The 144,179-nt window shown below is 43.8% G+C and overlaps 1 protein-coding gene across 2 annotated transcripts; it reads right to left on the bottom strand.

The window, feature by feature from the left end:
* Window positions 1-5,828: 5,828 nt before the first annotated feature.
* On the bottom strand, window positions 5,829-78,923 carry ENTPD3 (ectonucleoside triphosphate diphosphohydrolase 3). 2 transcript variants are annotated; one of them, XM_089652064.1, is made up of 11 exons: window positions 78,741-78,922; window positions 78,533-78,579; window positions 39,326-39,459; window positions 32,021-32,138; window positions 22,741-22,891; window positions 22,379-22,538; window positions 14,221-14,451; window positions 12,531-12,803; window positions 7,753-7,863; window positions 7,087-7,224; window positions 5,829-6,458 (listed from the first exon to the last, which is right to left on the bottom strand). In XM_089652064.1, exons 3-11 carry the CDS (start codon window positions 39,449-39,451, stop codon window positions 6,270-6,272), a joined length of 1,497 nt encoding a protein of 498 aa, XP_089508190.1. In that variant the 5' UTR covers window positions 39,452-39,459; window positions 78,533-78,579; window positions 78,741-78,922; the 3' UTR covers window positions 5,829-6,269. The 2 variants fall into 2 exon arrangements, with proteins under 2 accessions (XP_089508190.1, XP_089508191.1); XM_089652065.1 differs by lacking the exon at window positions 78,533-78,579 and having other exon boundaries at window positions 78,741-78,923.
* Between the last annotated feature and the right edge of the window lie 65,256 nt (window positions 78,924-144,179).

Raw genomic sequence — 144,179 nt, forward strand, 5'->3', positions numbered from 1 at the left:
TGGCATAATATATTGCATAGGATTACCAAGAAAAATTATAGCCATAAGCTAAGTTGAATCATTTTAATACTTAGGATTCTCACTAGTTTTGTCTTCAGTTTGTGTCGGTTTTGCTTCTCTTGGCTTTTCTCTTGTATTCGAGGAAAGGGCTATCTCTTACAACTGCACGTGACTACACGCTTCAGGTTCTTCCTCACTTGACTCAACCACGAAGGATTCTGGTGCTTTAGGAATTGGTAGCCCCTCTCCATGAGGAACTGGACGTATTGCCGATGGAATATTTGGATAGTGCACAGATAACTTTTTCTTCTTATTTAGCCCTTTTACAATTGGAGGCACCATACAAAAGTAACAATTACTAACATGATCTGTTGGCTCTCTCCAAATCATTGGCACAGCGAAAGGCATAGATGCCTTTTTTCCATTCAACCATTGCTCCAGTGCCGTCCCACAAGAATTGCAGCATATATGTGGTGCCCAGCTCTTGTCCTGGTCTCCTATCTTGCAGCCAAAATACAAGTTGTAGGCTTTCTTAATCATTCCTGTTATCCTCCTTTTTTGTGAGATAAAAGTTATTTCACCGCAGATATAGCAGAAATTATCTGCTTTATTCACACAAGTTCGAGGCATTACTGAGTAGCCTATATAAGCATAAAACGAAATGTAAAGACGCTGTCGAACTACAATCAGCTACAGATACTGCAGCTTTTATGCAGTGAAGTGATGCAATTAAAGGCTAATATTGCATCATCTCAGTATACATGCAATTTTCTATTGGTCACCAGTATCAATTGCGCAATATGCAGCTGAAGTTGCATCATAATTTTGAATGGCTTACGTCATTAGATGGGTGAATATATCATGGAAACTAGAGCCAATCAACATTTTTTAGGGTCATTTTCGTTTTCAGCACCCCAAAATTATGTAAGATTAGCTAATTTTATGCCCAAAACTTTTTACCTGTTGAACAGTGTAATCAGCCAATAACATCATAGCAGCAGCTCAATGCATTTAGGCATCTAGAAAGTGGCATGGTTGTCAGTACCAGATGGACTGGTCTGAGTTTTTCAAAAACTGCTGATCTACTGGGATTTTTATGTACAACCTTCTCTAGGGTTTACAGAAATTGGTCCGAAAAAGGGAAAATATCTAGAGATCGGCAATTGGGTGGACGAAAATGCCTTGTTGATGTCAGAGGTCAGAGAAGAATGGGCAGATTGGTTTGAGATGATAGAAAGGCAACAGTAACTCAAATGACCACTCGTTACAACCAGGGTATGCAGAATACCATCTCTGAATGCACAACACGTCAAACCTTGAAGCAGATGGGCTACAGCAGCGGAAGACCAAACTGGGTACCACTCCTGTCAGCAAAGAACATGAAACTGAGGCTACAATTCGCACAGGCTCACAAAAATTGGTCAAAAGAAGATTGGGAAAATGTTGCTAGGTCTGAGGAGTCTCGATTTCAGCTGCAACATTCAGATGGTAGGGTCAGAATTTGGCGTAAACAACGTGAAAGCATGAATCCATCCTGCTTTGTATCAATGGTGCAGGCTGGTAGTGGTGGTGTAATGCTCTGGGGGATATTTTCTAGTCACACTTTTGGGCCCCTTAGTACCAATTGAGCATCGTTTAAGCGTCATGGCCTGCCTGAGTATTGTTGCTGACTATGTCCATCCCTTTAGAGTGTACCCATCTTCTGAAAGCTACTTTCAGCAAGATAATGCACCATGTCACAAAGCTCAAATCATCTCCAACTGGCTTCTTAAACATAACAATGAGTTCACTGTACTCCAATGGCCTCCACAGTCACCAGATCTCAATCCAATAGAGCACCTCCGGGATGTGGTGGATTGGGAGATTCGCATCATGGATGTGCAGCCAACAAATCTACAGCAACTGCGTGATGCTAACGTGTCAACATGGACCAAAATCTCTGAGGAATGTTTCCAACACCTTATTGAATTTATGGCATGAAGAATTAAGGCAGTTCTAAAGGTGAAAGAGGGTCCAACTCGGTACTAGCAAGGTGTACCTAATAAAGTGGCCGGTGAGTGTATATATGTGTGTAAAGCCTGTTGATTCTTCACTAGTTTTACCACTTATTATGTAGCATGGGGGCCAATACAAGCAATCCAATGTATATCCAATCTGGTAGTCCCTGGCACTACATATATGTTGGTGAGTCCAAAAGATATACTGAATATTCATGTGTACATGTCTGGACAGCAAGCTATCTAAAGCTGAACTCAGGCCTAGTGGATGGAAGGGAGGTGGAGTTGGAATCCTCCTATCCCCTCAAAGTACTTTTCAGGTCCTTCATTTACCTCCTTCTCTGTGCCTCTCCTCATTTGAAGCTCACTGTATTCATCTATTCTCTCCAGTTTCTTTGAGAATCGCTGTGATTTATCAGCCTCCTGGACTGGTATCAAGCTTCTTTGATGAAGTATTTGCCTGGATACCCTGCTTTTTCTCTTTTGAAACTCCCACAATCATTCTTGGAGACTTCAGCATCCCTGTTAACCTTAACACTCCTGCTACTTCTAAACTTCTCAGCCTAACCTCCTCTTTTGACCTAAAACAATGGAAACACACTTCTACTCACTCTAATGGCAACTGCCTTGACCTTGTATTCTCCTACCTATGCACTCATTGCAAGCTCACAAACATTCCTTTTCCTCTCTCTGATCACTTCCTTATTATCTTCACTCTCCTCGGCTTCCTCCTCCTTTCCTTCCACCTACCTAACAGATACCCTTCGAAACCTTCACCATCTTAACCCTTCTCTTTTTTTTTCTGCAACAAATTGTCTCTATGACAAAATCTCAGCCCTGTCCTGCCCCAACCTGGCCACTTCTGTCTACAACAGTTCACTGTTATCCCCCCCCCTCCCCTCACTACACACAGAATCAGGCCCCGACTGCTACAAACCTGGCAAACAGACAGTACCAGATGCTTCAAATGTAGGCACACTCTTGAGCATCTGTGGTATAAGTCCCAGCAAGACTTCGACCAATATAAATCTGCTCTTCAAAAATACAATTCCTGCATCCACACTGCCAAGCAGACCTATTTTATCACTCTCATTAACACCCTCCCACGCAGTGCCCATCAACTATTTTCTACCTTTAACTCTCTACTTCGTTCTTCATTACCTCTAGCCAACAACTCACTCACCGCCCAGGAGATCACTAATTACTTCAAAAATAAGATTGATACAATTCATGAGATCTCTTTTGTACAGATATCTCCCTCACCTTACACTCCTTGTCCATCTGCACAGCCAGTACTTTCCTTGTTTAACACAGCTACTATAGAGGAATCAATAATTTTTTTCTAAAGCCCACCTAACCACTTGTCCCCTCTTCCCTCGCAAATACTACGGTCACCCTCTGGCTCTATCCTACACTCTTTAACTCATATCTTCAATCTCTCCCTTTCTACTGTCATCTTCTCCAACTCTCTAAAACATGCACTATTCAACCCCATATTTAAAAAGGCCTCACTGGACCCCACCAATTTTAACAACCTAAGACCCATCTCCTTTCTCCCTTTTGCCTCCAAACTCCTTGAACTTCTATCACCTGCTGAGCTGCCGCCTCATTGAGAATGACCTTCTTGATCCCCTACAGTCTGGATTTTGCCCACAACACTCCACAAAAACAGCTCTCATAAAACTCAGAAATGATTTACTAACAGCTAAAACCAACGGTCACTATTTGGTACTCTTACGCTTGGACCTCTGGGCTGCCTTTGGCACAGTTGACCTTTCCCTTCTCCTCAAAAAACTCTTATTAGCTTCTTACCTATCTCACCGCACCTTCAGTGTCACTTACAACAATACTTCCTCCTCTGCAATTCCTCTTACAGTTGGGGCCCCCCAAGGTTCTGTCCTTGGACCTCTCCTATTCTCGATCTACACGTTTTCTGTGGGTCAGCTGATAGTTTCCCATGGTTTCCAATACCATTTCTATGCTGGTGACACACAAATCTATCTCTCTACCCCTCAGCTCACCCCATCAATTTCCTCATGTATCACTGATTTACTAACTGACATATCAGACTGGATGTCACATCACTTCCTCAAACTCAATCCATCCAAAACTGAGCTCATAATATTTCCTCCCCCATGTGCCCCATCCAGATTTCTTGGTCAAGAGCAATAACACAACTATCCACCCATCCCCACATGCCAGGGTGCTAGGTGTAACCCTGGATTCTGAACTGTCCTTTCAGGCCCACATCCAATCCCTGTCCAAATCATGTCGCCTCAACCTCCACAATATCTCCAGAATACGCCCCTTTTTAACTAATGACACCACAAAGGTTCTAATTCACTCCCTTGTATCTCTCGCCTCGATTGCTGCAACGTTCTCCTCATTTGGTTACCTTCACTTAGGCTATCCCCCCTTCAGTCCATCATGAATATTGCTGCCAGTGTCTTGTACCCCTCTCTGCCAATCACTCCACTGGCTTCCACTCACCCAACAAATACAATTTAAAGTACTAACAACAACTTACAAAGCCATCCACAATTTGGCCCCCAGCTATATCACTAACCTGGCGTCAAAATACCAACCAACCGCTCTCTTCGGTCCTCCCATGACCTCCTGCACTCTAGTTCCCATGTCACCTCCTCCCTTGCGTGCTCCAAGACTTCTCCAGGGTTTATCCCATCCTATGGAACTCCCTACTCTGATCTGTCTGTCTCCTAATCTATTCACCTTTAGACAGTCCCTGAAAACTCTTCTCTTTAAAGAAGCCTATCCTGGTTTTAACTAATGCATTGTGTTTTTACTGTCTTCAACAGCTCAGCCCCCACAGCTATTACCCTTTGTATTACTTGACCCTCCCTCTTAGATTGTAAGCTCTAACACGCAGGGCCCTCAGATCCTTCTTGTACCTAATTGTATTGTAACTGTAATATCTGCCTTCATTTTTTAAAGTGCTTTGCAAACTGTTGGTGCTATATAAATCCTGGATAAAATAATAATAATAATAATAGTCAAATATAAAAGACACAAAATTTTGTAGCTCTGCATTTGTATTAAATCCATTATTAGATGTATGTTTTTTAATGCAAGCAGTGTAAGTACATGCGTTTGACTTGGTATCATCAACCTTTTACAGTCTCTGTACAGCAGAGTTCAGATTGGGAGAGGGAGAAGCAACATAAGGAGACACTCAGAAAAAGTGTTGCAGGAAGAGAGAATGCAGCTTCTTCCTCCAACAAACTATCACAGGAATGAAGAGGGTGGACACTCCATCTGCAGCATCATCATAGTCAACATTGCTGCTACTCATTACTGATTGCCCCTCTTTATAGACAACAGTGGCTCCAAGTCACGGAGAACAGAAAATGGTGGTATCTAGTGATGTAGCAGCGCCAATACTCCTGACCCAAAATCCCTGTTGTGAAACCCAGAAAGGACAGAAGAAGCAACCATGTGACTTCAAAAAGAATTCCCAAGAAAAAGTGCTAAATGCGCAATTTAAATAATTCCTCTGTGTTGTTACACAGATGGTGCACTTTATAGATTATTTGTTTCTTTTTAGCCTTGAAATCTCCTTTAAAGAGATATCCGAAGAGCATAATCCTATTTTGAAGGGATATAAAATCATACGGAAATTGGGAGAATAACGTGTAACCAGTCTCAAAGCCATTAGACGTTTCTAAGAAAAAAACTAGTAAAAACTCATACCCGGCAAATAAGCCTAACCACCATACTGTTTTACATATTCATTGTTTTCACTTTCCATTTCTCTTAAAAAATGTTTAGACAGAAGATGGCAGTAACAAGTTAAATATGTCACAAAACATAATCTTTGTTTTCGGAAAGAGAAAAAAAAAGAATATGCTTTATTACATTTGATCTGTAATGTCAGTCACATAAAACGTCTCTCAGCCATATACAGTATAATTATGCACATTACAGTATATTAAAATTGATCATCTGACCTTATTCTCTTTTAGACAGACAACCACATAACTTAGTTTTCATAAATAAAATTGAGCCTTTTCATGGAGTTTTAGTCATCATACACAAAGGTTCCTAAGTCTCGGTTATTGTCCATAAAACAATCCCTGAGGTGCGTCCATACAATGAAACCTAACCATAACATGCTATCTTTTGGCACAGCACATTGATAACATGACTATGAATACTGAACATCTTTCCAGGACAAATGATTGTCAAAGTGTCCATGTGTAATAACTAAGCAAACTCCCATTTTTATTGTCCTTGGGGAATTCATTGTTAATATCCTCAGCATGCCCGAAATAACAGTACCACAAGAAATATCAGACAAAGTAAAGATATTGCTGCAAACAGGAAGAGAAGTCCAGCAAAGACTGAAGGCCTTAAAGGGAGAAGAATCAAGGGTCTCTCTGCAGGGATCATATTGGTGAGGCTCAGCATGTAACCCAAGGACCAGGCAATGCTGCTGTTCCCAACCTGTTAAAAAAAAGATGTATTATTTAAAAAAAAAAATTAAAATGATAGTTTATGGTTTAAAGTAGAACTAAAGACATTTTATTTTTCATTTTGATTAATGAAAGAAAGGATTATAACCCCTTGCAAGTCAACCCTGTCAAAAGTTCCAACAGCTGTCTCATAAAGACGTAGTGAGACATATAGCCTTGCCCACTTAAAAAAAAGCAAAAAAACAAAAAACAAAAAAAATCAGTGTGGTATGTGGTTGCTTTTTAATGCATGCTAAAATATCCACAAAACATCGGAAAAGAAGTAAGGCATCTGTGATTGGAGGAAGGGCAGATGAACATCATGATTTCCCCTCCTCAAATCACAGAAGCCTTACATTAACCGAGCAAGTGCTGAGCAAGCAGTCCACAGTGATCAGAGCACTAAGTGTGATGCAGCTGGGGCTTTACGTCTCATCGCTGGATGTTTGGCCTGGACAGATGCTGCCAAAGTAAAAGTAAGATATGTAGCAAATGTTGCAGCATCCAGAGATGAGGCACACATTAAAGCTAACACATTTTTAATATGCAAATAGAAAAAATCATGTTTTTCCATACTTCAGCTTTAAGCAATTTCAGTATAAAGTAATCTGTAACCTTACCTCTTTCTGAAACTGAATCTGTGGCCAAGACTCGCTGTCAAATTTATAACCGTGAACCAGTAGATAGTAAATATACTTAGCTGAAAAGCAGTAGGACCTTGCATATTTTTCATCAAACTTTAGAAGCAGTTGTGGAAGCTGCAAAAAATAAATTTTATTCATTATCGGCATCTTCTGAGCAACTCAAATTGCTATAATTCACATTTCTTTACAGAAGAATTCTAGATATGGATATTTTTACATAGTTACATTGGTCCAGCTTGGACTAATGTAAATATGAAATTACGATACCTGTTCGGTCCCCCTGGAAGCTGGAAGTCCCTGTAGTAGATACTGCTTCTACAGTGATCTTCACTAACTTCTGGGTCATGTGCCACGCAGCTGCCCTGCTGCATTGTGAACACAGGAAATCATTGCAGCACAGGCTCAATTCAGAGACTTCTTTGTATGTTCTCAAGAAATGCAAAGCATTCTCTGACTGGACAAGGCTAAGAGCGTGACTTCACCACCCCAACACTTCTTCCAATTAGAAAACACTAGGGAACACTAGTCCTTCAGTAAATCAACCCCTATGGCAATACACAAAGCTATAAAACCAAATTTCTGTCATTTACGACACAACACCATTAGTCAGATCATTCTATGATCCAAGAGAAAAATACAGACCTTGCTCCAATCTTGAGAACAGAAAGATGACATACTTGAGTTGAATTCCTCTAATGAGAAATGTCCGGTCAGATTTAAAGCATTTGCCGTATAATAAAATCCAGAAAAAGCCTGTAAAATAAATAGAGTTTTAAAAAAGCGTATAGTATAAATTCTCCCATTCACATTAATATGTTGGTTTTTATTGTATGTTTGATAGGGCCTTTTTTTAGGTTAAATTACTGGTGTTTTGTTTGTTTTGCTACAAGGTTCCCCCGAGGTGCTCAAAGAAGCATTCACTTGTTGCTCATCAGGCTATTCTTAGAGCTGTCTTTTGTTTGTAGCAGGCCACTGCATAATATGACAGAAAAATAAATAGGCACAAGAGTTATGTGTACCTAAACCACATCACAATAAATTACTCACATTTAGTACACTCCCCTATCCCCATTATTAAAATAAAAGTTAAACATATACCAGTTATTCTTTATTAACATTGTCCTGCTGCTGGCTAGTTTTACACTGTGGTATCCTCTGCACTTAATTCTTGTAGTTTCAATATACTTCAGTGGACCCTTTTTTATTGGCACTTTTCTATCTATCTCAATTTTTCTAGATGATGTGATTTTACAATCCAACAGCCCATCTATATTTGAATAGAATGAAATTACCATTTGAAAGAGACTAAACACGATATAAGTTGGATGTACATATCTTTTAGGACATTTAGGGGTTTATTTACTAAAGCTGCAGAGTCCAAAATCAGACTCTCTTCTGCATAGAAACCAATCAGCTTCTAACCTCAGCTTGTTCAATGAAGCTTTGGCAATGAAACCTGGAAGCTGATTGGTTTCTATGCAGAAGGGAGTCTGATTTTGGACTCTCCAGCTTTAGTAAATAAACCCCTTAGTGTCACCACTTAGCCTCCTGTATATTATAGCATGGTCATATTTGGTCTTAAACTGACTGGTATTTTCTTATACATTAAAACATTTGTTACTAACTTTGTGCAGTCATAGCCTTAATTATGGAAATGGTATTAAACTAATCCCAGTGTAACAGACATGTATTGTGGAATCACATACCAGACAGGCATTTTATGATCCCTGTATTAAAGACATCCTGCTAATGGGTTTTATGGCACCCAATTAGCTATTCACAGTTGGACTCATTGACAAGCTGTGTAAATTTTGGCTAAGCACGATTTATGATTCTATTGGTAGTTTTGTTTATTCAGCTTGATCTGCTTAAGCTGGTTCATTTAGTGGAGTTTATATGAAATCCGTCCTTCTCTGCCTGGCCACTACAAATAGATTTAAATCTGATTGTATTGTCACTGAGCTGCACAGTTTGGAGAAAGGACGGTGGTCCTGTATTCAATAAACCTCATGTCCCTTACTCCGTTTGCGGTTAATCAGACATCCCATCAAACCCCCCCCCCATTGATTTCTCCACCCTTATTTCTGGGTCACCAAAGATGGGGAAGAGGCCCTTGTCCCTCAGCACTGGGACAAGGGCACTTTGAAAGGGAGGGCATTTTACTACTCCCCCTTGCAACATTACTGCCCCCCCCCCCCCATTTTGAGAGTCATATGGCCTGGAACAGGAAGGAGGAGAGGGACACATTCTCAACTCCAATGTGCATTGGCAGCAAAATCAACCTCAAGGTCACTATGACTGTCTGTGAAAATTACACTTGACACATTACACAGCTTTAAGGTATCCCCCGAGCATGTTATTTAAATTATTTGTGTATTTTTTACATTGCCTCCAAAGCTGCATGAAAAGACCTCTTCTCCAATATTCTGTATTTTTAAATTATTTGTTTTTGCATTGGTACATGTCCTCGATGGCAATGCCCAACTTCCCATGTCGTTTTTATTTGCAGTGTTTTGCCTATTACCCCTAAACATGGCCAAAGCTTACTGATAACATTTGCCTCCCCTGGACATTAATATGATTTGCTTCTAGGTTCAGGATTTGAGAATTTCAATGAAACCCTCATGAACCAACCTGCAGATGCACTCATCCCTAATCCTCGGTGTAGGAACATAGTAAAGGACGCAATCAAATCCAGAAAATATTTTCTCCGTATATCCTTTTAATTTCTGTTTCCTTATTTTGTTTAAAAGATTATATTTTTCTCCATAAATAGCACTCATTTCCATTCACTTAATAGCTTCCATTAATCTTGAGCCATGGCATCATAATTCTCTTTATTACAGCTGACATCACTGCAGTGCTTGCCAGTATGCTTGTTAATGCCAATGTGGATATTGGAACACACAGAAAATGGTTCATATAAGAGACTTTTATTGTTAAAAAAATGTTTTGCTTCATGGCCTTTAAAACAGTCAATTGCTACCCTACTATCACTGTCTTGTTTCCATAGGTTTCATCCTTGTGTGCTTGATAGAGGAAAGGACAGGTTTAAGAAACGTGAATAGGTAAGCGCTAAACCAACCGTGCAACAAAATTAAAAATCCAAAAGCAAACCATCTCTACATCTTATAACGTATGCTGTTAACAAATCAGATGTGATATTACATCATTCCTATGGCATCTAGCCAATAACATACATCCTACATTTATATAAGTGATAACAAAACAATCATGATGTATATAGTGACAGTCCCATAGAAGTATGTTGCTGTGAACCAAAAAGGTGTACTATTTCACCATGTGCAGACGAAATGAGTGAATTTCGCACTCACAAAAGGTAATTGACCCCAATTAAGGTGGTCAAGCAGCACATTTGCTATATTGGAAATAGAAGACCAGCAGCAGGCTTTCCTGCGATATCCATCCCGGTTATTACCATATCTTATGTGTTGCCCCAGTAGAACATTCACAAGATTCCAAAACGTAGCAGTAATAACAGGGTTTTATGCACCTGGCTCTCCTTACAATGAAGGTAATGCTCCACACAGCTCAAATAAATTAAATTAATAAAGTATTCTGAGTGTAGTATTTATTAAGGTTTTTCATGAAAAAAGGAACAATCGACTATCAACTCACATGTATAGGTGCCCAAAAGACAGGCACCAGTTTGTATAGCCAAGTGTTTTCCACTTTTTAAGGGCAACTGTCAACCCACATAGCCTGGCATACTGCGGGTGTTAATTGTTTATTCTTTTATTGTTTGATTTTTGGATTGGGTATACAGACACAAAGGTGCGACAATATTCTTTTAATAATACTTAAGGACAGGTTTAAGGCCTGAGTTGACATACTTTGGGCTTGTGTCAATGCCATTGGTTTGACATCAGTCTGAGAGGCTTCTGAGATCATTTAGAATTTTTGACATGTGCATTTGACCTGTAGTTGACCTTCTTCTAACCAGCGTTGATGTGCTTCAAGCAGTTTTTGCATTTCCTAGACTTGCATCTGACATGAAAGAAAAGCTGGTTTACACATGCTCTTATGGCTAGTGTTGATGAGCTTTTGTCCATGCCAAAACCACTTCTCTCCCCATAAAAGACTAGGATATTGCAAAATCATCAGAAGCGGGTCAAATGTAGGTCATCTGCAGGTAAATTGCACCTGCAATGAAATCTGAACAATCTCAGAAGTATCTTAAACTGAATTCATAAGCACACTGCATTTTTCCATCAAAGTCTGTTGACATTGGCCCTTACAGAGATTTTCCCCACTAAAATACAATCAGTTCAAATGAGCCACACAGAGATACAAATAAGAGCACTAGTGTCTACTTTGTCTACAATCTGCTTCCAACTTTTACCATCTTTCTTTTAGTGCTACCTCTGTAGGAGCCATTAGTAATAATTGGTTCTTCCCCAAACAGTGCAGAGGCCGCCAATTACCCAAGCAACTGTCCATGAATTTAAGGCTTCAATCAATAGGGCTTGTCTTTTTGTAATTTATTGCTTGAAGAACTTTAAACAGGAGAGGGGTTAGGGTGGTATAGGATAGTTCAGGAACCCTGAATCGTAGCAGGAGGACACACTTCACTAGGCAAGGCTTCTTTGAACAGTCTTTAGGCCAGGGACCAGGGAGAATAGCCAGAATGGAGATCCTGTAACAGCGGTCATATTAAGAACTATCGCCCTAAAAGTCAAACAGCACACAGTCCCCAATATCTTGAGTTTAAGTCAGTACTCACGATGTCCCAGGACAGCTGAACACTTCCAAGTTTCCATCTCTAAGTTACAGGACAACTGCGCAGTTCCCAGCTTCCACCGGACACTCTTCAGTGAGGAAGAGGTTGGTGCTCACAATGCCACAGGATAGCTGCACCCTTTCCATCTTCCACTGGGCACCCTTCAGTGAGCTTGATCCTTAGGTGAAGTCCTTTTACTAGCTCCAAAGATACTTAGGAATATGCCCTCCAGCTCTGCCACAGCTGTGTCCTCGATGAACACTAACTAAGCTCCAGTGGAACTTCCTCAGAGAGGCAGCAGCCCCTGAGGCTGTGGAACTTCTCTAGCAAGACAAGAATATGGCTGCTCCAGACTCCAGAGTATTTATGTTCTCCTTAACCAACTACTGGGCCCACTTCCCCAAGGATTTGCTGAAGCGCAATAAATATTCATGCTGCCCATTTGACTCTCCCCGCCCACAAAGGAGTTGACACCCTAGCAGCCTATCTAGGAGGATGATATATCCTCATAGCTCTTCAAATTCCAAGTACACAACAAATAGTAAAAACTTCTTAACTGTAGCAGGATATTATGTTTGTATTAAAATGATGCACATTTTCATATCTTGCTAAAGAAACACTACCAGGAGTTTTAAAGTAATGTGATATGTGATATCACAGTAATAATTATGCTTCTTACCGAAAATTTTCCTTTTACATTGGGTTGGTAAATGCCATCAAAAGAACAGTCTTGTTCCCCATGACATGCAGCGAAGTTAAATAAAGTGGACACCCTGTGTAGGCACTGGCCTGGGTCTCCTGTCCCCTTAAAACGAACAAACTGATCCGGGTTGTAATTGGCTGGCCGGTATTTGGCTGAACACAGACTTCCGAATATGTGATTCATTGTTAAATTCACTTTGTAGTTGCGAGGATAGCATGGGTTATTAACATAGGCTTGCCCACGTATTCCCTGAACAAGAAACAAAACATTAGTAAAAACATATATAAAATATACTTATGGTTTCATTGTCAAGATATCTAAAATGAGATACTGGAAAACATATTTACAGTTCCTTACAAATTATGCAACTAGAAAAGAAAATGAAAATAACACACATTAAAGGGATTTCCAAGAAAAATGGAAAATCCACTGATTGGATCCTCTTTGCGTTGTACCATAGAATGGTTGCCACTTCTCAGATTTAGAAGGCTGTTTAAATAGCTGACTTATTTTTGGCACAGACAGATCGGTTCAGGAACTGATCTTACAAAACATTTGTGAACACTTCACTTTTAATACAAATAAGGAAGTTAGTAGCTTCAGAGTGGTTAACTACTGTCTTTCCTTTCTCAATGCACATATCACTGCAAATCAAATAATTTAATATCCAGTCCAGAGTATGTATGCCAAAAAGCCTATGATTTTTTTGGTGTGGGAATTAGATGATTTCCTTATCTTTCACTTTGGGGGATTCTACTATTATGGATCTATACTGTAACTTATTATACTGACCTGCTTTAAATTTCTAAAAATATTTCCATGAAGCCAGTTCCAGCCTGGGGTTTATACAATTTGGTCTTTATCTCCCTGTCTTTTACAATAAAGCTGTTTCCCTAAGCCCAAGTTTGATTGCATGATTCACCCCAGAATTGCACAGGAACGTGTTACCCATTCCTGTGCGATTCCTGTGCATTCCCCTGCAGTGCCATTTTCAGCCCATTCATATGAATGGACTGAAATTGCACTGAATCGCACAAAAAGTAGTGCATGCACTACTTTTGAAAAATGCACTACACCAAATTGCATGTTACTGTGGTGCCATGAGATCTGGTGCCCATAAACTAACTGCATTTGTGATCTGCATTTGGATTTTCCATTAATAACGTATTGACACCTGCAGCAATTTTCAAGGGCAGTGTGTTTTGAATACAGTGCAAGAAATGCACATGGAACGCACCTTTCTGGCACCACATTTTGTTGTGAACTAGCCCTATAAGTGGCCAATGAATCCATAGCTCCCAACTGTCCCTTATTTGACACAACTGTCCCTCTTTCTAATATCTGGCCTCTATAAAAAGATACAATTTGACGGTCAAGTGTTAAGCCGCACTAAACCTTCCATCCATTCTCCAAATTATTCCATTTATTTTGAAATATCACATAAAGGAAAAAAAAGTTGTGAAAAAACTTTGGTTGAGGGTCTAACCAATCTAACCAGTCACTTTTGATCCTTCATGGTCTGCATAACTGGGGACATAGCAGGAGTGTGTCCTTTGCCTGCATATTTTGAGCTAAAGGTGTCCTCCTCTTTCGCCTTAGAACATTAGGAGGACTTTGCACAGTTTTTTCTCTGGCAGAACATATGTCTATGTACATGTCCTAATACCTGAGCAAGTGATGCCAGCAGACGCTTTTCAGATTCATCTCTGCCATAGCACTGAAAGCTATGAGTGTATACATTGTATTTATATCCATACAGAGTCACTTCCACTGTGTTGTTTGGGTTCTGTTCAGTCTTCTCTGGAATAAAAGATATCTGCGTTGAAGCACCACCTAAATCCAATGCTCCTGTTGTCTCCGCACCATCAGGATGTACCCACGTACTCCAAATGTTTTTCTAAAGAGAGAGAATACAATGATTATATGCACATTCTACTTTTATTTTTTTATATGAGCAGGAAATCATTAAATCAGCTTAGGTATGTTGCTCAACATGGTAACCACTGCGGATCACTTTTCAGAGCATGGGCTAGTGTGATCTTAGCCTTAGGGACATGCAGTATGTGGACAGACTTAATTTGTATTTGTTTTCAGAGCTAAAATTGCCTTTATCTGTGATAAGATGAAGTATTTGATGTACAATGTAATTGGAGGAAATGTTTTTGAATGAAAGCTTTTGTGTTATGGATATGTATAGCTAGCTTACTTTAGAAGTTTGAGGCATTTAACACTAGTGATGGGCAGGACACCTCCATGTTTGGTTCACAGTCGAACATTCAAACCTAATGAATGTTTGACCATGAACTTGTAAATTCAAAAGTACCCATTTTGAAGGCTTACATGTAAATTATTGGCCATAAAAGGGGTATGGGGGGTACTGCTCTAAAGAAACATGAATCAGTGAAAAACAAAATTCAGTTAAAAAAAAGTACAGTTTTTAGAGGGGCAGTCATTTTTCACAAAAAAAAAATCCTTTAAATATCATGCCTGGGGGGTCAACTTAACCTACCTGCAAAGTTGCACAGCTGTACAATGTATAGAACCTGCTGCAGCAGGACTGACATTTTTTTAAAAATTTAATTTTTATAAAAAAAAAACAGTGCAGGGTCACCCCCCCCCCCCCCCATTAATACCAGACCCATTAGGTCTGGTGAGAAGGTTAGAAGGGACCCCACAGTATTTTTTTTTTAAGTGGGTGGGGAGTTACCCCTAAAAGCCATATAAGGCCCTTTAGGCCTAGTAGGACTTTAATAGGGAACCCAACCTCCCAAAAATGAGGGGAAAAAGTGTGTAGGGTTCCCCCTAAAAGCCATACCAGGCCTTATAGGTCTGGTAGGACCTTTGAGGGGAACCCTACCCCCATAAAATGGAGAGTAAAAAGCGTGGGGTTCCCCCTAAATTCCTACAAGATCCTTGATCACCGGAAAGGGGGGGACGAATGAGCGCCCCCCCCTTGGCTTACCAATCCCCGTGCCCTTGGCATGGAGATGGTGTCCCCATGTCGGGGACAAGGGCCTCTTCCCCACAACCCTGGCCCTGTGGTTGGGGGGTCTGCGGGCTTGGTGAGCTCATTAGCATCAGGGTAACCATTTAAATATAGGGGCACCCTGATGCTGCCCCCTCTTGTGAATGAGTAAGGGGTACTTGTACCTCTACAAATTCACTAAAGGGTTAAATTGAGTAAAGACGCCAGACTTCCGAAAAATTCCTTTATTAAACAAAAAACAAACCAGTTGTTGACAAGTCCTTTATTTTAAAAAAAAATGGTTCCATCACTGTAATCTATTGTCACAACAACACCGACTCCCTGAAATAAAAAAACCAACACCCGCAAACCTGGCCGCACCCACTGAGCACTCTCTGCAATCTGATATTTGCCAGTCAGGTGTATACAATTGTGCGGAGCTAGCGATGATCCCACTGCTAGCTCTGTCCAATTGTGATGTGGTTGGCCAAACCACTGTGGCCAGGTGCATTGCTTTGGCCAATCACAATGCACTGTGAGAGTGCAGTGCAATGTGGGGAGTGGCAGGTGAGTATCCCGATGAAACGTCCTTACCATTCGTTTGTTCGGCGAACACACGAATGGCTAATGTTCACGTCAAACTTACGCTTGACTCGAACATCGAACCCATCCCTAGTCAACACATACACATAGTGAGGGGCTCCATGGTTTCTGACTGATATGGAGAAAACAAACTTTTTGTTTTCTAAGACTTTTAAGGGTTCACGCACAAATGTGCAGGATTTTGCTGGCAGTATGATCCTAAATAAAATCTTGTCTGCACACAGTCTGCATATAACATTTATTGTGTACAACAAACAGTGCAGCTCTCAACCTATGAAAAACCAAACTGATACTGAAAATATGCAACTTTATCTAATAATTTTTCTCAATAGTGGCCTTTTTACACTATGTGGAATATTTCTCTATTGCATGTATTCTACTGCAATTTCCAACTTTATTGATTCGTATTGAAGGGTCTGGAGCCAATATTTAGGTGACGGTTTAAATGATTCTCTGTTTCTCTTTCGGACTGTTTTTGGAGGACCATTCTATATCCATGATGTTACCAATATCATATTAAAGAGCTTTGATTGACCACTCTTAGTAGGAGGTCACAATCCTTCCGGTAAGCCTTGCATGCGAGTGGGTGGTATCACACTGGCTATTTTGGAAGTTTCCTGATTTGTGGGACTGATCTGATCTTCATTACAGACTTTTAAACACTGTCTAATTATTTATTTTCACTCATTATATAACCCTCATGAGTGGGATTTTTCTGTTTAGTATCAGTTTGGTTTTCATAGGTTGAGCACTACTGCACTGTTTGTTTTACACAATATTTGGAATGCCTGGTATCAGGGTATAGTGTCCAGATGCTATTTGTTTAAGTATCAACATTCTTTTTCTTTCTGAGCGCAGATTTTTCGGGGTTATATTACATGTAACATTTATGAGAAAGTTTACATGTGTACAGTGCAAATGTGACCTACTGGTTGCTAGAAAATAGGCGACTCCTGCTGCTTCATCTCCTTATCCTAGGATGCAGGTGGCAACCCTCCAAGATTGCTAGGACACAGGTAGCTTTAGCCACCTAGAGTCCTTGGTTGCTAGGACACAGAAAGCCACAACTGCCTAGCGTCCTTGGTTGCTAGGATGCAAGCAGCCCCAGCAGCCTAGTGTCCTTGATTGCTAGGATGCAGGTGGCTCTACCTCCTAGCATTGCCAAGGTGAATTTTAGGAAGTTCATTCATCCTAATGCTGGCCACACATATTACAATCTGATGGTGCAATCGCTTTTAGATTTACAAACAACTATCTGAAGCAAGCACCTGATTGACTGGATACAAATTAAATAGATTGTTTAGGTAGACTCTAACACTACAAAGTTGATCAGAAAGTACAAAGCAGATTGTACAGAAATGATAAAGACAATGCATAGTTAGCTATAGTTTTTGGCTTTATACAAATGCATAATGCAAGTTTGCTGGCTATAGTGGTACAGCAGATGTGGCTGCAGAGAATGACATCTTTAAAAAATGATAGCGCCCCTAGCATTCAGCAAGGCTCCAGGAACAGCACAAAGGGTGCTCTGCATGCTGTTTCCCCTCCCCTTTCCTTGTCCCATTGGATGTTTTTTGGCTGGTGTGGTGCTCAGCACATAAATAGTGCCATTTTTCCACTCCAGCAGCCGCCTAAGGAAAGAGAGCATCAGTGTGGAACAACAGTCTGCAGCTCCCACCTTCCCTCCCTTTTCAATATTTTCCTTTTGTCACAGTGTTTTTCAGTAGGGGTTAGTCTTTCAGTCTAGTTCTGGATGGACCATGTGATATTGTCATCTGAAAAATGATTTATGGTTGGTCTTTGCCTTTAAGACTAGACCTATTATATTAGGTTATTTAAAGTTTATTTAACTTTGGGTTACCCTTGAAATAAACACTGTGCCATTATAGCCCATTAAACCTATTTCAGTGTCTGTCTCTTCATTCATGTTGTTTTTTTTATATTGCTTCTTTGTCCTGCCCCATGAAAGCTATTACAATTGGAATGATGATGTTACTGGTTCTTTTGTCATACTGCCCTGTTTGTAAAATCAAGAATGATGTAGGGAGCTTATGAAGTGGAGCAAGGAAGATGATAGCCTGTTAGATTTTTGTTATTGTTTTAACCACATGACAGTTATATCAGTGTGCATCTATAATGCTTTTCTAAAATACACTATATTGCCAAAAGTATTGGGACGCCTGCCTTTACACGCATATGAACTTTAATGGCATCCCAGTCTTAGTCCCTATGGTTCAATATTGAGTTGGCCCACCCTTTGCAGCTATAACAGCTTCAACTCTTCATGGAAGGCTGTCCACAAGGTTTAGGAGTGTGTCTATGGGAATGTTTGACCATTCTTCAAGAAGCACATTTGTCAGGTCAGGCACTGATGTCAGACTAGAAGGCCTGGCTCACAGTCTCTGCTCTAATTCACCCAAGGGTGTTCTTTCAGGTTGAGGTCAGGACTCTAGGCAGGCCAGTCAAGTTCCTCCACAACAAACTCATCCATGTCTTTATGGACCTTGCTTTGTGCACTGGTGCGCAGTCATGTTGCAACAGGAAGAGGCCATCCCCAAACTGTTCCCACAAAGTTGGGAGCATGAAATTGTCCAAAATGTTTTGTATGCTGACGCCTTAAGAGTTCCCTTCACTGGAATTAAGGGGCCAAGCCCAATCCCTGAAGAATAACTGCACACCACAATCCCCCCTTCACCAAACTTTAAACTTGGCACAATGCAGTCAGGCAAGTACTATTCTGGCCAATGCCAAACCCAGACATGTCCATCGGATTGCCAGACAGAGAAGCATGATTTGTCACTCCAGAGAACACATCTCCAGTGCTCTAGAGTCCAGTTGCAGCGTGCTTTACACCACTGCATGCAACGCTTTACATTTCACTTGGTGATGTAAGGCTTGGATGCAGCTGCTCGGCCATGGAAACCCATTCCATGAAGCTCTCTACAAACTGTTGTGCTACTCTGAAGGCCACACGACATTTGGAGGTCTTTAGCTATTGACTGTGCAGACACTTGGCGACTTCTGCTCACAGTGCGCTTCAGCATGTGCTGACCCCACTCAGTCATTTTACGTTACCTACCACTTTGCACAGGTGGCAACATATCATGGTACCATGCCTGAATTCATTGAGCTTGTGAGAGCGACCCATTCTTTCACAAATGTTTGTAGAAGCAGTCTGCATGCCTAGGTGCTTGATTATATACACTTATGGCCATGGAGTTGATTGGAACACCTGAATCCAATGATTTGGAGGGGTGTCCCGATACTTTTGGCAATATAATGTCTATGCATTATCTACTGTACCATTTAAAGTGTATATAACCCCTAACAATTAACTTTTCTTATTTTCTTCCTTTTGGTCTGCTAAATATTTAATTGAAAGCATTGTGTTATATCTGTTCTATAAGTATAAAAATACTTGTTGGTTCAGCCAGAAATTTTGTGATATAATAACTTTCAGTGCACAAAAATGTGTTGAGGAGATGAGGGAAGGGAGAAGGTGATGAGAGGTCTGTGCCCTTTGTAATTCATTAGAAATTAAATAGGCAGGGCTGACACCATGTGTTTTGTAGGATTTCAGATCTTAACAGACACTGGGGGGAGACTAAAACTGGTGCACTCAGAACCTAGTGCAGCTGTGCATGGTAGCCAATCAGCTTCTAACGTTAGCTTGTTCAATTAAGCTTTGACAATAAAACCTTGAAACTGATTGGTTTCTGTGTAAAGCTACACCAGATTTTGAACTCTCAGGTTTTAGTAAATAACCCCCACTGTGTTGTTGGCCAGAACAGAAAGATAGGAGCACACAATATTTCTGCCATATCAACAGTTATTTTCTGTACTTGCAGCATATAACTTGCCCTCCAGAGGATTTACTCCCCTTCCTGACCAGGCCATTGTTTTTGCGATACAACGCTGCGTTACTTTAACTGACAATTGCGTGGTCATGCATCGCTGCACCCAAATTAAATTCACATCTTTTTTTTCAACAAATATAGCTTTCTTTCGGTGGTTTTTGATCACCTGTGCAGTTTTTATTTTTTGCACTATTAAAAAAAAAGTGACTGACAATTTTGAAAAAAAATCCAATATTTTTTACTTTTTGCTATTAAACATGTCCAGTAAAAAAAATAAAAAAATCTAATTTCATCATAAATTTACGCCAAAATGTATTCTGCTACATGTCTTGCTAAAAAAAATCCCAATTTGTGTAAATTAATTGGTTTACGTGAAAGTTATAGCATTTACAAATGGTGGTATGTATACTGGAAATTTTTTTTTTTAAACTAGTAATGGCGGCAATCAGCGACTTATAGCGGGACTGTGGCTGGCATTCTGACACTGGGGGGAACTGACTTTTTGTCACTGACATCACCAGTAACTCCAATACAGTCATCAGTGATACTAAAAAGCACTGACACTGTACTAATGGCACTGGGCAGGAAGGGGTTAACATCTGGGGAAATCAAAGGGTTAATTGTGTACTGTTTCACATTATGTGCTGTGTGTGCTTCACTGTAAGCACACTGCTCTGTATGGCTCTGCTATGCAGAGCCATACAAAGCAGTGTGCAGGAGCTGACAGCGGAGAGAACGGTATTGTTTACATACAGTTTTCTCCCCCCTGTAAGTAATACTCGTTGATCACAAGGTTCCGGCGAGTAATTACCAGCCAGGACCCGGTGACTGACAGCTGAAACCGCGAATGGCGGCTCGGTTAGGGCGCGCGTGTAGATCATGCACGTTCCCTACCCAGAACTTCAAAATCACATACACACACATATATATATATACCCGAGCCGCCCTGTAGTAGTATTTCTGCTATACGGCAGATAGCAAGCAGTTAAAGGAATAAAGCATGGAGAAATGTGTATACATTGTGGAGATGTACTAAATATGTTTTTATATTCATTTTTGCATTTACATGTGCCTAAATGTAACATCTGTTTACAAATGAAATACCCTGCACACCATTAAAGCTTAAGTACAGTTGAAATAAAAAAAACACAAAAAAATCAGTCAGTAGCTTTTGCTCCTTGTGATGATGCCTTTTCTGTTAGGTGAAATCTTCCTCCATCAATGCCCCCCTCCCACACTGCTGTAATCTTCCTATACTGTGGGGGCTAATAGAACTGCAGGGGCAGGCACAGGTTCTCATCAAAAGTTTCCAACTATGCCCACCTTTTCCATCCAGCTCTTCCATTGATAGAAGTTGGTGATAAAGCTTCTAGGAATAAAAAGCAGTCTATAAATGGAGTGGGGAGGTCCTTTCAACCATCAACTTGTCCTATTTAGAGATCACTTTTCAAGCATAGAAGCTGTAGTACTGGTTTCTATGAATGACAGATCTGGGTGAAAAGTGTGGGTATAGTTGGGCACCCTTGATAAGAGTCTGTGAGAGCTCTTACAGTTCTATTAACCCCTGCCACGCTGTCAGATGGTGTGTCAAGACCTGGAATGCCTGCTTGTGGCACTGTGATTCCCAGAGTGGGAGGTTGTAGTTCTGATGTCCACCAGCAGGTGTCTCCCAGCAGCCAGCAGATCCCTATAATCAGTCTCCATCTGGTGATGGCTGCTGGGAGGGTATTTCGCTTTTCCTTTACTAGTGACTCTCACCCCAATGTTTTGAACTTTGCTTGCTGCTAGATACCACTATCCATTATCCTGTCCTTGCTCCTGCCCTGTACACTGTAAACTGTATCCTGCTGCTTTGTACCTGCTCTCAGTTGTTCCTGATCCCAGTTTCTGTTCCCTTTTCCATCTGCTCCCTGCACCTCCAGTTTTCCCTGACTTTTCTGTGTCCCTCATTTTGTATATATTGTATATAGTTAATTGTTAGGCTACTGTTTGTTAGTTATGTATCAGATATTCTGTCATTGTCACTTATAATTTCTAATTTGCTATTTGCCAAGTGTTTGGGTGGCTTTTGTTTCACTGTAAATAAATCTAATTTTAAGCATACACAGTCTGGTCCCAGTTTCCTGAGTGTAGTCGTGCAGATCTGGCCATCTCTGCTACTGATTTCTAACAAGGTGGTGGTGGCAATATTGATGGAGGAGGAGTTTAACTTACAGAAGAGAAATCAGCACAAGGGACAGATCCTACTGACTGTCTGATTTTTGTGTTTTTGATTTTGATTTCACTCAGGCTTTATTGCATTATTAAAATTTTTACATTTGTTACATTTGTATACTAAAATAAGCTAATGTGATGTTAAACATCAAGGTATAGAAAGCATGCACTTTCTTTTCGCACACCTCCAAGAAATTTCCCAATAAGTAGTTGACTGTGATCCATCCATACACGCCTTCCTCCTGACCCGTTATGATGTGAGCTCCTCTAAAATCAAAAGGTTGGGTTTGAAAGTAGTTCTCAATACTGGTAAGGACTCCTTGGGCAGCGCTTTCATTTTTTAACCTAAGTGGTTTACAAGAGACAAAAAGAAACTAGAAAGATTGATTTGCAATGGCAGCCATAAACAAAAAGTAAGAGCTAGTATTTTATGTTGATATACTATGAATGTAAAAACAAATGTATTGAAACTGTGAATTGGCATGTTTGATATTACTGCGGTGTCATTTATGGAATGTCATCTCTTTAAATCTAATGAATCACTCACCTGAGAAGCCTCATTCCAGCAGTGGCTCCCAAATATGCTGGAGTGCTGTTTTGCTGATTATGTGGTATTACATCTATTATTTTCTTCATACAATTATCTATATTCTCAGCAGCCTTTTCAGGTTCAGCAGCATAACTGGAGATGCCAAGGCCTGAAGACATAGCAGAATTCAAATTATAATCTTAGTATGGTATTTTTTTCCTTTATGATTCTAATGTACCTTTAAAGGGAACTGTCACATATAACCTGTCTTTAAGCCATGCATGGCTACTTAAAGACAACATGTGCCTAGATCAGGGGTGGGCAAACTTTTTGACTTGAGGGCCGCAATGGGTTCATATATTGGACCCGGGGGCCGGACCAAGAGTAGATGAATGATGTGTATGTGTCATCCATAGTAAGTATAGTAATATTCCCCCATAGTAAGCATAGTAATTAATCCTCCATATAGTAATTCTTCCCCCATAGTAATTCATCCCCCATATAGTAATTCATCCCCCATAGTAATACATCCCCCATAGTAATTCATCCCCCATATAGTAATTCATCCCCCCTATAGTAATTCATCCCCCATATAGTAATTCATCCCCCATAGTAATTCACCCCCCATATAGTAATTCATCCCCCATAGTAATTCATCCCCCATATAGTAATTCATCCCCCATATAGTAATTCATCCCCCATAGTAATTCATCCCCCATAGTAATTCATCCCCCATATAGTAATTCATCCCCCATAGTAATTCATCCCCCATATAGTAATTCATCCCCCATATAGTAATTCATCCCCCATATAGTAGTTCATCCCCCATAGTAATTCATCCCCCATATAGTAATTCATCCCCCATAGTAATTCATCCCCCATATAGTAATTCATCCCCCCTATAGTAATTCATCCCCCATAGTAATTCATCCCCCCTATAGTAATTCATCCCCCATATTAAGTCCCCAAGTCCCCCCTGTGTCAATTCACTTACCTTTGCTCCGCGCGTTCCTCTCGCCGTTCCGGTGTAGCATGAAAATCTGTCTCCTATGAGGATCTGTCCCCCTCGACGTATCTGCGCATGTGCCAGTTTCAGGCATTAGCAGCCGATCGGCGATCTCCGGCACATGCGCAGATACGTCGAGGGGGACAGATCCTCATAGGAGACAGATTTTCATGCTACACCGGCCTTCAGGGAGGACTGTGAGAGGAGCCTAGCTCCGCGGGCCGGATTAAAAGGTCCGCCGGGCCGTATACGGCCTGCGGGCAGTAGTTTGCCCATTGCTGGCCTAGATCATGTAGTGTTCAAGTGTTTATATATTTTATATATAAACGTAAAGGCACTTTAATGCAAGCCCTCATTCATCAATGCATCTATAGGCATTGTGAAGAAATTAATTTTTTTAAGTTCACACTGAAATCTTAAGTTTCTTTCTAGGAGTAGATCTTGTCTTGCCTGTAAACAGCAAATATGTTTCTAAGCTGTTAGAAACCAACTGAAATCCAACTTTACAGAATTTGTATAGATCTTTGAGTATCCTTGAGGTTTAATTACTTCATCTTGCAAGCTGCTAGAGAGGTTAGTGAGAGCTTGTTTTATACCGTGCTTACTGTTTGTTAAGAATATGTAAAAAGTTAAAGTGCTATTAAACCCCAAAACAAAAATTGATTATATTGCAGCTTACCAATTTTTGGGTGTGGCGGCTGCAATAGTTTTTTTTAAGGCCTTTTTTTCCTTTATTTTAACATGGTGATCAGGACCAGTAAGTCTTTTTTTTAACTTTCTTAAAAAGACCAAGCTGTCCAGCAAAGTGTCTATTAGAGGGTTGAGAAAAACTACCTAATACTGAAAGGGGTGCTTACTTTTACTCATTTATTTAAAACTTTTATCCCCAAATGGAAAAAAACAACTGCTGTAACTGCTTGAAAAGTGTTATCTGGAATTCAGCTTTAATTTTTTAGTCAAATCCATCTAAATCTGCTAGTGCATTTAACACTACCTTCTCCCTAGATTTACAATGGTGCTGTTCAAACATGTCTCCAGACAGGAATTGTATTACTGGTCGGATCTCCAGGTGAAAAGAAAGGTAAAAAGGTAGTGAAAAAAAAGAAAACAAATGCAGCCACCACATTTGAGATTTGATAAGCTGTAATATATACAATTTTTGTTTTCAGGGGGGAATACCACATTTACCACTTGCCGACTGGCCCATGCAGATACACTGTGGGCCAGAGGCTCTCCTGCACAAGATCACATACATGTCCATGATCTGGCAGTTCCGGGTAAGGGGTGCGTGCACCCACCGCCCCAGCTGTGCTGTTATTTACCACAACACAAGTTGATCAGCGGGTCCCAGTCAATGATTTATGGCCCGGACCCGCTGATGGGTGGAGCAAATGACAGAAAAGAGCTCTGTGTTGGTAAACAACAAAGGGATCTCTACAGACAGCAACGATGTGCCATTTATCCCCCTGCAAAACAGAGAGTAAAAACCTGAACATTGCTTAGTAAAAACTGCACACAGTACACAAAGTAAACATTGTAAGGCACATAGTTAACCCTTTGATTGCCACTAAATGTTAACCCCTTCCGAACTAGTGTCATTATAAAGTGACAGTGTATATTATTAGCTCTCCTCACTGTATTAGTGTCACTGGTGATGTCAGTGTCAGTTAGTAAGTTCCCACAAAGTGTCCGTTAGTGTCAGATTGTCCGCTGCACTATCACAGTCCCACTAAAGGTTGCTGATGAACGCCATTACTAGTATAAATAAATAAAAAAATCCATTGTATATACCATTGTTTGTAGACTACAGTGTTCAGCATAAATGAGTACACCCAAACAGATTTGCTAGCAAACCTTTACTTTCCTTTCAGAATCAACATTTTGTGTGGGGACACTATACTACAAAATATTCCCACAAATGCAAGCCATTGATTGCAAACAAGATTTGTTAATTTGCACACACAAAAAATATTTTTCCTAACAAACTAATTCAAGACTATGTTGCAAAAATGAATACACCCCCATGAAAGTCTTAAATAACAAGAATTCAACTACAGGTGGGTCTAATTATTTATTAAACAGATGTCCAGCAGACAGATGATTATAAAAGGGCTTTACTTAACAAAGAAAACACTTCCCATTTCATGCTGTCAGTAATGGCACCACATGGAAGAGAAATGTCACAAGGTCTGAGAAATAAAATCATTTCTTTAAACAAAAAAGGTGATGGCTACAAGAAGATCAGCAAAGCTTTACTTATCAGTCAGAATACTGTATTGCTCCTGTTTCTTCATGCTGCAGGCCTCCATCTTACTGAAGCCCAGAGCAGTCACTTCCTTATTATAAACTCCCCTGCTTCCCTTTGGTCTCAAAAATAATATGTCACTTTTTGTAATACAATGTGTGTGTTTCCAGCCTTGATTGTATGTCTTGGCTCACCTAGAGAGGAAGGCTGACAAAGCTTTATAGTGCTGAAGTTCACAGTACTGTCAGCCGAAAGCAAACAAAATCCTTGTAAGTTTAACTTTACTGTGTAACAGAATGTGTCCTGTCACCTCTTCTGCTTTTCTTTTCTCTCTCCCTAATCTGCTCTTTCTCAGCGCAGTCTGTGTCATTCCAGTTGCTTTCTCCCCTCTCAGCAGCAGTAAATATTTAGGCTGTCAGGTGATTGTGGGGAAAATGATTATAGTGTTTCTTATCTCTATGTACTGTATGATAAAATTTGCTATATGGGGGGTGGGTAAGACTATGAAACTGGCAGTTAAGCACAAGAGCCCAGACTCCACCTCTCCGACAGGCGGCTCCAGACTTGCTTTGTTTGGACAATCCAGAGAGGAGGTGTGGTATTCTGAGTGATCATGTTGAACAAAGGTTCAATATGCTCAAAGGGGGGATTGTGGGGAAAAATGAGCTAGGGCTAATGCTTCAGGTATACCATTTTGTATTCATTATGCTTGCATTGTGATAAGAGTTAGAGTGATGTTTTAAGTTGATGAAATTATTATGTCTTAGGTAAACGTTGTAAGACTTATCAGCATTATGTTTGAGCTATGGAAAGTTTTAATATGTGTCTGTATATCACACATACAACCGCAGAGTAACAGGAAAGAACGCCTAGACTGCAGGTGTCTGCAAAAACATTGTAGCACATAGATAAATGTTCAGATAAGAAGTCTGGGAACACAGCCAAAATGGCAGGATGTACTGACTGAGGTTAACAGTTTAACAGTGTAAGTTAAGGTGAACATTATCTGGTGTTTAGGTAGAAAAATAACAGGTACGCATTGCTATTGGATAAGTTAGGTCTTATTTTACTATTGGATACTTTTGGGGTTCTGTCTTACTATTGGATAATTTGGGTTTGTGGTTTTTGCCTTTATAAACTGTAATGTACGTAATAAACTTTGCAATCTTCCTGTATCCTACCTGTCTGCTTGGTTACTTTGATTGCCCGATCGATCGAGCCCGTGCCACACCCAGACGCCGTGCGGCATATAAGAAATAAGAATATAAGGATTCCAGGAAAGGGGGAATTCCTAACAGTGATCATGCTCTAGTGACACACTGATTACTGGCACAGTGTCGAGAATACAGGACAACTGAGGTTGTGTAGAGTAGGGTGAGACAGTCCCTTACTGGATTTTAAACAGTATAGTCACATCTTTTTAATGTTAAACATAGCTATAACTGCAAACTGAACCAACATGAAGAAATCTATCAAGACTTAATTTTCTGATTAAAATTCCTGTAACAGAAGGTAAAGTTACTGGCTGCAGAACTCTTTTCTTTCACAAAATGGCAGTAGCAAGTGTGCTTTATTTAGCTTCTGACTGACTTTAGCCTGTGACACTCTGGGAGATGTAGTGTGGAAGATTTGAGCCATGGCCATCACTGAAAAATTAACTACAATACCCAGGGAGACCATGAGGGGTCTGATTAAAGAAAAATCCCTGGAAGGGCAGGGGCAGTTGAGGAGAGCACCAACCAGAGAGAGGATGGGAGAAGGAGTGCTGCTCTGTGCCGAGCCATGCTGTGCTGGATTTCACTGGAGGATGCTGTATCCTGAACCAGGTGGTTGGACCAAGCTGAGTCTGCTGTGCCACCAGCTGCTCTGGTGTCTAATTTGCAATGCCAGTCTGTGATCCAGGCTACCACTGCAGGGGTGAACGATCAAGGTACTTGCCATCTTGTCTGCCATCAGTGACAACTGCAAGAAAAGGCCATCAATGACAACTACAAGCAAGCCCCCCCCATTCATCTAACCAACTGCCAGAGAGAATTACAGAGAGAGTGGTGAGCGGGTCACAGAGCCACTGTTAAGGTGAATAATTTTTAATGCTGGCAGTTCTAACTTGTAAAAAGCTGCGGATATAAACCCTGCACCCATTGTTGTGTTACCTGCTCATTCTATTGCTAGGCTAGGCCCAATGCAGCTAAATGTTCTGCTCCCCAGAGCTCTGCAACTGTGTACACCCTAACATCTTACTGCAACAACTGTGCACCTCCTGACATTTAACTGCTGCAACTGGGTTAACCTCTGTCTAATGTACTTATCTGCATCTAAGGATTCCCCTCCCTTGCCAACCCAACTTCTCAGGTGCAATATCTGAACACCCAGTCTATGGACATACCCTTATTTTCCTGCGTGCCAATGTCTCCAAAGGGACCCAATATAGCCAGCAGACGATTCACCTCAAAGTCTATATTCAGATCACTTTATCCTGAGGGCAGATTTGTGTTAATTTTTAAATCTATATCTCTCAGGCCTAAACCTAGCCCCTTTGAGAGCTCTCAAGTGGCATAGTTGATTTACAATGTTTACTGTTTATGCTCTTGGGGTCACAGTATATGCTAAAATCTGAAGCTCCTGTAAGGGACTCAGTGAAGCTAATAGTGCATTCATTATTGTGTTCATGTTGGTTGACTTTAACTTGCCAATATACTATGTGATACTTTTATGACCTTAACCTGCCAATACAGTCTGTTATTCTTTTATAGATTTGTGAGTTTAATTCTTGTGTTCTTGCTGAGGTTTATAGAAAGGTATACAGGCGTTGTCAGTGAGGCCTCACATTGGGCTGGACAAGAGCAGAGAACCCAAGTTTACCAGGGGCTCCTGTGGGGGTAGCGCTACATTCCATTTTAATGCAGACTTGGAACACAGACATGAGCAAATGCCCAGCCACCTCCCTATAATCAGTGAGCGGTCCCCTTAATGCCTTCTATGTATTTTTTTGGTTTTAAAGCATTGCTGACACCATCTTATCAGCACTGTATGCGCTAAAGCTGGCCATAGATGGTTTGAATTTTGGCTGGTTTAGCAGGGACCGGCCAAGATTCAAACCATTTATTGGCAGGCTGATTGTACCCAATTCAGTTGTTGTATGACTTGTCAGATTTTTCATGTGATAATTGCTGGCTGCTATAGCCACTAGCAATAATCACTGTAATATGCTAGCAGTAATGACACCCCCCCCCCAGATCCCCCCACTGGTAGAATACAATAGCTCCATGGGTGGGATTCCCATATCAACAATAAATGTGTTCATAAGGGAATCAAGACATTTTCTTGCCTGCAACCAAAATCATCTATTAAGGGGAGAGCTTCCTTTCAGAAAGTAGACAAAGCTTATCTCCCTGCGCCGCATTGCCCACTTCGCTATTTCCACCCCTTCCTGCTCTTCTGCAGTTCTGTCTCTCAGCTCCTAGCCCCAGTTCACACTAGTGTTGCTGCATGATGCATTTTTCAGTGCATTTTTTAGCGTGTTTTTGCATGTCTTTACATGCATTTTTTAATTGCATTTTTATGCTTTAGGCATTTTCTTGTAGGAGAAGGAGACTGGATTTGGTACACAAAACGCACTAAAAACATGTGCACATGCATTTTACATGCATTACACCAAACAAGAGATACCTGTGCTCAGCACAGGTATCTCTTGTTTGTTGTATTGTTGGGTCAGTAGCCAGACCTGAACCTTGTAGCTCTCCCCATTGTGTCTTTTCCCCTATGCTAGCATTGTGTCCACAGTAGCATTTGCGTAGGCAGAGCAGAGTAGGACTGGCCATAAAGGGATTACTTTGAGGCAGTTGGCCAGCTTAAGCATGGATTGCAATATGTGTGAACTAAATATCCCTATTTATTGCATAGTCTGCTTGAAAGGGTATATACCAGTGTGCAGAGGGTCCTTCAGAATTTCTATTGCATGCATTACACTTCATGTCAAATATCTTTGTATATATTTTACTAAACTACTCGTTCACTCCCTTATTATCTCACCTCTGGACTACTGCAACTCCCTTCTCACCGGCCTACCTCATCGCAGACTATCCCAGCTTCAGTCTATCCTGAACTCAGCGGCCAGACTTATCCACCTTACCAACCGCTCCGCTTCTGCCACCCCCCTCTGTCATTCCCTCGACTGCCTCCCCATTGCCCAACGCATTAAATTCAAACTACTAACACAGACATACAAAGCCATTCATAATGCTGCCCCAAACTACCTCACCGACCTGATACCCAAATACCACTGAACCCGTAATCTTCGCTCCTCACAAGACCTCCTACTTTCTAGCTCCCTGGTCTCCACCTCCCACGCCCGACTGCAGGACTTCTCCAGGACTTCCCCCATCCTCTGGAACTCACTACCCCAATCCATCAGACTGTCACCTACCCTCCTCAACTTTAGGCGCACCCTGAAAACCCATCTCTTCAGGGAAGCCTACCCCGCCCTCACCTAACAGTCGATCTCCTCCACTCCTCCCACCACTCCATTCCCCACAGCCACTTCCTCCGGTACCTCTATCCCCTCCCTCCTAGATTGTAAGCTCGAAAGAGCAGGGCCCTTGAATCCCTCGTGTTCTGTTTTGTTACTGTATTGTCTCATGTTCTGTCCCCCACTATAATGTACAGCGCTGAGCAAACCTTTTAGCGCTATCTAAATACTGTATAATAATAATAATAATATTTTTCTCTTTATTAGTTTGCACTGTTTTAGGGTGATTGTGCTGAGGGTTTTTTCTATTATTGTAAAAAATGCACTGTGCTGTAGTAAATTGATGTGAACAAGCACCATAGAGAATAATGTGATTTACACTGTTATGCATGCAATCGCAACGGGAAACAAAGGAGAAAATGCACTAGTGTGAAGCGGGGCTAAGCATATATAGTAAATGCATATCCCCATGCACAAACATAGCAAACAATCATGTTCCTTTTCAGGTCAGTTCACAATGTGGTGGTGTATGCTGAGAAAAGGTATGTCATACAGTACGATCTGTCTGCCTTGCGTTGTGCGACGCATGTTGCTGCTTCACACTACTCTGTGGCCAATAGAACTAAGAACACAATTATAATAGGTAAGCAGGGAGAAGAGCACAATGCTCATTCTTTGTGCACTGCGTTTTAACAACTATGATATCACTGTGTATGGGGAAGACAGGGGAGTTGTCTGCTCCCTTATCACCACTTAGACCAGTGGTTCTCAACCTGTGGGTCGCGACCCCTTTGGGGGTCGAATGACCCTTTCACAGGGGTCGCCTAAGACCATTGGGAAAACACATATTTCCGATGTGTAAAGAGCAGCTACTGTGTAGAAAGCAGCTACTGTGTTGAAAGCAGCTACTGTGTAGAAAGCAGCTACTGTGTTGAAAGCAGCTACTGTGTTGAAAGCAGCAGTATTGGAGGTAAAACGACACTTCATGAATTATAATTACTGGGTAAATAATTTTATGGTTGGGGGTCACCACAACATGAGGAACTGTATTAAAGGGTCGCGGCATTAGCAAGGTTGAGAACCACTGACTTAGACACACTCGCATACCCGAGGCCAGCCTATAGACACCGTCACAAAGAAAATGCAGGGAAGCCTCAGTGAATCCCTCCCACCCAACACTTCAAGATTTGATTATATCACTGTGGCTTAATAAAAATAATAAACCCAGTGACAAAGTAAGAACAAAAAGAAACACTGGAAGACTGTATACATTGGAAGAGGGAAGCTTTGGATTAATGACAGCTGCTTCCTGGAGCTTTAAAAAAAAAATACAGCGCACTAATGTTCATACTGTAAGATTAATTAGATTTTTTTAGCCTGCGGAGGCAAAGAGATTGAGTTTATGGCAATTATATTTCTCTTTGAATTATGTCTATGCTAATTTAATTTAGCTGGAATTTCATTCCATGTAATTTGCTACCATTAACAGTAGGATAAAGGTCAATATATTGCTCAGGGTATATTTTACACCATGGTGAATTATGAAAATGTAGCAATGACAACATCATTTCATCCTTACCATTAACATTGCACTTGTAAGTCTGGCTCACCACTCCAGTATTGTTCTCTTTCTCTGCAGGCCACTGGTAAACGTAGACTGTTGTTCTTGAGGATCCTGCATCCAGCACTATTCCATACTTAACAAACATAAAAGACATAATAAGCATGTTGGTTTACCACTGGTAATCAGAACTGTAAAATATTTGCATCAAAATACTTCAGGCCTCAGGTGTCAATGCCTTAAAGAAACCTTTGGTGCTGCCCTTAAAACCAAGGCAATTTCTCTTTTAAAAGTGGAAGCAGAAGCACAAATATTTTCTTTGACATATAACCTCAGTAGCCAAAATATAATTGAGTACTAAATGGCTTTGCAAATCTAATTATTACTTTGTAAAAGTAACCGTAACATCATCACTGTGCTGCACATAGCCTATGCAGAGCTGGAAGAGGGACCCAGCAGGTCTTTCCACTACAGGTTGACTGCAGATAATTACAGGGGATAGACACGAGACCTTTATTTCAGGAAGCTCCTGCACAGAGGCAATGTGCAGGAGCTGTTTCATGCTGGATTACTGCACAGATCTGGAGGAATTACACAAATTACCCAAATATTCAAGTAAGAATACACATCTCCCTTGTATTTAGAACATTGGTTGTCAATTTATGAGCTAAAGGAGGCCTCAAATGTGGACCTAACATCACCAAAAGGCAGCACATAATGTTCAATATATGTAATGCTTGAGAGGACTGCCAGAAACTGCAGACCTAATAGAGGAAATGAGGGTCAGAGAGTGTGGACATGCTATATTTTTGGCTGGAGATATGTATTAGAAGACATTACGAAACTGGAAACATGTTACATGAGGCTAGTGGAGGTCAATGCTATTACCCTAATCAATGTTCCCACTACAAATTGCTGAGCACCAAGGGCCTCACATCATATGCCCCTAACTACCTCACCGACCTGATTCCCAGGTACCACCCTACCCGTACCCTTCGCTCTTCACAGGACCTCCTTCTATCTTGCTCCCTGGTCTCCTCCTCCCACGCACGACTGCAAGACTTCTCCAGGTCCTCCCCCATCCTCTGGAACTCACTACCCCAATCCATCAGACTGTCACCTTCCCTCCTCACCTTCAGGCGCTCCCTGAAAACCCACCTCTGCAGGGAAGCCTACCCCACCCTCACCTAACACCCTTCCCTCCTCCTACCACTCCATCCCCCACAGCCGTTTCCTCCTGTGCCTCTACCCCCTCCCTCCTAGATTGTAAGCTCCAAAGAGTAGGGCCCTCTTACCCCTTGTGTACTGTTTGATGTTACTGTTCTGTTTCATGTATTGTCCCCCCTCTATTGTACAGCGCTGAGCAAACCCTTTGGCGCTATATAAACTCGATAAATAAATAAATAATAAATAAATATACCAATGGGCCTCAGGTTGGGCACCAGGGATTTAGACAATTATTGCTCAGATTTCAGCTTTAAAGCACAACTCCAGATTCTTGGCCTCTCCCAATGGTGAAATCCCTCCACCCAAGGAGGGGTTTCCATGCTACGCTTGTATAATATGCCGGTCCTGAGAGATTCACTGTCCTGGGAAAGATGTCTTCAGTGCCGCATGAATACAGTGGGAGAGATTTACTAAAATTGGAGCACTCAGAATCTGGTAAAACTGTGCACAGTAACTAATCAGCTTCTAACTTCAGTTTGATCAATTAAGCTTGGACACAGGGGCGGACTGACAACTCATGGGGCTCCCGGGCAACAGGGGATCATAGGGCCCCTGTGTCCTTGCCCAAACTCAAAAAAGCTTATGAAAAAGGTACCAGGGGCATCTCATGGGGCCCCCTACTGACCCCGGGCCCTCGGTCAGTGCCCGAGTTTCCAAATGGTCAGTCCGACCCTGCTTGGACAATAAAACCTGGAAGCTGATGGGTTTTTATGCAGAGCTGCAGCAGATTTTGCACTCTCTAGTTTTAGGAAATCAACCCCAGTATGTCTTTAGTTTTCCAGGTCATTCACCTAACATGCTTCAACCTAGGAGACTAAGGATATCTTGTGGGGGAAAAGCAGTACTGCGGGGGACAACTCTGGATTGATTGTAAGTATTGCAGGCTGGGATGCTGTTTAGGTTTGTTAACTGGCTGAGGACCTACAGTATAATATTAAAAAAAATGTCTGGAGTTGGCAATGTGCTTTGGGCAACATAGAAGGGCTTATTGGCAAACAGATGAACAACAAAATCCGAAACAAAGCTATGCTGTTACGCAATGCAATTGGATTTCCAATTATCTATGGATAACTGCCCCATTTGTACTCTAGCTTTCGTTGTTGCACAATACAGTTGCAAGAAAAAGTATGTGAACCCCTTGGGATTACGTGGCATTTTGCATGAATTGGGCATAAAATGTGCTCTGAACGTCATCTAAGTCACAACAATAGAAGAACACAGTCTGCTGAACATAATACTACACAAACATTAGATGTTGCCATGGTTTAATTGCACATAACATGTAAACATTCACAGTGCAGGGAGGAAAAAGTATGTGAGGCCCTAGCTTAATGACTTCTCCCAGAGCTAATTGGAGCCAGGAGTGAGCCAACCTTGACTCCAATCAGTGTGATGATATTGGATGTGTTGCTGACAGCTGTCCTGCCCTTAAAAAACACACACCTGTTTTGGGTTTACTGGTTTCAAGAAGCACTGTCTGATGTGAACCATGCCTCGCAGAAAAGAGCTCTCAGAAGACCTACCATCAAGAATTGTTGACTTGCATGAAGCTGGAAAGGGTTACAAAAGTATCTCCAAAAGCCTTGATGTTCATGTGTCCACGGTAAGACAGACTGTCTACAAATGGAGAAAGTTTAGCACTGTTGCTACTCTCCCTTAGCGTGGTCGTCCTGTAACAATGACTGCAAGAGCACAGCGCAGAATGCTGCATGAGGCAAAGAAGAATCCCAGAGTGTCAGCTAAAGACCTACAGAAATCTCTGGCACATGCTAACATTTTTGTTGACACATCTACAATAAAGAAAACATTAAACAAGAATGGAGTACATGGGAGGACACCACGGAGGAAGCCATTGCTGTCCAAAAAGAATATTGCAGCACGTTTGAAGTTTGCAAAAGAGCACCTGGATGTTCCACAGCACTACTGGCAAAATATACTGTGGACAGATGAAACCAAGATTGAGTTGTTTGGGAAGAACACACAACACTATGTGTGGAGAAAAAAAAGGCACAGCACACCAACATCAAAACCTCATCCCCACTGTAAAACATGGCGGAGGGAGCATCATGGTTTGGGGCTGCTTTGTTGCCTCAGGGCCTGGACGGATTGTTGTCATTGATGGGAAAATTAATTCCAGAGTTTATCAAGACATTTTGCAGGAAAACGTAAGACCATCTGTCCGCCAACTGAAGCTCCGCAGAGGATGGGTGATGCAACAGGACAATGACCCAAAGCATACAAGTAATTCAACAAAACAATGGCTGCAACAGCACAGAATACGCCTTCTGGAGTGGCCCAGTCAGAGTCCTGACCTCAACCTGATTGAAATGCTGTGGCATGACCTTAAGAGAGCGATTCACACCAGACATCCCAAGAATATTGCTACACTGAAACAGTTTTGTGAAGAGGAGTGGTCCAAAATTACTCCAGATCGTTGTGCAAGTCTGATCTGCAACTACAGGAAACGTTTGGTTGAGGTTATTGCTGCCAAAGGAGGGTCAACCAGTTATTAAGTCCAAAGGTTCACATACTTTTTCCTCCCTGCACTGTGAATGTTTACATGTTATGTGCAATTAAACCATGGCAACATCTAATGTTTGTGTAGCATTATGTTCAGCAGACTGTGTTATTCTATTGTTGTGACTTAGATGACGTTCAGAGCACATTTTATGCCCAATTCATGCAAAACTCCACGTAATCCCAAGGGGTTCACATACTTTTTCTTGCAACTGTAAATCTGCCCCTTGTGTCCTATATAAATTATAAATTTGAGGAATCACATGGCAAAAAAGTCAAAGATGCTGATTCCTTTGGCACTAGTGGAAACAAAAAGTTGACAGAAGTAACAATGGAGGATGTAATCTTTACAAGTCATGGGGGGGACTTTTTAAAGAGGTACATTTGTCACTTAAAGTGACTAAACCCAGGACCCTGCATTCACTATATCTGATCTCCCACAGTACACAGAACATGGAAGTGCAATTATTTTAGTAAATATAAACTGCTAAATACCTTTTCTCATCAGCAGTCTTGTGACTTCTATCAGTGTTCAGCAGAGCACTGTTTAAAGCTTGTAGGAGGAGTTTTCTTTCTGCTCTATGAGGCTGCAAAACCCCTGATCTCTGTCTGGACAGTGCCGATTGGCCCTGTGCTGATCATATGCACGCTCCCAAGAAAACAAAAACCTCTCTAGCAATACACACTAAACTGAGCATGTGCAGAATGGATATGGTTCAGTCTGTCTTATCAGGAGATACGATGTGGACATTTGAACAAGAGGAGGAGCAGAGAAGTCAGGATCAAAAGGCCTTTTTACACAATGCAGACGATTAACCCCTTAGGTTCCACAGTGAGTGTAACAAGCATGCTATATTGCATATACAGACTGATTTTACTGTTGTGGGTTTAGTAACACTTTAACCAAGTGGATAAAGATTAACGCTAAGAAGATGGTTCTGTGTGCTCCAGTAGTAAATCCTGCCTATGGTATCAGCCAGGGTCGGTGCTTCCACTAGGCAAACTAGGCAGCCACATAGGGTGCACTGCCACCCAGGGGCGCACTCTCTCTGTGTGGCCTATGGATCTCTTGTATGAATTTTTAATTTCTATGCAGAGTCCCCCTCTCCTCAGATACAGGGAATGATGAGGGAATGATAGTATCTTTACTCTGCACAATTGTCTCACAGCCTGTCCACACACATGACCATTTCGTACATATATAACAGTATTCCATGTAGCAGTGTAGTGTTGGCTCCCCCTATGATGGGAAGTGATGACATTAACCCAGAACCCGGTCAGTAGTCTGTGATCAGAGGATCGGTCCGTACATCTCTGGTAAACACACTGGCACACACGATCCTCCATCTGTAATAGGAAGCCGGCTAGTGGCTGAATGGGATGTGTCCAGCACTTGCTCCACCTTCTTCTACACAGCTGGAGCCAATCAATAAGTTGAGGTGAGCTCTGGTCGCAGGGTTAACCCTATGTGAGTAGGATGATTGGGGCCTGATGTATATGAGAGAGAAGCGGTGTAGTCCTGGGAGGCTGCCTGTCCTCATTGAGAGCCGCAGCCTAGACTCTGCACCCTGGCAGGAGCCATCACAGGTGAGCCGAGCCTAGGAAAATGGCGGGTTGTGGTGGGACCAGTTGCTGCAATTTTGGAAGAGGAATATTGACCCATTCTTGCTTAATATAGGATTCTAAATGATCAACAGTCCTGGGTTTTCTTTCTTGTATTTTTTCATTTGAAGATGCTCCAAATATTTTTTGATTGGTGAAAATGCAGGCAAGCCTGTTAAGTACCCAGACTCTTCTACTACAAAGCCATGCTGTTGTCATATATGCAGTATGCAGTTTAGCATTGTCCTGCTGCTCTAAAACCTGGATATATCTTTCAGGTCTGATAGTGCCTTTCCTGATGTGCAAGCTGCCCATTCCATTCTCACTAATGCAACACCAATCAGAGATGCAGGCTTTTGAACTAAGCCCTGATAACAAGCTGAAAGGTTCCTCTTCTCTTTAGTCCAGAGGATGAGGCGCCCATGGTTGCCAAAAGGAATGTGAAGTTCTGATTTGTCTGACCACAGAACAGTTTTCCACTTTGCAACAGACCATTTTAAATTAGCTTTGGCCCAGAAAAGACGGGGGCAGTTCTGGATCATGTTTTCACATCACTCCGTCTTTGCATGATAGAGCTTTAACTTGCATTTTTGGATGGCACAGATGTGTTCACAGACAGTGATTTTTGGAAGTATTCCTGAGCCCATGCAGTGATGTCCATCATGTCTGTTTTTAATGGAGTGCTGTTTGAGGGTGTTAGGAGCCGACTGGCGGTAGCCTCTAGCGACCCACAGGCTGGAATTCCTCAGGGCACGGGGTCTAAGCCTCAGTCTGCTGATTCACCAGAGCCCCTGATGGTGGGGATGGACTTGAAGCAGCCTGAGACCAGGTCGCGATTCCTGAGTACAACCAGCTGTGGTAGAGGCAGCCGTCAATGGCAGATGGTAGGTGAGAGCCAGATGTGAAGAGGTAGTAGCGTAGTCAGGCAGGCCGGGTTGGTAACAGCGGGGACAAACGGTACAGAGCGGCAGCCAAACAGATAACGGGTCACAGGCCAGGTTCAGCAACAGGAGGTCAAACAGCAAGAGAAGGCAGGAGAATGGTCAGACAAGCAAGGGGTCAGGGCAGGAGAAGGTCACGATAATCCGGGTCAGGCAGGTTCGGCAACAAGCAATTTTAGCACTAGGAACAGGAACACAGGAAAGACCATACGGCACTTGAGTACTGCAGGGGCCCGCTTTAAATAGAGCGCCCTGCGCTGTCATTGGTTACAATTGCGCGCCCGTGTGCGCGAGTGCACTTGCGTGGCCGCAACTGCCGCCGCGGTTGCCTAGGTCCTAGCGCCCGCGTGTTAGTGAATTTCGGCAGTCTGCACATGCGCAGACCTATGCGCCATGGCGATCCCTGACAGAGGGCCTGAAGATCACAGACATCCAATTTTGTATTTTGGCCTTGTCTCTGGATTTCTCTGACTCTTTTGATGATATTATGTATTGTAGTTGATGATAAATTTAAAGTATTTGCAATTTTACATTGAGGAACATTCTTCTGAAATTGTTTGACAATTTTTTGACCCAGTTTTTCACAGATTGGTGAACCCCTGCCCATCTTTACTTTCTGAGATTTGCTTTTTCATACGCAATCATGTTACTGACCTGTTGCTATTTAACCTAATCAGTTGCAAAATGTTCTTCCTCATTCTTTCCTTTGCCAGCTTTTTATTGACCTGTCCTAACTTTTTTTTTAGACATGTTGCTGCCATCAATTTTAAAATTGCCTTATTTGTATTATATATTATGTACATTATATGTGAATAAAATATAGGTTTATGAGATTTTCAAATCATTGTGTTCTGCTTTCATGTAGATTTTACACAGCATCCCAACATTTTGGGTTGTACTACAGTATATCTTCATTTGTCTTGATTTTTACATTATACAATGACTTTCACATACAGTATGTCTTCATTATCATTTATTGAATCAAATGTAAAGCAAATAATGTTTTAGGTTAAGTAGTTGTTTTACTGGTCCTTACCTTTAGACCAGGAGAAATGGCGCGCTCATGGTGAATCTGAACATAGGCAATGGCAATAATAACTGATACACTGATTAACAGAAATAGGACAGAAATGACGAGAGATATTTTCATTTTCAAAGCCATCCCAGCACCTGCAATGACATAGATAAATAATAATAAACAATAAAATAACACTAATAAAAAGAATCATTTTATAAGTAATTAAGTTTTGATCTAAAGGTTGGTTCATACATTAAATTATATTTTATGCATTTAGGCAGGCTCAGAATTTTTCCTCTGTCCAGCACTCTGCCAATAAACAGATGGAATGGAGTTATGCTTCTGGTGAGTGAATGGTAGGTAGAGATCACTAGGTGAATCCCTTTGAGAACGTGCGCACAAAACGCATCAGTAGGAGCCTACATGCTGATATCATGCCGCCGCATCCACGTGATGGTCCAGCAGCCATCTTTGTAAGTGCTTTTTACCTCTTCGTTTGCACTCGCACAGTGTATACAGTACACCACTCACTCCTTGTCTTCTCTCATCTCTGCACTCCCCACAACCTCACAAACACCCCCTTTCCTCTCTCTGATCACAACCTCATTACCTTCTCCGTCTCCTCGTCCTCAAACACCTATCCCTCCAAATGTCAAACTATCACCAGCAGAAACCTCCGCAACTTGAACCCCGCCCCTTTCCACTCTGCAGCTGACCAACTTTACGACAGTATCCTTCCCCTGTCCTGCCCTGACCTGGCCACTACTGTTTATAACAACTCGCTATCAGCCGCTCTAGACTCGCTAGCACCCCCAACAACATGAAGCATTAGACCCCGACCGCTACAACCCTGGCAGACTGACCATACCAAAAATCTTAAACGACACAGTCGTGCGCTGGAGCGACTATGGCACAAAACCAGATCCCAGCAAGCGTTCACACGATATAAATCTGCCTTCTTAACCTACACTTCCTCCCTTCACGCTGCCAAGCAAGCCTACTTTGTTACCCTCATTAATACCTTCTCCTGCAGTCCTCGCCGGCTCTTCTCTACTTTTAACTCTCTACTCTCTCCACCCCCACCTCCACCCAGTACCTCTCTCACTGCCCACGAGATTGCTAATCACTTCAAAAACAAGACTGATGCAATTTGTAGGGACATCGACATTGCTCAGACTTCCACCCCAGACTTCCACCCCTAGCATCCCTCACACCAAAACCCTCTCAACACTCCACTCCTTCGACCTCGCCACTGCTCAGACTTCCACCCCACCTAGCATTCCTCACACTAAAACCCCCTCAACACTCCACTCCTTCAACCTCGCTACTATTGAAGAGGTCACTAAGGTCTTCTCAGAAACCCACCTCACCACCTGCCCCCTTGACCCTGTCCCCTCACAACTCCTACGATCACCCTTATCCTCCATCCTACACTCCCTCACTCACATCTTTAATCTTTCCCTCTCTACTGGCACATTCCCCTGCCCTCTAAAGCACGCGCACATCACTCCCATACTTAAAAAACCCTCCCTGGATCCCACCAACCTGAACAACCTTAGACCCATCTCCCTGCTGCCATTTACATCCAAACTCCTAGAGCGCTTAGTCTATAATCGCCTGAGTTCCCACCTCACCAACAGTCTGGCTTCCGCCCCCTACACTCCACCGAAACTGCCCTACTCAAACTCACCAATGACCTGCTAACCGCCAAAACTAATGGCCACTATTCAGTGCTCCTACTCCTCGACCTCTCTGAGGCTTTCGACACGGTTGACCACCCCCTCCTCAAAAAAAAACTACACTCTCTTGGCCTCAGAGACTCCACTCTCTCCTGGCTCTCTTCCTATCTATCACAGCGCTCCTTCAGTGTTACCTGCCACCTCCCCTTCACTCCCCCTCTCTGTTGGGGTCCCTCAAGGTTCTGTCCTCGGGCCCCTTCTCTTCTCCATCTACACCTCTTCCTTTGGCCAATTGATACATTCTCATGGCTTCAACTACCATCTCTATGCCGACGACACACAAATCTATCTCTCTGCCCCTCACCTCACCCCTTCAGTCTCTGCCCATATCACAAGCCTACTGAGCGACATATCGGATCGGATGTCACTCCACTTCCTCAAACTAAATCTCTCCAAAACTGAGCTCCCCCCCGACTTCTCCATCAAGACCATCAAGACCAACAACACCACCATCAGTCCCACCCCTCAAGCCAGAGTACTAGGTGTCATCCTAGACTCTAATCTATCCTTCCAGCCCCAGGTCCAATCGCTAACAAACTCATGTAGACTTCACCTGCGCAACATCTCCAAAATACGTCCGTTTCTAACCCCGGAAACCACATACAACTCATTCACTCCCTTATTATATCATGACTTGACTACTATAACTCCCTCCTCATCGGCTTACCTCACCGCAGGCTATCCCTGCTTCAGTCTATCTTGAATGCTGCGGCCAGACTCATCCACCTTACTAACCGCTCCGTATCTGCCACCCCCCTCTGCCAATCCCTCCACTGGCTTCTGATTGCCCAATGGATAAAATTCAAAATACTAACGTTGACGTATAAAGCTGTTCATAATACTGCCCCAAACTACATCACTGATCTGGTATCCAAATACCACCCAAAACGCACTCGCCGCTCCTCACAAGACATCCTACTCTATAGTTCCCTGGTCTCCTCCTCCCATGCTTGTCTCCAGGACTTCTCCAGGGCTTCCCCCATCCTCTGGAACTCCCTACCCCAATCCATCAGACTATCACCTACTCTGCCCACCTTTAGGCGCACTCTGAAAACCTCTGAAAATCTCTTTAGGGAAGCCTACCCCGCCCTCAGCTAATTACTGAACTCCTCCACTCTTCCTACCACTTCATCCCCCACAGCTATTTCCTCCTGTACCACTATCCCCTCCCTCCTAGATTGTAAGCTCCAAGGAGCAGGGCGCTATATAAACAGCAGCAAACTGTTGGTGCTATATAAATCCTGTATAATAATAATAACAATAATAATAATCCATTGATGATTTTATGCTCCACGTGGTTTCTGTCTTTTTAATAAAACATACTACACTATATGATACTGTCTCTGGGCTCGGTCTATGAGCTTGCCATCTAGGAGGAATCCCTTTCCTTGGTTCACCATGGGCTGGAGATGGAGCTTTGGCTACTCTACTTTTGATTGTTCATTTGGTGGATCACTGGCTTCTGGAGAGATCCCACCTTCAACTGGGCCACCGGCAGGAGGAACAAGCAGGAACATCCCTTAGTGTCATTCCGCTCTGGGCTTGCTTGCTACTTACTTCTGGTGAGTGCATTATGGTGGAGGAGCAGTGCGGAAGTCACAGAAGTCACTACATTTTGCTGATTTGATCACATCACTTTTTTTGGGACTATTATGATATTTAGAGGACTTATATATTTTCATTTGTTATTTGTTATATTGTCCATTTTGTTTCTTCATTGAAGTATTCACTATTCTCTATTTCTATTTTATGATGTTTCCTTTCTCTTTTACTATCACACTGGTTATCATTGATTATAACACACATTTTTATTAGCGCTGCACATTGATATTATTAGGTAGAGGAACCTGCTGATGCGGGACAGTGCACAGCTCAGGGTCATGTTTCTGGCAAGGAAGAATAGTTTAACTTTCCATGAGCTGTATGCATATATGTGGCCTCAGGTGGGTTGACATTAATGCAGAGATGCCGCATATATGCGTACCCAAGGATGAACAGACCTGTGCAGAGAATGTGCATCCTGCACGCTCCTGGCACTGTTACCAGCTGTTAGCGGAAAACTCCCGATCTCTACTTGCGATTGGGAGCTTTCCAATCATGTGACTGTTGTGACAGCCATTCACGGTGGTCACATGACCAAAAAACACAGCCCTCCTGCTGGCATCTGAAACCCCTTAAAGGCCCGGGAAGCTCCAGCGCCAAGGGGTTAAGGAAGGTTCCTTCTTCATTATACTCATTCCTGTGCTCGGTGTGTAGACATGGAGTTGGCACAGACTGCAGGAACACTCTCTACTTACACCCAGAAAGAAACACTACCCATGCTAATGGAAGCTGTCCTCTGGTAACATAGTCTGTAAATGTTTGGGAAGAGTGTATGCTCTGAACTAGGTAAATTAGTATTCAAGATCAGTTTATTTGTTACTATGGACTACTCTGTAAGAGTAACATAAAGACATTAGAGCTATGTACACTGTGTACAAGTACTTCCTCCCTAATACAAGGTGCCCAACCTAGGCTTCACCCACATGCCCAGTACATTAGGAAAAATGATAACACCTTTGTTATGTAGAATGAGGACTCCTTAAATTGGTGGTCAGTGAAAAGAATAGCCTGTTGTACAGAGGTTTAGTGAGATTAGGAGTCTACCCTTTGCATAGGGAGTCTTTGGGAATAATGCCCCTTACATTGGTGACAAGAGACAAGAGAAAAGGTTCAACTGGTAACCCACTTTTGGCCCTGCTAAGTGATGCCAGGCATCATCACATAGGAAGCCCATCTACTACTTCGAACTACTCAAGGAACCCTTAGGTTCTACAGAACCTCCGTTGAGAATAACTGATCTTATATAGTAGTTTGTTAATTATATAAAATAATATAAAATTACCCAGACCCATGCAACTATGCTTCTTTAAATTTTGCTATGGTGATTATTCAGCTTCTGGAGAATGTTTATGTGCTTTTTGTTTCCTAAGAAGCATGTCTGCTAAATGTTATAAATGGAAAAGGCCTAAGCAGTCTGAAGTGAAATGAAGCATAAAGTGCATTCTTCTCCCTCTCTCTTTTATTCTTTTCTTTTTTTTTTTTTTTTATTTAAATATTTATTGATTTTCAAAATATTAGGAAATTTAAAATCCACAATATAAATTCTCTACATTCATATAACAACAGTATCTAATTTAAACATTCATTTCCCATATTTTCCTTATTTCTCCCAACCCCCCCACTAGCAGCTCCATAGTCACCCCCCCACCCTAACCTCCCACCCCACCCTACATCCACCGCTCTTTGGCAAGAGAAAAAAGAGGCTCTAAATCATGCTCTCATCATAAGGGGGCAAGAAAAAGAGAGGCCTTACTCTCGTCCATTCACATTTGATCTAAGCTCTTCCCATTTTTTCCATTTCGCCTGATATATCCCCATACCATCTTCCTGGGCATAAAACAGTTTCTCTAATCTTACAATATGGTCCATTCTAACTATCCAGTCTTGTTTTTTTGGAGCTTCTACTTGACGCCAAAATTTTGGAATCAATCCCTTGGCTGCATTTAGAAAATACCATATTCCTGATTCTTTATATTTATTTACTGCTATTTCTGTGTTATGTAAGAGGCAGATTCCAGGGTCCAGACTAATATCAATTTCCGTAATCTTTCTAATTTGGTGTACCACTTCTCTCCAGAATATTTGTATCTTTGGACATTCCCACCATATGTGATAAAACGTGCCTATCTCTCCACACCCCCGCCAACAAAAAGGTGACTTCTCCCCACTCATCTTATGTTCTATACTCAGTGAAATGAAGCATAAAGTTCATTCTTCTCCCTCTCTCTTTTATTCTTTTCTTAGTTGTTCCCTTATGTCTCATCTTTTATGCTCCCAATTCTGATTATTGGCACAGATTGGCAGAAATATTCAGTCAACTATATCCAGTTTTAAAGCTATGGCTGATATAATAGACCATAGAGAGTAGTCTCATAATTTCACCTGGTTTTACATACATCATTGCTCACTAATGTGGTTATCAGGTCATTTTAATTAGCAATTTTACCTTAAGAATGTTCTAATGTGTCTTAAAGGAAATGTATAGTATACATTTTTTTTAAAAAGGGCTAAGTGAAGTTTTACAGTTCTGGGCTGTGGTAATGGACATTGCAACAAACCACACTAACACCCAAGCTTACAATATGGATTCTGCTTTGACATTTATTTGAATTGCACCTCAACACACATATACCGCAACAGAAAATGTACCTGTGCCATGGCACATTACTCTAGTAAGGGTCGAATTGTTGCAAGGTGTGAATGCGTGCCTTACCGGAGCACGTTAATGTAAAGTGTATGTGATAGCATGTTGTGATTCCATTCAATTCAAATTTATTTTGACTGGACCCCCCAGTAAACTAATGCAATGCAGCTCCAAAACACATATGTTACAGGGCACCAGCACAAGGTAACTCACCTTGCATTGTGATGTGCCACACCAGAAATAATGCTGCATATTTGTCCATTTGCTTAAATTTTTTGTCTGTTCTGGTGCATTGGCAGCCTATTTAACACACATTAACATGCATGTGTTAACACAATACATAAGAATGGAAGAAGTGTTAAGGGGCCCTAAAAATAGTGGAAGTTCAAGTTCCCTTCACTGAGGTATGTTGAGAGACCATTCTGAATAAATGTGCTGTCTTAATGCAACGCATCTCAGCACACAATACAGCTCACAATATTGCAACATAAAAGCACATATTTTACCTAAAAAAATTGATTTAAAAACATTTACCACCTAAGCTGGCCATAGATGGTAAAAATCATCTATGGGTAGGCTGATTGTATCAAATTAGATTGTTTTACGACTTGGGTACAACCAGTCTGTCGGGTTTTTCATGCGATTATTACCACAGATTATACACATACACCCAGCTGAATAACTCAGAAAAGGGACACATCCACCACACTTGTTCCTATAAAAGATGGACCTTCTGCATTTTCAATCTGCAAAACTAGTCAACAAATATTCAGACAGTGCTGGTCCTTACTAATTAAGTGCCATGGAGTAATTAGATACAAATATAAAAAAATATTTTAAACTTTAAAATGTAAATTAAACTGACAAAAAGAATTATAGCTTCCCTTTAAAGGAAAACCAGGAGAGAAGACTGTGCATTTTGAATTGGGGTTATCAATGGGGGAGGTAGGGGGCTCATTAGGTCTCACATAAACATCAAAAGATTCAAAGTAGTATCAAAGAAACACCATTTTAAAACTTTGGTGGATAAGTCTTTTGATAAATATCAAAAGATCCTGGAGGCAGATGCACTGCTTCCTATCATGCCACAACTCCTAGGCAATTACTTTACAAACATTAGTTTTCCTCTATACCATTTATTCTGTTTCTCTATTTGTGTAGTGTTTTCCTACAGCTAGATTTTTACTGTAGTATTGTTTTACTACTTATTGAACATCTTTTTGCGTGATTTGTTCAAATGGGTTGTTACTTTGGACAAAATCTGCCCTTGGTAATATTATGATTATATGTCAACTGAAAATTAATATAAACAATATACATAAGAACCTGATATAAAATCTATTAATGTAACTAGGTGTAGCACCCTCCTAGTTAGGGTAAGTTATTAGGTAAATTTAGTTTGGCACCTCTGTAGTCAGTGGAACTGGGGTTAATTGCTCTGGCCTGCTTAGTTTCTCACAGGCTGCTGCTCTGTTTGGTTCACCCTGTATTGTAGAGAATTATAGAATTATAGTTAGAGGAAGAACAGAGTGGGCAGCCTGAATATTTATAGGGATCCAGCCAGGGGCGGACTGACCATTTGGAAACTCGGGCACTGCCCGAGGGCCCGGGGTCAGTAGGGGGCCCCCATGTGATGCCCCTGGTACCTTTTGAGTTTGGGCAAGGACACAGGGGTCCCATGATCCCCTATTGCCCGGGGGCCACATGAATTGTCAGTCCGCCCCTGGATCCAGCCAATACCTGGGTACCATTTAAGAGTCATCAAGGTCTCAGCTGGGGCTTGAGCTGGGGGACCTATTTGCAAAGTCTAGTCCTGGAGAGCTCCCTTGAGAGTACCAAGAGGAAGTTGAGGGAAGAGTGGCCAGCTGTCCTGTGGTAGTGTGAGTATGTGTCTACCTCAATGAAGAGTGTCCAGTGGATATCAGAAGGAGGAAACAGGTGATCCTGCAACATTGTGAGTAGATAACCTATGTGCTGGGCATTAGTGACTGTGTGTAGCTATCAGTTTTTTGGAAGATGTCCTGGTCACCTGTAAGCAGTGGAGAGATTGTGGGACTTTTTGTGCAGCACAGTGGGAAAAAGAAAAGTCCTCAAAGAAATTATTTCAGCAGTTCTGGGGTATCCCAAGTTCTACTTTACAATAAAGCATCAAACAGACACCCCTAACCTGTTCTATTTGAGCCACAGGAGAGTGAGAAAATACTGTGTGCCTGGCTGGGTGTGCCCTAGTCATGAGGGAAGGAACCAATTCACCAGTGACTCTTTGGAGTGCACTACATAAGTAAAAACTGCAACACTTACCAGACAGGTAGCACCCAAGACATAAGATGTTAAAACATGTTTGTGAAGGGATATCCAGTATAAGGAATATTCCATACACAAACAAGCTTGACCTCTTAAGTCTTGGATTCCACCTGTCTGGTAAGCTCAATGGAGTCTCACTTCTTTTGCTCAGATGCCGCATAACTGATTGGAAGATCCTTTATAATTATTGGGATAATATTCATATGTTGTATACTGTGTTGGTGAAAGGTTTTTCTTATATAAATATAAATTGAAGCACTGTAGTCATTACTAGTGATGGGCCGACCACCCTCCTGTTCAGTTCACGTTTGAACATTCAAACCTAATGAAAGTTTGACTGCGAACTTCAAACAGAGTAGACAATTCACTAACCAGTATCTTACCATATTTGAGTATGCGATAATATACCGCACAGCTACTAAAATACCGCATGAGTTATATTACTAAGTCATGCGGTATTTTAGTAGTGAAAACATTCTTTAATGTTTCAGCTGTCATCTGGGTTTCCCATTGACAGCTCAATGTAAAAAGAACTGCCAGCAATGCCCGACAATTTAAAAAAATGTTTAAAAACGGCATGGGGTCCTCCCCCATCCATACCAAGCTCTTCGGGTCTGGTATAGATTTTGAGGGGAACCCCCCTCGCCAATTTTTTTTTATTAATGGTGTGGGGGTCCCCCAAAATCTATACCAGGCCCTTATCTGAGCATGCAGCCCAGCAGGTAAGGAAAGGGGGGGACAAGCAAGCGCCCCCCTCCTGAATTATACAAGGCCACATGCCCTCAACATGGGGGGTGCTTTGGGTTCCCCCTCAAAGCACCTTGTCCCCATTGATGGGGACAAGGGCCTCTTCCCCACAAATGTAGCTGGTGGTAGTGGGGGTAGTGGGCGAGAGGCTTATACAATGGGGCCACAGATCCCAGCCACCCCCCAAGTGAACCAGTATGGGAAACATGGTATCGCTACTCATTCACCAAAAAAAAAAGTGTAGTGTCAAAAAATGACAATAGACAGCCTTTGACAAGTCCTTTATTAAAAATAAAAATGTTAAAAATGTTCCCCCGAAGTAGATCTAATGTCAATCATGATGCCCGCCACCACCGCCGACTTGAAAAAAATTATGAATAAAAGCTCCACTTTTGACGCTGGCTCCTGTCGTCTGACAGCTGCACCAGGATGACAGTTCTTAAATACTGTGATGATGTCATCATGTGCTGTGATGTGGTCAGGTGCATTGCTTTGGCCAATTACAATGCACTGTCGGGGCACTGCCCGTACCGTTTGTGTGTTCACTGAACACAGGAATGGCCGATGTTCGAGTCGAACCTATGTTCGACTCGAACATCAAGGTCATCACTACTAATGCGTTTTGAATGAATTTATGTTTTGAATGAATGAAATATTGTCAAACAGTTTTGGCCTGCCTTTTTTAAATTTTCATAAAAGATTCTTTTTAAGGGCAGAATTTGATAAACTTGTGTTTTCCAAATTCCCAGGGTAGAGTGGGAGGGGTTCTCACAGGTAATGAGGACAGCCTTTTTGACATTGAAAGGAGGTTTGCACAGAAGTCTGTAAGGATGAAGGGCCACTTGCAACTCAAATATTCCAAGGAGACAAACCACGGGGTTACATAAGTCCAAGCATGGGCATATTTGCCACGAGGCAAACAAGGCACTTGCCTAGAGCGACACTTTTCAGGGGGGCGGCGCCGCACCTCGGCAAGTGATGTCACTACAGCAGAGGAATCCAGTGAGGAGTGGGAGTATCAGGCCTGCCCTGGACACTGCCGTCCTCCGGGATCATCTCTCAGTCCTGGCTTCTCACCGCCATCCACTGCGAAGAGCTCCGGGAGCTCCGACCCTCAGAGCAGCCTACAGCCTGGCCGGGCGCACTGCATACTGGGAGTTGTAGTCTTTCACCCTCCTCTGACCTGCTGCCTCCACAGGAGCAAACTACAATCCCGGCAGGGTGTGCAGGGGAAGGACTACAAATCCCAGCATCCAGTGCGCCCGGCCAGGCTGTAGGCTGTGGATGGCGGTGAGGAGCCAGGGCTGAATGATGATCCCAGAGGACGGCAGTGTCCAGCGGAGGCAGGGATCTCTGTCACAGAGAGGGAAGGGAAATGCGGCTGTGAGGAGGATACATACCGGCAGTACATGGCTCCCCCCCTCGGTCTCCACCCCTCCACCAGGCCTAGTGAGTGATCTCCATCCTGCTACTCTGTATACCATGTATACTATTGTCGGGGGGGGGAAGCGGAGAGCTGACAGAGACTGACCAGAGAGAGACTGCCAGGTGACTGACTCATACCACTAACTGACACCTTCACGCCGCTCATACCACTAACTGACACTTTCATGCCGCTCATACCACTAACTGACACCTTCTAGCCGCTCATACCACTAATGACACCTTCTCGCCACTCATACCACTAATGACACCTTCTCGCCACTCATACCACTAACTGACACCTTCTCGCCACTCATACCACTAACTGACACCTTCTCGCCACTCATACCACTAACTGACACCTTCTCGCCACTCATACCACTAATGACACCTTCTCGCCACTCATACCACTAACTGACACCTTCTCGCCACTCATACCACTAACTGACACCTTCTCGCCACTTATACCACTAATGACACCTTCTCGCCACTCATACCACTAATGACACCTTCTCGCCACTCATACCACTAACTGACACCTTCTCGCCACATATGCCACTAATGATATCTTCTCGCCACTCATACCACTAACTGACACCTTCTCGTCACTCATACCACTAACTGACACCTTCTCGCCACATATGCCACTGACATCTTCTCGCCACTCATACTACTAATGACACCTTCTCGCCTCTCATACCACCAACAACACCTTCACAGAAAGATGTGGCCGACCACTAAGTTCCACCCAGCGAACGTTGGTGCACTAGAGACAGTTGGGGTGCACTGGGGGGCGGCGATTTTTGCATTGCCTAGGAAAGCACAAAACATAAATACACCACTGTGTCCAAGGCTAACAACATCTTAAGCAATTACAGAAAATATCTGTTTATTTTGCCAAAAATGCAAAATACTTGTCACTTGTCCTTCCTTCTTTTCTGTTGCTCATGCGGAGTGGGCACCCAGTTGTCAAGCTATCACAGCCGGGTGCCCACAGCTAAGATGCCAGTGCTGGGGACCAAAGACAGTACACAGTGCCACCTCGGGTGAGCACACTGCAAGATCCGGGGACAGGTAAGTGACTGTTTACTATAAGTCAGCAGCTAAAGTTTTGGTAGCTGCTGACTTATAATTTTTACAAAAACAACTGGAACTCCGCTTTAAGTCCAGCCTGTATGACAACCACGGCTCAATGCATGGATACCATTGAGAAAAAAGAACAGACACAAGGGACTGGAACTGTTTTATTTGCAGCATTACCCAGAGCAAATAAATGGAAAGAGCTTGAAAAAATAAAACTAATGCAGCCACCTCCTCTGAGGACTTATAAGCTGCAATATATCTATTTTTGTCTTATGGTTTTATATAAAGAATTCATTTATTGAATGGTTCAGTTTCTTGAATATTTATTTATTTTTGCAAAGAAATGCTTACTGTCTGGAATTTTGTCTGCGTAGTGTAAGCAAATTAGCTTCTTCTTTTTTTAAACTTTATTCAAGGGTCATCTGTTAATTGTGTCATACATGTGTTATTGTAATTTTATTTGATTTTATTGTTACAGGGATACTGTGTATTTTCTTTTTTTTGAGCTAAGAATGTCCTGATTCAAGTATGTTCATGATTGGATTGGCCAATTTGGCCTGCAGTTGGGTATAAAAGAACATTTTTGATATTTAACTAGATGAGATTGCTAAAGAAGCAGAATTCTCTGAAACATTTCAAGATTACAGCCTTGTTTTTGTCATATGATTTTAAGATAGGTCTGTTAAAAGAGATATAATGAAAGGAAAATATATAATTACTGGTACTATCAGAGTGTTTCTCAGCACAAGGTGTGAACGAATCCATTCTGGAGCACTATATCTCAGGCCGTGAGGAGGGTCTTGCCAGTGGGTCTGAATTTTTAAAAGAAAGCTCTAGCTTCTTTGGGAACACCAAGTCCCATGAACACAAAAATACAAAGTGGACCCTCTTAAAGTTAAAGGGTACGTTGTTATGTACCAGTCCTGCATACTGGGAACAGTCCTTTGGCACACTAAAAAGAAGGAAATTTCACGCAGTGAGTCCTACATCTTTTTACCCACTGATCATCTCCAAAGGACAATAAAAACAAGAACAAGGGGCTTTTCATGTCACACATTTTTTTTCCTTTAAATTGTTGTGTTTTAATATATTAGGTCACCCTTTGCATTGTATTTGGTTGCTGTAAGGGAGACCAAGGCATCCTATATTAAGCATATATGGCCATGATCAAAAACATTTGAGAACCCGTGCTCTGAAAATGATAACTATCTCCGGTGAACCCAGCTCTTTTTACTCACTGACACATATCAGCAATGAACTGCACCTGATCTAAGTCTAGGCAAAAAAAATATCACAAAGCAGTTTTATATCATGACGTATGTTAAACTAATACAGAGGATGTTTTTATTGCACATCATATGTATATTGCATTTTTTTAAAACTTTAACTGTACTGATTTCTTGCTTTCATTTCAATATTCTCATTAGAGAGCAGAACAAATTCACATAAGCACTAAAGTCTCATTTACTGCTATTTACAACCAAAGCCATTACAGTTTTATGACTAAACTTAACATCCGCTGAGTAGCAATAAAGAGGTTAGCTTCAAGCTTGGTTATACAAATCCACAAAGTGATAAAGAGAGATGTTTCTGCTAGCATTTCTCTGGTACAAAAAAAATATCCTCTAGTTTCCAAAAAAAAAAAAGGCAAGATACTGGTTGGCAGGATTGTAGGTGGTATATACAGTATTGTATATGTCACCTAGTCAAATACACATGGTGAGGGGCTCCAGGGTTTATGACTGGTATGAAACAAACTTATGGTTTTCTCTGTATCTTAATAAGTCATGTTCTGGGTCCGGGAGCCCAGAGGTTTTATAGCGCTGTAGGTGGGAATACATCTCAACTCCTAGGTCCATATCATAGCAGTAGCCAGTCATTAGGGTTCAGTTATTAGGCTCAGCTGTCCACAGACCTATACATGTGTGAGCTGACTGACAGCTGACTCTCTTTTGCTCTCCCTTCTGTGGGAGGCTGCTGTTGGGTGAAAAAGTCTGAGTACTGAAAAACACTAAAAAGGTACAAGTGCTAAACCGCAGGCCACAGCATATTGACAATGTGTCTGAAACTGGGGATTTTGATGGGTACATCAAATGTATCAGGAGAACTTTAGGTATTTGCAGAGAATTGTTCATGCCCAGGGGCGGACTGACCATTGGGAAACTCTGGCACTGCCCCAGGGCCCGGGGTCGGTAGGGGGCCCCATGAGATGTCCCTGGTACCTTTCATAGGCTTTTTTGGGTGTGATTTGAGTGTGGGCAAAGACACAGGGGCCCCATGATACCCTATTGCCTGGGGGCCCCATGAGATGTCAGTCCGCCCCTGTTCATGCCTGTTCCTCATCCATACAGTTTTGTATTTAATACAGGGTATAAGTTCACTTTACACCATAGGTTATCATAAAATATTTGCATGCAGTCAGGTAGATGTCAAGCAAAAAATATCTGATTTGGCAAAAATAAGGCATTTAATCTTGAATTGGGTAAGATTGCCAAATCACTATATGCATGGCCAGCCTTCCTATCTATTTGTTTGCAGATATAAACTGCAGTAGAACCAGCTGCATAGTAAAGGAAGAGGAAGATATTATGTAAGTTGCTTCACATAGAATTTAGACTGAGTGATCCACTTTACGATGAAAGTAAGGACCACTTTTAACCTCCCTAGCGGTATGATTATTTCAGATTTTTGGTGCTGAAAGCGGTACCATTTTTTTGCATTGAAATATGTATTATTTTTTTTTATTGTAGGCCTGTAATTTAGGAATAACTCACTGAAATCTGTCCGAACAAGAGTCTAGTAAACATTCCGGATATGATAAAACTTAAAACACAAAAGCATAAATTATAATTTAATAAATAATCATGAAAAATAATAATATAATAATAATAAATGTAATTCAATAATATAATCAAACCAAAAACACTGAAATTTGAAATATAGCGCCAAGTTCGCACATCGCTGAGCAAAGTCGCAGTATCGTTTTCAGTGTCTGATGACGAATTTCCCCACGAATCCTTATCACTCAATTCTGCAAGTGGTTCTGATTTACTATCGCTGTTCTCTAGCTGGTCTAAAACGGATTTTGACATAAAGGGACGCTTTTTGGACACCATGGACTTTTCTAAGTTTTCAGGCAGAAAGAATAGTCAAAATGCAGGCAGGGCACAGGACAAAGCAGTAGGGACAAAATGTATGTGAAATGTTTTGAAACAGCAATGTTTTACTATGTAATAATCATTTTTCAAAAAATGACATTTTTTTAAAAATTTCAAATTTGGCGCCGTTTCCGGCGCCCGTACGTCCCGACGTCACAGGGACTGTAACACGGAAGCCGGATGCCGGCATCGGCCGGAGGAGATGGCTGGGGACGCTGCAGGGAATGCATCGCGGGAGCGAAGGACAAGGTAAGCGCTGCAGGGACTCCCTATGCAACGCTGCATGGTAAGCCCGAGTGTAGCTCGGGGTTACCGCTTTTGGTACTGAAACTCTACCCCGAGCTACACTCGGGAATACCGCTAGGGAGGTTAAAGAGGACCATGCATTATGATAGGATTATAATACAGTAAGTCCTTGGTTACAGAAGAGTTCCATTCCGGAGCGCTTGCATACAAAGGCTGATCTGGCGGGGAAATACTCGCTGTCAGAATAGGCAAAGCAGGGGAGATCGCAGCACCAACATTGCTTGTGTTGGTACACAATCTGTCAGTTTTTTCCGTTCAAACAAAAACTGAGTGTGTTTACCCAGCTTTACATGATTAGACTTGCGAACACATATTCCCATTGTTGAAAGTTCACAAGTTGAACGTTCCTGTGTAGGGGACTCATGCAGGCCATAGATGGGTCGTAAATCGGCCGATTTTCGTACCGTTAGTGGATTAGTTCGTCGGCTGTTTTTCGTGTATTTTGCACTTTCAGATTATCGGTTATGTTGGGAAATTTGCGGCTGATTTGGATGATCGGCCGATTTTCCCGGCAATGATGGCCAAATCGGACGATTGTTTTAACAATAAAAAATCTGTGCATGAGTTGTGACCTGAAAGGGACAGAAGTTATGGGGTGAACTTTATGATTTAGTCGGATGATTTTTTTATTCGTTGGTGGTAACGTCGGACGAACGACCGATTTTTCGTTTATCGTTCGAAAAATCGCCCGATGTTCGACCCATCTATGGCCTGCATAACTGTAATACTATTTGTAAAACATATCCCATTTAAGTCAAGTATATCTGCATACCAAAGAGATCTACTTACTGCCAAAAAGGAGCTACTTTTTGGTTAATTGTGGCCTTCACTTCCTTTGTGGCCCCCTTTAAACAGGGAGATTTCTGGAGGAGAGGTGGAGAGAAAAGTGATATGTGGACATCCCATTCCAAGTGACCCCTAGACCAAATCTTTGATGTTATCAGTCTGGCATTCCAGGAGATGAAATTACCATAAAGTGAATTTAAATCACATTGTTTACACAAGAATGCAAGGTAACAGCAATGTAGTATATAACAATTTCTCAATCCGAATACAAAGTCAGCTATTTATAAGTATACTGAGTGGTAAATTGCCACTTTTGCTGCATAGAAGGCATGTATACACATTACAGTTAAACTGTAATCCCCTGTAAAACACCCTCAAATTTCCCAAATTCAGGGCACTATAACATATAAAAAGTCACAAGCTTCCCTGGTCACCTGCTCTTGTATGCACTCTCCTGTAACTGGTTAGTGAGTCCACATATCTTAGTGATGGTCCAATGCTAATGTGTATGAGGAAGGAGGGGACAAGACAGAATTGGAAACAACAGAAGCTTGTCTATGTTTGCAGAGCACCCCAAGTTTCAGAGGTCCGAGTGACATTGTCTGTCTTCTATGTAGAGGAAATGGCACTTTACAAAATTTTTATTGTGCACAGGTGTTCTTTAAGTACAAAATTTATGCTGCTTTTTTTAACACAACGTTCCTGAATATAGCCATGGATAGCTGCTTGCTAAAAGGATATTTGCTATTTATACCATTCACCCACAACCTCTTATCTCATTGCAACAAATAACTTCTGATCCAACTGTATTTAGGCTCTAATTAAATGCTTTTGGAAAAGCTACTGCGAAGAGGCTGTAATCAAGGTTTCATGTGGTTCTGGCTACCACACTTGGTGCCTGGCTGTAAGAAATGTGGCCCCATGCAGGTTCCCCTGCTCAAGGAACATTTTATGCTCCTGCAGTGACATCATCTCTGCATCAAAGCCTGAATAAACCAAGGTGTTCTTCTATCATTCGTTCTGCCTCTCGTATTTTGCTTGACAAGGTCATTATGTTTTTTTTAACAAATTTATGAATAAAATGTTGCCAAGCTTTTCGAAGAAGAGTTATTATGTTTGGCTTGTGCTTGGAATCCTTATCGTAAATTCTATAATTAGCAAAAAGGGAAACCGGTGATAATATGAGAGTGACTGAGATTAATGGCAGTAAACTGGGCCATTGCCCATAGACATTTTATTCCCTGCATAGTCTGCGCTGCTGGCACGAGACTGGAAATCACAAGGTCTCTGATTACCGATTTTTTGCGTATACCTGAGTTGGAGATCATTCATCTCATTTGCAAGTGCCAAAAGACTTAAGGGTTAATTTATAAATGTTTTCACACAAGATTCACACAGCTTTTACCCAAGACTTTCATTTTTCTAATTGCATTTGGAAACTAATCCCTTCATCCTTTTTTCCCCTCTCAGTTGTTCCTTTTTTGGTCTGATGTAAAACTTCAATTATAAAAAAGGAATTATTTAAAGTGGAATTAAATCCATCCATTTAACTATCAACTAAACCAGTTACATTTAAGGCATGCTGTGAATGATTGCTGTACTAGTGCGCTTATGTTAGATTTCAGCCAAACTGTCAAGCCATCATATGGTTGGTGTCATAGTTGATCACATGTGCAGCAATATGATAACTGCAGATCAAAAAGAGACTTAGATGGTAGCTTCCTCAGCTGTACAGTAAAGGATACAAGGGATTAGATTTGCTTTCACTACCAAAAGTGTTACATTATTATTATTATTATACAGTATTTATATAGCGCCAAAGGGTATGCTCAACGCTGTACAGTAGCAAGGGGGACAGAACATGAGACAAGACAGTAACAATACACTACACGAGGGGTACGAGGGCCCTACTCTTTCGAGTTTACAATCTAGGAACAATACACTAAACCTTTCATCTAAACTCCAAGCTATTGCATTTTTATCAGATTAATTCTTTGTGGTCCATGGAACAAAAGGTGTGGCAGGTGAGTGGACAATTGGCATCATGCTTTGCCTCTTTTTCCAATTTTAAAAAGTTCAGAGGTATGATATTACTATTGTTTTTGACCATTTAATACCTATGCTTATACAATTGTTTTATTATATATGCACATGAGTAAACAGATCAACAGATATGCATGATAGGTTACTGTCAAAGAGCATGATTTTATATTTTATTTTTATATTTTTGTATGTGTGCGTGTTTGTGTGTGTGTCCTAAACATTTGTAAAGTTTTCTGTCCTCCTCATAACGGATCTTCCTGTGATATGTATTTGACTTAAGGGAGGCAGTACAGTGAGATGAGATGATGAGGTGATTGAGAGATTAGAACATGTCAGGTTTTTGCTGCTGTGTGTTTCCTTGTTAGGGACATCAACCCTCTCTATTTGTCCTGGTGACTGTTATCGCCAAAATGAAAATGAAAAAAATCCCAAATTTTGTGTTGTCACCAGACCAGGAATAAAGAAATAATCTTCCAGTGGGGAAACTAGTTCTGCGGACCTGTGACTACCAGGGATTTCCTCACTTTGGAAAAATTTTCTCTCATTTCCTATTTTGGCTATGGGACAGGAGGTAAAGGGGAATCAGACACAAATGGCAAAAAAAACAGACAGGGGCTATAATCCTTAATTATTCTATCCAAACTGAAAATAATGCCTTCAGTTCTACTTTAATCATCTGCTGAGTGTTTGAGAATTATTCATTTTTGGGCCTGGAATCTCACTACTGTTTTGTAGATATGTTCACACCAGAAATTTCCATTTCATTTTGAATGCATTTATCCTTTGAAGGATTTTAATTGCAACATATTCATTAAGTTGAACTGGTGTGATTTCCTAATTCGTATCATCAGCATTCGTTTTGTATACTCGTTGGTCTGGGTGGATATGAAAAATTTAGCAGTTTTTTGTAAGAGTGCTATATATTTTGAATGGATTGAATATTCATACAGTCAGGTCCATAAATATTGGGACATCGACACAATTCTAACATTTGTGGCTCTATACACCACCACAATGGATTTGAAATGAAACGAACAAGATGTGCTTTAACTGCAGACTGTCAGCTTTAGTTTGAGGTTATTTACATCCAAATCAGGTGAACGGTGTAGGAATTACAACAGTTTGCATATGTGCCTCCCACTTGTTAACGGACCAAAAGTAATGGGACAATTGGCTTCTCAGCTGTTCCATGGCCAGGTGTGTGTTATTCCCTCATTATCTCAATTACAATGAGCAGATAAAAGGTCCAGAGTTTGTTTCAAGTGTGCTATTTGCATTTGGAATCTGTTGCTGTCAACTCTCAAGATGAGATCAAAGAGCTGTCACTATCAGTGAAGCAAGCCATCATTAGGCTGAAAAAACAAAACAAACCCCTCAGAGAGATAGCAAAAACATTAGGCGTGGCCAAAACAACTGTTTGGAACATTCTTAAAAAGAAGGAACGCACCAGTGAGCTCAGCAACACCAAAAGACCCGGAAGACCACGGAAAACAACTGTGGTGGATGACCGAAGAATTCCTTCAGTGGTGAAGAAAACACCCTTCACAACAGTTGGCCAGATCAAGAACACTCTCCAGGAGGTAGGTGTGTGTGTGTCAAAGTCAACAATCAAGAGAAGACTTCACCAGAGTGAATACAGAGGGTTCACCACAAGATGTAAACCATTGGTGAGCCTCAAAAACAGGAAGGCCAGTTTAGAGTTTGCCAAATTACATCTTAAAAAGCCTTCACAGTTCTGGAACAACATCCTATGGACAGATGAGACCAAGATCAACTTGTACCAGAGTGATGGGAAGAGAAAAGTATGCAGAAGGAAAGGAACTGCTCATGATCCTAAGCATACCACCTCATCAGTGAAGCATGATGGTGGTAGTGTCATGGCGTGGGCATGTATGGCTGCCAATGGAACTGGTTCTCTTGTATTTATTGATGATGTGACTGCTGACAAAAGCAGCAGGATGAATTCTGAAGTGTTTCGGGCAATATTATCTGCTCATATTCAGCCAAATGCTTCAGAACTCATTGGACGCCACTTCACAGTGCAGATGGACAATGACCCAAAGCATACTGCGAAAGCAACCAAAGAGTTTTTTAAGGGAAAGAAGTGGAATGTTATGCAATGGCCAAGTCAATCACCTGACCTGAATCCGATTAAGCATGCATTTCACTTGCTGAAGACAAAACTGAAGGGAAAATGCCCCGAGAACAAGCAGGAACTGAAGACAGTTGCAGTAGAGGCCTGGCAGAGCATCACCAGGGATGAAACCCAGCGCCTGGTGATGTCTATGCGTTCCAGACTTCAGGCTGTAATTGACTGCAAAGGATTTGCAACCAAGTATTAAAAAGTGAAAGTTTGATTTATGATTATTATTCTGTCCCATTACTTTTGGTCCCTTAACAAGTGGGAGGCAAATATGCAAACTGTTGTAATTCCTACACTGTTCACCTGATTTGGATGTAAATACCCTCAAATTAAAGCTGACATTCTGCAGTTAAAGCACATCTTGTTAATTTCAAATCCATTGTGGTGGTGTATGGAGCCAAAAATGTTAGAATTGTGTCGATGTCCCACTATTTATGGACCTGACTGTATATCAGAAGGATTCAATATTTTCGGACGCAACAGAAAAAATAATGCAAAATTCAGTGGCCTGACTTTTTCAAACCTAAGAATTGCATTGGACTGTGGAACCGAACTGACTGTAACAATTACAAAGTCAATTTAAATCACAACTTTACTTGAATCTGAATTACTGAATGAATCTGAAAATTTTATTATTTTCCCCTTGGGCTCAAACTACTATCAGATCATGTGATGTCATCCGAATGAAATGTATGCATTTGTTAAGTTCGTTTTATCTTTTTTCGGATTTGTTGACATTTGCTACTATGTCTATTCAGAGATTCGTATACATCTAAATCTCTGAAAATAACATTTTGTCTGAAAAACTAATCGAAATGAAACACACATTTACTGTTTTGTAATCCTTGGCAGTTAACATTAAGGAGCACACTAAACAACTGTTGGTCGGGGATTAGGGAGGTTGGAAACTCCTAGGGTAAAGGCAAGGGATATTGCAAACAAAATAATATTTAACATAGGCAATGCCAAAGTAGATGACTGCTTATAGTCCCCAAATAGACTAAAAATTGCATGACAAATCCAGTCCCGACTGGTAGCTGCAAAGTAACTATAGTTCCTAGTAAGAACACACTGCTACACAAAGGCCAAAGCACTTATACAGTGTCTAGCACATTCTGAAGTTCAGGTTCTGTTCAGGTTCTGTAGTTTATCTTTTTTTCCATGTTCCCTCCTTCCTATCTGGCCCACACCTCCTTCTATGGTCAACTGTGCTCGTATTTTTTCTTTGTGTATTAATCATTTAATTACTATGACAAAATCACTACTTATTCTACACTACTGGTCTTCAGGAGTGAAAAACGGTGATACACCACTGCAGTCAATCTGCACAATTGACTGTTCTCCTACCGGGCCCTCTTGGTGACATCATCCCCCCACTGCTGCATTCTTCTGGACCTGTGACAACCATGCAAAAGGAACTAAGTCAACTGCAGCAATGTGAGAACCCAAAGTAGGGCCCTCTTGCCTACTCTGCAGTCCATAAGATAGAAGGCTCAGGACCCAATGGGTTGATTTACTAAAACTGGGGAGTGCAAAATCTGGCATAGCTGTGCACGGTATTCAATCAGCATCTAACTTCAGCTTGTTCAATTAAAGTGATACTTTGGCTAAAAACATTGTTTACCTTAATGCATTCCTTGCATTAAGGTAAAAAATGTTTTCTATTTCTCTGCCCACCACCTCCCTTCCCTGTGTGAAGGGGAAGATAGGGAAGAATAGATCTAGCGTTGTGCGTGGCCATATCTCTTCTCCCCTCTCTTCCTCTTCACACAGCACTCGAGCACCGTCAGGGGCCACTGGCTCCTGCTGCTGTCAATCAAATATAGTGAGGAGGAAGTGGGGGATGGGCTTTGTAAGTCTATGGGGCACAGCTCCATAGACACACAGCTTGGGAACACACAGACACTGTGGGGTTTATTTACTAAAGCTGGAGAGTGCAAAATCAGACTCACTTCTGCATAGAAACCAATCAGCTTCCAGGTTTCATTGCCAAAGCTTCATTGAACAAGCTGAGGTTAGAAGCTGATTGGTTTCTATGCAGAAGGGAGTCTGATTTTGGACTCTCCAGCTTTAGTAAATAAACCCCTGTGTGCCTCCATAGCAAACGGCTTATTATGGGGACACACTAAAAAGAACAGAGCAGATGAGTATAACTTGTTTGATATTTTAATTAATTTTTATTTTTTTTTACTTTAGTAACACTTTAAACTTTGACAAAAAAACTGGAAGCTGATTGTTTTTGTATGTAGAGCTGCACGAGAATTTCCACGCTCTAATTTTAGTAAATCAACCGCGATGTGTCATGTCAACACAGATTTGGTAAGTGTTTGGGGCTTTTGATGTAGTTTTTTGGAAAGATAACTATAATCTGGAAATTTAAATATGTAATTTTGTTGGCATCTTTTTGCTGCAAAACAAATGATTCTATGCATTTGGTTTCACTATGCAAAATAGCAAATCTTTGCATCACTAAAACATCTTTTTCAAGCATTTCAAGAAGTGTATTTTCATGTAAATTTACACACTGCAGATTTCACATGCTTGTAGAAATGCTTGGTATTCTTTGCTTGTACTGCCAAGAATTGTTCCTCAGTAATGAACATCATTGAAAAATGTACACTGAAATGTAAGTTTGTTTTAGGTCATTAAAAAATATTTCATTTACATAATTTTCATATTACATTTACATTTGTCAATTCTAGAGATGAGTAAACTATCAAAATAATGATCAGTTCGATTTCCTACACTAACAATTGTAAATACTGTTCAACAATCACTAGGCAATATAACCCTGATCAAAACAGAATGAGCTGCTTACACAGAACTGTTTATCCACAGATCCACAGAGTGGAAAAAATATTTAGATGGAATCTACCACAATATCTTATATTGCTTAGTAAAATTGCCACACTAAGTAGAATTTCCATCACTAGAATAGTCAAAAAGAGGAAAGCTTAATGCAGTATAACACCTGATTCTCCAAGTTTTTGGAGATGAAAGATGTAAATTTGAAGCAAAGATTGCTTTAGCATTTGCTACCAATACATTCATATATGACATATACTGTACATGTCATATAGGACTGGTACAAACATATCTAGAAAATTTTCATTTTAATTTTTTATTTCATTTCATTGAAAGTCCAACTCACATCAAAACTTTTTTTTTGTTGTGGATAAAAGTTTTATTAAAAATATTATAGCTGTTCCTGACCCTGAGATTTAACCTGTCTCCATATGATAGCAGAAGAAGAAATTATAGCGTTTACAAATGGCAGTATATATACTGGATTTGTTTTTTTTACTAGTAATGGCGGCGATCAGCGACTTATAGCGGGACTGCAGTGGGCATTTTGACACTGGGGGGAACTGATTTGGTGTCACTGACATTCCCAGTGATACCAATACAGTGATCAGTGCTAAAAAAAAAAAAAAAGCACTGACACTGTACTAATGGCACTGGACAAGAAGGGGTTAACATGAGGGGCAATCAAAGTGTGCTGGGAGTGTTTTACTGGGGGGCACAGCCATTCAGAGCAGTGTGCCTGAGCCGACAGCGAGGAGGACTGTTAGTAAACAAAGCAGCCCTCCTCCCTGGCAGAGATCCTTGGTAATCACTGGGCACCAGTGGGTAATCACGGTGATTGACAGCCCTGGTCGTTAATGGTGATGTGGCGTGCCGCACGCTACCCTGAAATATAAAATCACGTATATAAACGTGATTTTGCTCACCCCTGCTGCCCTGTAGCAGTATTTCTGCTATAGGGTGGCGTGGAAGTGGTTAAGCAGGCCATAGATTATGTGATTTTCTTTCCTGCAACCACGGTTTGCAGGAAAGAAAATCGCTCGATTCCCCCCTCAGCCCAGTCAGTGTTGATGGGGGAATCCCTGCCTCGGAGCTATTGTATTTCCCTGGTGGGGGGAGGATGCAGGGAATACAGCGATCACTACTAGCAGCTATAGCTGCTGGCAATAATCGCATGATAAAAATCCGACATGCTGGTTGCACCCAAGTCGATGGATGGATCGACTTGAGTACAATCAGCCTGCCCATACATGGATTGAATCTTGACCGATCCCTGCTGAACCGGTTGAGATTTGTTCCATTTATGGCCGGCTTTAATCCTACCAATGAACTTCTCTTAAACTCATAAAATGTCCCAAGTTGGGCTCCTAAACTCCACCAAGTTAAACACATAGGATGCACAAACATGGCATCTACATCAAATTACAGCATTTATAATAAATGGCAACATGAGTAATCAGAGAAAAGGCTCAAGCTAGTTTACATATCCAAAAGAAATTGTCACCGCAGCTTTAGATGCGTGGGATGAAATTAAGACCACACTGAGGTTGGTTGGAAAGGCTTATGGGATTGCAGATGGGATGTGTCTGCAAACATGCAATGAACACACCAAAACCAAAATTGGACTGATAAATGGCCACGGCCTTATTTATTTGTTTTCACAAATATATATAACTGTAATAACCATTCATCATAACACTTTTTGCTCAACCAATATTTAGAACTATAAAAACAAACAACTCAGCCACTAAGGCTTGAGCTGCAAAAATTAATTTTCACTTCAGAGCAATTTTACCTGTCCCCTTTTAACATGAAAGGGACCTACCACATAAATAGGCCACAAGTGGGGAGTGCCTCCAAATCTCTCTGGTGACTGGCAGAAAAACCCTCCAGCTTTCAGCTTAACCACTTCCCGTCCAGCCCATGTATATAAACTGCCAGATGGGAGCAGTGCAGGGGCGGATGGCCGTTTATAAACGGCCTCCCCGGTCCCTGCTTGTGCACGCTCCCTGGGAGCCCGCAGCACTGCGATCCAGTGCCCGTTGTGTCCTCCGGACACAGTGAAACACTGATCGTCATACGGGAATTCTGTGTGAGGTCCCGATCATGTTATCACTGATTGGCCAATCAGTGATCACATGAAGAGTAGTAAGCAAGATATCACTTCTGACATCATTGCTTACTATGTGTGAAATCTGTGAATGATCATAGAGGTCACATGGTACAAGGCTATTCACAACAGCCTTGTACCATGTGACAAGCTGTGACTAATCACAGCTCACACAGTATTTCTCAATGGCTGCAAGAATGCAGCCAGAGAGAAGGAGAAATGATTGCTTTTCCAGCCTTTATGGGTGTAAAAGCAATAAATGTAAAAAAAAAAAAAAATCTTCATCACCCCCCACAAGTAGTACAGTGTCACTATGGTGACACTGTACTGCTAGGGTGACAGTATGTAGAAAACAATACATAAATAATAATATAAAAAAAAATTGAGTACTGTCCGTGATACTTTTTTTATTTGCACTAACAAACAATTTTAAGGACAATCTTTCGGGGAGTGTCTCCTTCTTCAGGTCAAAGCAGTACTGATCACAAAGGGTTAGAAGAGATGTTTTGGTGTTGGAAGGAAAAAAAAAAAAAAAGGAGAACAGATAAGATAAGACACAGCAAAAGCAAAGTCTGGGGAGGGGGGAGACTACACTCAGAGGCAGTGGTGCTTGAGGTGATAAAACTGTTGGATAATGAGTGAGGAATCCCATGTCCAAATTCAGGCCGTTATCTCTTGTGTCAAATAGAATTATCATTCTTAGTTCAAAAGTTTTTCTTTCCTGGATGGATTTGAAATTTCCTTTAAGAACTAAAATATTGAGGTCTTCCATAATGTGGTCTGGTTGTGCGAAATGGTGTCCCACAGGTGTGCAAACGTCATCTTCTTTATGTTCTTTGATGGTATGTCTGTGCAAATTCATCCTTGTTTGCAACTTCTGTCCTGTTTCGCCAACATAAGATCCTTTGTTACATTTTCTGCACTGTATAAGGTACACAACATTATTGGAGGTGCAGCTGTATGAACCGGAGATATTAAGACCCTTTTGAGTGTCTGACACTTTTTGATGGATTGATTTGGTTGCACAGTTTGCAGCGTATTTTAAAGCAGGGTTTGCTTCAATTATTTGTGACATCATAATCAGAAGGATTAGTGTATTTCTGAGGTTGGGCGGTTGTCTGAAGGCCAGTATTGGTGGTTGCTGGAATATTTCTTTCAGAGTTCCATCCTCTGTTATGATGGGTTGTAAATCTTTGATTATTTTTCTTATTCCTTCTAGTGCTGGGTTGTATGTGGTTACTAGAGGTACAAGGTTGTTTGTTTTTTTTCTCTTTGTACTGAAGCAGATTTTCCCAAAAATTCAGATTTTTTCAAAAAGTGTCAGACACTCAAAAGGGATCTTTAATATCTCCGGATCATACAGCTGCACCTCCAGTAATGTTGTGTACCTTATCCAGTGCAGAAAATGTAACAAAGGATCCTATGTGGGCGAAACAGGACAGAAGTTACAAACAAGGATGAATTTGCACAGACATACCATCAAGGAACATAAAGAAGATGACCTTTGCACACCTGTGGGACACCATTTCGCACAACCAGACCACATTATGAAAGACCTCAATATTTTAGTTCTTAAAGGAAATTTCAAATCCATTCAGGAAAGAAAAACTTTTGAACTAAGAATGATAATTCTATTTGACACAAGAGATAACGGCCTGAATTTGGACATGGGATTCCTCAATCATTATCCAACAGTTTTATCACCTCAAGCATCACTGCCTCTGTGAGTGTAGTCTCCCTCCTCCCCAGACTTTGCTTTTGCTGTGTCTTATCTTATCTGTTCTCCTTTTTTTTTGTTCCTTGCAACTCCAAAACATCTCTTCTAACCCTTTGTGATCAGTACTGCTTTGACCTGAAGAAGGGGACACTCCCCAAAAGCTTGTCCTTAAAATTGTTTGTTAGTGCAAATAAAAAACGTATCACGGACAGTACTCAATTGTTTCTGTCGCAAGTGCACTAATACGGCTACAATCACCTCAAGCAATATAAAAAAATAAAATAAAATGTAAAAAAAAGATTTTTAAAATTACAATTTTTGGTTATAAACTAATTTGGGTTATTTTTTTTTAAGATAACTGAATACATTTTGGCTAAGATTTATGGAGAAAGATTATTTATTTGCAAAATTTTATAAGAAACACTTTTTAAAAATTTTTTTGGACTTTTTCATTTATATAGCAAAAAAAATAAAAATCCCAGTGGTGAATAAATACCACCAAAATAAAGTATTATCTGTCTGACAAAAAATGCTAAAAATTTCATATGGGTACAATGTCGCATGACCGCACAATTGTCATTCAAAGTGTGATAGCGCTGAAATTGGCCTGGACAGGAAGGTAAAAGTGTCCGGACTTGAAGTGGTTAAATAGGAGGCTCAGTAGTGTCTGGAATCTTCTGGGGGTCAGCTGACCTTAAGTGACCTATCATAGCTGACCTCTCAGAAATTCCAGAATGTTCCTAGGTGAGCTGATATTTCTGACTTATCACAAGACCCCATTGAATTTAATCACTGGGGACTTGTACCTTCCTATCGCCACAATCCCAAGATGAAAGGGGGGCCTTAAAACAGGCCTCCCCCCTTTTCCATTATATTGTACCTACAGTTATGAAATGCATCAGACTGACTGCATAGCGTTGTACCTTAATGTGATATAAATATAAATTTGAAGCTACAGTGTGCCGCTAATTCCTCAGGTAATGTATGCAGAAAAATCGAATCGTATTCCATCCAAAACCATCGAACAAGTGCCCCAAAAATAGAAGTTAAGCTGAGGGTTTTAGCAGTACCATTAATTATACTGCAATCTATCGGAAGCCCATTTGTTATGATCATTTGTTGCATGAGATTATGGTGAAGGTTTGATGCCAATTTTCACTTATGTCATTTAATGTTTCTATTGCCTAATATGACATTGTACCTAGTGATGTAAGCAGAGAACCTGTGAACACATCTCACAGAATCCCCTGCACACTGAAACAATTTCCCAGGAGCCCCCTCATTTCCCAAAGGAAATTAAATAAAAGTAGCCCGTCCTTCCTGTGCTTAGGAGCCTGGTGTGCAAAATAAATTACATGAAGTTTGATGTCTTGATGTTACTGTCTGTGGTCTCAATAGGGAGATTCATAATACTCATTTGTCACCAGGATTAAAAATGGAGGGAAATCCAACATTGTGAGCTGACATCAAAACAGGAAAAGAGGAAACCTTTCAATGAGGAAACGTATGATGACAACTATCTAACGGGATTTTTCTAGCTTTTTAAGACATTTTCTTTCATTTCCATTTGTGTCTACAGGACATGAAATGAAGGGAAATCTTCTCAATGGGACACAGATGGCAAAAAAAAAACTGACAGGTGTTTATGTATTCCCTATCAGCTAATAAGATTTTTCACAAGATCAACAGTTATTTTTTGCACTAACTGTATCTAACAGATACAACAAAACACTTTGAATGGTAAAGGGAACATATAAGAAATGTACAATGGTGTACATAGCTTTTGTGAATACTGCAAACAAAAAAGCACTTGTTAAGCAAACATACTGTATGTTCACCTACATGAGGTGCTGTCATCCATTACAGTTAATTTCAATAGATTTAGGATACAATTGTGTTTCAATGAGCAATCAATAACTACTAAAGCTCTACAAGGAAATGTCAAAACAATGGGTTGGATTTTCTTGGCTAAAGGCTATTGTTCTCCTTAGATAAAGCCAGTACCAGGGGTGTCTGCTCAGTACATAGAGATACAGTCTCAGGTGACACTAGGATATACTTGAAGTTCTTTTCTAATGTATTTATTTTATTTATTACAGGTACAGGCGTACCTCAGTTTACAAATCTAATGCGTTCTGCTGTACTATTCATATTGCAAAAAATTTGTAAACTGAAATGTGGTTTCCCATAGAAATGCATTGAAAACCAATTAATCTGTTCCGGAGGTCAAAAAAATTTAAAAAAAAAGTATTTTATCTGTTCAAAACTCTCTATAAAGTGCACTTTAAAGGCATAAATACTGTACAGGAACATGATTAAAAATTAATTTGTAAATGCATTGAAAACCAATTAATCCTTCCCGGAGGACAGAAAAAAGTAAAAAAAAAGTCTTTTATCTGTTCAAAACTCTATAGAAAGTGTACTTTAAAGGCATATATACTGTACAGGGACATGATTAAAAATTAATTCGTAAATGCATTAAAAACCAATTAATCAATTCCGGAGGTCACAAAAAAGGAAAAAAAAAAGTCTTTTATCTGTTCAAAACTCTTTAGAAAGTGCACTTTAAAGGCATAAATACTGTACAGGGACATGATTATAAATTAATTTGTAAATGCATTGAAAACCAATTAAACCATTTCAGAGGTCAGAAAAAAGTAAAAAAAAAAGTCTTATCTGTTCAAAGCTCTTTATAAAGTGCACCTTAAAGGCATGAATACTGTACAGGGACAAATTAAAAAAAAAACTTAAATGCATTGAAAACCAATTAATCCGTTCCAGAGGTAAGAAAAAAGTAAAAAAAAAGACTTATCTGTTCAAAACTCTTTATAAAGTGCATTTTAAAGGCATAGTACTGTACAGGGACATGATTAAAAAAACGTTTGTAAATGCATTGAAAACCAATTAATCCGTTCGTATTGCGAAAAAGATTTGTAAACCGAGGCATTATTTTCAATGGATTTTCATTCGTAAACCGAAAATTACGTTAACCGAGGTACGCCTACATGTATAGTGCTGTCAATTTACACAGCGCTTTACATACATATATTGTACATTCACAGCAGTCCCTAACCCTCAAGGGGCATACAATCTAAGGTCCCTAACTCACATACATACAGATACGAGTACCTGGAGGAAGCCCACGCAAGCACAAGGAGAACATCCAAACTCCAGACATGTGGTGCTGTGTTTAGGATTTGAACCAGCAACCCTAGAACTGGCAGTCAGAACTGCTAACCATTTAGCCACTGTGCTGCTCAACAGCCACCTCTTTTGACTGACAACCTTATCTTAGCAGAATACAGTTGCCAACCCACCCATGAACATCAGAATTTTAAAAACTACCCCCAAGTGCCAGCTTACTTCATGTGGCAGAGCTGAAGGCATTTGGGATGTCGACAGGGTATATACTCTACATGCTTATGTTTGGAAGAGTTTAGTTTAGTTAAGTGCATCTGGCCTTTGACTAGGTTGCATATCACTCAGAGTAACCTAAAGACCACCTACAAGAAGGCTTAGATTTCCTTTGACATCTGAGAACAGAAAAACAAGAGAAGATATGATCTAAGAGTTTGAGTTCATGACCTAAAACCAGGTGACAGAGTGCTGCTAAGAAACCTCAGCAAAGTACAAATTAGCTGACTGTTGGTAGCTTCCTGTGTATTAGATTTCACCAGAGGGGAAGACAAAGACTTTGAAGACTTTTCACCACATCCACCACTTACCACTAAGCAAAGCAGTGTGGCTTCCCACCCAGACAGAGTCACCGCCATCTGCTTTACCCTATTAGGTAAACCCTGGTGACTCATAGCACCTCTCTCCTGAGGAGGAAGATGAAGATAACTGAGAGATAACTATGGCAAACTGATCCCACTGTTGTCACTCCATCCAGTGTTGAAAATAATTTAGAGCTTTTTAGAGCTGATGAACCAAGTATTAATGCCACATTTTCAAGTTGAAAGAGAGCCCAAATAGGTGCCCTTTGAAATGGAGAGGAAATGAAGAGGAAACCACTTCACAGCCTCCCAAATTTCCAATGGAACCCACTGTCAGATAAACCACCTGTATCTTTGGAACAACAGATCTGACCTCCCATGAGACTGACATAGCTAGGGGAAACATTTCTGAAAAGGCCCTCACCACAGTACACAGACCAGATGACATACAAATGCATCAACAAACTGTGTCAGTGGGTTAAACCCCATGGCCTATACTCAACACACCCCTGATGGGACAATTTATTGCCTTCTCTTTTAGGTTAGGAACAGTTATTTGGTGCCATATGGATGCTAGTTTAATGTTAGTTACTTTGTATCTACAAATTCCCTTTGCTTGGGATCCAAAGACTTTTGGCAGGGGGACTTTTTAGGCTGTGGAAGCAGTACAGCTTGGACAACTCAGCTGTGCCTGCAGGAAGAACATAATTGGCTATGGTGGCCATGTACATTATCAATATTTGACCACCAGGCTTCTGTGGAAGAAAACACAGGAGATTCTATCCTCTTCTCTACAGATCCTAGCATTTAATGAACCTGAGAAAACTCACTCCCACCTTTTCCCACTCTGTTCATCTAAGCCCAAACATTAACATTTTATATAAGTTTTACCATGTTGGTGTAATTTCAAAAGGCGTTGTTATTTCTTTTTAATTCTTGGCTTTTCTTCAATAAATATATTGCAATAATGATGTGAAGGTCCTTGTTTAGGCACTTCACATCAGTCTCCCAGTTTAGCTCCTGCATTGTCATCCTGTCACATACGGCCCTGATGGAGACTATAAGTACCTGTGCCCAGGGCTTTCTTTCTGCCGGAACGCGGCGGTACTGCGTTCCGCCACCTTTTTCTTCTTGTCCCCGCTCACCGACTGCCTCTGCAGAGCTGACAAGCTATGCAGAGCAGCGAAAGTGACAGGTGCCGGACGCGGCTTGTTTATGTCATGCTTGCGCGTGCCCGGCACCTGTCACTGCCGCTGCTCACAGCCGGTGAGCGGGGACATGCACGCTTCACCCCCCCCCCTCTACCGCCAGCGTGTAAACATCGGGGGCGCGCGGCCACCCCCATAGGAAAGGTGTATCTTAGTACACCCGGCGGTGCGCGCTGACGTCATCACGCCCTCTGCTCGTCGATCCTACCATAGCGCGGATCGTCAGCATCAGGTAAGGAGCGGCGATACAATTTTTCTCGCTTTTCTTGCTAATGTGGGGGGGGGCAGTGTTACTCGCTATTCTTACTAATGTGGGGGGGGGGGCGGTGTTAATTCCATACATTTACTTTTATAGCCCCTCCCAAATTTTACTTGCATTCCTGTTCTCTAAAGGGGTGGTCCTAGGGTTTGATGGGGGCGTGGCCAGGTTTGGGTGGGGGAGTTCCACCACCTTTCCTCTGAGAAAAAAAGCCCTGCCTGTGCCTAAACACAATGAGCAGGCTTGATCCACAATTGCCAGTCCAGAGTGATTACTTGTACTAAATTATAGAACTAGGGCATGTAGATGGGAAAATGCTGAAAGAGGCAAGGAGAGATCAGTAGAACCAAGTTAGAAAAAAAGGTTTGAAAAAGGGTGACAATATTTTATGAAAAATTCATGGCAATTATTTATCATTCACAGGGCTTTAGAAAACATTTTTATACATTTAAAGTTTAGAATCATTTTGAAAGCTTAAATACAATATCATCTTAAAGGGTCAGTATTGGGCTAAACATCAAGAGTTCTCTTATGCAGAATAGTGAATCAATGCATCTTGTGTTTGCACATGAAGCTAGCTTTTATATACGATCAAAATATTTCTTCCTGTCAACCAAATTTCAGCCCCATGGATACTTATCAATTTCTTATTGAAATTCATAATTGCTACATTGTTTTAAATATACATGGCTGTCACCCACAATGCAGTTAAGAGTTACAAAATTCCAAATCCTATTCTGATTCATGTAAGTTTTACCATACTAGTATATGCTCAAATAGAGATCTATCTCTTTACCCAGGCCAAGTTCAGAATCACTAAACAGATTCTAAATAGATTTTTAGCAACATGCAATTTATTAAAGATATTTGCAAATTTATCATGGACCTGTTCTGAAGTAGTGAGGGAGGATCTTTGGCCTTTCCCCTCTCTACCACTGGGGCCTCTCTTTTTCGGGAGAACCCTCACCTAGTACATGAGGACCTGCTTTCGCTGGTCCCTAAGAATTGGAATCCACCTGGTTTTGGCTTGATGTACTAGAGTGCCTTGCCCCTGTCAGGAATCTTTCAGAAACCTTAGCAAACTAGCTAGTTACAAACAGGAAACTTCACTGGAAACTGTATTTAACAAAAGTTATTTTTATCTATAGCTAACAATACAAATTGTACCTCTTCACACACTATTCCCCAATCCTTTACCAAAGCATCAGGCCAATTCGACATTTGGTAGACTCTGGTGGTTTGAATAACCAACCAGACGTTAACAGCTCTGCTGCCATTCATTCCTAATGAATAATTGCATTCTCTCTAAAGAGACTCTGTCATAAGTTTAGAAAGATAAAAAAAAGTCATAAAAGACATTTATTATGCTTACTATTATTGAATAGAATCAAGGGCCACTACATCACTAGTATGTCCCTGCAATAAGCAGTAACAGGGAGGCGTAGGCATCTGACACACCTTGTAGTGTCGAACAATGAAGATCCTATCAATGCCTGTGAAGAGTGAGGATTCCATTCTAGAGAGGCACTAAGGTGTACATAGTTCAGGGTTTTTGTTTTAATGAAAAAATCTGAATTGTCTCCCCATCCCCATATTTGAGGGTAATACCGGAATCCTTCCTGCTGTGTCATTGTATTCCGACAGCAGAACTCCCCCACTGTCAGAATACACTGATCAGCACTGCAGCTGATTGGCTGCATGTGCTGATTAAGTGAAAATTTACCAACAAGCCAGTTCATGAGAAGTCAATCGATAGATATCTTCTCATGAATGGGAATAGGCATTAACAGGATGAATTGTGATCCATTTATGGCCATCTTAGTAGTAAGTGTAACATTGCCCCCAGAGGGGTTGCTGATAAATTTGTCTCCCTCTATAGTCCTGCACAGCCAGGCAATCTGCATTATCCACACAAGCTTGCGTTCCGAGTCAGACATCAGTCCTTGTGCTTTTGTTTTGTTGTTTATTAAGGGAATTTAGAACTGGGAGAGGGTAAGGGGGGTATAGGACGCTCAAGGGTACAGGAAACTGAGGACAAACATCCTGAAACTATTCACAGAGAACTGGAAAAAAAGGCGCTGTGGAAAATGCTCTCAGACAAGCACCTTAGTGGAGGTGCATCTTTATTGGGTGAGATAAAGTAGCAAGTATAATAAAATTAACCAGCCTGAAGTGGACAGTGTGATTCCAATGGACGGCCCGTCCGCTCTGAGGGGAGCTGAGATCAAAGAATGCTCCTGTCGACTTCAAATCACGTGGTGTCAGCGTACCAGCGTCCTGGGTGGTGTCACCATGGCAAACGAAGGCAGTGTCCGGCGTTGGCTTCAGCTGGGAGCATATGTGGGGTTACCAAGACGACATGTTTCGCGCAGTTGCGCTTTGTCTTGACTTGACAAAGCGCAACTGCGCGAAACATGTCGTCTTGGTAACCCCACATATTGCTACTTTATCTCACCCAATAAAGATGCACCTCCACTAAGGTGCTTGTCTGAGAGCATTTTCCACAGCGCCTTTTTTTCCAGTTCTCTTTATCATGCATATGATTAACAAGGCAGCAGTGGTGAGCTCATGATTAACTGTTCACATGTTTCCACCTGGAGTGGCCTCTCTGCGCTCATTTGTATGAGTTTTCCTGAAACTATTCACAAGCTTCTCTTTTGCAACACTGTCTCTGTTGGAGTGCTAGCCAGCATCTCCTTGATGTATCACCCCAGACCCCAGATGAAATTCTCCTCTTCACCCAGCACTCTGGAGGTTTTCCTGAGCAGGGGATCTGGCTCCTGTTCCTTTAAGATAGGTGAACAGTCACTAGCAGGGGACTAATCTGGTTTCCCACCACAGTGCTCCTTCCCCTATCTGCCCAGGGGGTGCAGGTGTACTCACTCAGATCCTCTCCTGTACCGCTTGCGGAATGGTTGCTACTACCAGGCCTATCAGCTGGGCTGCTCCTTCCCTGCCATACAGGTAGTCATTACTCAGGGTGCCAGTGAGCTGCAAGTTTTCCTCCTTTCCAGTGCCAGGCTCGCAGACAGGCCTCATCCCACTAGGCTTCCTGGAAACCTTCTTTCTCCAGCCTCACATCTTCCACCAAATCTCTACACCTCTCCCATCACACTCTGACCAATCTCCAGGGCTTTTATATTTATATGCCGGCACACACACACTACCCTTCCAGGGAAATGTAGTCCCTGACTGCCCTGCTCACCAGCTGAGTCCTGCTATTCAGCATCCAAGTTTCAGAGGGCTGTTCTGTCCTTGTGAGTGACCCTGAATCGGATATTCCCTGGATCAACTTTACCTACAAATGTTAGTATCTAATTATATTCTGTGTATCTAGGAAAGAATCCAGGCCTTTTTTAAAGCAATCTACTGAGCTGATCAAAACCAACTCTTGAGGGAGTCTATTCCACATTGTCACAGCTCTTACTGTGAAGAAACCTTTCCGTATTTGGAGATTAAATCTCTTTTCCTCCAGACATAAAGAGTGCCCCCTTGTCCTTTGTGATGACCTCAGGGTGAATAACACCCATGAATAATAACTATATGAACCACTGATGTATTTATACATGTTGATCATATCTCCCCTTAATCTCCTCTTCTCAAGAGAGAATAAATTCAGTTCCTCTAATCTTTCCTCATAGCTGAGCTCCTCCATGCCTCTGCACCTGCATATACAGATGCAATGCATATGAAAGCTTTTTTTACCTGCAAAAGGATTACATTTCTGTTTATTCTGTTCTGAGAATTACAATGCCCTGTCATAAAGTACAGCCAGGTGTATGAAACCACTTACTGAAGCAATATACTGGTGTCATCTCCCCAGAGGCCACATGGAAAAAGGTGTCATGGTCAGATGTGACTAATACTGAATTTCGTGGCCTCAACACTAAACAATATGTCTGGTGGAAATCCAATACAGCTCACCATTTAAATAACACCGTTCCTACAGTAAAGCATGGAGGTGGTAATATCCTGTTATGGGGGGGGGGGTTCTCTGCAGCAGGGACTAAAGCACTCGTCAGGATAGAAGGAAAAATGGATGGGGCAAAATACCATCAAATCCTTGAGGAAAATCTGCTGCCCTCTGCCAGAAAGTTGTCAATGGGAAGAAGGTTTACCTTCCAACATGACAATGCCCCAAAGCACACAGCAAAAATAACCACACAGTGGTTGAAGGAGAAAAAGGTGAATGTCCTTGCATGGCCTAGGCATAGTCCAGACTTACACTCCATTGAAAATCTGTGGAATGACTTGAAGACTGCAGTCCACAAATGGTCACCATCAAATTTAACTGAAATTAAGCAGTTCTGCAAAGAAGAGTGGGCAAGTATTACAAAGTCTAGATGTGCAAAGTCAGTAGCGACATATCCAAACAGGCTAAAGTCTGTAATTAAAGCAAAAGGTGGTTCAACAACATACTGACACAGGAGGGTGATCCTTTTTCCAACTCAGTGATTCTGAAAAGAAATAAAAATTCTGACATGTCGGTAATTACTCACCGTTGCCCGGTGATTATCGACAATCACGATGGGGAGGAAGACTGTTTTGTTTACAAACAGTCTTCCTCCCTGTCAGCTCGGGCACACTGCTTGGGATGGCTGTGCATACAGTGTGCTTGTAGTGTAGCACACACCTCCCGCCCCCCTAGTAAAACACTCCCTAAACACAGTTAATCCTTTGATCGCCCCTCACATTAAACCCTTCCTGCTCAGTGCCATTAGTACAGTATATGTCAGAATGCCCACCAAAGTCGCTGATCGCCACCATTACTTGTAGGGAAAAAAAAATTAAAAATCCCATTATCTATACCGCCATTTGTAAATGCTATAACTTTCACTTAAGCTAATTAATATACATGTATTGGGATTTTTTTTAGCAAAGACATGTAACAGCATACATTTTGGCCTAAATTTTTGATGAAATTTGTTTTTTTTAATTTTTTTACTGAACATGTTTAACCTCCCTAGCGGTATGATTATTTCAGATTTTTGGTGCTGAAAGCGGTACCATTATTTTGCATGGAAATATGTAGTTTTTTTATTGTAGGCTGTAATTTTTAGGAATAGCTCACTGAAATCTGTCTATTAAACATCCCGGGTATGATAAAATTTGAAACACGAAATCATAAATTATAATTTAATAAATAATCATAAAAAATAATAATATAATAATAAATTTAATTCAAAATTATAATCAAACCGAAAACACTGAAATTTGAAATAGAGCGCCAAGTTCGCACATTGCTGAGCAAAGTTGCAAAATCGTTTTCACCTGACAAATTTCCCCACGAATCATCACTCAATTCTGCAAGTGGTTCTGATTTACTATCGCTGTTCTCTAGCTGATCTAAACCCGCTTTTGACCTAAAGGGACACTTTTTGGACGCCATGGACGTTTCTCAGTTTCGAGGCAGAAAGAACAGACAAAATGCAGGCAGGGCACAGGACAAAGCACTAGGGACAATATGTATGTGAAATGGGTTGAAACAGCAATGTTTTACTATGAAAAATTTGTTTTGAAAAAAATTAAATTTTTTTAAATTTTCAAATTTCCCGCCGCCGCCGCCCGTACGTCCCAATGTCACAGGGACCGGAACACAGAAGCCGGATGCCGGCATCGGCCAGAGGAGATGGCCGGGGATGCTGCAGGGGACACATCGTGGGAGCAAAGGACAAGGTAAGCTCTGCAGGGACTCCCTATGCAGCGACACATGGTAAGCCCGAGTGTAGCTCGGGGTTACCGCTCTTGGTACTGACATTTTACCCCGAGCTACACTCGGGAATACCGCTAGGGAGGTTAATAGGAAAAAGTCCAAAATATTGTTTAATTTTTCTCAAAAATTTCGGGGTTTTTTTGCTTATAGCGCAAAAAATAAAAACCGCACAGGAGATCAAATATCACCAAAAGACAGCTCGATTTGTCAGAAAAAAAGGACATAAATTTCATTTGAGTGCAGCATTGCATGACCGTGCAATTGTCAGTTAAAGTAATGCAGCGTCGTAACGCAAAAAATGGCCTGGTCAGGAAGAGGGGTAAATCTTCTGGAGGGCAAGTGGTTAAAGAGGGGTGATTATTTCTAAACCAACTGTATTTTAATTGTATCATTGATAATGCGGGGCTTCACACTTTTATCTTTTTCATAGTGAAGGAATAGTACCTCATCACTGGTGTCAGTGGAGGAATAGTACCACGTCCAGGGGCGGACTGACAACTCATGGGGCCCCCGGGCAATAGGGGATCATGGGGCCCCTGTGTCCTTGCCCAAACTCAAAAAAGCCTATGAAAAAGGTACCAGGGGCATCGCATTGGGCCCCCTACTGACCCTGGGTCCTTGGGCAGTGCCTGAGTTTCCAAATGGTCAGTCCGCCCCTGACCACGTCTTTGGTGTCAGTGAGAAGAATGGTACCACATCTTTAGTGCAATATCAGTGTGAGAATTAGTGTCCCAAGGGCAAGAAAAAGACAAGCAAAGGGCTGAATTTGGCCCCTGGGCTGCAGTTTGGAGACTAGATTAGTGTGTAGGAGTTTAGAACCCCTGTCAGTATTGTTTTGCAGGGTCTCCATTGGAAATTTACCTTGATTTCCTGCCACAGTGGAAACACTGTTACAAAGAGAGTAAGAAAGGAAAACCTCCCCAACAGAACATGGGCATCAAAAAAGTCTGACAGCAGTTGCAACTGTTCTCATCTTTACCCAAAACTAAGAAAAAAATGGTTAGAGATACATTTTAAAGAGTAGATGTACACAACACAATCATGTAAATCCTTGTGCCTGTGCTGTTCTTGGTCGTGTTCACAAATATTTAACACAGTTCATCCCCTGCTGCAAAATTACAATGTTGCAACGTCTGATCAGTAGGGGGGAAAGTAGACAGAGGAAATGCTTTCTACTGTGTCCAACAATCTGATGACATGATCTCAGCCCCAGCAAAGTCACTCAATTAGAGCTCATAGAAAGCTTCTTAGTGATAAAGCGTATAGCTTTTTTAAATATTTTGTCAGGCATTTATTCATGCAGGCTTGTTAGTTAGTAAAAAATCTAATATAATGACAGCCGAGCCCGAGGTTCACATGAATAATGTAGATAAATTCCTGTTCAACAAAATTTTATTATGGGACTTTATGTGGGCTACCCATTTAGAGTTTACACATTTAATCTTTGCAAGATGTTGTGAATCAGAAAAACACAAAATATTGCTACATTTAGTAGTGAAAATTATATTTTGTTATTTATATTTATCTATTTACTGGAATTTCCTTTGGAAAAATACAGCTTTTAACTAACCAGCCCTATGTACTGTCACTGTCAAGTGCATGGGAAAGGATGATTGACTATACATTTCAAGCAAACACTAGGTCATTTAAATTTCTATACATTAAACATAATGAAAACACTTTACCAGCCAGCTCTTCCAGCAGCAGGAACTATACATACCAGTGATGTAAAGGGATGTCCTTATTCTCTGACATTAACAAAAATCACTAAAGAGATTAAAAAAAAATATTTGTGAAGTACTCACACAGGTTTGTATATTCAGCTTACATAGATATGAAATATCAGTGGAAGGCATCCCTCTATGCATTGAGTAACCCCCTATGTAGGTTCATATACACACATAGAAGCGAGTGTATCATGCTCTTACCAATTTCTCCAGCTCAGTGAGCAATCAGCCCGGACCTAACAGTTTCAAATCACAGTACGCTGCAGCCCAATTAAATTAGGTAAATGCACAATCCCATTTCAGCGAGCACAAGCACAGAAGTGATGAAGCAAGGATGCACCAAGCACCATGTAAATGAATGGGTTCAGGAGGTAGCATTGTGTTATACAGAGCTGATAACCACTCCTCCAGCTGGGGAGTATCCAAGACATACAAAGAAAGCAAAAGAGGGAGATTCATTTCACAGCAGGTAGGCAGAGAACCACTGTCTACTCTATAATACACATTTCTCATCTACATTGACTTATCACCTAAGGAAATTTCAAGTCCTACTGTGCATTGTCTCCAGCCTAAAGTATACATAAAGCCAAAAACTGAAAAAATAAGATTTAAAGCTTCATTACAGGCAGATTTAAAAAAACACTAATAAATGTTGGTCTGCATTCATTAAAAAATGAAATGCATTTTTTAGAAAGCCTAACTGGATCAAGCAGGGACCAGCTGAATTTTGTATGTGGCCCTCCCTGTTTGACATAGATTCATAGATTGACTTCTGTTGAACAGACAAGCTGGAAAACTTTTCATGATCAGCAGCTGCAGGCACTGATCAGAATATTCTGACAGCAGCTGGAGCCACTGTCAGAATAGTGTCCCAGCAGGGGGGATTCCAGCATCCACCTCCTTTGTGTGGGTAGCCAACACCCCTGAAGGAACTGCTAATTTGTATCCGAGGTTCATTTCCCAGATAAATTAGCAGCGGCCAGGCAAACAGCAATGTTCACTTCCTTAACTTAGTAAACAGTCAAGGGCAGGGGTGGACTGATCATTTGGAAACTCGGGCACTGCCCGAGGGCCCGGGGTCAGTAGGGGGCCCCATGAGATGCCCCTGGTACCTTTTCATAGGCTTTTTTGAGTTTGGGCAAGGACACAGGGGCCCCATGATCCCCTATTGCCCGGGGGCCCCATGGGTTGTCAGTCCGCCCCTGGTCAAGGGTTGCCTTTTTAAAGTGTTACTAAACCCACAACAGTAAAATCAGTCTGTATATGCAGTAAAGCATGCTTGTTATAGTCACTGTGGAACTTAAAGTGTTAATCCTCTGCATTTTGTAAAAGCACTGTTTGATCCTGTCTTCTCTTATCCTCCCCTTCTTCCACTGCCCCCCCCCCCCAACTCCTTATTTCTTGATAAGACATATGGTGTGGAGTCACTCTGCACATGCTCAGTTTGGTGTGTATTGCTAGAGAGTTTTTTTTTTGTTCTTGGGAGTGTGCATGTGATCAGCACAGGCCAATCAGTACTGTCCAGACAGAAGTCAGGGGTTCTGCATCCTCTTAGAGCTAAATGAAAACCCATCCTACAAGCTTTACCAGTGCATGGCTGGACACTGATAGATGTCACAAGACTGTTCTAACTGCTGATGAGAAAAGGTATTTAACAGTATATATTTACTAAAATAATTGCATTTCCATGTTCTGTGTGCTGTGCGAGACCAGATAGAGTGAATGCAGGGTCCTGGCTTTAGTAACACTTTAAAGTTTACTGCAAATTAACTTGGATGGGGCTTAGGGAAGCTGTGGGATACTCCAGAACTCTTCCCTTTGCAGCTACTTCTCAGAACAGTCCCTTCAGCAGTAGGGAGAAAAAGTGGGCAGCACTGGGACACCATTAGCAATGTCCCAGGCCAGGCAAGTACACTGGGGTTTAAGAGCAGCAACACTCACTAGGATCCTTCTCTCATGTCTGTACTCACAGTGTCCTTGGGACTTGGATGTCTCCCTCCAGACTCAGGCATACAGTCTCCTCAGTGAAACCTCTATACCAGATCCGCAATGAAACCCCTCTAGTAGCTCTCAAAGAATTTGCAACAGAATAGACCCCAGCTATGCACAGTTGGGACCTCCATGAGACTAGCAGGAACTTTAGCTGGACTGCCAGGAAGAGCAGCAATCCTTTGGGCTGGAATCTTCTCCTTCTTTGGAAGAGCAGAGCAGCTCCAGACTTCAGACTATTTATGCTCACTCCCAGCTACTATCTGTGCACCCTCCCCCCAGGGATTGGCTGGTACTACATAAATAGTTATACTGTAAATTTTACTCTTCTAGTCTACTACTTTAAAGAACCATCCAGAAGGCAGGGGGAAGCAGCCAGAACCACAGCTTGTGAAACTCAGAGCAGACCAGAATAATCACAAGCAGCACCGTTGATATAGGAGAGGAAAAGAAATAAATATACCTAGCCTACATGTGGATGGAGGAATCTGTTTGTTTTCTTTTTCATTCAGCCCACTGAATACAATACTCACCTTCAGTCTGGAGTTATTCCCTGTAGTAACTCTTCTCCCCCATGTTCCCAGTTTAAGGTAGAATGATGCTCAGTGTTGGGGGGCATAGAGCTGAGCGAGGTTTGTGGCTTTAAAACGATAGTCATTTTCTAAATCTGCAACTTTTATTAAAATGACAACTGGTGATACTGCCATAAAGGTCCTTGTTCAGGTAATGTTTTGGTGATAATACCCTGTCCCAGTTATTCTTGTGCATTGTTGCCCTATCACAGTTGTTGCTTCTTGTAGGCTAAAGGTACCCATAGACTATTGTTTCACTGGATGGCCCCAGGCCTTCCTCGACAGGTCTTGCTGCAAAAATCTGCACTGGTTACTATTAGGAAGTATTGTAAATGCGCTTGGGGATGGCTAAATCAAAATGTGGGCAAAGCGCTGGTTCACTTCAAGGTCCAAGTTTTGAGATGTCTAATTTAACTGATGATAAGATGTCTAAGTGGGTTGGCTTGGTGTTTTGGTTTCAAACACTGACCTAGTATGAAGGACCTTGTACTCAGGATATAGGTAAATCATCTTGTCTATCAAATATATATTTCTTTCCTTATATCAGTAGGAGCCACAAGAATACTGTCCAGGTCCTGCCCAGTTACTTTGCCAGGTACCTAGGCTCATTCGCACATTTCTCCAATAATCAGTCTAGGGGTGTTGTTTTTTGTTATTTTTATTGTTGAAGAATTGGGATAGGGATGAGGGCGTTGAGTAGGATACTCCAGAATAGAAACTATGTACACTGAAGACTTTGTCTAATCTTCAGAGCAAACTATATCGGAGTCTGTGCTTGAATCAAACAGTGGACTTCAGCTTTATGCAGCAGTAACAAGTAGTAGCAGCAACAGCAGTAACTTCTTTAGAGCCCTAGAGCAGTGTCCCCTAAAGTAATAATGAACGGGTTCTTTGGAACGGGTTCTTTGGAACACAAGCCTGTGTTCCCTTTGCTAAACCTGCAACTGACTTCCTAGCACCAGAGGGGGTTAAACAGTTCTCAGTCTCTGAGATCCTTAGGGATGTCTGTACTCACAAGGCCCAAGAGCAGTTGGACACCTTCCGTGATATCAGGCAAGATTTTTAGACGACAACCCATCAGTCAGAATAGCAGAATTCGGGTCTCAGCAATTCAGGCCCTCATGTAGCCCACCTGAGGCCTATGGCAGCAGCTGTCTGGGACAGCAATGTGCCCTCTCCCAGGCTTGGGCAATCCTAGAAAGGAAAGACTAAAGTCCCACGTGCTCACTGAATATATACAGTTACTCTCTGGGATAGGCTGTATCAATATTCATGCTGTCACCTGCATAACTCCACACCTATCACTCAGAATCTTCTACAGTTTCCTGGATACAGAGGAAGCTAGGCAGACTAGCAGCACCTGAGCACACAGAGCAGACCTAAATAAGGACCAGTTCACACTGACTTGCACTAAAATGTATGGAAAATGGATATACATTTCTGTCCATTTTAGCCGTGCGCTGATGTCCGTTGACATACTGTACATTTTGCTGTCCATTGCTATACATTTTCTCATCCGTTGACAAACATTTTGACGTCAGTCGAAATGCATTTTAGCGTGTGTTAAAGTGTACTGCATTTTTGCATGATATCCTGTGCATTATCCTGTGCAGTGCGTTGACATCTGCTTACATCTATTGCATTGCACTAAAATGCACACATGTTGAATTTTAGCGCAACGCAGGTCAACGCAGCGTTATGGTATGAATAGGACACATTGGAAATGATTGTATTTCAGATGTCCTTCCATTGATCTGCGTTTTACAGCTGCACTAAAACACAGATCAATGCACTGGTGTGGCCTTCAATGATCACAGCTCACTCAGTACAGTACACTGCCTATGCCTTTTCCTAACACATATTTACAGCCACTCTGGCTACAGAGTGACAACTAAATTTACAATATCTACCTAATCCTAGCACCTACCTAGAAGGGTGCTACATATCCTACTCTAAATACAACAATGAAGGAAGGGAGTACAAGCAAACACCCCTAATGCCTGCCTAAACAAAATGGAAATTGTAACAGTTTACTGAATGACTCCAACACAAATCATCTCACAACACAAAGCAACACAAAGCATCATTCTGCACCAACTAAGCCTCACTGTTTGTCTTCTCATAGATTATAGTAGATTAAATGAAAAAAAAAAACATTACGACAAATAACAATCACTGTGTGAATTTTCATAGCATCCCCAAATTAAACCCAGAATTTAAAAACACTTAAAAGCATTTGTAGCGCTACCCCTGGAGGAGCCACTTGTATTTTTGCCCAAGTTTCCCCCTTTCCTTGCCCTGCAGCCAGGCACCAAGTATTTTTCACAACCAGGTACACCTACACTTGCTCTTTTGCCTTCAATGACCAGTCTAGTGGATGTTTGTTTTTGGAGTTTTATTGTAGAACTGGGGATAGGATTAGGGGATTTAGTAGGATACGCTAAAATTAGAACTACTAATCACACTGTGGACATCTAGCTGATCTCTGAGTTGAGCACTGTTGAAAGTCCTGAGTGAAAGCAGATAGCAGGCTTCTCTTAGATTGTAGCAACAAGTGTTCTAGAAGTGAGAAAAGTCCCTTTAGCAGTAGTAGTAGTAACAGAACTGAGCTCCTCTTACACAAACCAGTTACGACAGACTGTGACAGCCCAAAAGTAAAATAGTTGAAAAAAAGTCCTATGCAGTAGCAGCATTTGGACAAGCTCTTAAGAACACTAGTCAGTTTTTCTCTTTTTTCAGACCCAAGCTAACTATCAAGCACCAGAGGGGTAGAAAAGCACACAGAAATCCCAAAATCCTTTAGTGTTTGTACTCACAAGACCCAAGGAAAGAACTGTAGCCTCCTTCCAATCTTCCAAGCGAGACCCTCCAATGATACCAGACAGGTCTTTTGCAGACAGCTCCCCTCAGTCAGCTTACTGTAGGACCAGGGTCATTCTCTATGACTACAGGCCCTCAGGTCAACCACCTGAGGCCCGCATTAGCAGCCAGTGTCCAGGCGAGACAAGCCTGCCTCCAGATTGTCTTGGTTCAATCCTCTCCCGGGAAAGATTCTGAGCCCAAGTGCTCACAAAACATAAATACCATCATGTAAATATAATCCTGATGTTTGAGGATAACTGCTATTTAATCACATTTTGACTTTCATTTTTCTGAATACAAAAGCTTCTTTTTAGTTCCAAGAATATTAGTAGTAGGTGTCACCAACTGTACACAAAATACTGCAGCAGATGCCTGTGTTATGGTTGTAAATGGGTGTGGGCACATGGAAGCTCTAGGAAACAGCCATTTTGTTAAGGTCTCAGCTATTTTGTTTTTCATGAGCCCAGTAATCTTACCCCATCCCTCCTCCTGCAAATTATGGAATTCATAGCATTAACTTTTAATACACTTTAAAAGAGCCTGTTATTGCAAATTAGGGACAGCAGACACCAGCACACAGGCCTTTATCAGAGCTGTAAACTGCTAATTAAGCCCTGCAGGATGCCTGTTTCTACAGACCATAAAGCACTCTACAGATTACCACTTCCCTCTGACCTGTCGTAAAATAATGACAAAATCCGTCCTTTCTGTCACACATGAGGTGTAAGGCAATTAAAGCTCTAGGAATGCGTAGCATGCCGTAAAACATCTACCCAGAAAGGTGACCTCTGCCCAATTCACAACTTAACAAAATCCACACACAATTCATAAAATCCAACAGGACCAAGACACAATAATAATAAATATATATTTGAATGGGGAATATCATATCGAACAAATCAAGATCATACATGACTAAGCTAGAACAGACAGACCCATCCGAAATACTCAGTGTTTGGTATCCCTGAACACAAAATATATTGCTGAACAATAATCTACCAGTTTCCAGAAAGCAACCTGTACATAGTGAAAGATATTAATATTAGTATAAAACTATATTTGGGTCATAAACAGGGTGACCTCTCAGCACCCACCCCTTAAACCGGATGATTGGTCAGATGGTCTCTGTCAGCACCCACAGAAAAGGGAATGGCAGGACCTGTTGTCAAGCTCTCATTTTACCATCAAGGAAGGAATTGGTTATGAGAGCCAATAACACCTTGTTTATTGACTGAACTCTGCCAAAACCAAGGACTTTGCAAGAACTGTATTCTTCATTGTCAACTCCTTTTTCATTCTCTGTTGCTTTATGGTTGCTTTATTTCTTTGTAACACCTTTTTTCTGTAAATATTTTATTTGCACCAATTTGACCTTTTCATTATTAAACTCTATTTTGAAAAGTATTAAAGTTGTCCCTAATGCAAACTAAAGACTTCTTATCTCTTGAAGAGTGCTACTGTATATGACAAACCTCTGAATATACCTGTCTGTGGTAACAGTGTGTGTTCACCTAGTTTGTGGTCTCGCAAGCTGGAAAATTTTTGTGCATGGTGCAGCTGAGAGTGGCATTGTTAAGTAAGGGACAGCATGGTGAGATTGACTGTTTTTTTGTCATGAGTTGGTGAGAAGGGCAGGAGTCGGGCACCGCATTCATCACAATGGTACTCACAGAATCCTTACCAGGACTTCCAGATTTTCTACTCACAGATTCTTGGTGGGGTTTCCAGTATTTCTACTTTCAGAGTCCCTGTCAGAACTCTCAATTGTACTTGCAGAAGCACTGCCAGGCTTCCAATGATACTCACAGAATCCCTGCCAGGACCTTCAGAGATCCCTAAAATTATGCTGATCTCTGACCAAAATGTTATTTAATCTCCAGCCTTTAAAGTGGCTAGTTCTGTGCCTTATCACCAGCTATCCTTTGTAAACCACAAATTAAGTTTATTATACTTCCTGACTGCCTAACTTGTTGCTGACCCAGATTGACCTGATTCTCCTCTTGACTGCCACCTGCCCATGACCCCTACCTGGACCTGGATACTCTCTTGTCTTCCACGTGTCCATGGTCTCTTACTGAACCTCATTACTCTTCTTGGCTATTGTATTGTGTACAGTCTCCAAACCATAGCCATTCTGTTTCAGCTACTCCCTTGGTAGGGCAATCCCGAGAGCTACGACCTGGTGAAAGCTTGCAGAAAAAAAAACAAAAACAGGACCACTAGGGTTTCTGACCACCATCAGGAGCTCTAATGAAGACCAGCTGTCACTTAGACTGCGTACTGTATGTGTCCTCTGATCAAAAAGGTGCAACCTTTGCGTTGACTAGTAATGTGCCTTATCATCAGCTGTCCTTTGTGCAAAAGAGATAATATACTTCCTGATTGCCTGATTGCCTTGTTTTGCTTGCTTGTTGCTGAACCCAGCTTGCAGTGAAGAAAACCAGAACCATTGGAGTTTTTGGTTCATCTCCACCATCAGGAGCTCTGGTGAAGGCCAGTTACCACTTAGACTGTGCCATGGGTGAGCCCATGTCACCTGCTAGGTCAGTTTGAGTGCTTCAGAAGGTGTGGTGATAAACTCTCCACTGTTTCCTTTCCAGACCCATTTTGTTACTAGCATGGACTTTACATAGACCTGTTTGTGATTTTGGATGCATTTGTTCACTTAAGATAAATCTCAGACCTCCTATATACTCACTACAACTAAATAAGTAGCTGCCAAAAACTAGAATTCTTTAACCTTTTTTGAATATAAAAGGAAGAAATTTGCAGGACTTCATTTAGCAAAAATAAAAATGCTAACAACCTTCCTCATCTTGAATTTAGAATACTGAAAAGCTGGGATTCTTCATTGTTCTCCCTAAAAAATTTTCAAAGTTTGGTTGCTTCCAAATTTTAAGACTAGGGCTCTCCAGGAACACATTTTTCAAAACTGTTTTCACGCACTACCCATTTTTTTCTGTTACTAGCTGTCGTTCTCCATAACCTTATACTTCATTTCCAGCTCTTTTGTTAATGCAGGAACATTATGCTCCTGTAGCCCTATAACAGATTCTGACTTATAAAGCAGAACTTCAATTCAATGCATGCTCTGTTCTCTTTGCAGATAATGGACAGTTATTCATATATACACACAGTAATTTCCCCAATACGGGAAGACATAAAAACGACACTTACACTTCAAAGAAGCGTTATAATCTGTTCGCATTACCTGGACATGTTCTATTCAGAAATCAGACAGCAAAGTAGAAATATAAATTCAGGGCATCCTGGAATTAGCCAGAGTAACATTCTAACAGCCTCTGAAGCTATCCCCATTGTGCACTGTATATTCAATGAAGGCAGGGATTGAGACTTTTGCTATGGACATTTGGATCTAATTTTTTATTTCCATTTAGCTGTGTGGACCAAATGTATGTACATATTAATGTTCCAAAAATGAACTTCTCTATATGAGATCATTTTTGTGTAGACAGTATAATCTATATCATGCAGCATTTTTAAACTGGAACCCAACCAGTATAATTTCCTATATTCTTTAACCACTTGCCACTACCCCCTTCCTGCCCAGGCCAATTTTCAGCTTTCAGTGTTGTTGCACTTTGAATGACAATTACACGGTCATGCAACACTGTACCCATATGAAACTTGTATAATTTTTTTCACATAAATAGAGCTTTCTTTTTGGTGGTATTTAATTGCGACTGGGTGTTTTATTTTTTGCGATATAAACAAAAAAAGAGCAAAAAAATTGAGAAAAAAGTTTTTCTTTGTTTCTATTATAAAATTTAGCAAACAGGTAATTTTCCTCCTTCACTGATGTGCAATGATGAGGCTGCACTGATAGGCAGCACTGATGGGCACTGATAGGTGGCACTGATAGGCAGCAGTGATGAGGTGGCACGGATAGGCAGCAATGATGGGCACTGATAGGCAGCACTGATAGGTGGCAATCCCTCCTATGACAATGATCGGTGCCAATCCCTCCTATGACAATTGCCGGTTATTGGCAGTACTTTCCTCACGCTGTGACAGCGTGAGGAAAGTGCAGCCAATAACCAGCAACTGCACTTACCGGTGATCTGCTGTGTCATTGAACACAGCTGAATATGTGGTATCAGGCCTCTGTGATTGGCCTTTTACCACATCACGTGATCAGCTGTGTTCGTAGGACACACCAATCACAGAGATCGCCAGGGGCGTGCGGGAGGGCGCGTTCTGGGAGGACATCATATGACGCTCTCCCAGAACTCGAAAACCTCGCTGTAGCCATCGTTTGGCTATAGCACAGTTGTCAAGTGGTTAAAGAATAATTCCAGGTATGGACATTTTTATATAGTTACATTGGTCCAATATACCCATGCATATACCCTACATGTGGGATCCTTCTAGAAGCTGAATATCACTGTAGTAGGTACCACTGCTCCAGTGGTCTCCACTAGCTTCCGGGCCGATGTGAAGCAGTTGCTTTGCTGTATTGTGAACACAGGAGGTCAGTTGCTTGGCATGGGCACCATTCAGAGCATACTTTGAATTCTCTCAATGAATGCAAGCATTCTCTGATTGGATGAGGTAGGGAGGTAGGGCAATGACATCCCACTCTCCACCTCATCCAATCAAAGAACGCTTTGCACTCATTGAGAAAATGCAAAGCGGCCTCTGAATGGCACCTGTGCAAAGCAGCCAACCAGTGTTTCCAACACAGGAGGGCAGCTGCTCATCATAGTGGAGATCACTGTAGTAGCAATGTTTACTGCTGCGGTTTCCAGCTTCTAGAGAAGGGATCTGCAAACTTTCCAAAGAAAGTGCCAGTTTACTGTCCTTCAGAATTTAGGGTGGCCAGTTGTGCCCAGTGGGAGTAAACAATGCCTGAGCTTGGGCATTAGGGAGAGAAATAGTTGGGGCCAGTGGAAGGAATAGTGCCCCATTGTTGGTGTCAGTGAAAGAAATAGTGTTCCATCGTTGGTATCAGTGGCAGAAATTATGCCCCATTGTTGGTGTCAGTGGCAGGAATAATGCCTTAAGGGCTGGGTAACGGCAAAGCAAAGGGATGCAGTTTGGAGACCACTGTTCTAGAGGGATCCCACAGCTATGCTATAGGCAAAGTTATATTGCACCACGATGGACCAATGTAACTATGTAAAAATATCCATACCTGGAATTCTTCTAACATGTTAATGTAGTTTTAAAAGTTGTCTTCTGCCTTAGGTTCCTTGGCACTTCCTGTTATGGGTTGACAACTGTCTCCCAACTGTGTTCCTGCATTATTACCCTGTAAATTTTGAATTCTACCATTGCTAGCATACATTGCACCGGCACAGTATACTGTACCTCCGTAAACAGGACTAGAGCAATGGTGTGCAGCTAAAGATACCTTGTTCTAGCGTTCCAATATTCTGTCTCCATCAAACAAACGTTCAAGGCCATGTACACTGGAAGTGGCTGAAAAAGCCTGGAGGATATCAGCAGCACTGGGGTGCAACAGGGGATATTAAAGATTGTTTTGAAAAAAGCCATAGTAGTTGGCAATTGTTTATGTTACACACGACTTCAGCAAACAAAATGTCTTCCAGTTAGGGTTTACTTTAACGGTATGAGTATATGCTGTATTGAGGTGTCATGTAAGAAACATAGTAACATTAATAATGTTATTGCTAGACATAAAAACAATCATAGACAGAGCAGCATAGCCTTGGAATTATGCCATATTTAGGAACTCATTAGATGAAATATATCACGTTAGATTCTAGTTGACAATAATACAATAGGGCTTGTGATGACAAATTCTTGGTGAGGAAAGAAAATGTACCAGCTTGATTAGATGATTATCCATGGTATGAGGAAGGAAGGAAGCTGTTAAAATACTTAACATATACAAGAAAGGAATCATTGTGTATACTGGAGCCAAGTTCCTTACTTAGTTCCTAATTTTTACAGCTGATCTCTTTTGCAGAGCCAATGTTTGCCCTCCATCTGTGGCTGCATCGCATTGCACAAGGTGATGACAATAATGGAACATAACTGTTTGATAAGTATTGGCATGGCATCTTCACTGAAAGCACATGTGACAGAATGGAAACGGGAGAATATTTGGGAGTTGTGGATAGAGTGCTGTCTCACTATAACAGGAAGCACCTAAACAAGGACCTTGATGGTAGAATGGTAAGATCACTAGGTATTCTTTAAATGAAGCATACAGATTTAAAAAGACTTAAAACAACTTTTGGTTTTCAATAACTGTTTATTTAAGAAAAGGTTTTAAAATTTTACAAAAAAAATGTAGAAAGAGTGAAAAGAGAAGACATTCCATAGGTACCATATATCACAGTAACATAAGAATGTATAGATGACATATCATACGATTAAAGATATCAAAAAAATACTTCTCATATAACAAGAATATCAGCAGGGATAGACCAATGTAAGTCCACTTAAATACCTTCAAAGCAGGTCAATCCACACAATAATATGCAAATATAAAAAAAGTCAGGAGAGTAATGAAGGATACCAGTAGACAGCGGCAGATAAGATAGCAAGAAATTGAAATGTACCAAAGTCAGGGAGAAAAGTCTAGAGAAACAGGGTACCAGGCCAAAAAGAAAAGAAAATATAAAGCCACTCCACATGTTTTAACCCAGCGCAATTAGGAGGTCCTCAATGTTAGGTAATTGTCCCAGATATCCCATATGGTGGTAAAATTAGCTAAATTGTTACTTAATCTAGGTGCAACTTTTTAAATTATGCTAAACTGTTAGCCTTATATGCGATTTTATTGTTTGAATCTACATCTACATTAAGGAATTTTGGTAAATTTATGGTCATTTTGCTAATGTTCTTTCTGTAATATTATTTAAAATATATTAAATCTTGCAAATTAATATTTAATATTTAACAGTTGCAACTAGCAGTGTGCATTGAGTGAGGCAGACAGAACCTCCTCCTCTGACTGCTAGCAAAGAGGGAATCAAGTCTTAATTCTTCTGGAAAATCTTCCGGAAAGCAAAAATGTAATGCTGGGCTTGCATATTACATGGCATAGCATGCTTTTCATACAGTCATGAGTGTACTGTATTTTGTCACTTGTCCTGTAATGTTAATATTTACATTATATACTCCATGTAAGGACAGGATACAAAAAAAACCTCTCAAAAAAGATATGGACAGCAATAAAACCTTTACAAATATTTATAATCCTCTTTATTGAGAGACGTGTATTTCAGCATGTAAAAAAGGTTTACTGTATCGGCATTTCTTCTCAGCTACGGCTGTCTTGGGCCAATTTTGAATCAACAAACAATCTCCATAATTACTAACAATATATAAAATATATGTTGTTTTCAGAGCACTTAAAGTGGAGCTTGCAGTAAAAATCAATTGCTGACAGTGTGTCCAAAAGGTACTTATAAAAAAAGTAGATTTTATACTTACCTTACCTACATCTTCCATCCGCCTAGGTGAGAGTAAAGTCAAGCTCTTTCCTTCAAGAATCTGAGAATACAGAGCTTCTGTGCTGCCTCAAAGAATACCTGTTGTTACATATATTCTGCTATTGTTCCAGAGCTGCTGCTGTTCCAATGGAATGCGTCAGGACCTTCGTAGGTGGTGAGAGCACCCTGAAGTGTTTGTTTTGGTAATGGTGCTGTTTTAAAGAGTTTTGAAGAGAGGGGATTGTGCCTATTTACCTTGGGAAAACATGTACTCCCATATAGGAGTAATCGCTTGTAAAGGTAGGGTGGTGGTTGTTTGTCACATCATCCATGTTTTCCAATTAACTTGTTGGACGCCAAGTCTGGGAAACATGAGAGGCATACCCCAGGGTGGGTTCTTCTGGGCCTCGCGGGGCACCTGAGACAGGACCACTCTATTTCATACACATGGGGTACTTTTACTCTGTGCTGTTTTCACCAATGTCCTGGGACAAGGCTGAGGTTGCCGTCAGGGAATACTCAACCTTAAGGCGGACCTCCACTCTTTAGGGACAGAACACGTTGTACATCTACCTCGTGGCTAGAGACAATTCCACCTATAACAGGCACATGTTTACAAGAGGCTGCTTGCTGACTGTACCTTCTGTTGTTCATGACAACCATACAGTATGTACAGTATCACTTGCATTAAGGTGACTCTTAACATGTTAATTCTTCATACCCGTCTGCTAGTGACCCAAGCTGTAGACTAGGTGTGTCGTAGTGACAGTTATTTGGAATGCACCTATTTTTATTAACTTTAGACCAGGTAAGAAGGGAAAGTTTTAACACGTTACTAAATGAAATGCAAACCGGTACAAAAGGTCCAAACATAGGCAGAATAGTCCCATAGACACAGTCTTTTCACTAATCCTAACCAGGTTATGTACTGCCCTAGCATACCTGCACAGGCAGTCCATGTGAAGAAAGGTCCATTGGTGGCATTCCCCAGTAAATGGTATCTTTGTGGAGAACCCCAAGTTCTGACATCTTCACATCTTGGCGACAGCCGATGGCATCCTTGTACCTTTCCCAGGTGCAGCTCTCTATGGGATACCGGGGAGACGAGCAAATCCATGAAAAAGAAGCAAGGCTAGATAATGGCAACAATAGTGACGGCTCCTGGACTTGGCCCACTGTCCACTTTTATGTCACAGTTGCAGTGGGTCAGACCCAAAGATCCCACCAAAAGCCAAAGAACTCGGAAAGGCATTAACTCTTACCCTCCCATCCAGGGAAGCACCTATCTAGCTAATTTCAACCTGCTTACATGCTCTTATTCCTACTCCGATTCAAGGGCTCCAACACTGACCAGTGGCTTAGACAGGACTGTATGCTCATAGATAGATCTTTCAGTTGTCATTATTGTGCCTGGTTTTCAATCTGTACCATTCCATATTATTGTCTCTGTATAGTTTACAGCTGAGTCTACTTTCTAACCAACCAATTTCTTTTTACAGAGCTTTTACCTTCTGTAATACAGCCCATTTCAAAATTTCCAGGCATGGAAGGGAGGTAGAACCAAAACAATCCAGTGGCTCCTCTGCGGGTAGTGCTTTGTGAGCATTATGTAAAGTTTGTTATGTCTGTTGTTTAGGGTTTTTATGCTTCAGTGGTAAAAAAATAGCAACATTTTATGACATTTTATGATACTCATTGTATAACTTTCTATATGTAAGAGATTATCTGTCTTAAACACAAGTCAGCCGCATATAGTATATGTTTATTGAAGCAGATGATTTCACTTATCGCATCTGTTGTTCTAATAAACACAAAATATTACAGATAAAAAGCTGTGTGCATTCATTTGATTTTCAACATATCCTAGGGACATTTAGAAGAAAAATGACAATATGTGACAATCTGTGCATGCAACTCGCTCTAGCCATCAAGAGGTTTTTACTGTCAACCACAAAAGAATTATAGAAAGTGTTTATAAAATTTTAGCCCTGTCATTCATATCAAAACTAAAACTAGATTTCTGAGTATTTTCTGTTTTCTGTGACATCCTTTTAAAATGATGAAAAAGTTGTTAACAGTTATATTGAAAATGCTAAGATAGAACTTGATCAGGTTGGGTTTCATTAACAGGTTTGCTTCATGGCACTCCCCTCTGCTGCTTATACTTACCTTCCACATGTTTAACTATACATTTGAGTGTCAGGGAACATGTGCCACTCACTCTCGCAAGGCAATGCATGGAACTTGAACATCTATACCGCAGGCCTAATCACTAGCGCATGAGAACAGAAAAAATCTCCTTTTCTGTGTGTAAACTCCAATTCAAACCCAACAACAAAAATTAGACAGCAGCTTGAGATCCAGTTAAAAGGCCCCTTGAAGACGTCATTCATGACGAAACTAGTAGGGCTTGGCTTGCTGGATGCTGACGTCTGTGGAGAGGATTGAGTCACAAGCGCTGTAGTGAGTGTGCGGGGAGCAGGAGACTGCTATACTATTTGCTGTTTTATGCTGTTATACTGGTGTCGGTGAAGACACCCTTTTTGTGAGTGTAAATCTTTATTAAATTGTTGGATACTTTTATAAAAAAACCTGGCTGCACCATGATTTTTTTCTTTCATTCCCAAACATGACCTCGGTGGAGAGATATAAAAAGAGAGAGTGATATAATGCTCCTGGAACCGTTATATTGAGTGGTGGATACCTACCTTATGGATGATTGTGTAGCTATTGATCATCACACCTGAGAAGTTGATTTATTGCATCTGCTCCCAGAGCAAAAAGCGTTTTTTGCTGATCTAGAGATTGATCAGCATGGAGCTCTGGTGAGTTACCCAACTTTACTCTGGTGGTGGATTTTGGCACAATTTCTTAGAGAGCACTTGAATTTGAAAAGGATTTGTTTGGACATTTGAAGAAATTCAAAATTGGACAATCTTTATATTCACAAATTTAATTATTTAAATTACTTATGCACTAAAAAATAGTTTTGCACATAATTTTGATATTTTTTTGATATTAATTGAGAATAGATATATATATCTTTTGCACTAATGTTTCTACACTAAATTAAGAATAGTTTGTGGTTTTAGCGCATTCCTTTATTTAAGTAAAAGGCACTGTTGCTTTACTCTATATAAAATATAGCACACTTAAAATTAAGTTGCTCTTTGTCAACGTGGACCACTGTGGACTATCCTTAGTGCATCATCAGTAGGGGCTGCGAGTTAGCGGTGGAGAGTCCCGATGCTAGGTGCTTGTGGACCCACTTACTGTACCATACTATGGACACTCTTTGAGTAGCATCCTCCAACACTGTTAATCCTTGTGGCAGAGCCCTGCATCATGGGAGGGTGTAAAAGAGTTTTGAGAGTTTTCCCTCTTTGTCAAGCCTGCCCCAAACTATAAAAACAAACGAGGGAGAAAGAAGTGCAGCTAATGCAGTACCAGCACTTCTTTCTATAAATAGCCATGGTTACCATTACTGCCCCCTCCCTTCATGTGAAACTCTGCCACGATGATTAAGAGTGTCCATAGTGTCCACTGAGTTGGGCTTAGTGCTTATCAGCCATTCAGAGGAAGCTTTGAATACAAAGCTTCCTCCGATTGGCTGAGGCAGAGTTCATGGCATTATCAGCCAGTCTCTCTGCCTCAGCCAATCAGGGAAAGCTTTGTATTCATTCATAGAATACAAAACTTCCTATGAATGGCTGAGCAACACTTAGCCTGACTCAGTTTTGTTTCAAGAGAAGGATGGGAAGGTCTCTGGAACACACCACTGTATACTGTTTGTAGCTGAGGCTGCAACTGTTAATGAAGTAACAGAAGATAATTGGTGTGATTGGAGGCTACTTGGTTGCCAACATCCCAGAAATAGTCCATCCAACAAACTATATCTTGACTGTATGGGAATTTGCTATCATCAAATATAATACAAAAACAGAAAATATATATTGAAAATATAGATAAAAGCAGTTTATTGCATTTTTATTACATAACATAAAACCAATTCTCAAAACATCCACTGTAGAACAGAAATCCATATACAACTATCATAAGTTGAATATAGCAATCTTGTCGTAGGTAACGCTTGACGTGTTTCAATTATCACTTTTCATCAGGGGAATACACCTGACTTTATAAGAATGAGTAATAATAAATAGAGATGAGCGAATCGAACCAGGCGAAGTGGAATTCGTTTCGAATTTCAGGAAAAATTCGATTCGTGCCGAATCCGAATATTAGCCAACTTCGGGTGCACGAATCGGATTTTTCCCGATCAGCCGGCAAAAGTGTCCCTGCAGAGAGCTCCGCTATTTCTGACAGTTCTCTGACAGTTCCTTCACATGTACAGCGGTTGAAACATTGTATCTGTTTGTTTCCATTTAGGATACAGATGTTTTTATTCGGAAACAGATACAATGTTTCAACCGCTGTAAATGTGAAGGAACTGTCAGAGAACTGTCAGAAATAGCGGAGCTCTCTGCAGATACACTTTTTGCTGTACTGGAATACTTCTTCTTTTCATTCTTCTTTTCATTCTTCTCATTCTTCTTTTCATTCTTCTTCTCATTCTTCTTTTCATTCTTGTTCTTCTTTTCATTCTTCTTTTCATTCTTCTCATTCTTCTTTTCATTCTTCTTTTCATTCTTCTTCTTCTTTTCATTCTTCTTCTTCTTCTTCTTTTCATTCTTCTTTTCATTCTTCTTCTTCTTCTTTTCATTCTTCTTCTTCTTCTTTTCATTCTTCTTTTCATTCTTCTTCTTTTCATTCTTCTCATTCTTCTTTTCATTCTTCTTCTTCTTCTTTTCATTCTTCTTCTTCTTCTTCTTTTCATTCTTCTTTTCATTCTTCTTCTTCTTTTCATTCTTCTTTTCATTCTTCTTCTTCTTCTTCAACCTCAGCACAGGGATGGTGGGAACCCCTCATAATGGGCACAGCAGGTGTGCATACCCAGAACCTCAGCACAGGGATGGTGGGAACCCCTAGTAATGGGCGTAGCAGGTGTGCAGACCTGGGACCTCAGCACAGGGATGGTAGAAACCCCTCATAATGGGAACAGCAGGTGTACAGACCCAGGAATTTAGCACAGGGATGGTGGGAACTCCTCCTAATGGGCAGAGCAGGTGTACAGACCCAGGAACTCAGCACAGGGATGGTGGGAACTTCTCATAATGGGCGCAGCAGGTGTGCAGACCTGGAACCTCAGCACAGGGATGGTGGGAACCCCTCATAATGGGCACAGCAGGTGTTAGGGGGTTTAACTCTCCAGCATCCATTAGAGACTGATATAGTAATATAGTTCATTCTTCTTTTCATTCTTCTTTTCAGTCTTCTTCTTCTTCTTTTCATTCTTCTTCTTCTTTTCATTCTTCTTTTCATTCTTCTTCTTCTTTTCATTCTTCTTTTCATTCTTCTTCTTTTCATTCTTCTTCTTCTTCTTTTCATTCTTCTTTTCATTCTTCTCATTCTTCTTCTCATTCTTCTTTTCATTCTTCTTCTCATTCTTCTTTTCATTCTTCTTTTCATTCTTCTTCTCATTCTTCTTCTCATTCTTCTTCTTCTTTTCATTCTTCTTTTCATTCTTCTCATTCTTCTTTTCATTCTTCTTTTCATTTTTCTTCTTCTTCTTTTCATTCTTCTCATTCTTCTTCTCATTCTTCTTTTCATTCTTCTTCTCATTCTTCTTTTCATTCTTCTTTTCATTCTTCTTCTCATTCTTCTTCTCATTCTTCTTCTTCTTTTCATTCTTCTTTTCATTCTTCTCATTCTTCTTTTCATTCTTCTTTTCATTTTTCTTCTTCTTCTTTTCATTCTTCTTCTTCTTTTCATTCTTCTTTTCATTCTTCTTTTCATTCATACATAATCATCTCGGGAGACCCCGAGATGATTATGTGCCCTGCAAATATAAAAAATTGAAAAAAGGCATTAAAAAAAGGTATAAAAACAGTATAAAATGTGAAGGTGAACATCTTCAATAAATTTTTGGATGAAGTCAAATAAAATATATAGAAAGGTTAGGGTGCAAAAGCGTCCACACAGTAACCCAATCCATATCCCAGAACTGTCCCTTTATACTCACATCAAATATAAAACAAACCATGACAAAAATATCAATGTTAATTTGTATACAATTCTCAAATAGCAACATGTATAATGATAGGTACAGCTGTAAATGAAAATTGAATAAAGCAGCAAAGCCAATTCAGCATTGGCATCAGAGTTGAGGTGGCTAAAGTTTTCAGTAATTGTTTGACAATATTGAAGAGGAACCTGCGCTGAATCTTGGTGTGGACTTATTTGGAGGGTTCCTTTCCCTGGAGCGCAGACTTTTAATATAATTTTTACTTTACCTTTACCGCAGCCCAAAGTGGGTCCATAAAAGAGTATAGTCAGCCACAACACTCCAACACCAGAGAGTGTGCAGACAGCCATGCCTCTAAGAATCTTCCTTATGTATGGCACAAACAGGAAATTGCTGAATGTGAAACTACGAAAATCATAAAAAAACACAGGAAGTGGACCAGATTTTCAACCGAGAAGCATTAATAAACAACTGTTAGTAAAGTAAATAGTTCCTTTGGATCAGTGAAATGAAACAAAGATTCGAGATGAGCTTTAAAACTTACCAGTCCAGCCATCTACCCTGCTGTCTTAAAGTGGCCCTCTACCCCTTTCGTTAACAATCACACCAGCATGCAGCTCTGCATGCTGATATTAAATCATCTTACAATGAAGACCAAGCCTTTTCTGGCCCTTATTGTTTACATGTAAAAATCTGTATTTTTTTCTTGAAAATTTCTTACAACCCTCATATATTTTATATATATATATATATATATATATATATATATACAGTATATACAGTTGTGTTCAAAATAATAGCAGTGTGTTGAAAAAAGTGAATAAAGCTCAAAATCTTTCTAATAGCTTTTATTTCCATACACACAAATGCATTGGGAACACTAGACATTCTATTCCAAATCAAAACATGAAGAAAAATAGATCAAATTTGTGTTGTTCCTCTAAAAAAATTGAAGAAAAGTGAATATTAGACTGTTCAAAAAAATAGCAGTGTTTGTATTCTTCTTTACAAACTCAAACATTCACTATATAAACTGAAAAATGTTTGAAGATTTTGCTTTCCTTTGAATCACTTAAATTAATATTTCGTTGTATAAGCACTGTTTCTGAGAACTGCTGTACATCTGTGTTGCATGGAGTCAACCAACTTCTGGCACCTGTGAACAGGTATTCCAGCTCAGGATGATTGGACTACATTCCACAGTTCTTCTCTATTTCTTGGTTTTGCCTCAGAAAGTGCACCAAACCCAGCAGGGCCCTCCGCGGCCTACACAGATCAAGCCCGCGGCCTACAGCGCACAATTCAATCGCCCACCGGTCTCCTGCTGCCCCAATAACGTCAGAGGGCAAGCTCCAAAGGCCCCCCCAACCCCACCAGCACCTGGAGGAGGGGAGCGGCACATGTAAGAAGCGGCACTTGTATCATACTCCACGCATGAAAGAGGGACCAGAAGTGAGCCTGCTTTCACGCTGTCGAACCCAGCAGACGACCTCAGCCTGGTGAGGCCTACCATCGCCCTCCACGACGCAACCCTGCCCTGACCTGCTGAGCCCAATGGATGATCTTGACCTGGTGAGGCCTACCATCGCCTACCTCTACACAACCCTGCCCTGACCTGAAGCCCATCCGATGACCCCCGGAAATATTTCCACTGCTGACGTTCACCCCTCATCTCCTCAAGCCAAACCTCACCCCTCAATCTGGGACTGACACAAACTGGAACTTGCAGCTTGACTACCCTTGGCCACAACTGACCGAACTGAACTCTACCCATCCTGATCCTAAGCACGAGAACTCTTGTTATGGAAAGTTACAACTACAAGATACGCCACTGCACGCCGACTATCTACAACCAAGCGCCCTGAGAAACTTTCCACCTCACTTATCCGCCACTTCGTTTACCTCCCTAAAATACCACTTGTACTCCTCCTCCTCATACTCTTCTCCTCCGTTCCCAAAATCTCTGCTCTCTATCCCCCTGCTCCTCCCAAACAACTATACATCGCTCCCTCACTGCTTCCATCTCCCCTCTACGGCTCTCACCACCTCCTCCTGTTACTCCCCTCTCCCACTAACCCGAACGCCACCAATGGTAGACTCACACACTCTTGTACATCCTGCTCCCATGCCACCTTTCACACCCTTCTTCTCCTAACCGCGGGGGACATCTCCCCGAACCCTGGTCCTCCACCACCTCACTCACCCACAAGGCACCCACCTACTTCCACGAACTGCCGCAACCCCCTCAACCTAATACTGGTCCCCCTGCTCCCCGCTTCCTCAACGACTTCTCCGCCTGGTTACCCTTTTTTCTCTCCTCCGAGCTGCCCACCATCATCCTTGGAGACTTCAACATCCCTATCAATCTTAATAACCCGGTTACATACCAACTCCTCCACTTAACCTCTTCTTTTGCACTTGCACAGTGCATACAGTCCACCACCCACTCTGACGGGAACACCCTGGACCTTGTTTTCTCTCATCTCTACACCCCCCCACAACCTCACAAACACCCCTTTTCCCCTCTCTGACCACAACCTCATTACTTTCTCCGTCTCCTCGTCCTCTAACACCTACCCCTCCGAACGTCAAAGCTGAAACCTCAGCAACCTGAACCCTGCCCCCTTCCACTCTGCAGCTGACCAACTTTACGACAGTATCCTTCCCCTGTCCTGCCCTGACCTGGCCACTACTGTTTATACCAAACTCGCTGTCAGCCGCTCTTGACTCCTTAGCATCCTTAACCTAACTAAACATTAGACCCCGACCGCTTCAACCCTGGCAGAATGACCATACCAAAAATCTCAAGCGACGCAGTCATGCGCTGGAGCGACTATGGCGCAAAACCATATCTCAACAAGTGTTCACCTGATATAAATCCGCCTTCCTAACCTACACTTCCTCCCTCCATGCTGCTAAGCAAGCCTACTTTGTAGCCCTCATCAATACCCTCTCCTCCAGTCCTCACCGGCTCTTCTCCACTTTCAACTCTCTCTCCGCCCCCACCTCCACCCAGTACCTCACTCACCGCCCACGAGATTGCTAACCACTTCCAAAGCAAGATTGACGCAATTCGTAAGGACATCACCACTGCTCAGACTTCCGCCCCGCCTAGCACCCCTCACATGAAAACACCCTCAACACTCCTCTCTTTCAACCTCACCACTGTCCAGACCTCCACCCTGCCCAACATTCCTCACACTAAAACCCCCTCAACACTCCACTCCTTTGACCCTGCTACCACCGAAGAGGTCACTAAGGTCTTCTCTGAAGCTCGCCTTACCACCTACTCCCTTGACCCTGTCCCCACACAACTCCTACGATCAACCTCCTCCTCCATCCTATGCTCCCTCTCTACTGGCACATTCCCCTCCCCTCTGAAGCACATCACTCCCATACTTAAAAAACCCTACCTGGATCCCACTGACCTAAACAACCTTAGACCCATCTCTCTGCTGCCATTTACATCCAAACTCCTTGAGCGCTTAGCCTATATTCGCCTGAGTTCCCACCTCACCAACCTCCTCGATCCCCTACAGTCTGGCTTCTGTCCCCTACACTCCACTGAAACCGCCCTACTCAAACTCACCAACGACCTGCTAACTGCCAAAGCCAATGGCCACTACTCAGTGCTCCTACTCCTCGACCTCTCTGCAGCTTTCGACACGGTCGACCACCCCCTCCTCCTCAAAAAACTATACTCTTTTGGCCTCAGAGACTCCGCTCTCTCCTGGCTCTCTTCCTATCTATCACAGTGCTCCTTCAGTGTTACCTATAATGCTGCCACCTCCCCCGCACTCTCCCTCTCTGTTGGGGTCCCCCAAGGTTCTGTCCTTGGGCCCCTTCTCTTCTCCATCTACACCTCCACCCTTGGTCAACTGATACACTGCCACGGCTTCAACTACCATCTCTATGCCGATGACACTCAAATCTATCTCTCTACCCCTCGCCTCACCCCTTCAGTCTCCACCCGAATCACTAGCCTTCTGAACGACATATCAGACTGGATGTCACTCCACTTCCTCAAATTAAACCTTGCCAAAACCGAGCTCTTAGTTTTCCCCCCAGCCCGTGTCCCGTCCCCCCCCGACCTCTCCATCACGACCAACAACGCCACCATCAATCCTACCCCACAAGCCAAAGTACTAGGTGTCATCCTAGACCACAATCTGTCTTTCCAGTCCCAGGTCCAATCGCTGACAAATTCATGCAGACTCAACCTCCGCAACATCTCCAAAATACGTCCGTTCCTAACTCCAGAAACTACAAAGCAACTTATTCACTCCCTTATTATATCACGACTTGACTACTGTAACTCCCTCCTCACTGGCCTACCTCAACACAGGCTATCCCCGCTTCAGTCTATCCTGAATTCTGCAACCAGACTCATCCACCTTACTAACCACTCCGTATCCGCCACCCCCCTCTGCCAATGCTTCCACTGGCTTCCGATTGCCCAACGCATAAAATTCAAATTACTAACACTGACGTACAAAGCTATTGATAACAAAGCCCCCAAACTGAATCACCAATCTGATATCCATCTACCACCCAAAACGCACTCTCCGCTCCTCACAAGACCTCCTAGTCTCTAGTTCCCTGGTCTCCTCCTCCCATGCCCGTCTCCAGGACTTCTCCAGGGCTTCCCCCATCCTCTGGAACTCACTACCCCAATCCATCAAACTGTCACCTACCCTCCTCATCTTTAGGCGCACCCTGAAAACCCATCTTTTCAGAGAAGCCTACCCCGCCCTCACCTAATTGCCGATCTCCTCCACTCTTCCCACCACTCCATCCCCCACAGCTATTTCCTCCTGTACCACTCTCCCCTCCCTCCTAGATTGTAAGCTCCAAGGAGCAGGGCCCTTGAGCCCCTCGTGTATTGTATTGTATTGTTACTGTGCTGTCTCATGTACTGTCTCCCATTATAATGTACAGCGCTGAGCAAACTGTTGGCGCTATATAAATACTGTATAATAATAATAATATCATGATGCTTGCGCAACCATGCTTCACTGTCTTCGGAGTGTACTGTGGCTTGAATTCAGTGTTTGGAGGTTGTCTGACAAACTGTCTCCGGCCACTAGACCCAAAAAGAACAATCTTACTTTCATCAGTCCACAAAATGTTGCTCCATTTCTCTTTAGGCCAGTCAATGTGCTCTTTGGCAAATTGTAACCACTTGAGCACGTCTTTTTTTCAACAGTGGGACTTTGCGGGGGCTTCTTGCAGATAGTTTGGCTTCACATAGGCGTCTTCTAATTGTAACAGTACTCACAGGTAACTTTAGACCTTCTTTGATCTTCCTGAAGCTGATTGTTGGCTGATTCATTGCCATTTTGGCTATCCTTCTATCCATTCGAATGGTAGTTTTTCGCTTTCTTCCACGTCTTTCAGGTTTTGGTTGCCATTTTAAAGCATTTGCGATCATTTTAGCTGAGCAGCCTATCATTTTCTGCACTTCTTTATATGTTTTCCACTTCCAATCAACTTTTTAATCAAGGTACGCTGTTCTTCTGAACAATGTCTGGAACAACCCATTTTCCTCAGAATTTCAGAGAGAAATGCACTGTAACCAGCATGTACAACATTTGCTGCCTTCCTTCCTTAAATAAAGGCAATTATTGCCATCTGTTTTTCAAATTATGAATGACCTCACTAATAGAACTCCACACTGCTATTATTTTGAACATGCCCCTTTCAATTAGTGATTCAATTACACAGAATCAGCAGCATGCACGTCATGACTGTTGGGTCTGTTGGATTTCTATTACTCTACTACACCTGCTAGTAAATTATTTGCCTTGTAGAAATATCATTTCTACCAAAAACAGTGACTGATCAGGTTAATGATGTCTGACTGCTATTATTTTGAACACAACTGTATATATATATATATATATATATATATATATATATATATATATATATACATAATTTTATAGCAGAGGCCCTAGAGAAGAAATTGGAGGGTTTTGCAATTCTCTATGTCACACGATATTTGTGCTGCGGTTTTTCAAACGCAATATTTTGGGAAAAAATATTATTTTTTTTATTTTAATGTGAAAAAACACAATATTTAACCCAATTTTTGAAAACATAAAAGATAATGTTACACCGAGTAAATAGATACCAAATTGTACTATCCATAGGTGGACTCTTTAAAAGCCTTTACAGGTTACCACTTTAGATTTACAGAGGAGGTCTGTTGCTAGAATTACTGCCCATGAGCTGATGCTTGTAGTGATACCTCATATGTGTGGGACAGTTGCTGTTTGCATGAGTGGTGTATTTTGGTTTTGTGCTGCCCTAGGCAAGACTAAAATCGGGCACCCCCCCGCATCTAAAGTTGCCCCACCCCTTCCTGTTTAAGATCCACCCCTTCACCTGTAAACCCCACCCCTTCCTATCTAGGCTCCACCTCTTCCTATTAGAGCTCCGCCCACTGACAACGATGGGGCGCTATTCCTCCCACTGACATCAATAATGGGGCACTATTCCTCCCACTGACACCAACAATGGGGCACTATTCCTCCCACTGACACCAATGATGGGGTACTATTACTTCCACACTGACACCAGTGATGGGGCACTATTCCTCCCACACTGACACCAATGATGGGGCACTATTCCTCCCACTGACACTAATGATGGGGTACTATTACTTCCACACTGACACCAATGATGGGGCACTATTCCTCCCACACTGACACCAGTGATGGGACACTATATCTCCCACACTGACACCAATGATGGGGCACTATTCCTCACACTGACACCAATGATGGGGTACTATTACTTCCTCACTGACACCACTGATGGGGCACTATTCCGCCCACACTGGCACTAATGATGGGGCACATCCTCCCACTGACACCAATGATGGGGCACTATTCCTCCCACTGACACCAATCAGAGAGAGAGAAGAGGGAGGGAGAGAGAGGGAGAGGGGAGAGAGGGAGGGGAGAGAGAGAGGGAGAGAGAGAAGAGAGGAGGGAGATAGAGAGAGGGGGGAGAGGAGAGAGAGGGGGAAAGAGAGAGAGAAGAGAGAGGGGGGAGAAGAGAGGGAAGAGAGAGGGGAGATAGAAGAGAGAGGGAGAGAGGGGAGAGAGGGGGAGAGAGAGAGGGAGGGGAGAGGAGGGAGAGAAGGATGGGGAGAGAGATGGGAGAGGAGGGAGAGAGGGGGGGAGAGAAGAGAGAGGAGAGAGAGAGAAAGAGAGAGGGAGGGGGAGCGGGGGAAGAGAGAGCAGGAGAGAGGGGGAGAGAGAGGGGGGAAGAGGGAGAGAGAGAAGGATAGAGAGGGGGAAGAGAGAGAGGGGGGAGAGAGGGAAGAGAGAGAGGGGGAAGAGAGGGGGAGGAAGAGAGATAGGGAGAGGGAGGGAGGAAGAGGGAGAGGCGGGGGGAGAGGGAGGGAGGAAGAGAGAGATGGGGAGAGAGGGGGGATAGAGGGGGAGGAGAGAGAAAGGGAGAGGGGGAGAGGAGAGGGGGAGAGAGATGGGGAAGAGAGAGAGGGGAGAGAGGAGAGAGAGGGGGAGAGAGAGGGGGAGGAGAGAGGGGGTGAGAGGAGAGAGGAGAGAGAGGGGGGTTAGAGGGGGGAAGAGAGAGATGAGGGTGGAGAGAGAAGAGAGGAGGGAGATATAGAGAGGGGAGAGAGGGGGGAAGAGGGGAGAGAGAGGGGAGGAAGAGGGAAGAGAGAGAGAGAGCAGATAGAAGAGAGAGGAGAAGAGGGAGGGAGGGAGGGAGAGATGGGAGAGAGGAGAGAGAGGGGAGAGAGAGGGGGGAGAGGGGGGAAGCATGGGGAGAGAGATGGGAGAGGGGGGAGAGAGAGGGGGAGGGAGGTAGGGAGGGAGAGGATAGAGAGAGAAAGAGGGAGGGAGGGAGGGAGGGAGAGAGTGGAGGGGGGGTAGAGGGGGGAGAGAAAAGGAGAGGGAGGGGGAAGAGAGAGAAAGGGGGGGGAGGGGAGAGGGAGAGAGGGGAGAGAGACGGAGATGAGAGGGAGAAGGGGGAAAGAATACACAAGGCTGGATGGAAGTGTGGGCATGGCAGACACAGGAGGAGAGGACGGGAGGAGCAGGGACAGCTTTCTCTCTCCTCTCCCGTCTGTGTGAGGGGGGGGGGCGAACTGTCAGCACTGGGGACTGCATATGCTGACAGATCCCCTGCAGTGCTGGAGTGGGGTGGGCGGCCGTGGGGGAGCATACAGGAGCTGACTGTATGCAGGAGATGGATAGGGGAGGTGACTGGCGACACATAGAGCATAGAGAAAAATGCACGGTCCTCTATGTGCCGCCCGGCCCCTCTCCGGCTCCATAGCAGACAGGTTCTCTGTCACCTCGCCGCTGAGCACACAAACGAACCCCTGCCAAGCACAGCCCTTTGCAGCGACGGCACTGGTCCCTTCTGCCTGGGGGCGGTGCCGCCCCCTGAAAGTGCCGCCCAAGGCAGATGCCTTGTTTGCCTCGCGGCAGATACGTCCCTGGTTTGCGTGCATGTAGGAGCAATGTGTGCATTCACCTTTGCAAGCAAGCACGGGGGGCACTTTAGTTTAAAAAAAAATTTTAAAAATTAAAAAAAAAAAAAATGTATCACTTTTATTGCTGTCACAAGGAATGTAAACATTCCTTGTGAAAGCAATAGGCCTGTGACAGGTATGCTTTATGGAGGGATCTAGAGTCAAAAGACCTCAAATCCTTCCTCTGCCCTTAAAAGCATTTCATCATGCCAAGACCGTAGTGATTGAATGCTTTTCATTTTTAAAAATGACGCCATGTATTTCCGAGTAAACTGGAAGTGATATAAGGTCATCGCTTCCAGGTTACTATATCATAGAGCTCAACAAAGCTGATCCAGTCTTTGCTGGGCAATATGATCAGCCAGCGGAAGCACCGGCTGGTCAAACTGGACTCCCAGAGAGAGAGGGAGAGAGGAGAGAGAGGGGGAGAGAGAGGGGAGATAAGAGAGAGGGGGGAGAGGAGAGGGGGGAGGAGAGAGAGAGGGAGAGGGGGAGAGGAGAGGGGGAGAGAGATGGGGAAGAGAGAGAGGGGAGAGAGGAGAGAGAGGGGGAGGAGAGAGGGGGTGAGAGGAGAGAGGAGAGAGGGGGGGGTTAGAGGGGGGGAAGAGAGAGATGAGGGTGGAGAGAGAAGAGAGGAGGGAGATAGAGAGAGGGGAGAGAGGGGGGGAAGAGGGGAGAGAGAGGGGGGGAAGAGGGAAGAGAGAGAGAGCAGATAGAAGAGAGAGGAGAAGAGGGAGGGAGGGAGAGAGGAGAGAGATGGGAGAGAGGAGAGAGAGGGGAGAGAGAGAGGGGGGAGAGGGGGGAAGCATGGGGAGAGAGTTGGGAGAGGGGGGAGAGAGAGGGGGGAGGGAGGGAGGGGGAGGGAGGGAGAGGATAGAGAGAGAAAGAGGGAGGGAGGGAGAGAGAGAGCGGAGGGGGGGGGTAGAGGGGGAGAGAGAAGGAGAGGGGGGGAAGAGAGAGAGGGGGAAGAGAGAGGGAGGGAGAGAGAGATAGGGAGATGGAGGGGGAGGGAGGGGAAGAGAGAGAGAGGAGAGAAAGGAGAGGGGGGGAAGAGAGGAGGGAGATAGAGAGAGGGGGGAGAGAAGAGGGGGGAGAGAGAGAGGGAGGGGAGAGGAGGGAGAGAGAGGGGGGAAGGATGGGGGGAGAGGTGGGAAAGGAGGTAGAGAGAGGAGGGAGGGGGAGAAGAGAAGAGAGAGGAGAGAGAAAGAGAGAGGGAGGGGGAGAGCGGGGGAAGAGAGAGCAAGAGAGGGGGGAGGGGGGAAGAGGGAGAGAGAGAAGGATAGAGAGGGGGGAAGAAAGAGGGGGGAGAGAGAGGGAAGAGGGGGGGGAGAGAGGGGGGGAGGGAGGGAGGGAGAGGATAGAGAGAGAAAGAGGGAGGGAGGGAGAGAGCGGAGGGGGGGGGGGGGGTAGAGGGGGAGAGAGAAGGAGAGGGGGGAAGAGAGAGAGGGGGAAGAGAGAGGGAGGGAGGGAGAGATAGGGAGATGGAGGGGGGAGGGAGGGGAAGAGAGAGAGAGAGGAGAGAAAGGAGAGAGGGGGGGAAGAGAGGAGGGAGATAGAGAGAGGGGGGAGAGAAGAGGGGGGAGAGAGAGGGGGGAGAGAGAGAGGGGAGGGAGAGAGGGGGAGAGAGGGAGGGAGGAGAGAGGAGGGAGAGAGAGGGGGGAAGGATGGGGGGAGAGGTGGGAAAGGAGGGAGAGAGAGGAGGGAGGGAGAGAAGAGAAGAGAAGAGAGAGGAGAGAGAAAGAGAGAGGGAGGGGGAGAGCGGGGGAAGAGAGAGCAAGAGAGGGGGGAGGGGGGAAGAGGGAGAGAGAGAAGGATAGAGAGGGGGGAAGAGAGAGGGGGAGAGAGAGGGAAGAGAGGGGGGAGAGAGGGGGAGAGAGAGGGGGGAGGAAGAGGGAGAGAGGGGGGAAGAGAAAGGGGGGGGAGGGGGAAGAGAGAGGGAGGAGAGAGAGGGGGAGAGAGGGGGGAAAGGGAGGGGGAGGAGAGGGGGAGAGAGATGGGGGAGAGAGAGGGAGAGAGGAAAGAGAGGGGGGAGAGGAGAGAGAGAGAGGGGGGAGAGAGAGAGGGGGGGTGAGAGGGTGGAGAGAGAAGCGAGGAAGGAGATAGAGAGAGAGGGGGAGAGAGAGAGAAGAGAGAGATGGGGGGGAGAGAAGAGAGGGAAGAGAGAGAGGAGATAGAAGAGAGAGGAGAAGAGGGAGGGAGGAGAGAGAGGGAGAGAGGGGGGAAGCATGGGGAGAGAGATGGGAGAGGAGGGGGGAGAGAGGGAGAGGAGAGAGAGAGAGAAAAGAGAGAGGGAGGGAGAGAGCGGAGGGAAGTATAGAGGGAGGGAAGAGAGAGGGGGGGAGAGAGGGGGGGAAGAGAGAGGGAGGGGGAGAGAGAGAGGGGGAAGAGGGAGGGGGAAGAGAGAGAGGGAGAGGGGGAGAGAGAGAGAGTAGGAAGAGAGAGGGAGGGGCGAGAGAGAGGGAGAGAGGAGAGGGGGGGAGAGAGAGGGGAGATAAGAGAGAGGGGGGAGAGGAGAGGGGGGAGAGAGAGAGAGAGGAGAGGGGGGAGAGGGAGGGAGAGGGAGGGGGAAGAGAGAGAAAGGGGGGGAGGGGAGAGGGAGAGAGGGGAGAGAGACGGAGATGAGAGGGAGAAGGGGGAAAGAATACACAAGGCTGGATAGAAGTGTGGGCATGGCAGACACAGGAGGAGAGGACGGGAGGAGCAGGGACAGCTTTCTCTCTCCTCTCCCGTCTGTGTGAGGGGGGGTCGAACTGTCAGCACTGGGGACTGCATATGCTGACAGATCCCCTGCAGTGCTGGAGTGGGGTGGGCGGCCGTGGGGGAGCATACAGGAGCTGACTGTATGCAGGAGATGGATAGGGGAGGTGACTGGCGGCACATAGAGCATAGAGAGAAATGCACGGTCCTCTATGTGCCGCCCGGCCCCCTCTCCGGCTCCATAGCAGACAGGTTCTCTGTCTCCTCGCCGCTGAGCACACAAACGAACCCCTGGCCAAGCACAGCCCTTTGCAGCGACGGCACTGGTCCCTTCTGCCTGGGGGCGGTGCCGCCCCCTGAAAAGTGCCGCCCAAGGCAGATGCCTTGTTTGCCTCGCGGCAGATATGTCCCTGGTTTGCGTGCATGTAGGTGCAATGTGTGCATTGGCCTTTGCAAGCAAGCACGGGGGGGACTTTAGTTTAAAAAAAATTTAAAAAAATAAAAAAATAAAAAAATGTATCACTTTTATTGCTGTCACAAGGAATGTAAACATTCCTTGTGAAAGCAATAGGCCTGTGACAGGTACGCTTTATGGAGGGATCTAGAGTCAAAAGACCTCAAATCCTTCCTCTGCCCTTAAAAGCATTTCATCATGCCAAGACCGTAGTGATTGAATGCTTTTCATTTTTAAGAATGACGCCATGTATTTCCGAGTAAACTGGAAGTGATATAAGGTCATCGCTTCCAGGTTACTATATCATAGAGCTCAACAAAGCCGATCCAGTCTTTGCTGGGCAATATGATCAGCCAGCGGAAGCACCGGCTGATCAAACTGGACTCCCAGAGAGACAAGAGATCCCGTTAAAGTTGTGGAAGGTGGCAAGGGGGGGTAGGGGGTGGACTTCCCCTCCTACTGCTTGTAATAGCAGTTGAGTGGCTACTTAGCTGCTCTGATTGTTATTACTAGAAAGCCGAAAGTCAGCTCCTAAAAAAAACGGTGCAGGCATCATTCCAGTCTAACAGCTCAAACTCCGACATACAGATACTTCACTGGAGCTGAAGCGTTTAACCAGTTCCCAACCGCGCTATAGCCGGAGGAGCGCTACACCGCGGTTGTCTAGGTCTGGGGCGAAGTCCATGGATGTCATTCCAGAACACGTCCCCCTGCCCGCTCCTAGCAGCATGCACCCAGTGCCGCCGGTGACCGCTGTGTTCTATGGACACAGCTGAACACGTGATATGGTAAACGGACAATGACATAGCAGATCACCAGATAAATACAGTTGCCGATTATCAGCTGCACTTTCCTCACGCTGTCACAGCATTAGGAAAGTACTGCCGAAAACCGGCAATTGTCAGCGAAGGAATTGGCACTGATCATCAGTGCCTTGATAATTAGAGATGAGCGAATCGAACATGACGAAGTGGAATTCGTTCCGAAGATTTGGAAAAATTCTATTCGCGACGAATCCGAAGATTAGCAAACTTCGGATGCACAAATCGAATTTTCCCAAAAATGGCGGCGACATGTGTGGCCACGGAGAAAATGGACAGAGAAGATGGGGCGGGGATCTCTGGGAAGGCGCGCAGACAAGGCGCGCTGACCCATAATGCATTCATGACATGTGATCGCATTAGCCAATCAGCAGCCAGCCAGCACTATAAATCGCGGCCATCTTAGAATTCTCCATTAGCCTCCGGTCATTCAAGAGAGACAGACCTGTGTGTATTAAGGGACAGAGTTAGGGCCACAGAGACTTTAGGGCCACAGAATCGTTACTCAGGGACACAGAATCGTTACTAAGGGACACAGAATCGTTACTCAGGGACACAGAATCGTTACTCAGGGACACAGAATCGTTACTTAGGGCCACAGCTATCAAAGAATCGAAAATTTAAAGTGACATACACCCTTTTTTTTTTTGGTGGCTGTCGTGCACAGTTGGTGCTGCAGTTTGCCGATTGTGCAAAATAAACTGACTTTCTGCTTCACAACCACTATTGTACGTTCAAAGAGTTAAATCCATTTACACGCCGGCTGGCGGTAATATTTTTTGGGTGATTAGTGCATTCCAGTGACACAAACGTACAGTTTCCAGCCAACGGCAAGCTGCAATTGACCGATTGTGCTAAATAAACTGACTTTCTGCTTCACAACCACTATTGTACGTTCAAAGAGTTAGATCCATTTACACGCCGGGTGGCGGTAATATTTTTTGGGTGATTAGTGCATTCCAGTGACATAAACGTACAGTTTCCAGCCAACGGCAAGCTGCAATTGACCGATTGTGCTAAATAAACTGACTTTCTGCTTCACAACCACTATTGTACGTTCAAAGAGTTAAATCCATTTACACGCCGGCTGGCGGTAATATTTTTTGGGTGATTAGTGCATTCCAGTGACACAAACGTACAGTTTCCAGCCAACGGCAAGCTGCAATTGACCGATTGTGCTAAATAAACTGACTTTCTGCTTCACAACCACTATTGTACGTTCAAAGAGTTAGATCCATTTACACGCCGGGTGGCGGTAATATTTTTTGGGTGATTAGTGCATTCCAGTGACATAAACGTACAGTTTCCAGCCAACGGCAAGCTGCAATTGACCGATTGTGCTAAATAAACTGACTTTCTGCTTCACAACCACTATTGTACGTTCAAAGAGTTAAATCCATTTACACGCCGGCTGGCGGTAATATTTTTTGGGTGATTAGTGCATTCCAGTGACAGAAACGTACAGTTTCCAGCCAACGGCAAGCTGCAATTGACCGATTGTGCTAAATAAACTGACTTTCTGCTTCACAACCACTATTGTACGTTCAAAGAGTTAGATCCATTTACACGCCGGGTGGCGGTAATATTTTTTGGGTGATTAGTGCATTCCAGTGACATAAACGTACAGTTTCCAGCCAACGGCAAGCTGCAATTGACCGATTGTGCTAAATAAACTGACTTTCTGCTTCACAACCACTATTGTACGTTCAAAGAGTTAAATCCATATACACGCCGGGTGGCGGTAATATTTTTTGGGTGATTAGTGCATTCCAGTGACATAAACGTACAGTTTCCAGCCAACGGCAAGCTGCAATTGACCGATTGTGCTAAATAAACTGACTTTCTGCTTCACAACCACTATTGCACGTTCAAAGAGTTAGATCCATTTACACGCCGGGTGGCGGTAATATTTTTTGGGTGGTTAGTGCATTCCAGTGACATAAACGTACAGTTTCCAGCCAACGGCAAGCTGCAATTGACCGATTGTGCTAAATAAACTGACTTTCTGCTTCACAACCACTATTGTACATTCAAAGAGTTAAATCCATTTACACGCCGGGTGGCGGTAATATTTTTTGGGTGATTAGTGCATTCCAGTGACATAAACGTACAGTTTCCAGCCAACGGCAAGCTGCAATTGACCGATTGTGCTAAATAAACTGACTTTCTGCTTCACAACCACTATTGTACGTTCAAAGAGTTAAATCCATATACACGCCGGGTGGCGGTAATATTTTTTGGGTGATTAGTGCATTCCAGTGACATAAACGTACAGTTTCCAGCCAACGGCAAGCTGCAATTGACCGATTGTGCTAAATAAACTGACTTTCTGCTTCACAACCACTATTGTACGTTCAAAGAGTTAAATCCATATACACGCCGGGTGGCGGTAATATTTTTTGGGTGATTAGTGCATTCCAGTGACATAAACGTACAGTTTCCAGCCAACGGCAAGCTGCAATTGACCGATTGTGCTAAATAAACTGACTTTCTGCTTCACAACCACTATTGTACGTTCAAAGAGTTAGATCCATTTACACGCCGGGTGGCGGTAATATTTTTTGGGTGATTAGTGCATTCCAGTGACATAAACGTACAGTTTCCAGCCAACGGCAAGCTGCAATTGACCGATTGTGCTAAATAAACTGACTTTCTGCTTCACAACCACTATTGTAAGTTCAAAGAGTTAAATCCATATACACGCCAGGTGGCGGTAATATTTTTTGGGTGATTAGTGCATTCCAGTGACATAAACGTACAGTTTCCAGCCAACGGCAAGCTGCAATTGACCGATTGTGCTAAATAAACTGACTTTCTGCTTCACAACCACTATTGTACGTTCAAAGAGTTAAATCCGTTTTTATTTTTGGGGTGCTTATTGAATTAAAGAGTATGTCAGACAACACGCAGAGGAGTGGCAGAGGAGGCAATGTTTCAGGAGCGAGCAGACGTGGCAGCAGAGGAAGGGGTCGAGGCAGCACTAGTCGCAGCCAGAGGCCAGTGCTCCCGGTGTCATCCAGCGGTCATGTCTCCACCGACAACCCTGCCGTCATCGATTGGTTGACTCGGTCGTCTTCCTCTTCCCAGGTCACCTCTGACACCTACAGCCAGCAGTCGGTGGGTACGTCAGACACAACCGTTAGTTGGCATGGCCCGGGAGCAAGCCCACTGAAATCACGTGTCCTCCACCTGCCCCTGTCCTTTGGTATTCCCTCACCAAGCAAAGTATCGCATGCTGTGGGCTCAGCCCCACTGTACAGTGAGGAAGAGCTAACAGAGGGCGGTCAGGAACGGGGGGAGACATCCGCCTCTTCAGCAGCCAGGCGAAGAAGTACTGGTGAGGAGAGTGGCTCGGTAGCCGGTCTAGAGACAGGTCTGTCTCCTGACCCACACGCAGCCGAGGGGGCTAGTAGTGACGCGGAGACCCTAATTGATGATGATGAGGCTGATCGCACTTGGCAGCCTCGTCGTCATCAGGCTATTGCTTCCGCATCATCAGGAGAAGAGGGTGCCAGCTTGCCAGCGAGCAAAACAGTCGGTGGGTTGCCCAGGAGGCAGCAGGATTGCAGCAGTGTCAGTGGAGCCAAACGGCCACGGAGTAGAGCACCAGCTCCACTGCAGCCTACCACCACGGCCAGTAGTGGTGCCGGTGTGCACGGAGGAAGTAGCAGTCAGCCAGTGAGGAGTAGCGGGGGCAAAGTTTCCTATTCGGCGGTGTGGCAATTTTTCGTCAAGCCGCCCGAGGAAGTAAACGTAGCCGTATGTCGACTATGTGGCCAGAAAGTCAAGCGTGGCCAGGGGGCCAATGTTGGGACTACAGCGTTGCGTCAGCATATGCAGCGTCGCCATTCGGTGGCCTGGGAAAACCGTGATAAAGATACGGCGGTTCTGCCTGCCCCAGCCCCCGCTCCATCACCCGCTCCGTTACTTGCTCCGTCACCCGACGTCAATCGCCCTCTATCAGCCAGTCAAGGCTCCAACACCTCTGCTGAGGGGAGTTGTCGCTCGTTGGCATCTTCCGCTTGTTCAGATGCTCCTTCTCCTGCTACTCCTCTTCACAGATTCCGTCAGCAGTCTTTCTTGGAATCCGTTTCCAAGAGACAACAGTTTGCGAGCACGCACCCGACGGTGCAGAAGCTGAACGTCCTCCTGTCCAAGTTGCTGGTGCTGCAGTCCCTCCCTTTCCAAGTGGTGGACTCAGCACCTTTCCGAGAAATGATGGCTTGTGCCGAGCCGCGGTGGAGAGTGCCAAGCCGGCATTTCTTCGCCAAAAAGGCAGTGCCAGCCCTGCGTTCACATGTAGAAGAGATGGTGGGCCAGTCTTTGAGCATGTCGGTCTCTGCCAAAGTGCACGGCAGCGCCGACGTGTAGAGCTGTAACTACGGTCAGGGACAGTACATGTCATTTACGGCCCACTGGGTGAACGTGGTGCCGGCACAGCCGCACCAGCAACTTGGACAGGTCACGCCGCTTTTGCCTCCACGTTTGCACGTCCTTGGTCCAGCAAAGATGTCCGCCTCTACCACCTCTTCTTCCGCCGTGTCCTCAGCCGCCACCCCCGTGCCAAGTCCCATTACCCGACCGGCATATCACATGCGCAGGGCGCAACGGTGTCACGCTGTGCTGCACCTGGTATGCCTTGGCGAACGTAGTCACACAGGGGAGGAACTTCTGGGTGTAATGAACAGAGAAATCGACAGATGGCTGTCTCCGCGCAAACTGAAAATCGGAACCATGTTGACCGACAACGGAAAGAACATGGTGTCTGCTCTGCGTCAAGGAAGGTTGTGCCATGCGCCATGCATGGCTCACGTGTTCAATCTGGTTGTCAAGCGGTTCCTAAAATCCACCATCCCACTGCAAGACATCCTTAAAATGTCACGTAAACTTTGCATGCATTTCAGCCATTCCTACACCGCAAAGCACACCCTCCTTGAGCTGCAGCGGCAGAACGGAAATCCACAGCATCGCCTGATCTGCGACGTTGCAACAAGGTGGAATTTAACCCTACATATGTTAGACCGCCTTTACGAACAGCGAAAGGCCATCACCGATTTCCTGATGTTACAAGCGGATAAAGGTACTCCCCTGTGTAACTTAGATGTCAGCCATTGGCAGCTCATGCGTGACACCTGCCGCTTGCTCAGGCCCTTTGAGGAGGCCACACTATTCGTGAGTTGGCAGGACTATGGGATGAACGACGTCATTCCTCTGTTGCACGTCCTGGAACAAATGCTGTTAACAATGGCTGGTCAGGGTGCGGTAGACGTGGCGCACAGATCTCAACGCCACATGACCCCTGTGGGGGCAGGACAGGAAGAAGAGGAGGAGGTAGAGGAGGACATTGGTGCTCAGGAATTATTGAGTGAAATGGGTGGTTTTTCCACTCAGCGGACAGGAGTGGAGGAGCAGGAGCATCTGGTAGAGGAGGAGGAGGAGACAGAGGACCCAGACGCACCGTGGCAGTATGCTGTGGAGATGGAGGCAGGGAGTCCCTCGCATTCCTTGGCACAAATGGCCCATAGCATGCTCGGTTGCTTGCGTAGCGACAGCCGAATAATAACCATCAGACAGAGGGATGACTTTTGGCTGTCCACCTTGTTGGACCCTCGCTACCGTTCAAAAATGGTGGCCTTTTTCACACCTGCTGAGAGGGAGGCCAAAATAAAGTACTATAAAAACCACCTATGTAGTCAGTTGGTCTCTGCCTTTCTGCGCCAACGTCCATCCTCAGACACTGTGGGCCCTGTGCGCTCGCGGGAATTGCTTTGTATATCTGTCGCCTTAGGGGCCGCTGTCTGGCGACATAATTTTTTGTCACTGTGTAGACATCTATTTATAGGCCGATGTTTGGCCACAAAAATATATTTAGTAATAACCTAGCCGTTCAGGTCGCTCCCTGAACACCTCGGGAATTGCTTTGTATATCTGTCACCTTAGAGGCCGTTGTCTGAAAAGCTCATGAATTGCTTTCTATATGTGTCGCCTTTGAGGCCGCTGGCTGGACAGCTGATGAATTGATTTGTATATATGTACTTATTGTCCGCTGTCCGGACAGCTCATGAATTACTTTTTGTATATAGCCTTCCAAACCACTCTCAGAATAAGTCATGATATTCATGCTGTGTATAGCCTTATAGGCCAATGGTCAATCAAGTCATGATTGTTATAGTGTGTATAGCCTTATAGGCCGCTGTCTTTACAACTTTATAATTCCATGCAGTATATAGCCCTATCGGCCAGTTTCTGGCATCCAGTTGCTGTAGCCCCCATCACCACACTGTGCCACGGGCCCCTGTACCGCCTTCTCATACTGCTGCCAGATCCATCCTCTGCCATGTGCGTCTTTGTCGTCTGCTCACGCTGCTGGGTTCCAGTTTTAAACCTAGGCCTGTGTATGGCTTCCGAATACTGCTGCCTCCACCGCCACCCTGCGCCATGTGCCTCTGTCGTCTGCTCACGCTGCTGACGGCTTCCGCTTTTTAACCTAGGCCTGTGTATGGCTTCCGAATACTGCTGCCTCCACCGCCACCCTGCGCCATGTGTCTCTGTCGTCTGCTCACGCTGCTGACGGCTTCCGCTTTTTAAACTAGTCCTGTGTATGTCTTCCGAATACTGCTGCCTCCACCCCCACCCTGCGCCATGTGCCACTTTCGGGTCTCCTCACACTGCTGCCAGGTCCATACTGATTCATGGCCCCCTGTACCGGCTCCTCATGAACGTGGTTCAGCGGGTTTGCATCACTTAACGGCAAATCGTTGACAAATGCTGGGACGTTCAGTGTTGTGCGCATTAAGCCAGACACCAAAGGGCAGCACAGACCTGTTATTACTCACTCAAGCATGGCTGAACAAAACCAGTCTCTACCACAAATTGGACCCAGACCTGCCCAGGGTCTCGTAACTAGATTGCACGGAGGAGTAGAGTCCGTTATCGGAATTAAATAGACAAAACGCCACACCAAAAAGAGTGGCCATTTCCAACACTTATTCCAGAAAGAGGAACAACTCGTTTCATATACGGCCCGTAGACGTTTCACGTCTGCCACATTCAGTCGATTTAAGACGCAAGCTCCACTTCCTGTGGTCTCTGACCGTCGATATACCTTTAAGTGTCAGCTTTGAAGCTATATTCCCTCCGGAGCACTGACACTGGTGCCCTTCCATCAACATGCCTTTAAGTTTCAGTTTTCAACCATATTCCCCACAGAAGCCAAACTCTTGGGTATCCCAGAAGCTGCTCAGTGGGTCAGGGCAATAAAGCTCCCGGTTCGCAGGTTGTTCCGTCTTATGGATGGAAGTACGACGGTATATGATCTTCTTCGCACCCACGGCATTACCTCATAAAATTTCTGCATTGCATCTGCAATCACAACGCTGATTTCCCGGATCGCCACTCAGCCATTGGACTCTTGATAGTCGTCTCCCCACACTGCTGCTGGGGGGACTTTTTAACCTAGGCCTGTGTATGGCCTTCAATTGAACCTGCTTCCGCTCCGCCACTCTGCCATTGGACTCTTGATAGTCGTCTCCCCACGCTGCTGCTGGGGGGACTTTTTAACATAGGCCTCTGTATGGCCTTTAATTGAAGCTGCTTACGCTCCGCCACTCTGCCATGGGCCTCTTGGGTATCCCAGAAGCTGCTCAGCGGGTCAGGGCAATAAAGCTCCCGGTTCGCAGGTTGTTCCGTCTTATGGATGGAAGTACGACGGTATATGATCTTCTTCGCACCCACGGCATCACCTCATAGAATCTCTGCATTGCATCTGCAATCACAACGCTGACTTCCCGGATCGCCACTCAGCCATTGGACTCTTGATAGTCGTCTCCCCACACTGCTGCTGGGGGGACTTTTTAACCTAGGCCTGTGTATGGCCTTCAATTGAACCTGCTTCCGCTCCGCCACTCTGCCATTGGACTCTTGATAGTCGTCTCCCCACGCTGCTGCTGGGGGGACTTTTTAATATAGGCCTCTGTATGGCCTTTAATTGAAGCTGCTTACGCTCCGCCACTCTGCCATGGGCCTCTTGGGTATCCCAGAAGCTGCTCAGCGGGTCAGGGCAATAAAGCTCCCGGTTCGCAGGTTGTTCCGTCTTATGGATGGAAGTACGACGGTATATGATCTTCTTCGCACCCACGGCATCACCTCATAGAATCTCTGCATTGCATCTGCAATCACAACGCTGACTTCCCGGATCGCCACTCAGCCATTGGACTCTTGATAGTCGTCTCCCCACACTGCTGCTGGGGGGACTTTTTAACCTAGGCCTGTGTATGGCCTTCAATTGAAGCTGCTTCTGCTCCACCACTCTGCCATTGGACTCTTGATAGTCGTCTCCCCACACTGCTGCTGGGGGGACTTTTTAACATAGGCCTCTGTATGGCCTTCAATTTAAGCTGCTTACGCTTCGCCACTCTGCCATGGGCCCCTGTACCGCCTCCTCTTGCTGCTGCCAGGTCCAGAGTGTGTCATGGGTCCCTGTACGGCCTCCCATTGCTGCTGACTTCATCGCCAGACTCTGCCATGTGCCACTTTCAGGTCTCCTTACACTGTTAGTGGGTTCCATTTTGTGATAGGGTGCTGTATGGCCTTCCATTGCTGCTGCCTCCACCGCCACCCTGCGCCATGTGCCTCTGTCGTCTGCTCACGCTGCTGACGGCTTCCGCTTTTTAACCGAGGCCTGTGTTTGGCTTCCGAATACTGCTGCATCCACCGCCACCCTGCGCCATGTGTCTCTGTCGTCTGCTCACGCTGCTGCCAGGTCCATACTGATTCATGGCCCCCTGTACCGGCTCCTCATGAACGTGGTTCAGCGGGTTTGCATCACTTAACGACAAATCGTTGACAAGCGCTGGGACGTTCAGTGTTGTGCGCATTAAGCCAGACACCAAAGGGCAGCACAGACCTGTTATTACTCGCTCAAGCATGGCTGAACAAAACCAGTCTCTACCACAAATTGGACCCAGACCTGCCCAGGGTCTCGTAAGTAGATTGCACGGAGGAGTAGAGTTCGTTATTGGAATTAACTGTGAGGGACTTTTAAACCTAGGCCTGTGTATGGCCTTCAATTGAAGCTGCTTCTGCTCCGCCACTCTGCCATTGGACTCTTGATAGTCGTCTCCCCACGCTGCTGCTGGGGGGACTTTTTAACATAGGCCTCTGTATGGCCTTCAATTTTAGCTGCTTACGCTCCGCCACTCTGCCATGGGCCCCTGTACCGCCTCCTCATGCTGCTGCCAGGCCCGTAATCTGCCATGGGCCCCCGTACCGACTCCTCATGCTGCTGCCAGGTCCGTAATCTGTCATGGGCCCCTGTACCGCCTCCTCATGCTGCTGCCAGGTCCAGAGTGTGTCATGGGTCCCTGTACGGCCTCCCATTGCTGCTGTCTCCATCGCCACACTCTGCCATGTGCCACTTTCAGGTCTCCTCACACTGCTGGTGGGTTCCATTTTGTCATAGGGTGCTGTATGGCCTCCCATTGCTGCTGCCTCCACCGCCACACTGTGGCTCCACACTCTGGTTTTGGCCCCGTGACTGCCCAAATGAGTGAAGTGTGCGGTGATTCTAAGATCGACGGCACTCATCTGCATGTCATACTGACTGACAGTATTATTTCTCTTCCCCAGCAGACTCCAAGGGCATTTAAATTAAAGGTACAGTGTTCTGCACTAATATAAAGGCTCTCTGAAGCCTAGAAACACCCTTTTTATAAGTTAAATTCGCAGCGAATATATTCGGCTCGAAGCGAATTTATTCGGCGAATTCGGCGAATCAGCCGAACCGAATTTTTGAATAATTCGCTCATCTCTATTGATAATCAGTGCCCAGCAGTGCCACCCACCTGTGCCCATCAGTGCCGCCCACCTGTAACCAGCAGTGCCACCCACCTGTGCCCATCAGTGCCACCCATCAGTGTCAAACATCACTGCTGTCCAGCAGTGCCGCCCATCAATGCCGAGAAGTGCTGCCCATCAGTGCCACCTATCAGTGCAGCAGCATCAGTGCCAGCTCATCAGTGCCGCCTATCAATGCCGCTTAGCAGTGCCTCCTACCGTGTTTCCCCCAAAAATAAGACACTATCTTACATTAATTTTAGGTTTAAAAAATTCACTAGGGCTTATTTTTTGGTAGGTCTTATTTTTATTGACTTGGTGACACCCCCTCCGACGATCCCCGCAGGATGGATCAGATCTGCGGATTGAGCATAATGGACCGGAGTCCGATCCATGATCCTCCCCAATCCGCAGATCCGATCCATCCTAAGGGGATCGTCGGCTTGCAGCCTAACTGATCTCTCCACCAGCTCCACAAAAAGGTACGTTTTAAAGCAAGCCCCCCCCCCTCTCACTCTGCCCTCTCTCTCTCTCTCTGACTTCTATCCCTCTGCCCCCCCTCTCTCTCTTCCCCCCTCTCTCTGCCTCCCCTCTCTCTCTCTGCCCCCTCTCTCTCCCTCTATTGCTCTCTCCCTCTCTTTCTCTGCCCCCTCTCTCTCTCTTCTCTCGCTGCCCTCTCTCTCTCTGCCCTCTCTCTCTCTCCTCTCTCTCTCTGCCCTCTCTCTCTCTCTGCCTTCTCTCTCTCTGCCTTCTCTCTCTCTGCCTTCTCGCTCTCTGCCTTCTCGCTCTCTGCCCTCTCTCTCTCTGCCTTCTCTCTCTCTGCCTTCTCTCTCTCTGCCTTCTCTCTCTCTGCCTTCTCGCTCTCTGCCTTCTCGCTCTCTGCCTTCTCTCACTCTCCCTCTCTCTCTGCCCTTTCTTTCTCTACCCTCTCTATCTCTACCTTCTCTCTCTCTGCCTTCTCTCTCTTCTCTCTGCCCTCTTTTTCCCCCCCTCCACCTACATGAAGCTGCAGTGCTGTCACCAGGGTCAGGGGATTATACTGACCTGCTACATACTCTGCCCACCCCTCCAGCACTCCGTCTGCAGCGCCTTGGCAGGGATGTGGACCTGCCCCTCTGCTCAAACTCTGAGGAGGAGAGGTGTCTGCAGTGCCTGCCTCACTGTCCGTCCCCTCAATGCCTGCTTATTTCAGAAGCGGCACATACAGGGACGGACTGAGCCTCTCTTGGGGCCCTGCAGTGACCCCGAGTCCTCGGGCAGTGCCCGAATGGTCAGTTCTCCCCTGGTGGATTTAGGTCTTATTTTCAGGGTAGGGATTATATTAGCGGTACGTCAAAAAGTACTGCTAGGGCTTACTTTCGGGGTAGTCTTATTTTCGGGGAAACACGGTATCAGTGCCCATCAGTGCTGCCTATCCGTGCCACCTCATCAGTGCCCATCCATGCTGCCTATCAGTGCCCATCAGTACTACTTATCAGTGCAGCCTCATCAACGCACATCAGTGATGGAGAAAAATTACCTGTTTGCAAAATGTTATAATAGAAACAAAGAAAAACTTTTTTTTTTTGCTTTTTTTTGTTTATTGTGCAAAAAAATAAAACATCCAGCAGCGATTAAATACCACCAAAAGAAAGCTCTATTTGTGTGAAAAAAAATTATAAAAATTTCATATGGGTACAATGTTACATGACCGGGCAATTGTCATTCAAAGTGCGACAATTGGCCTGGGGTAGAAGTGCCCAGTAGGCAAGTGGTAAGAAAAACATGTTTTGCTTTTACTTACAATTATTGCTTTTCTGCTTGGTTGAGTGAAGCACAGGTGATGTAACCAGGGCCTCACAGATGCATCCTGGGAGGACTACATTGCCAATCGCTTCCCCCTCTGATGAAGTGAGCTGTCATATGTTCCAGGAAGCAGACCCAGAGTTCCAGAAAGCAAACGGTGAGGTTATTCCAGGAAGCAAAGGGAAATTAATTAATCTGCCCATAGTAAAAATGGCCACTGTGAGAAGAATAAGAAAAAAATATAAAGTATGCAAATACTAAAAAGTCTGCAATTATCTGTAAGTACCAGTTTGTAGATTGCCATTACTAAACATTTCTAAAGGTGTTTTGTTGGAATTTTTAAGATAAATGTGAAGTTCTACATTAAGAAGATAATCTTGCTGAAGACTCTGCAGCATCCAGCACACTTCTGGGAGTGTTGGACGCTCTAGATCAGGGGTCCTCAAACTTTTTAAACAGGGGGCCAGTTCACTGTCCCTTAGACCATTGGAGGGCCAACTATAGTTTAAAAAAAAAACTATGAACAAATGCGGACACAGTACAGGAGATGACCAGAGACTGCAGACATAGTACATGAGATGACCAGAGACTGCAGACATACAACGGCGGCAGGAATACTGGGCCGGCCACTCCATAAGATGCACAGACATTTCCCCCCAAGTGTGTCTTATAGAGCGAAATATACAGTAAATGCAGGACACCTTGTTGGGTCAGATCTGTGTGCAATGTAAAGAGAGAGAGGGGGGGGGTAAGGAGGGGGGAGAGAGAGAGAGGAGGGGGGGAGAGAGGAGGGGGGTAGAGAGAGAGAGAGAGGAGGGGGAGGGGAGAGGGGGGAGGGAGACAGAGAGGAGGGGGGAGGGAGACAGAGAGGAGGGGGGGAGAGAGAGAGGGGGGGGAGGGGGGTTAGAGGGGGGAGAGAGAGGAGGAGGAGAGAGAGAGGAGGGGGGAGAGAGAGGAAGGGAGAGGGAGAGAGAAGAGAGGGGGGAAAGAGAGATGGAGGAGATCAATCATATATTGCACTTATCTAGGGTCCGTGGCATGCAGCGATACAGTCTCCTCTCTTGCTCCCCCTCTTCATGGTGAGCTCTAGGCTCCGCCCTCCGGCTGTGACGGTTGCATGCACTGATCAGAATAGATGGCCGGCTGGCTGCAGAGAGGCCAGGTGAGTGGTGCAGGTTCATAAGTCGAGCCCACCCTCCCCTGTTCTAGAATTGCTGATCCCGCCCTCCTGCCTCCCACCCGAGCCCTGTCGAGCTCTTCCGACCTGCCAAACCCTAGTCCCTTGCCTTGCGGCAGATACGCCCCTGCCTGGTGGGCCGGATAAATGTCCTCGGCAGGCCGTAGTTTGAGGACCCCTGCTCTAGATCAATGTTTTTCAAACTTTTTTCAGTCAAGGCACCTTTTAAAATTATGAACAGTCTTGAGGCACCCCATTCTAAAATGTAAAAACATTTCAAAATACTCTTTTGCACACTGGTACTGACTAGTATTCCAATGTTTCTCTTCTGCCTAGTTTTTTCTCCATCACTGAGCTAATGTGACCCCCAGACAGCCACTGATGGAGATGGATTGGGGAGGGTCAAACTAGGATGCTGTGCAGGCAGCTGACATCTTTCTTATCAACTGATGATGTAATTGGTTGTCAGGACGCAGGCGGCTAGAAGGTCGTAATGATGCACAATGAAAGCCTGTGGCTTTGTGTAACTAAAAGGCAGGCTTGTTCCACCCGCTGGCTTATATACAAGTTTTGGGTAATTTTTAGACATGTTGCTAAGGCACTCCTGAAGAAACCTCAAGGCACCCTGGTTGAAAAAGGCTGCTCTAGATCACTACAGGACACAGTAGTGATGTAGTGTTCGGAGGAAGGTGACAAGTGAGCAATAAATATTTTCTTTGAAGAGTGAGCTTGTTTTTACTGGTTTAATATAATAAGAGTTGCTTTCAATTCAGCTCCTCGGAGCAGCTATTACTTTCTCTTCACTCCCTTGTTGCTCTATTCACTGTAGGGAGTAAGGAAAAGAAGCCATGTGCAAGATCTGTGTTGGAACCTACATAGATCTGGGGACTCTATCCAAGTGTCGGTGTTCAAATTGCCAGTTGCTATACACCACTGCTAGGTGGAAGAGGGGTTAGTCACATAGTCCCCCTACCAGGTTCAACGCCACCACCATAGGGGCCGCTGGCAGATGATGGTCCCCAAATGTTGCCCTGAACTTGCAAGCCTTCCGACACCTCTGACACCCTGGGTTCAGAAATGGTTTACAAAGGATCACACTTGCAACGACACCAAAAGCTTGCTACCTCAATCAAGATCCAAAAGGATTGCTGTGCAAAGGCTACCAGCAATAATGAATAGCATATGCAAGTGTTACCTGTAAAAGCCTTATGATCTAAGGTGATGAAGTAAAGGTGTCTGCATGCAGTGTCCTTAGGAAGAGTGTAATCAGTGTGGGCTTCTGCCTGCTCACCAATCCTGAAGATACCGAGGCTCAAGAGAAGATTTCCCGGAACAGGCTCTTTAAGAATCCATGTCCAGAGGGAGGCACCTGAACAATGCACCTGGTGACGCTGGGTTTTAGCTGGGTCTGTCCCAGGAATGATGGGAGTGACCCTGGACAGTGATTTGACCAGCACTGAGCTGGAAGTGGATGGTCTGCCTGCAGGTATATGGCTCACCCACTGAAAATTCCCCACACTCTCTAAGCCACAAGACCTGCTCTACCAGAAGGACAGGCCCCTCCTTTCATCCTCAGGCGGTGATCCCAAGAGAGCAAGCTTTTCCCAGACTAAGCTATATATGTACTCCCCCAGCATTCCCCCATCGTTTCAGTTGGTTGGACCTTGTAGTTTACAGCAGCAATGACTCCATGTAAAGACCCTGCTCCCAGGACTAATGTCCCACAATTCCCTGCTCTCAGTAGTGGTCCTCCTCTTACTGCTTCCAGGGCACAATGTTACAGTCACTGGCTAAACACTAAAGGGGAACAAGCTCAAGGGAGTCTCTGTTAAGAATGGCCCTCGGTCATGCGGATGTAATAGCCAGCACTTGGCTACAGTTGTGACCAAAATTATTCAACCCCCACTGAAATTGAGTGTTTTGGCCAGTTTGACATTGCTTTTGATCATTCAGTCATCTTGCTTACATTTACATTAAAGAGGCACTTGTAGGTCAGACAAATATAACATAACAGTTATAATGAAATAACCACAAATGTCTTTTCTGTGCTCACAGCATTATCAGTTTTATTCAACCCCCAAGTGACATTCAATCTTAGTACTTAGTACAGCATCCTTTTACAGTTATAACAGCTTTTAAACGTGAAGCATAGCTTGACACAAGTGTCTTGCAGCGATCTACGGGTATCTTCGCCCATTCTTCATGGGCAAAGGCCTCCAGTTCAGTCACATTCTTAGGCTTGCGCACTGCAACTGCTTTCTTTAAGTCCCACCAGAGGTTCTCAATCGGATTTAAGTCTGGTGACTGCGATGGCCACTCCAAAATGTTCCAGCCTTTCCTCTGCAACCATGCTCTAGTGGACTTGGAGGTATGCTTGGGATCATTGTCCTGTTGAAAGGTCCAACGTCTCCCAAGCCTCAGGTGTGTGACGGACTGCATCACGTTTCCATCCAATATCTCCTGGTACTGAAGAGAATTCATGGTACCTTGCACACGCTGAAGCTTCCCTGTACCTGCAGAAGCAAAACAGCCCCAAAGCATGATTGACCCTCCACCATGCTTCACAGTAGGCAAGGTGTTCTTTTCATCATAGGCCTTGTTCTTCCTCCTCCAAACATAGCGTTGATCCATGGGCCCAAACAGTTCTAATTTTGTTTCATCAGTCCACAGAACACTATCCCACAACTTTTGTGGTTTGTCCACATGGCTTTTGGCATACTGCAGTCGACTCTTCTTATTCTTTGGAGACAGCAAGGGGGTACGCCTGGGAGTTCTGGCACGGAGGCCTTCATTACGCAGTGTGCGTCTTATTGTCTGGGCTGAAACTTCTGTACCCACATCTGACAAATCTTTTCTCAGTTCCTCAGCAGTCACACGGGGACTTCTCTCCACTCTACGCTTCAGGTAGCGCACAGCAGTCGAAGTCAGCATCTTCTTTCTGCCACGACCAGGTAGCGTTTCAACAGTGCCCTTTGCCTTGAATTTGCGAATGATGCTTCCTAAGGTGTCTCTTGGTATGTTTAACATCTTTGCAATCTTCTTATAGCCATTGCCCTTCCTGTGAAGAGAAATCACCTCTTCTCTTGTCTTCCTGGACCATTCTCTTGCCTTCACCATGTTTGTAACCACACCAGTAAATGTCTAGAAGGAGCTGAGTATCACAGTCATTTTAAAGCTGCCTAATTGGTGCTTATTATGCTTGATTGCTGCTCGGTGACATCCACAGGTGTTTTCAATACCTGATGGAAAGCACCTGTATGAACCTCTGTTCTTCAGAGTGGTAGTCTTTAAGGGGTTGAATAATTGTGGCAATGAAGAAACCACATAAGAACCATTTACTACTGTATTACATAAACAATTGATGTCATTTTAGTTGCATTTGGGTAGTTACAACGTCCTTGTAGGATTTGATTCTGAATACAATTCCAAATGTACACTATAGTCCCTAAACCCCTTTACAGCATTGGGGGTTGAATAATTTTGGTCACAACTGTATATCCGCCCCCCACTTAAAATCTTTGGTCCCCCAAAGAAGTGAAAACTTCACAAATGTTATTTAACTGATAATTAATATTATAATTGACACACAAGCTATAACAACATCAGCCATAACTTAAATTCAGCAACAGCTTGCATACTTCAGGAGTCTGTCCAAACCATTTATATACACCTTCACAGTCCATCTGCTGACAGGCCAGGGCTATTGCTGTGGCCCATCCAGTAGTGTCAGAGGTCAAGGTCACCCTCTATCCAATGGGTGGTAGTGAGGTCTGGCAAGGGGCTTTGCCATTTGATGGTAGGTATTAGTTTGTCTGAATTTTCTCCTAAGACATCATAGGTTAGTCTCTTGGGAGGGTTTATGTTTCACCTCAATTAGATAGGTGAGAAGTCTTCAAGCACCGATGCCTATATCCAGATTTGTGGTACTGGTAGAACTGAAGGGTTCTAAGGAGAGCTGAACTCAGCCCAGATCCGGCAGAGAAAGTTCAGTGGTTTCATTGAGGTTTGCATGAGTTCCGGTCCCATGAAATTCCACTTTTTCATTTGACTCCATGTCTGCAAGCAGAGTCCCAGCTGCAGGAAGGCTGTCCAAGCTAGTTTGCAGCAAATCTCCATCATTGAAGCTGATCAGATCTTCAACACCTTCTTCATTAGGTGGGCTACTTATCTCGATCTTTACCTCGCCAGCCCTCTCATGTAGAGGTAGGATTTCCAATTCTGAGTCCGAGGAACCTCTTCTTTCCTCTTCAGATGTATGAGCATCGAAACCGGTTTCTTGTGTTACTGGCGATAGTGGGGCACTATCTCCTTCTAATCGCTTTTATCCTCCTCAACGGTCGATGGATTGTTCTGACCTCGCTGCCACAGCTGGGTCTTGGGAGGTGATGATTCATTATCATGGGAGTATATGGGTTGGGGCACTCTGACGGCATTGGAAAGAGAAAGCAAATGGTTTCCGATGTCACATCTTCAAAGGGCCAGTTTTTCTCTCAGGGCAGATTTGATACACTGGTAGCCCATGGAGTTGCTTGCAGATGATGTAAGGCTGGGGTCAGGAGCGGTCTGCTAACTTGTGCTTTCCAGGCACCCCTAGGTTTCTCAACAATACATGATCTCCCAGCTGAATATCTTGCACTCTTACTTTCATTTAAAAAAATTTTTCGTTCATCTGCTCTTGGGCTGTAGTTTTCTCCACTGCTTTCTCATAGGCCTGTTTTAGGCCTGTTCTGTAATCTATCCACATATCCTTTGCAAGAGGTTAAGGATGTGTGATCTGATACTAATACCTCCCTACTAGCTCTGATGTCACTTATAAATACATTTGAGAACTTCTCCGTTTTTTCCTTCAACTGGAATAAATCCGCCCCTTTGCGTTTAGATCCCTTGAATGCCCCCTTGCTTGATTGTGTCAAACAGATTCCCATTGTCTCTTCCTTCAAATTTTTGGGGGTGGTGGTTTCTCTGGAACCAGCCCACTATCTCTCACTGAATTTGGCTCCCCTGGTAAATAAACATAAGATGAAATATGTAAGTTGGTGTAAACTTCCCCTATCTGTGGTGGGAAGAGTTAACATGTTACTAAACCCAGGACCCTGTATTTAATATATCTGGTCTTACACAGTACACAGAACATGGAAATGCAATTATTTTAGTAAATATAAACTGCTAAATACCTTTTCTCAACAGAAGTTAGAGCAGTCAGTCTATCAGTGTCCAGCCCAGCACTAGCTAAAGCTTGTCGGAGGAGTTTTCTTTCTGCTCTAGGAGGATGTAGAACCCCTGACCTCTGTCTGACCAGTGCTAATTGGCCCTGTGCTGATCACATGCACTTTCCCAAGAAAACATAACCTCTCTAGCAATACATGCCAGACTGAGCATGTGCAAATGCCTACGGTTAAGTCTGTCTTTGACAGGCAGGCCTAACAATGTAACGCACTGGCTGACGACAACCACCACCCACAGACCGAAGTCTCTCAGGGCGCGGAGTCTAAGTCCCAGGCTGCCCTTCACCAGGGCCCCTAATGGTGGGGATGGACTTGACGCAGCCAGGAACCAGGTCGCGGCCCCCGAGACACCTCAGCTGCGGTAATGGCCGCCGCCAATGGCGTGTAGCTGGTGGAAGAGACAAAAGAGTAGTCAGACAAGCCGGGTCAACAACAACAGGACAAAACAGTACAGGACAGCAGACGAGAATCACAGGTCACGAGCCGGGTTCAGCAACAGAGGGTCAGATCAAAGGAGAATACAAAGAATAGTCGAGTCACAAGCCGAATCAGATACCAGGAGAGTCACGAGAGTCAGAACAGAGTAATAGCAACACAAAGACACAAGGCACAAGTGCAAAGAGCATGTGCGGGCCACAGGCTTATATGTCATCAGCCACACCCCTCTGGGGGATGAACCACAGAGACCTGAAGGCATAAAAGGATTCCCACCATGCACAGCAGAATCCAAGATGGACGCCAGCACATGGAGTAACATAACCTCAGGGAAAAGGTAGGACCTTGACAGTACCTCCTCCTCAAGGGCCCCTCCCCCTCCGCTCAACAAAAGGTTTCTGAGGAAAGCGGGTATGAAAAGCGCGGAGGAGGGCAGGAGCATGGACATCCGCGGAAGGAACCCAGGAACGCTCCTCGGGACCATAACCGCGCCAATAAACCAGGAACTGTAATCGACCACGCACCAATCGAGAGTCCAGGATCCGGCTCACCTCATACTCCTCATGACCGTCAACCCGGACAGGACGGGGCCGAGGCAGAGAGGTAGTGAAGCGATTGCAGATAAGAGGTTTCAACAGGGAAACATGAAAGATATTGGAGATCCGCATCCCAGACGGAAGGGCAAGGGCATAGGCCACCGGATTCACTTTGCGGAGAATGCGGAAAGGACCGACAAAATGGGGAGCTAGTTTGGGTGTGGGGACCCGAAGATTGAGGTTGCGAGTAGACAACCACACCCAATCGCCGACCTGGTATGAAGGAGCGGGCAACCGTCTGCGATCAGCCTGGAACTTCTGGCGCTGAGCTGAGTCCCTCAAGGCCCTCTGGATCTGCCCCCATGAAGAGCGCAGGGCAGCAAGATGGTTCTCCACAGCCGGAATGTCCTGTGGTGAGATCCTCTCAGGTAATACCGCGAGTTGGAACCCATAGTTGGCCATGAAGGGAGACATCCCGGAGGAGGAGTTGACCGCTGAGTTCCTGGCAAACTCTGCCCAAGGCAGGAGATCGGCCCAATCGTCCTGATGGTCTGAAATATAACACCGAAGGAATTGTTCTAAGGCCTGATTGGAACGCTCCGCAGCCCCATTGGACTGCGGGTGGTAGGCTGAAGAAAAGGAGAGACTAATACCCAACTGGGAGCAGAAGGCGCGCCAGAATCTGGACACGAACTGACTCCCGCGGTCCGAGACAATCACCTTAGGTAACCCATGCAGGCGAAAAATCTCCCTGGAAAAGACCGTGGCCAGTTCTTGCGCTGTGGGTAATTTCCTGAGTGGAATGCAATGGCACATCTTGGAAAACCGATCGACGATCATGAGGATGACCGTATGACCCCGAGACACCGGGAGGTCTACAATAAAGTCCATCCCTAGATGTGACCAAGGACGCTCCCCATTGGGAATGGGTTGCAGAAGACCCAAAGGGAGATGCCGTGGAGACTTATTCTGGGCACAGATCAAACATGCCGCTACATAAGAGGCAATGTCGGCACGGAGGGTTGGCCACCAGAATAAGCGAGAGACGACCCAACACAGCTGGTTCTTTCCCGGATGCCTGGCAGTTTTGGCGTTATGGTAGGTACGCAGCAGGCGGGTGCGCAATCCCTCGGGTATGAAACATCTGCCCTCCGGCTTCCCGGGAGGAGCATCAGTTTGAGCCGCCAAAATCTGCTCCCCAAGAGGAGAGGTCAGACTGGTGCGAATGGCAGCCAGGATCTGATCTGGAGGTATAAGTGAGATTGGCTCAGAGTCTTCCCTGGACAACTCAGAGTATTGCCGTGATAACGCATCAGCCCTGACATTCTTGGAACCAGGCAAATATGAAACCACATAGTTGAAGCGTGACAAGAACAGAGCCCATCTGGCCTGGCGGGGTGTCAATCTCTTGGCCTCCGAAAGATAAGTCAGGTTCTTGTGATCGGTAAGAATGAGGACCGGAACCGTGGAACCCTCGAGCAGGTGCCTCCATTCCTTGAGAGCCAGAATGATGACCAACAACTCCCGATCTCCAATCTGGTAGTTGCACTCTGCCGAGGAAAGCTTCCTGGAGTAGAACCCGCAGGGAAGTAGGGGTCCATCGGGTGACCGACGCTGAGACAGGAGAGCCCCTACTCCCGTCTCGGAAGCATCAACCTCGAGGACGAAGGGCAACCCAGGATTGGGATGCGAAAGAATCGGAACCGAAGCAAAGGCGGCTTTCAGAGCCTCGAAAGCTATGATGGCCTCGGATGGCCACTCGTGAGGGTTACTCCCTTTCTTGGTTAGGTCAGAGAGAGGCTTTGCCAATGTGGAGAAGTTTCTGATGAACTTCCGATAGTAGTTGGCAAAACCCAGAAAGCGCTGAATGGGCCGAAGACCATTGGGACGAGGCCACTGCAGAACCGCCGCAACCTTCTGAGGGTCCATGGAAAATCCCTCCGCGGAAATTATGTAGCCCAAAAAGGCAACTTGGGATCGATGGAACTCGCACTTCTCGAGTTTACAAAAGAGTCCGTTCTCACGCAATCGTTGCAGCACCTGCTTGACATCCTGGACATGGGACTCCATGGAGGTAGAGTAAACCAAGATGTCATCCAGGTAAACCACTACGCACTGCTGCAACAAATCACGAAGGACATCGTTTATGAATTCCTGAAAAACCGCGGGCGCGTTACACAATCCGAAGGGCATCACCAGGTATTCGTAGTGCCCGGTTCTGGTGTTAAACGCGGTCTTCCACTCATCCCCCTGTCTGATCCGTACGAGGTTGTACGCCGCCCTAAGGTCGAGTTTGGTAAAGACTGTTGCTCCCTTAAGGCGGTCAAACAACTCAGAAATCAAAGGAATTGGATATGCATTTTTAATGGTAATCCGATTGAGACCCCTATAATCGATGCAGGGCCTCAATTCCCCACCTTTCTTCTTTACGAAAAAAAACCCGCTCCTGCTGGGGAAGTAGACTTACGAATGTGCCCCCGGGAAAGCGCATCCACAACGTACTCCTCCATGGCCTTATTCTCCGCAACCGAGAGAGGGTACACCCTGCCACGCGGAGGAGTGGCCCCGGGTTGCAAGGATATGGCGCAGTCGTAAGGACGATGCGGCGGTAAGGTACCAGCGCGTACCTTATCAAACACGTCCCGGTACTCCCCATAGTCGGTGGGCAACGCAGAGTCCGAGGAGGCACACAATACCTTAACCGGCCCCCGGATGCACCCGGCCCCACACTGTGGAGACCATGAGAGAATCTCGGCTGTTTGCCAATTGAAGGTTGGATTGTGCCTCTGGAGCCAGGGATAGCCCAAAACCACCGAATAGTGTGGGGAAGAAATCACCTGAAAACAGACCAACTCCCTGTGAACAGCCCCAATGGCTACCTCTATCGGCAGAGTCTCGTGGGTAACCTGCGGCGGTTGCAGGGGCCTGCCATCTATTCTTCGAGAACCAATGGGGTAGCACGAGCCTGCAGGGGAATGGAGTGCTGTGCAGCAAACGAGCTGTCCAAGAACAACCCACCGGCCCCAGAGTCTACCAACGCCTGGGCCGTCACCAAGCCCTCCGTCCAAGAAAGGACCACGGTGATCAGTGGCTTATCCTTGCGGAACGCCGGGGATGAGGAAACTCTACCCAAGATCTGTCCCCGACATGATCTCAGGTGCGAGCGTTTCCCGGAGGGACCGGACAAGACTGCCGAAAGTGCCCACCGAGGCCACAGTACAGGCAGCGACCCTCCCGACGCCGAGCGGCCCGCTCTCCCTCGGAAAGGCGAGAAAACCCCAGCTGCATGGGTTCCCCACCAGACAAGCTATCCCCAGGAGGCGTGGGAGGAGAGGGAGGAATGGGTGGGACAGAAAATGCAGGTGCCAGTCGATTGGAAGGCCTCCGCAGGCGTTCCCTGAGTGAAGGCCTCTACCTGAGCCTGGTGTCAATCAGGATCAGGAAAGAGATGAGCTCCTCCAACACCACAGGCAGTTCCTTAGCTGCAATCTCGTCCTTCAATGTGTCAGAAAGACCATGGGAAAACGCAGCCACCAGAGCCTCATTGTTCCAACCGACCTCTGCCGCCAGGGTACGAAACTCTATAGCGTACTCGGCCACGGTCCGTGAACCCTGATGCATGGTCATGAGCAGCTTGGCCGCTGAGGCGGAACGAGCCGGTACGTCGAATACCCTAAGGAAGGCACCGACAAAACCGGAAAAATCTTGAATCACCGGGTCGTTCCTCTCCCATAAGGGATTTGCCCAGGCCAAGGCCTTGTCTGAGAGTAGTGAAATTAGGAACCCCACCTTTGACCTCTCAGATGGAAAGGCGTGGGGTATTAATTCAAAATAAATACCCACCTGGTTGAGGAACCCACGACACTGACTCGGCTCACCCCCAAAGCACTGTGGAAGAGGGGCAGAACCAGTCATACCTCTGGGCGCCGCTGATGCAGCCGTCGAGGTGGTGGACGCAACAGGCGGAGAAGCAGCGGGAGAGACCACCGGAGTGACTACCGGCCTAATAGCACCAGGAGCAAGGTGTGCAGTGCGTGCAAGCAGAGTTTGCAACGCCTGAGCGAACTGATCCAACAGGTGATCCTGTTGATCGAGTCTGGCGACTAGCATTGGGAGCGAAGGCGTGCCTGCACCGTCAGGGTTCATGGCACTTGTGTAATGTCAGGGCAGGAGCTGAGGAACGGACAGGCAGGCCTAACAATGTAACGCACTGGCTGACGACAACCACCACCCACAGACCGAAGTCTCTCAGGGCGCAGAGTCTAAGTCCCAGGCTGCCCTTCACCAGGGCCCCTGATGGTGGGGATGGACTTGACGCAGCCAGGAACCAGGTCGCGGCCCCCGAGACACCTCAGCTGCGGTAATGGCCGCCGCCAATGGCGTGTAGCTGGTGGAAGAGACAAAAGAGTAGTCAGACAAGGCAGGTCAACAACAACAGGACAAAACAGTACAGGACAGCAGACGAGAATCACAGGTCACGAGCCGGGTTCAGCAACAGAGGGTCAGATCAAAGGAGAATACAAAGAATAGTCGAGTCACAAGCCGAATCAGATACAAGGAGAGTCACGAGAGTCAGAACAGAGTAATAGCAACACAAAGACACAAGACACAAGTGCAAAGAGCATGTGCGGGCCACAGGCTTATATGTCATCAGCCACACCCCTCTGGGGGATGGACCACAGAGACCTGAAGGCATAAAAGGATTCCCACCATGCACAGCAGAATCCAAGATGGACACCAGCACATGGAGTAACATAACCTCAGGGAAAAGGTAGGACCTTGACAGTCTTATCAGGAAATAAGAGGTGGTCGCTTGAAAAAGGGGAGGAACAGAGATGAAAGGTACAAACAGCCTTTTTACACAATGCAGAGGATTAACCTCTTAGGTTTCACAGTGAGTAGATACCAAAGAAATGTTTTTCTTGTATAGACTGGCAGTTTAGGGACTTAGTTACTTGTAAGGAACAGCAGGCTAGAATTCAGCTTTTGACACTGCTATATGCAAAAGAAAAGCGTGGGTTGGCTGTTCCGCACACTAGAACATATTTTTTAGCTGCACAGTTCCAGCAGTCGGTTGGCTGGGGGATAGTGGGTAATGTGGACTCTGTCAACAAGTTGCTTACATTAACCGTTGCCACTCTCTCAGCAATCTCTCACCTGCAGATAGCATTGCCCGCTTTGCCTTCTACTTGTCCTACTACTATCCTATTGCGGAAGGTTTGGAGCGCTCTTAAGTCCTCCTTAGGTATCACAGGATACCTGGATACTACTCCCATATGGAATAATCGTTCATATCCAGAACTGGCCAAACTGGAAGGGTTTCAGGCCTGGAGACAGCATGGGATACGGTTTATGGACCAGCTATTCCTTGACTCGGTCTTTAAATCTTTTGCACAATTATGTTCCAAATTTACATTATCCTACAAATAATTCTTTCAATACCTGCAATTGTGCCACACATTACAAACTCAGGCAGAATCCATCAGTCTGCATAAGTAAGATTCACCTCTTTTGGGGGAGGTTGGCCGAGCCATCGTGAGAACAGGATGAATTTCCCAAATACTGTACATGTATCGCTGCTATCCACTATACAAAATCATGCTACCATTAGAAGTAGCGCCCAGTGGGTGACAGACATAGGAGAGATTGGTGGTGAGCAATGGGACATGTCGCTGGAATCTGTACCCATAATCTCTTTGTCTGCAGCGCACAGGTTTACTCAACTGTTTATACTCCATTGAGTTTATATGACTCCAGAGAAATTGTATAACTGGGCCAGGAGAGACACACCCTTATGTCCAAAATGTAAACTACACTGCGGCAACTTCATTCATATGCTTTGTCGTTTTTCAAAGCTCACTAGATATTGGACCAAGGTTATACGTACTATCTCCTTAGTCTCCCAATCATCTGTTCAGCTAGATCCTGTCAAATGCCTCTTAGGAGCAGTAGATGCTGAACAGTACCAACCAGGATATATTATGGTTTCTCGTCGCCTGCTATACTTTGCTAGAAAACTTATTGCCAGATACTGGATGTCATCCTCCTTTCTGACATGTAAACAATGGCTAGAATATGTCAACACCCTACATCTAAGAGAACAACTCACTTATCACCACCGGAAAGCCCAGCGTAAATTTGAATCAATCTGGCAGGGTTGGCTAGACATACTGGGGCTGGCTCCATCTCAACTAGTTATGCAGAGGCTTCTTCAATTGTAGACCTAACTTGTCATTATAGACCTATACTTTTTTATAGCATTTTAGCTATGCAATCTATAAGGTGTATATTGTAGTCCCACACTGATTTCCTTGGTTCGTAGATAATTCCACCTGTTTGTTTATTGGTTAAAGCGGAGCACCACCCAAAAGGGGAAGTTCCGCTTTAAGCCTTTGTCCCCCACTCCCGATTAAGGATTGGCACTTTTGGGGAGCAGGTACCCGAATTTGACAGGTACCTGCTCCCACTTCCGCTGCAATCACCTAGGCAATCAGAAGTGGAAGTTGTCCTCCCCCCTCCCTCCTTGTAGTCTTCTGGTACATGTGACAGGTCCCAGAAGACTATGGGCGACTTTCACAAAGCGCAGCGCTTCTCGCACATGTGCAGTGGGCACCCAGCTGTGAAGCTGCAAGCTGTCACAGCTGGGTGCCCACGCTGAAGATGCTGGTGCCAGGGAGAGAAGATGGCCAGTGAAACCAGCGGTGGTGAGGACGCTGCTAGACCGAGGGACAGGTAAGTGTCTGTATTTTAAAAGTCAGATCTCCAGTTTTTGTAGCTGTTGACTTTTTTTTTTTTCCAGGTGAAACTCTGTTTTGCGTTAAACCCTATTCACTAAATGAAACTCAGGATCACGTATGTACGGATCTTACTTTTTCACATTGTTATGACCTTGTATTGCAAGATTTATTCTTGTTTATTCTTGTTTACCTGTTTTTGTAAATATGCCATGCATTGTAACTTGTGATGTTATTCTTAAAAAAAAAAGTTTTGTTTTAAAAAAAAAAAAAAAAGGACGTGTGATCTATAGATGTTTTAAAAGCCAGATCTACTAGTAGTTGAGCTTCTCTTTCAAACATCAGTCTGTAGCGTAAGTACCCAGTGGCATCATTTTGGTTGCCCCACTGCTGCTTCTTTTTAGAAGGCAAAATTCTTTACATGTTCAGCAACGGTTGAACCTTTCGGGCTGAGGATCTCCTTGCAGATGGTATGGGGAAGTTCTGGATTTCGTTATTCCCAGCAGCTGGCATAACTTGTGCACAAAGTTTCTACCTTGATCAGAATGTATTCGTGTAGACAGGCTGTAGTGCATGAAAAACGGTTCCACTAAGACTTTCGCCACCATATTGGCTTGTTGATCCTTGGTGGGTAGGCTTGAGCATGCCAAGTGAAATGGTCAGTCACTCCTAGAGCATTGCTTCTTCCACTGGAATCGGGTTGCAGGCACAAAAAGTCAATGCAAACTAGCTCTTTCTTTGGATGCATGGTGAGCAGGAGTGACAATAGTTCTCCACTTAACTCTCATGTTGGGCCAGTTGAACCTATCCCTGACTAATCTAAAGGTCCTGTCAGGGCCTAAGTGTCTGCGTTCATTGTGAAGATCAACTAACACAGCCTGCCTGTGTTTTTCTAGGAGGAATAACTGCCACGTCTACGAATCCTCAAAGGGGATCCTCCTATACAAAAGTCCATCTTGCATCTTTCCATCTTGCATCTGTAACCGGTTCCATTCTCGATGCACTGTTTTGGAATCCGAAACAGAACTCTTTAACTGTAGACTGGGGTTTTGTTTGGCCATCGCCTCCATAGCCAGATGATACAGCAAGTCTTTCTTCTGATTCATCTTCAAGATAACTGAGGTAACACCTCACTTTTCACTTGTGTCAGGTTGCAATAGCACTTTGGTACTCTGGAGGGAGTGGCTCCAATGGATTCAGGTTCAACAGCTCCCTTCTGCCTCTGGGCAATGCCCTGACACAGAACTTGTACTCCTTCAGGCGTCACATAAGTCCAGTCATTTGACTCTTTGTTCGGCCCATGGGCCTTCAAGACAAAGCATCTGCATCTCTATTCCCTGTTCTGGGTTGATACTTCAGATTGAACTGGAATTGAGACAAGGCTGCTAGCTTTTGAAGTCCAGTAGCATCCACCTTGGCTGAAGACAACAGGTAATTCAGAGGATTATTATCTGTTTTCACTACGAAGGAAGCCCCCATACAGAATCTTTCAACTTGTCTACTACCACCCACTTCAGGGTAAGGAACTCCAACTTGTGTACAGGATAATTCTTCTCAGATGGGGTCAAACTTTGACTCACATAGGCTATGGGGCGAAGTGCACTATCCTGTTCCTGGTACAGAACCCCACCCAACCCTTCTTGGCTGGCATCCACATGAAGCTCGTATAGCTTGGCCGAACCTGTGTAGGCCAGTACCGGTGCTTCTGTAAGACTTTGCTTGAGGTGGTGGAAGGCTCACTGGCACTGAGGGGTCCACCGCTCCTGCATAGACTCCTTTGACTTCTGAGCCTCCAGTCTCACTTGCCGTGACTAACAGTCTTCGTCCTCCACCTCATTCTTGAGCAATTGATTAGGTCACTGAGCAATCTTTGCAAAGTTCACCACGAATCTCCAGTAATAAAAGCAGAACCCCAGGAAAGACCTCAATTCCGTCATGGTTCTTGGTCGGGGCCAGGTGGTCACTGCTTCTAGTTTCTTTGGATCTGTAGCAGTGCCACTGGCAGAAACAACATGCTATAGATAGGAGAAAAAATTTTGATAAAATTGACTTTTCTCCAGCAACAGCTTCCAACAACATGTTATTAGAATGGGTGTTTCCACCCAGGCACCCAGCACCATAAAAAGTTACTAAAAGAAAAAGAAAAGCACAATGTTAATAGCTGTCCCAAAAGTCATAATTTGTCTTTCTGCCCAAACAGGGGTAGTAGCAAGAACAGAGGGGAGGGTTTGACTTGAAACAGAAGGTAACTAAGGTATGGAGTCAGATACCAAATGTAGAAGAGAGTCACTGGTGTTTTGTGCGTCCAGCCAGAGTCCCCAGAGTCTAGAAACTTCCCTGGACACCCTCTCACCTCTTAAGTTAGCTTATAAAGTGGGAGGTTCTGATTAATTAAATGTTTCCACACCTTGCTCTCCATCTCTCAGTTCATTTGCTGCTTGCTAGAGCCAAACCTGAGGGGTATCCTGGACAAGCACCCAAATGTAGCGCCACACTTGTACGGGCCACTGGAAGATGATGGTTCCCAAAGGTTGCCCTGACCTTGCAAGCCTTCTGACACCTCTGACACCCTAGGTTTAAAAAGGATCACAATGACACCAAAAGGTAGTAAAGCAATTGAATATTTAGGATTGTTAAAGCAAATATTTTTTGTATAAACCATTTTGTCTTTAAAGATTTAGAGCACAGATATGCAATGAAGATGAATCAAACAGCAGCTACAAGCAGGCCCTTGAAGAACCTATGTACCCAGGTATAAAAGGAAGGAAGACATTCCTGTGTCAACCCTCTCCCTTAAAGTCCTGATGCCACGGGCCAAAAGAAAACATAACACAGTTTACAATAAATCAATATGTAAGCATTGCAGTAACTATCTCTGGGTGGGAATTCCCCATAAAATACACAGAGGTGAAGCACAGACTCCTTTAGGGGGAAGTGTCCAAAATCTTTAGCTAGCTCATTCAAGATTCATAGGGCGACCAGCAACAATGAATTGCATATGCAAGTGTTACCTGGTAAAAGACATGGTGTAAGGAGATGAAGTAAAGGTGTCTGCATGCAGTGTCATTAGGAAGAGTGTAATCAGTGTGGGCTTCTGCCCGTTCACCAATCCCAAAGATACCAAGGCTCAAGTGAAGGAGAGGTCCCCAAACAGGCTTTTGAAGACTCCGTGTCCAGAGAGAGGCATCTGAACTGTGAACTAGCAATGCTGGATTGCAGCTAGGCCTGTCACGGGGACGATGGGAGTGAGCCTGAACAGTCACTCGATCAGCAGTGAGCTGGATATGGATGGTCTGCCTGCAGGTATATGGCTCACCTACTAAAGATTCCCTACACTGTCTAAGCCACAAGGCCTTCTCTACCTCTCCAGAGCGGCTGAGCCCATCCTTTTAACCTCAGGCAGTGGTCCCAAGAGAGGGAGCTTTTCCCGGGCCTGGCTATATATGTCCTCTCTCAGCATTTCCCCTTTCTTTTCAGTTAACTGGACCATGTAGTTTACGTCAACATTGGCTCCATGTAGATACCCAGCTCCTCAGACTACATGTCCTACAATTCCCTGCTCTAGTAGTGGCCTATCTCTTACTGCTTCCAGGACACAATGTTACAGTCACTAGGCTGAACAGGAGAGGGAAAAAAGCTCAAGGCTGTCTTTGTTAAGACCTCTCGTTTGTGGAGGTGAACTAGCCAGCAACAGGCTACACAGGTATATCTCTTAGCTTTAGGTGGCAAACAGGTTGATGGGGAAAAAAGTAAGGTGTGTATACAGTGCTGCAGGGCCAGTATTGAAGTTTGACATTATATAGAAAAAGTGATAAAAAAGAAAATAATACCATACAGGCCATGATGGAAGTATATACTTTACAGGGTAAATTGCCTGATCACTTTACAAGGGAATTTTTCTTTGCATTTGATATAAATTCACTTTGAGAAGTATTTCCAATCATGTGCACCAAAAATGAAAAAAAAAACAAAACAGTATTTTTGCATACACATGATTGGATAATGGAAATCAGCAGAGCGTCAATAAGCAAAGAGAAAATTCCCTTGCAAAGTTAACAGCCTGTTTGCCTGTGGTAAACCAACCCTTAAATGATTTTAATACAAAAAAAAATTCAATAAATGATAAACAATGACCACATCTACTCAAACTCTCAATTTATGTTATAAAGCGTTTTAGAGCTATTCGTTCATATTACCAGGATAGGGGATGCTTGGTATCACAATAATTGGAAGTTACATTAATTTTAGAAACCTATCACGAGCTAATTTTAATATGCTAATGTGGGTGCATTTGAAGAGCTGAATGTGTACTTCCCATAGCTGAAGGGCTTATTTTGCTAAATGAATAAGAACATTGGCAGCTCACAGAGGCTTCAGCTAGCTGAATAGTGAGTGGGCGATTTTCTATCAAAGAGGAATTTGGAGCACAAGGTACTAATGTGAACGCCTTGGAACCACAGCATGATTCAAGGGAGTTTATCTCAGATGGGGGAGAAATAGGACAAAAAAAAATCATAAAGACAGCATGATCTTGTAAAACTACTGTATTTTACTGTGTTATGTTATTGGTGCCATTACAGCCATACATCATCTATTCACTTTTTTACAATTATAACCCAAAAGCCAATTGATCCAATGAATAAGAAAATGTTAGTAACATTAAGAAACCATTTTACAGGCTGAACATATCATAACCAGATGCCACCAGCAGCTCTACTTCACGCAGGCTGTATTGTTTTATTATTGTGAGTTGCTGTTGAATGGTTGTATTACATTGTTGAAAACTCAGCAGATTTTTGACAAAAGGACTGTGATGAAAATTATCAGCCAAACAGCACCTTCAGTCGATCATCTGCATGCACTGTTCAGGTATTCAGACAGTTGGCACTTTGAAAATACAGAGAAAATACAGTAGCCTGGCAGGAGATGTCAGTCTATCAATTCAGTTTGTGTGGATGGGGGAATCTACTAGATTTCTTTTGTTCTTCCTGCAATTTATCACTATATGGCCAACCTATGGCTGTAAATCTTAGACAAGAAATATAAACAAAGCATATCCCTCTGTAACATGTACTTGTCTCAAATAGGAACACTAAGTGTCATTTTTCTCTGCTGCTGCTTTCCTCTGCTATCTGCATGACTCAAGTCTGACAAGTTTTCCTGACACCAAGTGAAAAATGGTGACAGGGAAGGGACCTCCAACAGATTTACAGTTTCTTTTATGTTCCTGTGAGCTGTGTAAAGGGAGGGGGTCCCTTCCCTCCAATTAAAATTTTTTTCAATTATATTAATAATAAAAAGGTCCGGTGTAGGCCCTTTACAAAATAATTTAGAGTGGGTGACTGGGGACAAAAAGAAGGCAAACTTATCTCCTTGAGTGTAAGCTCTAATGAGCAGGGCCCTCTGTTTCCTCTTGTACCAAATTGTATTGTAATTGTAATGTCTACCTTCATTTTGTAAAGTGCTGCGCAAACTGTTGGCGCTATATAAATCCTATATATGTCAGCACCTGTGGTAGTGAGCTCTTTTGATCCACAACTTGGGGTTCCCCAGGGCGTGGAGTCTAAGCCCCAGCCTGCTTGTTCACCAGGGCCCCTGATGGTAGGGATGGACTTGCAGCAGGATGGGACCAGGTTGCGGCCCCCAGGTACACCCAGCTGAGGTAGAGGAGACTGCTAGCGGGAGCAGGGTACAGCGGGAGAAGACACAGACACAAACTCTGCCCATGGTAGAAGGTCTACCCAATCATCCTGATGGGCCAAAATCAAGGCACGAATATAGCGTTCCACCTTCTGGTTGACCCTTTCGGTTTGGCCATTAGTCTGCGGATGAAAGGCGGAGGAGAAGTCCAACTCGACTCCAAAGGACGTGGCTAGAGCCCTCCAGAAGCAAGCTGTAAACTGAACACCTCTATCAGAAACGATGTGTGAAGGCATACCGTGAAGACGGAAGATTTCCTTAATGAAGTTGGAGGCCAACATGACGGCCGAAGGAAGTCCCGGAAGTGGAGTTAGGTGGCACATTTTAGAAAACCTGTCCACAACCACCCAGATAACCATGGAACCAGATGAAGGGCGTAGTTCGGAAATAAAGTCCATGGAAATGCAACACCAAGGTTCATCTGGAACAGGTAGAGGTAAAAGGTAAAAGGAGACCTGCTAAAGCAGACGTGGAGGACTTAGACTGCGCACAAATGGAGCAAGTCTGGAAATATTCTTCAACATCCTTCTGCAGTGAGGGCCACCAGTAATGATGCTGCAGGAAGGCACAGGTGCGTTGTACCCCAGGATGTCCAGAAAGTTTAGAGTCATGTGCCCATTTGAATAGCTTGGGACGAAGGGCGGGGACCACAAAGGTCTTTCCTGGTGGGATGCGTTTAGGTTGAAGATGAGTGGTGGCCAGGATACGAATGGGAAAAATGATAGGCTCCGGTTCAATATGACACTTAGAGTCAGCACTGTCAAATGATCTGGACAAGGCATCCGCAAGGGCATTTTTGGAACCGGGCCGGAAGGTAATATCGAAATTAATCTGGCAAAGAAGAGAGCCCATCGTGCTTGTCTGGGGTTCAAACGCCGGACGGACTGGAGATACTGGAGGTTCTTATGATCAGTATAAATCAGAATGCGATGTGGGGATCTCTCCAGCAGATGTCACCATTCCTTTATCGCTAGCAATTCCCGATCACCGATAGTGTAATTCTTTTCAGCATCCGAAAATTTCTTAGAGAAAAAGGCAGCTTACCATCATGCATTTGGAGCAGGACGGCCCCCACTCCCAAAGATGAAGCATCTACCTCCAAGAAAAAAGGCTGAAAAATGTCCGGATGTATGAGAATCGATGCAGAGAGAAAAGTGGATTTTAGTCTGTGGAATGCGTCAACTGCCTCAGAAGGCCAGGTTCTGGCGTTGGAACCCTTTCGAGTCAAAGAAATGATTGGGGTCACCAGCGAAGTATAGTCAGGAATGAACTGGTGATAGAAGTTAGTGAACCCCAAGAAGCGCTGTGTGGCTTTTAACCCAGAGGGCTAAGGCCAGTTGGAGATGGCTTGGAGTTTGGCAGGATCCATAAGCAGCCCTTTATCCGTGACTATGTAGCCTAGAAAAGGAACCTGGGTTTGTTCGAAGAGACACTTCTCCAACTTTGCATACAGGTGGTGGTCCCGAAGACGTAGGAGAACAGTACACACATGCTGGCGATGAGTTTCTAAATCTGGAGAAAAATGAGTATGTCATCCAGATAGACAATGACACAAACATACAGAAGATCAGAAAAAATGTCATTAACAAAGTTCTGAAAGACGGCTGGGGCATTACACAAGCCGAAGGGCATTACAAGATATTCATAATGCCCGTCTCTGGTATTGAAAGCTGTTTTCCACTCATCACCCTCATGGATCCTAACCAGATTGTATGCTTCACGGAGATCTAGCTTAGTGAAAATTCGAGCATCTGGGAGTCTGTCAAAGAGTTCAGAAATCAGAGGTAAAGGGTACCAATTCTTAACGGTGATAGCATTGAGACCTCTATAATCAATGCAGGGTTGTAGCGTACCATCTTTTTTCTCCACAAAGAAGAAGCCAGCCTCAGCAGGAGAATTGGACTTACGGATAAATCCTTTCTGCAGATTCTCCTGGACGTATTCAGACATGGCGAGTCTCAGGAATGGAGAGAGGGTAAACTTTACTTCGTGGTGGAGAAGACCCAGGTTGGAGGTCAATAGCACAATCATAGGAACGGTGAGGCGGCAAACAGTCAGCAGCTTTCTTACAAAAGACATCTTGGAAGGCCTGATAGTGCGGAGGGAGTATCGGAGAGGTGATGGCCTCAGCCACGGGTACACACCTAGGAGGACACACTTTATGGAGACAAGACTGATGGCATTGTGACCTCCATGACAATACTTGGCCAGAGTTCCAGTCAAGATAGGGTGAATGTCTCTGCAACCATGGAAGTCCCACAATGATAGGACTTGAAGACTTAGGAAGGACCAGGAAGGAGATTTCCCACATGCATAGTTATGCTGTTAGTTCGAAAGCGTAGAGGTCCTAAGGCCAAGGTAGAGCCATCAACTGCAGATACTGATAGGGGTGTCATCAAGGGAATAAGAGGAATGCCCAATTCAGCGGCCATGGATTGTTTGATGAAATTTCCAGCTGCCCCAGAGTCCACATAAGCCGAAACCTGATTGGAGTTCAGAGCCCAATGGATGCAGACAGGTACAGTTGCAAGAAAAAGTATGTGAACCCCTTGGGATTATGTGGAGTTTTGCATGAATTGGGCATAAAATGTGCTCTGAACATCATCTAAGTCACAACAATAGAAGAACACAGTCTGCTGAACATAATACTACACAAACATTAGATGTTGCCATGGTTTAATTGCACATAACATGTAAACATTCACAGTGCAGGGAGTAAAAAGTATGTGAACCTTTGGACTTAATAACTGGTTGACCCTCCTTTGGCAGCAATAACCTCAACCAAACATTTCCTG

This window comes from Staurois parvus, unplaced genomic scaffold (genome assembly GCF_062004578.1).
Source record: "Staurois parvus isolate SC_StPar_1 unplaced genomic scaffold, SC_StPar_1.0 ptg000670l, whole genome shotgun sequence".
NCBI classification, from domain to species: Eukaryota; Metazoa; Chordata; class Amphibia; order Anura; family Ranidae; genus Staurois; species Staurois parvus.

Bases quoted from the DNA above. Each gene is read 5' to 3' on its own strand.
- ENTPD3 (XM_089652065.1), bottom strand. From the start codon at position 39,451: ATGGCTTTGAAAATGAAAATATCTCTCGTCATTTCTGTCCTATTTCTG. The intron at 22,892-32,020 runs GTAAGGATGAAA...CTATGTCTTCAG, and splicing joins TTACAAGTGCAATGTTAATG to GCCTTGGCATCTCCAGTTAT. The intron at 6,459-7,086 runs GTAAGGTTACAG...TTTTTTTAACAG, and splicing joins AGATTCAGTTTCAGAAAGAG to GTTGGGAACAGCAGCATTGC.